The sequence below is a fragment of the Tympanuchus pallidicinctus genome, unplaced genomic scaffold, assembly GCF_026119805.1.
Source record: "Tympanuchus pallidicinctus isolate F22 unplaced genomic scaffold, pur_lepc_1.0 scaffold17, whole genome shotgun sequence".
Classification (NCBI taxonomy): Eukaryota; Metazoa; Chordata; class Aves; order Galliformes; family Phasianidae; genus Tympanuchus; species Tympanuchus pallidicinctus.
The window spans coordinates 6,566,949-6,668,025 of NW_026294690.1; the positions used below are offsets into that span (position 1 = coordinate 6,566,949).

At 43.2% G+C, this 101,077-nt stretch overlaps 1 protein-coding gene across 3 annotated transcripts; it reads right to left on the reverse strand.

Annotated features, from left to right (window-relative positions):
- Positions 1 to 239: 239 nt before the first annotated feature.
- BICD2 (BICD cargo adaptor 2) lies at positions 240 to 79,457 on the reverse strand. 3 transcript variants are annotated; one of them, XM_052678871.1, is made up of 8 exons: positions 79,109 to 79,456; positions 35,150 to 35,362; positions 21,877 to 22,029; positions 19,119 to 19,571; positions 16,877 to 17,896; positions 15,718 to 15,869; positions 5,600 to 5,765; positions 240 to 2,390 (listed from the first exon to the last, which is right to left on the reverse strand). In XM_052678871.1, the coding sequence occupies exons 1-8, from the start codon at positions 79,346 to 79,348 to the stop codon at positions 2,385 to 2,387; spliced, it is 2,403 nt and encodes an 800-aa protein (XP_052534831.1). In that variant the 5' UTR covers positions 79,349 to 79,456; the 3' UTR covers positions 240 to 2,384. The 3 variants fall into 3 exon arrangements, with proteins under 3 accessions (XP_052534831.1, XP_052534830.1, XP_052534829.1); XM_052678870.1 differs by having other exon boundaries at positions 5,555 to 5,765; positions 79,109 to 79,455; XM_052678869.1 differs by lacking the exon at positions 240 to 2,390 and having other exon boundaries at positions 3,511 to 5,765; positions 79,109 to 79,457.
- Between the last annotated feature and the right edge of the window lie 21,620 nt (positions 79,458 to 101,077).

Consider the following 101,077-nt stretch of genomic DNA (forward strand, 5'->3'; position numbering starts at 1 on the left):
CCGTCTCCCTCAGAACCAATCCTGGAACACCGGTGAAGCTGTGCTGAGGATGCAGCTTCTGATGCAGCATCCTCAGATACGAGCACAAAGAACCAATTGTGCAGTCTTGCAGCAAACTTAGCTGTAAGTTCTCCATTTCTCTCAGGTAAGTGTATTCGTTTAGTTCCACTGTGAAAACAGCCTAGGAAAGCTGACAGATCAGCACGGTGCCTTCTCAAAAAGACAAGAAAGCAAAAAGCGCAAGCGGGAAACGTGATTCCTTTTCTCTTTTATTGACACTGCCAATGTGACTACCTTTACGCAGGCAGATTGCTTTCCTACATTAACATTTCCGTATTAATTTGGAAGTAACATTTTTCCCTCTATGCCTCCTAAGGTTATCCAATTAACACACAATGATACTTTTAAGAATCAGTTCCCACGTTGTCTCTTTAACAACCACTTTTTTCAGATCTGGGTAAAGGTTACTTGGCAAGAATACATGCATAGGACATTAAATGGAGACCAATCCACCACTAAAAGGTAATGCACATAGAACATAATACAGTACTTCGACATCATTTCAAATAAATACCCACATACAAATGTAGTAATTTTAAATGCAACAATATTTCTTATGAATCAATACTGTAACAGAAGATGGAAATATAAGTCCCCACATCTAGGAATAATAATGTTGTTCTTTGTGTTTTTTTTCCAGCAAACAGAAATCTTTTCCCTACTGTCAATATTATTTCAATTTGTACTTTTTTTGAGGAGGGGGAATTCCCCCCCAACAAGTACCAATTTAATCGTTCACATCAGCCTCAACAAACAGCACCCCAGAGGCAGGTACAGCTTGGTGATGCACTGCTCCGTTTCTGTTTCCTGAAATCACAACCATTAGGTATAACATGCAAGAGAAGTTACTCGTGTTCGTTGTTCACATTTGCAAACAATACTATGGTTAACTGCATCCACCACCACACGAAGCTAAATAACATCAATGCTCCCGATGCGCCCCCCGTACTGTTACACAAATGTGTTTCTACATCCTGCTCGTGTGTTTGCTAGGAGTCCGTTTGGTTCCCAAAGTGTATTCGGGTTCGTTTCGGTTTTGTTTTTCTCTCTTCCCTCTCTTCCCCTGAATTTGTAAGGATTTGCACGATGAGATATCATTGACTAACAGAATTTTTTACAATTCCTTGAACATACCATCCAGCACAGTAAGTCTACCCATTAAAAATGTGCGACAGGGGAGTTCGCTTTGCACTTATTGCTCCACGTCTTCACTGAATTCCACAACAGCCACTCCGCTCCCTCCTGTACAGACGAAGCTGTTCTAAGGTTCTCCCTTCAAATGATTAAAGGCACTACTGGCAATAATTAATGACAGAAGGCGCTGATAGATAACACCCTATCATTGACAACTTTAGAATTTTTCTTTCTAAATGTACCATAATTTGGCACAATAAAAATGAAAAAGTAACAAAACAATTCCAATTTGGAATTTAACTGGTACAGTTGTATAAAATTCTGTTAATCAATAATACTTCAACTTCCTAAAACCCAGGAATTCTGGAATTTATAGGTAACACTACTTTTCTTATATTTTTCAAGTGCCTATTACTGTTTTAACCAGAGCAAAGTCAAGTTTTCTTCTTGTTACATTGAACTATTCCTAAGAATAATAATACAATATGAAAAAAACCCCAGAATTTGAATACCCTGGATTTCTTAATGAATATGGCAGTTAAAAAAAAAAAAAATCAGTAATTTAAACATATAAAGCTTAACATTTCATAATAATAAAAAGCTGCTGAAGCACAGCACACATATAGTTTAGCAGAGCTCCTGTTTTGTGTTGAAACTCTTTTCTAAACACATCTAGAGCCAAAAAAAAATAATCTCTGCCACATGCTGATGTAGAAATCAACCATCAGAAGTCGAAGTTGGAGAGGAACTATGAGCACAAACCACTGCATTTATATAAACTCTTCTACATAAGGAATTAAAGAAGCTAAAGAGAAATATCAAAATATCAAAAGTGCACAGGTTTAATGACCGGATGAACAATGAGCGTCTGCAATGAGATAAGAAATTCCCCCATCCAAACATTTCTAGTAGATCATAAACTAATGTGGTGATCATTACATTTGAAGTAGGTTTCTTCAGCACTTGTAAGTTTTCTTACTGCAGCAGCACTTATAGGTAAAGCTTGTTTGTTTTATAGCTTGAGACATAAAAGGAAAGTTTCAGGTAGTACACAGGGAAAGGAGTTTTCAAAAGTTAGGATCGGGGCAGTGGTTTGCATTCTTTGTGCAATGGGCTACCACTTATAACCACAATGAAAGAGGCTAAGAAATGCTGTTGCACTGTTGGAAAGGCCTTCTCCATGGACTATTCTACAGCTGAAAAATGGAAAAAAAAAAATAGCATTAGAAAAAAAAAACAAAACAGTGTTTAATTCTCATAGAACTGACAACTTAATACAACGTGCTGCAAAAGCTCCATAGCAGGTTAGTTGTTGAGGGAGTCTGTTAGCTTGCTGGGGTTGAAGCAGCGAATTTAGCTCAAAGATGCTTTCCAAGCTGATGAAACAGTGCTTTATGAGTTTAGCCTGGAAGTATAGCTTTGCAGAAAGAAAGTTTCTTACAAGTACTGAATAAAGCTTTGCTGTTCAAGCACAAGTTAACAGCAATAAATGTGCAAGAAACACTTTCCAGAAACATGCAGGTCAGTGTGTCATGCAGGCCAATGCAGAGAGCATCATTCAGAAGAGCCTGCTTGCAGAGGTAGGTGACGGCTTAAGAAATTTTTCATGCTTTAGCCCAACCCATTGGAAGTGATATGAAAGACTTACAGCAAACATACATTTTAAGAAATGGTTAATCAGGAATTACAAGCCTCAATCTTAAACACAATCATTATCTAAAAATACAAACAGCAGGATCAAGTCACCTTTACCACCATGGCTCATTTCTTTTCTTTTTTTAAATTATAACAGACACTAGAAGAAGTTTAACCATGACTTCAACAAGCTCAAATAGCGGTGAGGTTTGCCTTTCAATTTATAGATCCACAGAAATGAAAGAAGGTAGAAATGATAACTAGGACTATTGTGCTGATAGCAAAATTGTTCGTGCCTGGAACTGAAGAGCGTGAGCTAAGACCAGTAGTAATAGCCACCCTAACACTGAAATCTTTATAGAAAGTTGCAGCTAATTTGAAAAAAAGCCTGACAATTAATTCAATTAGTTTCTCCAATTTACTTCTTTTGCCATCAGTATTTTGTGAAAATACTGCAATCAGAGACGTGGTGAGAGATGTATTACAGCTCCCTACTGTAGTGGAAGCAAACTTCTGTTTCTATTGCAGCACAGAAGGTGAGCACGCCGATGCCTCCTTTACCAAGTATTTTTAATTACACTTAATGCAGGAATGAGAAGAATAAAGGCCTTTTGGAAGATTGTGCAGCAAAGAAGAGAAAAGCAGGATTGAAAATTGTTAAAAAATGCCTTGCTTCTAAAATATCAAACCTGCTGCTTAGCACAATTAAAGCTCAAATTCAGGAGAACTCAGTGTTTGCTAAAAAAAAAAAAAAAAAGTAATATCAGATGCACAGGGCCTATTTTCTAAGGCCAGAATTGCTATTTGCAATAGCAGTGCTGTTTCAGCAGCACATCAGAATTAACAAACCTGGGTTTTCCCCCAGCTCTCAATCCTGGGAAATGCAATTCTGGCATTTGGCTGTGGCATCCTCATGTTTCTCGGCTTCATAGCAAGTTTTCCACAGTTCCATTGGTTTGCAGTCTCATTGTATGGGACTTCACTGTTATTTTTTTTCCTCCTAGTATCTGGGAAGCCAAAATCCCAAGCGGTTTCCCCTCTCTGGGAAAACAAGCTGTGCTCCTTATTACCTTACATGAGTACTGTGATATCTCCTGACTACTATAGGCAGAGTGGCAATGCAGAGGAAGCAAGCTGCTGATCATCTATAAGAAATGGCAGTGAGATGAGGCGGTACCACAGCGGGAACATCAGAATGGCTTTATAGAACAGGACTACTGAGCAGACAGCTGTGCAGTCTCGCCTTGCTTTTAAGTACTACTATAGGCATACAAAATTGTTTGAAAGAGTACAAAATGAACAGGGCTTTACATTAAAATGAAGTCTGAGGGTAGGCACTTGAAAACTGGTTTGAAGGGAAAAAAAAGCGTGCCTTATTGTGCTCCACAGATTTTCCACAATTTTAGAAACAACTTTTTCGCTCTTGATCTTCCATATAGGCACCAATTATGAAGTACACTTTTGTATTTTCAACCATTTTTAAATTAAGTGGCTAAAAAGGCCTCTTAGAAGTTCAACAGCAGACTAAAGTTTGTTTGTTTTTAAAGATTAATATGCATACTAAGCTACTTCATAAATATTTATTAGTGGGTGATCTGCTTCCATTTCCTGTGCCTATAATGTAGAGCCCTGTGGAACATGTTCTTGCATAAGGAATGCAACATCGTTTGTGTATTTAAAAAATGATCAGAGCTCTGAAGCATCATCCTGTTTGGATTAATACTGAAAGCTGAGAAAAACAATACTAGACCATAGTCTCATTACTTCTACACAGACACATCGTGTGGCTACACTAATATACCAAACAGATTCCTCCCCAGGTGTGCTGCAAGGAGCATCAGGACACCATAGAGATCCTTCCAGGACACGGGACTTTTCCAGAGTATAATTTCAAGTGAAACTGCCCACAGGTAGGATCCCAATTCTCAAACTTTTAGCTTTTATACCAGATGGGGGTAAATATTGCATATTTTTAGTATAAATGTGCAAGTTTCATCTGGTTAACCCTCTGAAGTGAGGGAAGCAGAGTGTAAATAACGTATCCTACCATGTATCTCCTAGCTTTTATGGCCTATAAAAGCTCTAGGACATTGGTAAGTGGTGATATAACTGCAAGTTCTTAGTATTTGCCATATCAGGCAAATTATTTAATTTTGGTTCTAGTTTCAAAATGTTACCTGTTTTCAAGACATAACTCTGATTTGAACACTTGCTTTTCACCACTTCTAGCCTCAGCAGCAAGGGAGGTTTTCTGTTCACTTCTGTCTGTGAAAGCATTTATTAAAGTATGCTGCAACCCTGGAGAAAGGATCACATTTGTGCTATAGGAACTACAATTAGTCACACCAGACAGAATATATCAGGTGTACTCTTAACACTTACCATAACCAGCAAAACCCACACAGGTTAATTGTGGAAAAAGCTACTTCCTTTCCACCATTAACTTGTTAATACCATCCCCGTACTTACGAATTAGTTACAGTTAAGACCACCGTAATACAACTTGTATTACCTGGTTTAACAACTTACTAGTACAAGTCAACTCACCGCGACGTCAGATAGTGGGGATTTACGCTGACAATTACAGCATAAAATAAGATGCATAATACGTTTTTTCTACACACCTCTCCTAGTCACAATAGATTTTATATTTTTCGCTACAAAACACCTGGTTATTAAGGACAGATCCTTCAGGCCTGTCTCCACAAGAGCGAACATGACTTACAGTAGGGTTACTGCTCTTGGCTTTGGAAGCAGATTTTGTGCGCACTCTTTTGGACTGCTCGTGGTCCAGCTCCAGGTGCTCCAGGCGCTGGGTCAGTGCCAGTTTCTGCTGGATTGCCATCCGAAGCAAGGAGTTCAGAGTCTTCTTCTCATCTTCAGCTGCCGCGAGCTGCCGCTGCATTTCATCCAGCTGTGTGACATATTCGTCACATCTGCAATGAAATACATCAACCTTTAGCAATCCCGTTTCCATCCACACAGCATGAATCCCTCGTGCCTGGCAGATATCAGCACAGTCTTATAATCTTGTGGTTGCTTGCATACAGCTTTAAACAGGAACTCTGGTCAACTTGTGGAAATCACAACTACCTTCAGTGGGGTCCTTACAGTCCCACGCTCAGCACTTTCACGCCTTTCAGGGCAGCACAACGAAGGGTGCCCCTGGATAACTGAAGCCTGGTGTGAAAGAACTCCTGTATAAGATGTGCAGGATGTCCTACAGCCCATCAGCCCGACACAGTGCACACACATAATGCCATCAATTTACTTTTGTCTCCACTTACACAGAGACCACATCCATTTTAACTTTCAGGCAGCAAAGGGAGTCAGAGGGGAGCAGTAGGAGTGCTGTAATATGGCCATTACCAGAGCGCTTATTGATGCTGTTCAAAGAGCCCCTGTGCTTCACAGGCTGTTAAGTCACCCAGGGACAACACCAACCAATTCCCAATGGAGACTGAACAGCACTGTTATAAAGATGCATCTTTAATAATTTTAGTTTAATCTACTCTGTCTCCTGATGTGAAACTATGATTAGTATTTTATTACTGCTTTTTCTACAGCAATTTGCTTTTATATGATAGCTTTCACCACCAAAATTAATTTTGAACCAATTAAACAACAGAACTGGGTGTTACTAGGAGCCCTTTAGGGGAGGCCATACGGATGCCTGCTTGGAAACTGAGCTAGCATGGTGCACCACAGTTTAAAAGTGTCTATCTTTACATGTACGTAAATGCACATTTACTGCACACAGAAGAATTATAAATATGGGTAGCAAGAGAATAATCATAGGCACCAGCTGGAATTTACAATGGCCACATCTGTAAAACACAACTACTTCATAAAAGCAATAATATCTGCAAAGAAGTTCCTTTTAATGCCAAAATGGAAAAGCCCCTGAGGTTACGGGACATTTACCATCATTAAACAACATAAAGAAGACTGGGAAAAAAAAAAAAAAAACAACACCCACACTGAATAAAACCACATTCACATGCAGATTTGTCAGCTGTGCTTATACAATGAAGTCCTCCATTCTGTTCTCCATGACTTCAAGCTGCAGGATTAGGCCTTATCCTTAACCATTTTTTTCTTGGGAAGAGAACAAGGGAAAGGAAAAAAACCTGAATTTTATTTTGGAACACATATGGAGATTATACAGTAACCCAGAAACGTTTATGTAAAACCTGCAGACTGCAATGTAGCTTAGCCTAGCAGAAGGATGTGAGTTTAGGGCTGCTGTGTGCAGGAACCTCCACACAAATCTCTGCATGCGGCAGAAGCACTGTAGAAACCCTATGTGAGTTAATGGTGAGCACGGCAAAACCAAAACAACAAAGCAGTATCAAAAAATCAGGAACCCTAAACATGCTACGATCCTATTGCTTGTTGTTTCCTCTTCAGATTTAGAGGGACATCACAAGGCAAAACAAGTCTATGCGCCTCTGTGAGTACAAGCAGAGAGGAAGACATGTAGGAATAGCCCTGGGAAGACTGAGAAGAGGAAAAATAAGTCTTGCTGCCATACCAGCCCTCCCTGCTCTCTTATGGAGGTGGCACCTGGCACCAGCTTCAAATGAGGCCAGGGCTGCAGGAAGGCATGGCTCATGACATCACTGCTCACACTATGCCCTATTGCTCTAGTTTGTTAGAAGTGCATTTCTTTCATCTGCGGGTTGGAACAAGGTGCAGACTAAAGACAGAAGGCTGAGGGCTGTTGGGTTTCCCTCCAGTTTTTACACGCTCTTGTGACATTCTAGGTAAAAAGTGCCTGGTCACTTGTGCCAAACCTGATAGCATGGACGGGCACCTGAAGTCATAAAGTAGTTGGTGTGTGAGCTGAGCTAGAATTAAAGCCATGAATTTGTCTCCAGAAACTTACTGTAGCAAGTCACTACCTCGACACACTTGATGTAGTGCAAAGGTTCAAAATATCCAATGATTGCCTCAAAAAATGAGGCATGCAGGACATAAAATGCCTCCACCGCTTTTTTCCACACAACTCTACGAAGGCAGCTTTTCCTTCCTGAGCAACAAAAGAAGTGCTATCAGTAGCATACAAACAGCTGCAATTTTTACAATACCTGAATAACTGTTGTTTTGTGTGCGGGCGGACATGGGACAGGCAGGAAGTCTAACTACTATGCTGCACATCTTTGTGCACCCTGAATCTGTTTTCCTGATCTTTAAGTGAATTGAAACAATACAGCCTCGAAAGCAAACCTTATCCTGGTGCAAGCGTGGTTGCCCTCAGTCAGGGGAACAATCCATAATGCAAAACACTGCAACAGTTCCTTTGAACCAAACAGGTGAGGACTGAAAATTGGATGGGAGAGCAGATGCAGTGTGTGCAGGTGGACCAGGATGTGCCCTACTTCTGCTGCTCACCCACTCCCCATTTCGCTTCCTCACACAAGAAGTTAGCTTCCCCAGGCACTGCAGCACAACAGCCTTCAGAGCTGCTTTACTCAGAGCAGAGCTACCCATGGTAGCAGCAGCCACTACAGCGTGCTTCTGTGGTACTTGTAGCTGTATTTCTGCTTTGCAGATGTAACAATAAAATATCTTTCCTTTTCACAATCCCATGTGCCATGTGCTCAGCTACTTCCCAGCTGTAGAGTGAATGCAAAATCATTAGAAGATCAGAACACAAAGTACCTTTGTTTTAAAAACACTTTTGAAAATATAATTGAACTCTCACTCTTTAAAGAACATAAATTGAGCATAAGGCTGTTGTGCTGTGTTGTGAACATGTTCACATTTTTAAGTGGATACTGAAGAGAATCTTTTGATGTTGCCTATTTTCTTGGGATTCATAATTAGAACAACAGAACAAAGAGCTCAAGGAAACACCTACTCGATTCTGAAGACCACCACCAACAAAAACAAATATCCACACAGTCGAACATTAAATATTGTGATGGGAAAAAGCAAAATCCTCTAAAACTGTTCAATGTCAAATTTTTGACAAATATAACGAGTCGGTTCATTTTCAAAAGCTGCAAATCACTACCTCTGACAAGTGCCATAATATTCCTACATATTATTTTCTTTAAACTTCAGCATGTACCACACTTAGTACCATTTATAGCTGAACTCACTACTGACTCAAGATCTTTCTGCAAATAAGTGACGTAACCAAAGGCACCTGGATATAATTAAACTTCTTCCCCCCTCCTCTGCAGTCAGCATGAGGCCCATAACACCATTTCCAAGAAAGCAAGACTGAGGTGTGACTGAAGGAGGCTTCCAGAGCATCGACTGCTCTCACTTCTACATGGAGAGATTATGCTGTCAGCCTACATAATGGCACAGAAGATTTAAACTCCCTATGTGTTAGTAGAGCAGCAGTTAAAATGACATGTAAATGAACAGCGAGTGAGTTCAGCTGTAAGGGGTATTAGCCACCTGCTTCCAAACCGATTCTTTATGTTAGAAATTAATATTAAAGACAGAATTTTAACACCCTCTTTCTTTCACCTTCCCCCTCCAAAGGCAACCTTCTGCTCTGTTTTGCAGATGACCTCCATGGATACCGCGTGGACCAGGACCGAGGACAAGGTTTACAGTTTATACTATTTAGATTGTTAACTGCAAGGCCAAGGTTTAAATAAAGACTTCCCAGGAGCTCACCACAAAAAGACAGAAAACTGAGGGTTGTCACTACATATGGACAACAGAAAACAGCCAAACCTGAGCATTATAGAATTATCAAGATTGAAAAAGACTGCTAAGATCATCCAGCCCAACCTTCAACCCATTACACCACCATACCCACCAAACCAAGCCTTCAGGAACTACCAATCGTAACCACCCCAGCTAGCTACTGAAGCTGTCCGCCCCAGAGGAACTCACACTGCGTAGGGATTTGCATATCCATTAAAAAAATATGTTTGTTTCTAGAAAAAGTTTTTAAAGCATAATTATTAAAAAAAAAACTCTACATAAGCCTGTTCCAGGCAAGCAAGCTCATTGCACACACCAGTCCCAATTCAGCTACACAGAAAATTCACCCAGCTCCAACTGCAGGACCCTGGCCCTCCTCTAGGTCAGCATCTGAACGACTCTGGGAAGCAAACTAAGCCCAGCTCTTGCTTCATGTGCACAGCTGTACTGCACAGACTCAAATAAAGCATGAATGCTGATGAAGGCAGAAGAACGAACACCTTGGGGTTGGCCAGCTTAAGGCTCTATGTAAGGTACAAGTAGGTCTGGTGAAACTGTACTCATTGTAAATTCCTCACTGGCAATTCCTTCCTCAACGCCTTGCATTAAAAACTCATCTGAGCTGTGCATTGAAAAGAATAAATCTATAGCCTTTATACGTGTGCATCACTGACATCTGCACTGTAAACAGAGTATAATTTATAACCAGCTACAGTTTTCTAAAATGCTTACAATCAGCCATGTGTAATCAATGTTCATTAGTAAAAGCTATTAAAGGAAGTAATCAAACCATAAATCTCTTATAATTTGAAACATGTGGGAAGGATTGTGTCCTGCACCCCTGCACAGAGGGGGAACAGTCAGCCCCACACAGCTGGGTACTGCTCTGAACTTCCACTGATAAAAACTCTCAAGGACAGATCATAAACTTTTATGGCAAATTCCCTCTTCTAGAATTCAAAAGAAAACTTTTTTTTTTTCTTTTCGTTTTTTGTTTAGACCTATTTTAGAAGACAAAACTAACGATCTTATGCCACTAGATTAGAAGCAATTTCTAAGCTATCACCCAGGCAGGACTTTTTTCCCAAGTCCTCACTGAAAGGGGGGAGCAGAAGATGAAGACCTAATCCTGAACTCTCCATTCCTATCAACGCTATGCAAAAAGCCAAACAACTACGTGGCTACTAGACTACAGATCCAAATAGCTGCTGCCGTGGTATTGCCATATAAGGTATTTTCAAGTAACCCACTTCATAATTCGATTAAAAACAAAGGGCAGACAGGCTGCGTGCCAAGAGCTGGCATCATCCTTACCTACAGCACAGGGACATCTCCTGCGTTCTGCTCTCCTCAACATTCAGCATAACTGGGCTTCAAACTAAGCACCAGGAACTCGTGGGGTGGACACAGTTACTTTGAAAGATATCTGAGGGAAGACTGAACTCATTGCTGCAACCCAGCTCCGGGGTTTATCTACAAGGAACGCCTTCACCAAGGCTGAGTGCTGACATATCCAGCATTACTTGCATTAGGCATTTTAATTGTCATACTGTGTAGAGTCTAGAGTTAGTGTTACAGTTACATTAGTGTTATAAACATGGCTATTAAGAATAGTTCTGCTGGAAAGGACCTACGAGGATCATCCATTCCAACTGCCTGCCCCCTTCAGAGCTAACCAGAAGTTGAGTCATTCTGTTAAGGGCATTATCCATTATCCAAATGCCTTTGAATAATGACAGGCAGGCACAGGACATCAACCACTGTCTATAAGATATTACTTATGTCTTCTTCTGTGGGTAACACGGCTGAATGCTTCGGTCCTGCCCTTATGTCGCAGCCCAGACTTTCCAGTCATCCTTCATCAGCTCCAGGTTGAGCAGCAGGAACAGGACACAAACTCTTACTCCTGTCTGGAATCCCACTCTGGAAATTTTCAAAGTCCCATTTTCAGTGTCTGGTTCCTCTGAGATTTTATCCTACAGGGTATTTTTAGACAAGCTCAATATTTTACTGTGTGGAGTCCAGCTACATTTAGCTATATTCTCAGTCCTGTGAGGACTGCACTGTTATCTGCATGAATTTAAGCTCCTTTATATTCTGCAGCCCCTTGACGATCAAGAACATGGGAATACTTTCCCAAATACTTTGGACACTCAGAAAAAACAATCTGACACAGTTTATTCATTTAAAAAACTCTCCATTAACAAAGAGCAGCTAGTTTCTTGTAGCCATAAGCTTTGCTTCTCACCACATTCACTAGCTTGCAATTTTCATCTCATATTACATCCTGTCACTTTTTCCAGTACATTCTAACATTTGCCACTTGTTCCTCATTGCTGACTTGTTGCCAAGCTTGTCTCTCCTTCTATTTACTGTTTATGAAAACAGTGGGGCATGGGGATAGCCATTAGTTACATCTGGGCACATTTGTTCTCTGCTTGTAAAAACCTCTGGCTTCTGCAGGATTTCTCAGTGTTCTATCTTTATTTCAGAGGAACGAGAACTGCCTGTTCTCTTATTGTCCTTGATTGTTCTCAGCCTCTGGAAAAGAAACAGAAAACGTGAAGAGCAAACTGCAGAATCCTGTCGTTTTGCAGAGGGGTGAAGATCACAGAATCACAAGGGTTGGACCTCTGAGGTCATCAAGTCCAACCTCCCTGCTAAAGCAGGTTCAGTCAGAGTTCTCTTCTACCATCAAGGAATAGATCTAGGAACTTCAGTAAGGACTCAGCCAGTGCCCTCTGATGTTTATTCTACATTCTGGTTAATAGTTCCTGGGAAGTGGCAGTCTGTCTGTTGACTTTAGAGACAGCCTTGAAAACTCACTTTGGCACAATCTAGTTTTTATATGATTAATAGTACTGAGATGAACCTCACCCTTACAGGGATCAGAAAGACAGCCATAATTTATTTCGTGTGAAGAGTTTTAAGAAACATTGGGAAATATTCTTCCAAACAGCTGCTTCAGATAACAGGTAAAGTGCAGGAACCAGGTGGCATCCATAAAAGAGAAAGACGTACCTATGCATATCTCATAACGAAGCTGAAGGCTGCGCCCTAATGAACCCTCACACCCTAACATGCATCAGGCCTTGCTGTTCATTTATATTTTGCACCACTGAGGACTCCTGTTAGCAAGTGCAAACCTATTCAAGAAAGTAAAGCAAAAAAAAAAAAGTTCAACTTCTCTTCGAGTTTTTTAACAAAGTAATCATTGCATCTTTTTTTTTTCCTGGAGAATTTAGTAGCAAAATACCAAATTATCTGATTGCAATACAGCACTGCAAGAGCTGTTACAGTCTCATTAAGCAGGTAAATTCCATTTCCAGCTCTATCAGGCAGATTTGAAACCAGCCCCCAGTGCTTTCAGCCCATTTGTACATACAACAGGGAGAGGTGTGCTGATTAAGAAAATCTGGACTTCTGCAGCAGAGCTACTGAATGCGCTTCCATAGTACATTGTGCATATCTTGATTTATTCCTTTGTGTGACAGCTTAATTTTAGGCTTCCGGTGTTGTCTAGAATGCCCCAACAGTCTCTCAATAGCTCCTTTAATGCTGGAAGCTATTAATCTGGGTTTGCAAGCCTTCCTTTGTCTCCAGCCTCAAGTCTTACTGCATTTTTATTACTTATTAAAAATAGCTGGCAGCATTGTCACATTAGTAGGATTACTCTAGTTTAAAAAGGAAATTAGGTCAGTTATTCTATTCACGCTCAATCTTCAACTCACATTATTGTTACAGTTCTCTTGCATCCTACAAAATGGTCAGTTTCCTGTGGAAAATACAGATGTATGCAGCTGTCTGCTTCACCCCACAGTCAAACACAAAGCACTGAAATGAGTATGGTGGGGCAAGGGACCCACCATTTGTTACTCATCTCTGCTGATAGAAACTTCTTGGCCAGAGCAGGAACGAGACTGACGGTGCTTAATAGATGCTCCATTAGCTGTTTGCAATGGCAGAGAAATAAATTGGGCTGTTAATACTTTACATTTTAGGCGCTCTTTAAATATCAACTTCAAAAACTGTTTTGAAGTCACCTTTGCCCAAGCACCTCGGAATACCCCTTCCCTATCTTACCTGAAATAAGGGCTCATACGTAGCAGCCACTGCAGGGAAATGCTCACAGCCAGCCATCAGGCTACTAAACCTCCCTGACCAGGGGTCAAGGAGAAAAGGAGTGACAGTGCCCTATGCAGCAGCAAGTCTTGAAAGCTACTGAAACACCAGGCATGCAGCAGGCAACCAGCAGCTCCTACGCTCTCTGCAACAGGCTGGAGGCAGAGTACAAAGGCCCAGCTGCAGTGACCAGCAGCACAAGTGCTCACAAGACGAAAGGTCGGTGGAAGAGGTCTCTACTCCTTCCATCCTCAGCTTTTTCAGTCCTGATTTGCTCTTGGCCTCTGATTGCTTTCACTACAGTTACTATGTAGAACAGAAGTTCAGAAATGCTAACTGTTCATTTAGGCAGGGGAGTTGGCCATGCATTCCCAGACAGTGCCTTTAATCACACGCAGCTCCCTGCAATAACTCTGGCACTGAGCTCTTCAGTCTCTCACTTTAATAAGAACTTCTATTCTGCCTTCCTCATGCCACAGAACCCTTTTCAGTACAAGGACAAAATCGACCTCTAGGTGACAGCACACTGAAACAAGGCAGGGAAAGAATGATTCCTCTCCTAGTTCTCTGACAATACATCCTCTCCAAACCACACTCACACTAACCCACTGAGGCAGCAGAATTAACATGTAGGAAAACATAGGCAGCTAGCTGTCTGCATCTAGGAAAAATAACTGAAAGCCAGTAGTGTATTTTTTCCTTTCCTCTCAGCTTCAAGCTATCTACAGTTAACAAAGAGATATTAGATCACAGTCCAGAAAAGGAGAGCAGGATAAATGCATGCTGTGCAGGGTTCTGCTTTCTCCAGCATAATGAGGTGCCACAACTCCATCTTCAGCTTCCTTAGTTTACATTTTGCCTTTCCATGCTTACTCATACACACAGATATTGCTGAGGAAGACTGAATCACCAGGAAGCCTGTGGTCACTAAAGGGACATTCATGCTGCTGCAGATCCACCTCCACAAAAAAAGATATGGAAAAGCCTCAGGAATCTTACAAACATCCTTGTGGTTCCCTATTGTGGTACTTTTTAGCAGATGATAGAAAGAAAATGTTATACATTTAAAAATGTATATACACACATGCACACACTAAGAGAATGCAGAGAACCACACAGCACATTCAGACTGTCCCATTCCTTTGGATTATCTTAACAGCAAGTGTCTAGGTTAATTCACCAGCAGCTCTCTTCTCTCCACCTCCTTCAGGCAGCATTGTTACATACAGGCACAGGAGCATTGTTAGGGATGTCCCTGTGAACGTCACTAAGCTGGGACAGACAACTTTTAGATGAAGGTTTTTCTTTATTTCTCGTTGTTTTTTTGTTGTTTCCTTTTTGTTTGTTTAGTTTGGTTTGGTTTCCAGGATTCTCTGCACACCGGAAGCAACTGCACATTCCTTAGCTGTGAGAGCTGCATTCTGTAATAAGGTTGCTACTTCAACGTTTCTCAAAGAGAAACATGTCAATTTTTAAAGAAATCAATGGCAGTAGCAGTGAGCAACACATAAGTCAAAATGAATTTCTCACTTGTACAGCGCATGATGCATCAGCAAGTATGTATTATCTGCTAACACCACAGAGCACAACTAAGGAGCAGAAGCAAGTTCTGATGACCCTGTTGAGTTCACACTGGTAAACGAAATGAAAGATGCCAACTGCAGATCAGGCAACCTAACAATGTACGTTTGTGTTTGCCAGCATCTTTGTTTGTTTGTTTTTCTTAATTGCTCCAGGTCAAGCAGAGTGAAATCTTCATTGAATAAGAAGCACTTGTTTAGCATTGATAAATGTCAGTCCTCAGCTTTAAGGACTTCAAGAACCAGGGATAATGGTCAATAGGGACAATAACTCAAATTATTTAAATAACCCCACATCGAACTCCTGTTTTGTAGCAGCATACTATAATCCTAACATTTCCCTCATCAACAAGAACACACTGCAGACAAACACTGTGAGCAATGAATGTGGAAAAGGACACGCCACCCGGCCACTTACTGCATGGGCAGCTTTGCTGCTTGTGGCCCGGATGCTCAGCTGCTCCCCCACACAAGCAACGAACGACATATTTTGCAGAGTTCAGATATTCTTTACCTTGTAGCAAACATTGCTCTCAGGGAAGAAAAGGTAGCAGCATCTTCTTTCAAAGCCTTCAGCTCATTTCGCAGCTTCATCATCGTCTCTGTAACCATAGCTTTCTCATTTTCATACTTGCTTTTTAGGTTGGCAAGAGCTACCTCTGCAGTCTATCATTTACCAAGAAGAACAGAAACATAGCAATTAATGGAACACTTCACCCCTTCACATAATTAAGCATTTACTTAGTATTGGGATGTTAAACTTCTGGTCAACGTCTCTTGAACAGATTAAACAAAATTTCATCTTTGAGCACTGGAAACAGATGGGATATAGGGGGGCTCCTGCTCCCACCAATGTGCATCAGCACCTAGGAAGTTATGCAGTATACATTTAGTAATGCCTAGCTTTAACTACTGAAATGAAAGTAGGCATTACATACTTCAACACAAAGAACAAAAATGTCTAGCATGTCTATATTTACACACATCTAACTTGCACTTAGAGCATTTTGCTCATCTTACGTTATGGGATAACTTTATGTTAAAATACAGTAAAAAAGGAAGCTGACAGTACATATTTATTTCTTACACAATGCTGTACTTGTACTACTTTAGAGGAGACAACAAAGCATGTCACAGTGCCTTAGCACTTCCTTAGTGCCTTATTTTCACCACTGCCCTGCAAATCTGTATTGCACAGTCCAACCACCAAAGACTGATTTTACCTTTCAACCTTGTTATTGTTACCACATTCTTGTATCGCATCCTCACCTTGGAAAACTTTATTTTACTTTGTATTTTAAGAGAGGACATAAGCTTAAGAACTCTAGAATTCTTTCAAATAGAAAATAAGTTCTTTCTTCATTTTATGTTTCTTACATTAAACATAATCTGATATGATTCACATTAGGTAGCTTCAATCTATACCTAAAAAAAAAACTCTCATGAGTATGTGACAGCCAAAAGCCAGTTAGAGCTCCAGTGCTCAGCTTCACAGTAGTGCAGCTGTGTACCTCACCTGAAACAGCTTGCCTCTTCTCAGCCTGCTTCCCTACAGATATCAGGAAGAAAAGCTCCACTGAACTTAAGAAACAGCAGTATGTCCTCAAAGATAAACTCTGCTGTATTTATGACCTGATATATATATAACCATCACATCTGTAAGACACACTAACCTGTTTGTTGGCCTTGAGCACAGTTCTCAGCGTTGCTATCTGCTCTCTCTTGGTGCTCAGCAAGGACTTCAATTTGAGGATTTCTTCCATGAGAGCTTCCTTGTCTTTGTCCACCACTGGCCCAAGTTCTTGAGTAGCAACACGCTGCCTGGACAACTCAGTTGTTCTGTCCACAGCAGCTTGCAGGTGTTTGATCTGATCGCGTATTATAGCTATCAAGTTGTAAATGTTCATCGGTTCCTTCCGAGGATCCGACACGGGAGATGGCAGAGATGACACTGGAGATGGGCTGCTGTCACCGCTGCCATTCTCTGCCTTCCCTAGATCAATCGTTAACAGCCCTTTGGAGAGAAGAATAGGAGACCTCCTTCCCTTGGCCTCTGGACTACTGCGTCCTCCTTTGCCTTCTTTGTAGTAATCCAGCATCACCCTGTTTGGAGTTTCATTGTTGCACATGCAGACATGGTGGTATAAATTGGCCAGCTCCTCACTGAAGGTGACTAGTTCATCTTGGGCCACACTGAGACTGCCCTGCGTTTCTCCAGCAACATCACTGACTTTCTTCAGCTCCTTTTCCAGCCTGGCCACTTGCTCTCTATCATGCCTGCTGGATTTTTCTAAGGACGCAATCTTTTCCGTGAGAGCTTGGCTCTCGGTCTCATATCTGTTCTTCTCTTCCTCATACTTAGACTCACATTCTTTGTATTTGGCCTTAAGATTTTTAAGTTCTTCTTTTAGGTCAGTAATCTCTGCCACAGCCACTTTGTATTTGCACTCCAGGATCTCCGGTCCATTGATGTCAACTTCATAATAATCTCCATCTTCATGGCTGTCTCGGTCCTTCTCGTTGTCCAGGGCAGACTGGCGCTCCTTGCTGACCTGGAGTTTCTTCATTGCGTTCAGGTTTTCAGTAAGCCTGCCAACTTTCTCATGCTGCTCTGAAAGGGCCCCCCGTGTGTTTTCCAGCTGTTTCTGAGATTCCTGTAGCGTCGTTAACAGATTCACTTTTTCTCTTTCCATCTGAAACACATGAACAGAGACAACCACGTCAAGGAAACCTTTTCACTGAAGTGGCTTCATTTTAAGAGACAGCAACTTAGGCCGAGGTCCACATGCTTACAGAAACCTGATCATGTGCACATTATTGAAAAGGCTATTTCATGTACTCAAAAAGAGAAAGAAAAAAAAAGAAAAAGACCCAAGGAACTATTCCGAGCTATTTCTCCCCAGATATCTTGTTGTCATTCTAAAATGGGCATTTCTTTGTAAAAATATGCTCACAGCTGAAGATAAGCTAAAATTTACTGTTATAATACAAATTTTCAAGTAAATATAAGACAGCAAGCAGTTAGTCAAGAGTGGGAGCTTGGAGTTCCATCAAAATATTTTCTGAATTGGCCTAAGAGAAAGTTATCACAAACATAGGACAGTCCAGAATGCAAAGCCTCAGAAATACTGAAAGTTTTGAAGATTCTCCTCAGAAAGTTCTCATTTTGAAAGAAATCCATTTTTCCAATGGTTCTTTCTAACAGGGCTCTTAAAAAAATAATACAAAATGACCTTAAAACTTTTCTCAGCAACAGAAATATGTACTTGGTTTCATGCTCTGCAGCCTCCCAAAAGAACATACATAACACAGAAATGCTCGGCACCAATTAAAAGCCTGTAATTTCAGAAATAATTACAGAAAACAGATACGGTTGTGCAAAACTCCTTTTGATGAAAGTGTCTGGAATAGCTATCCATTCTTTAACAAAATACTTACACTATGAAGTTTCTTGCTACAAGTAACGTAGAGGACACAGCATGTATTGCATGCCACCAAACAAAACATGACCAAATTTAGCTTCTTTTAATAACAATTAAAAAATACCAGAATATGGATTTTACGCTGCCGAACATTTAACATCCTCAAATTCTAAAGCATAGATGTCCAACCAGCTAGTTTATGTTTTTGTTGCCTTATGTTTTAATCAAAAATGTATTAAAAAAAGATTTTGTCACTTGTCTACATTAATTATATTATGTATTTTATATGCAGCCCAAAACAATACCTCTTCACCCAGTGCGGGCCAGACAAGCCAAAAGCTCGGACAGCTGTGTTCTAAAGCAACCAAAGACTTCAGAAATACAATTCATACTGTAAGGTGTCCCCCTAAAATACTGAGAAGACTAAAATTCCAATCTGAATGAACTCCAGCACTTATTTGTAAGTACATAGTTGCTTAGAGAACATGCTTACCTGCACAAGCTGTTGTTTCAGCTTCTGGATTTCAGAAATGTTTAATTCACTGAGAAGATCTGAAACCAGACTTGGTGCTGGAGGGAAGCCTTCATTTTTCTTGGGGGTTGATGTATTGTTCTTGCCACTGCTGTGTTTGCTCAGGCAATTTTGTTCAAATCCATTCATGATTTCGTCATTATTGGGCTCCGTGGCTTCATCACTGAACTTCAGACCATCCAAAGAGATGTTCAGGTGACTGTTGTACATGGAGTCATTGATGTTCATGTAGTGAGACAGCTCCTTACGAAGGTTGTTCTTCTGCTCTCGCTCCGTCTTCAGCGTCTCCAAGGCCTCTTCCAGCTGACGTTCGGAGATCTCCTTCAGCCGGATGGCATCTTCCAGCTGGCTGTTGAGAAACTCTGTTTCCTCCTCAAGTCTTTTGATTTCATGTTTCAGACCTTCAAACTCCACCTGAAAATACACAAACAGGGGAACAAACTGCTAATGAAAACGTCTGCCTATAAAGCACCAAGTATTTTTATTTCTGGATGTTTGATTTCACTGAACGTGGTGAGAAGGAAGTAATTCTTTCTGAGTCTCGCTGCTGCACTGTCGTGCTGCTGCTGCAATCACTGCCTGCTTACCTTCACAGACATCATAGAATAAAATCCCTAAGCAAATTGTCAATTGAGTTGATTGGCTCCACCTTAATTAAGGTAGCTGAAAGGTGCAATGTGTGATACAGAGGTATCACAAAACAGGCTTTCCTAGCACATTATGTAAACTTTTCTTATGTTTGATTAACAGATTCCCTGATCAGCCTTCCCACAAACTTTGCCTCAACGTTTCTGAAACAGAGCCCCCCAAAACTATGCTTCTGATTCTCTCCTGCATTGCTTTTTGTATATGTCAGTGCTCAATCCCACTGGTGGGACACACCTAGCAATCAAACTCTGCTTTTATACATTCAAAATACAATGTTCTATTATTTCTGCCATCGTTGTTTCAGCAGCACATCATTGTCAGGGCTACAACTCAGACAGTTAAATGACATCTTACAGGATGCTGTAAGTTTTTACCTGTAAGACTGCATTATTTTTAAACCTCTCTTGCACTGAAATTATGAACACAAACAAAGTGTGAGCTTTTGAATCTCTTGAAAAAAAGAAAAGATTAAAGAATATCCTTCCTTACCTTGAACAAAGAAACCATGCTAAATTATATGACTACTTTTTGCTAGCTATAAAAGAAACTTCAGGTGCCAATATGCACAAGTGCTGAAACACACCATTTAAAAAACAGGATCCAATCATGCTAATTCAGTCTGGCAACTTAAGCCTGGGAAAACGTGATGGATTCTTCTAGTTATGCCAGTGGAGTTATTAAAGCTTAATAAAATTCATCAAGTAGGATAATGACAAGGTATGAAACGAAATATGGGACTGCCATGTAAAAAATTAACTGAGCTCAAATATCTAAGACTGCAGAATATTGTTAAAGGTTCCAGAATACCAAAAGTAGTCAGTAATTACTAGCAACTGACAAGATAGCATCTGAGGTTAAATCTGGCTCAACCCAGAGAAACAGCATTTTTGAATCTCATTATTTTAGAATGCGAACACAGAGCTGGGAACTTTCACCTGCTTCTCCTAAAAGGATAGATGAGACAAAAATAGTAAAAATTAAAAGCAGCAACCTGTACAGACCTGAATTTATCAGATCACTATCTCTTCTAGTCTGCATGTAGAGCACAATTCCTCCTTCATCCCTACCACACTATGTCAGAGCACCCCAGTAAGCTTAATTAGACCAAATATATGCAGGTGAGAACAGGTACAACCTGGAACCTTCTTTTGGGCACAGTGAGGTCAAAGAGGTAAAACACTGACAAAGGTTCACATGGAAATAAGTGAAGTACATTCAGCCTTGCTTGGTAGAGCAGCTTTCAATCAGAACACAGGAGGAGAATTAATTAAAAAAAAACAACAACAAGCAAAGCTTTTACTAAGTGCTCACCACAACAGATTGTATTAAAACTACAGCTGACCTCAAAATCCTTTCATTTCAGGAATACTATACTGGTCTCTCAACTGAACAGTGAATTTTGCTTAAACAGTGGGATGAAGAGGGACCTGAAGCATAAAAATAGTGAATTGGGCCAAAGACTATGTTTAATTTAATTATCTCCAGAAATGATAACTGAGGGAAATTCCTGAATTGTTCCAAAAATGCAGTTTTCTTTTCCAAGATCACAAAGATAGCCCAGCCACGACTTCTCAGATAAGATCTGACAGCACAGAGTAACCATATCTGTAGTTCACATTTAATGAAAGCAGCCAGAAGAGAAGAACAGAACTGGTCAAGTAATGCAAGCACTGAGCAGCAATATAAATCTATGTTCAGAAATACATCCAGTTACAGACATGGTAGAGGAGAATGGATAGTAAGCACTGAAAGAAAAGTGCAAAGAAAAGATTGAACCAAGTAACAAAGCACAGCTGGAAAACATTCTACTTCCAAGAAAGAGAAAGAAGGCCATGGAAGGACTTAGACCTCAAAATAAAGCAACACGGCCTCACAACTATGCAGAAACAGTCAGAAAAAGCTTCAACATTTTTGGAACAACTCTTTGTACTGAAGTTTTTGAGTTTGTAGTTTCAAAAATAATATACATATGGAAAAGAAGTGTCTGTTCAAACGAGAAGACGGAACCAGGCTGCGACACAGGAATTAACTACTGCTATGAGAGCAATGCTCACTATTTTGAAACACTTGCCTGATTTTGCTTCAGGACAGACACTTGTTTCTGGAGACAGATGTTTTCTTCTTCAAGCTCAGTGTAGTCTTGCAACAAACGGGCTTCTCGGAATTTATATTCCTTAATATCATCTCGCAGGCGGGCCCTTTGGATCTCCACATTCTGATTGGCCTGGAAAAGCAAACCCCAAAGTAAGGGTGATTTGGTCTGCCACAAAAACATTTCAAATGGTCATTTTTCCTTTTGTGCATTAATCAGTTAGATTCTGTTCAAACAGAAACTCTTCCCCCAGTCCATAAAATTACAGAAAACCCAGTTACAGTAGCTAGATTTTGTTTTCTTACCTCTCTTACAGATTCTCACTCCACCTTCAACTCAAAAGTTAACAAGCAAGCAGGTAAATCAGCATTCACACCTATGTTGTCTCACTGACTGTAAGCAGCAGAGGACATTTTGCCAGACTGGAAGTCAACACCTGCCTCCATCAACACTTAAATGAGAAGGGGTTTTCACAAGAGAAGCAGATGCAGATAACTCCAGACAATTCAATTATTTAGGTTACAGTCCACATAAATTCAAATTCCTTCAGTGTTCTCTATATTGTTAGAAATAAGAAAGTCAGCAATAGTACCTACACAAATGGATAAATTAAGGTCCAAGTCCCCTTGTGAGTGTGCTGCAGGAACACAGAAATAAAGCACAGGTATCTACTGGCACTGACAGACAACTATAAGGTAAACGAAACGTTTGTGGTGGGAGCACATGCCAAGACCTGTATCTGGCATGTTCTGAACACAACCTCAGAACTACCTGCAACTGGAAGACAAATTAATTTACTCTCATGTCAGATAAACATTAGGCTATATAAACTTGCCTGCTTATTTTTAGCAACAAAGAAAAGAGCACTAATTCCCAGCACACTGAGAAGCAGAAATAAACATGAATCACTGAAAGGAGACGCTACAGTACAATAATGCAAGTGAGACACTGCCAAGCGTGCATCACATTTCTCTACTGATTCTCAACCACAGCAGTGCATAATCCAGACAGTTCCTCCAATACAGATGTTTTTTGCTTTGTGGTTAGAGAATGTTACTGCAAAGTCTAGGCCAAGACTCACCCTGTGATTCCACCTGGAAGCTTCCTGGCAGATTCCCTCAGCTTCTAGCAAAAAAAAAAAAAAAAAAAGCTGGAGTCTAATGAAACCTGAACTGCACAGTCTATGTTCGGAACCAAAGCTGCAGAATTATTTACCCAATTAAATGTTCCTGAAGTTTCCAAGTTTCTGTGAGCAGGTATTGGCTCTACATTGACCCAAACTCAGAGCTACAGCAAACCACACCGTGGCAGCTAAAGGCTACGGGCTGACATGAATTCATGTCCTAAATTCCTCTTTGAGAGCTGAGACCTCTCACCTTTGGCAGAAAGAGCCCCCAGCCTGATAATCCCAACTGTTGAACTGTTAAGACTGCAGAAGACCTTCGCATCAGTCCAAGTTTCACACAAACTAGGAGCTCTTCTCTGTAATTCTCCCCATTCCTGAGCAAGGGAAACGCAGTGGCAGACCTCCCACAGAGCTTCTCTCCCCAACCACCATTCAGGTTGCTTAGCTTCTGTTTGTCCGTGGATGACCTGATCTTTGCAGAGGTCAATGCCTGGAGAAATTATTGGAGTCATTCTTGTTTGGATAAAGAAGGGTTTTTGTCCAATCCTGTCCGTTTAATTCAGAGCAGCATTAAGAGCTCATTATTTAATGTGAAAGTATTGTGCTTTGTCTAGCACATTAAAAAAAAGAAAAAAATCACTCTGTTTCAGTACATACAGGAAGGGCAGATTTAAAAATAACTCCCTCGTTTCCTGAGCACAGAAGGAAGATATAACCAAGATTAATTGTCTGTTTAGCTCACTGTACCTTCCCTCTGCTCTTAGCATTTTCTTGTCAGATAAATGTGCACGCTTGCAAGCTGCAAGGTTAAATCAGTGCAATGCTATTTCACATTACAGTGAAGACTTCTTTTTAAACAGCCAAACAGTATTCACGTATTTAAAGACAGACACGTGTACATTGCACATCTTCTCACAAGTGTTGTTTTACATTCTTCAAGTACACAGAAAAGGTGAGATGACCTAGAGATAAGTTTAAACCAGAACCTTTCTGTGATTACAGCATTTCTTGCTGCTGCAGTGCCTTGGTGAATCCCTCCTTCCTCCTGTGCCCCAAACAATTCAAGTTAGGAGAAAAGAGGGAGCTGGAACACAAGGGCATGCCTGGCTAGGCTCCTGGATATACAAAAAGTCATATCTCCACCCTAAGCAATGAATACAGCATTTACAAAGCACCACTATCACTATGTGGATGCTGATGGCCATAAAGCTCTGCTGAGTGCCTGCCCACCTGGCAAAGCCCCTTAGCTAGTTAATCCAGAGAATATTCTCCATACATAAAAGTCTCCCCCCTAGATCCTGAAGTGATGACACCCAAGGCTATACACCACCCTGATCCTGCTGCTAGAAAGCCTGTCTTTGGCATTTTCTTCTTCTCAGCTTTGACTCAGACAAGGCCTCTCAGTGGGGCCCTCAAATCAGCTCAATGGGGCTGCTTAAATCTGGCAAGGGCAAACTACAGCCAGAACCAGCTAGAGGCAGAGAAATGCCAAGGCTGTCTCACCTGACTACACGTTCTTTGCTTCCAGCCATACGTGCAACTCTGTTACCTTATCCTGCATGGATTCTGTACACAGAACTGGTGTCTCCTCTTCAAATGTTGCCAGGAAAGCTAAGATGCTCTCAGAGCATTTTAGATCTATACGCTTTAAAGAACCTATAGAAAATGTTTTTGCTGTCTTGTTTATAGAAGCACACTGGAAAAAAAACAGATATTAGACTAAACTTGTAGTTGAGACTCCTCTGCTCTTTTGCTTCAATTCATAAGGTGACATGGAATATCTGCTAAAAAGCTGCTAAACCTCATAGGCCTTGGTGCAATTACTGACAGAGGCTGATGCAAACGGAAAGGAAAGAGAAAGGCAGAGCACTGCGGTCACTCAGAAACAGAACAGCATTTCAAGGGTTTTCAAAAGTGAAGCCAAGCTTTAATCCCTTTTCATAAAGAAAAAATTACCAAGCCAAGAAAAGCCTCAAGAAAGATGACTCATATCCCACTCAAAGCCTCACTTCCCAGGTGCCTCTCAGGAGTATCATTTCACTTTGGAACTAGGAATAAAAAAATCCTACAGTGGTAGCTGCGGACTAAAGTACCCAAGAAGCTCAAAGCCCATCAGGACACCACTTGCCTCCTGTGATCTCACAGGAATTTGAACTATGAACAGAGGCTGCTGAGGCAGCTCTGCCCTGCCACATATCTCAGAAGCACAACACAAGCCTCCTAAATACAGACTGAGAACACATGTGTTGGCTCTTTCTGGGTTGTTCTGCAACTCATGGTAAGAGAGCTCACAGCAGATGGATAAATAGATCTCTTTTGAGGTTTATCCACACTTGGTCCAGTTGTACCAGCCTTATGTATTAGGAGTTACTTTGGTGAGTGAACCTGACCTGATTCACCCTTCCAAGCAGAAGTTGCTGGTTTCTGTTTTATTTGGGCTAGGAGAGAGGCTCTGAAGAGCTGATTCACATGAGACATGCTGAGTCTTTCCAAGCACAAACAGACTGAACTCTATGAAAAATATCCTGCAAGGAACAAAAATCACGAGTGTTAAGAAAGAACAGATGGAATAGGTGTAACTCACAACACATCTACCCTCCCATGGAAAGCAGACAAATAAAGGACAGTAGCTGAGAAAGCACGCCACTCTCTGAAATATTAATGGAAGACAGCTATACTGAAACCGCAGTAGCAAAAATGCACAAGTACCAAACTTGTCCTCTTATAACATCCCCACGATGAAGCATCTTAGCATGGGCATGCCTGAGACTTTCTTTAGCCGTGATTAGTAGGGTGGTGCCCCAGCACTAATGCACTTAGCTCAAGATTTATTCATTTTTTTGCAAACCATTACACAAAGCTTTGTAAAGTTGTGACACTAAGGATGGGTTTGTTGCAACATTGAGGAAATGCCCTGCCACAGAACTTCTTCTCTGCACAATACTAGAGAAACCTGAGTTTAGTCTGCTACCACAGTGTATCCTGGGGCAGTTTGACTCTCTCAGAGCTTCTCCGTCAGCACCCAGCCTTGCTGCAGCACGCATGTCCTGTTACTTAGCATGCAGTTTGCTACCAACCTGCTCAAAGCACTGCACACGATCCAAGCCCTGCCCAGCTGGGTAACAGGAGGGTTAATGTCTGTGGTTGGTGGCCCAGGGCATCTCAGCTCTGGGCCCCAGCTCAGCATGGGAACTTGGCTGGAAAACACTGGCCCAAAGTTAATGATAGCATTATGAATGGCGCTGTGTAACATTATTATTACAGTCTCCCCCTTCCTGCGCTGGACTGCTTGGTAAGAGCAGTTAAACTCCAGCTGCTTTTCAAATCTCAAATCTAAATGCTTGGCAGCTTTCCATGTCCTTCACTGCGACAAAGAATGTGCTTAACTCTTTGGAGGCCAGCTAGCAGTTTGGGGAGCTGTCACCTCCATGCTGCAGAAGGGCCAGTGAGGCTTAGCCTCACTGAGGAAGAGCTGGAGAGCACAAACACCAGAGCAGGCCCACAGCTCGACACAGGAGTCCTGGCGGTGTGAGGAGGCAGTGCAGAAGCCTGAACACTAATGTGGGCCCATGGCTCCTCACTGGGCCCTGAGGTATCTCTTATTCCTCACCCAGTTCAAATACAGCTAAGCATTTTCATAATCCACTTCTAGTTCAATGATAACTTCTAATGCTTGTCTCCTCGACCAAGTTATTTCTGCTTTCAGATTTCAGCCTTCTGTCAACCACGATGATCAGTGGCCAAAACACTCCGGCTTCCATGGCACTGGTGGGCTGCTCCATGCTCTGTGCCGCTCACACCTACAGCACACCAGCAGCAAGCTGGCCTCATCAGAAACATCCACAAACCACATACTTTCAGTAATCCAAAGCACGAGCTTCTCCTGTTAATTAAAGCCTTCCCTCCTCTGTTACAAGGTCTGTAGGAGGCTTGTTTCTGTTCTTACTCATGACTCTTACTCCAATATTAAAGGCCGGCTTTAGAGTTTCCATTAGCTGTTCCCAGCAGTGACACTCTATCGGGCAGATTCATACCAGCACACTGCAGCATCATGCCAGAAGTCTATGCGACTTCAGCAATGGATTCCACAGATCTGTCAGACTTGAAACAATTCACAATTAAAATAACATTAACAAAACATTGATGTTAATTCAGCTAGTTCAGCTAATCAAAAGACTAGAGGATCCCTGCCGTCTTAATTTGGCCACAGTTAATTTATATGTAAAGTATGAGATAAAAGCTTAGGCTAAATTTATACTCCTGATATTAGTGGCCTACTTTCACGGTGCCACACCTCCTGGATGTGGAAAGTGCTTACTTCACACTGCCTAATCCCTGAGATACAATCACTTCAAAATCACTGTAGCTCAGAGCTCCATCACTGCTCCAAACAGCTTTAATGAAGTAAATCCCAAAGGAGTTATTAATCTAAATTAATGATACCACTTTATAAGCAGCAAAGGTAATATGAAAGATTTTGCTCACGTGTGGGTTATGGAAGTGGTACTCCTTTATATAAAGCACAACAAAATAAAGGAAAATGTGGTAATATTATAGAATACCTACAGAGGCCTTAAGGGTAAAGTATATGAGCTACCTCTTGCTCTTGGAAGCAGCAGCCTTGCCCCTGCTCTATGGAGCATCAGAAGCACTCAAGCATTCAGCAGCAAGGAGCTGTGCCACCGATGGATACAGTAAGGTTTATACTGCAATTCTGGAGAAAAGCATTTTCTTAACCCTTCTTAACCTCCTGTGCAGCACGTGCTAACAGCACAGTCCCACTGGGCTTTGGCCATGGTCGTCATCTGGCCTCAGGATCCTTCAGCATTCCAGATCAAAGTATTCAGGCACAAGGACTACACAAATGTCTCTAGTGCATTTATTTTTATTTTTATTTTATTTTTTTAAACCACGGGCAGAACTTCTGGCAAGAGAAGGACCAAATGAACGCAGAAGATAAGCAAGGATGACACTGAGGGATCAGCATACGCATAACCTTCACTGCTGCAGCGTTGCAGCCTGCATTTTTGATTTCCAAGTGATAAACTATGAGTTAACAGCAGCAGGACACAGGCAGCTCAGATATTCTTTCGGCAGTCTTGTTTACCACTTAGCAGGGCAGACTTTAATAACATTCAGATGACTTAATACAATTACTTCACATGTCTAATTTATGAAGTCTCCTTCCCTTTTCTCAGTTGAGCTTCAAACCGTGCATCACAGCTAGCTCATATTTTACAGAAATAAACAGATGTGGGGACACAGCAATTAGATCTTCAAACAATGACTAAATGCTGTTTCCAGAGATTTCTTTCATCCCTCTCAGTTGTTATCTTACAGATACAGAAGGCGTCAAAAAGCCCAAAGCACCACCAGGTCAGTCATTCTGAATGTATTTAAGCCACAGCAGCCTCTTCCTGGCAGGACACATTTCAGATGGAGCAGCAGAACACAGTATGCTGAAGTGTTATCCCTAGAATTGGCAAGATACCGTTTGGCCTATGACCAACTCACAAACTGCGCTCTGTGCCTGTTATATGGTCACTGACCCATAATCAGCCTTTGGCCACATAAGAGTGATACTTATCACTTCTATAGATCTTCCTATAAAAAGGATTATTTTCCTAACATGCAGTTTGATAAATCAAACTAGAACTAAACTGCATAAAAACCTACGGGTGTGCGAACCGTAAGAGTCCCTTTGCCACAAAGAAAGCTCTGTTCTTTGACCCTATGCTAGTTTCTCTTCCCACAAGAGCTTTTGTCCAAGAAGTAGAGGAACTCAAATGGCTGGGATCAAATAGCCCTGTTAGAATAACCACCAGAAACATACTGTAGTAAGACACAAAAAGTGCAAGTTTCCATTCTTCCTTACTAGATTCTCTACTTAAAGGCAAAATACCATGACAGCAGACCATTCTTAGAAGCAGATGTCTGTGCCTGTGCTGACACTGCCAATTTTATTGCTAGTAACTCATAAACTGACCCAATAAATACTGCTCCTGGAGCTACTGTCTGTTTGCACATTGGCCACATAACTGCAACGGTACGATCTTCCTTAGCTATTCTCAAAAACTAGATCCAAACCACTAATTTAACACGTTGAAATTGGTCATTAGTTTTTCAGTTCCTACAGCTGGGATAACAGAAAACCAAGGATACCTCTCCTGCTTCCAGACCTAAGCTACCCCACACAGAAAAGCAGCTTGGATTTCAGTGCTTGAGACTTCTCAGTAGCTGGTAGTTCAGATCAGTATTTTTTCTTCACACTTAGCTACATCAGAAACAGCTCAGATCAGTATGAATCTGACACACAGAGGGCAGGCAGCTTTGGGTCAAGGCCAATGCTAACTGCCCGGCGTTTGTCTCGCTTGCTCTTTCAGAACAGCAGAAGACAGCTCCCTGCAGGCACAAATGCTAACAAGGAGTAGGGGTTAATGAGGCAGCTACACTTACTAACGAAATAGAAGAGAAAATCAGTTGCTGCTGTTTAAAAATCTGTCCCCCCTTTGCCAATGACCTGCTGGGCACGGGTGGGGAGCTGGGAGGTACGTGTGATGCATCACCATCCTGAACTTATCTCACCTAAAAAAAAGCCAAAACGTCATACCAGTAAAGTACATCCAAACTAAACTTGAAAACCAAAACACAGGGTAAAAAAAGGAACAGATACATTTGTCGGGGCAGCAGGAGTACAGCAATGCTATTTATAGTACTGCAGGCACATTCCCTGGTCAGTGCTTTGTGCTTCTGCCTGAATCACGTTCTCTCACAAGCCATGCTCTTAAACCAACTGTGTGTGACCTGAAAATAAATCCCGAGTCGATTCATCAACTGCAAAACTACCGGATTAAACCAAGGATGTTTCTTTCCCCAAGCACACTATAGCACAGCTTTGAGGTACAGAGCAATAAGAGCTCTTATTATCAAAAAAAGCCAATCTGACCCAAACAAATCTTGCTTGGAAATACTGCCAAAAGCCACCTACTTTAATGGAAGCAGTGCCAAGCACAGGGAGGACAAAGCAACCTCCCTGCTTCTGCATCCTAAAATTATGCTACCATCAAACCCCAGTGGAAATTTTCACTCTCCATGGAAAAAAGAACAAGCTTCTTTAATTAACGTTTTGTAAAGCAACTTCAAGCCATTGTTCCACTGATTAGAGCACTTCCAGCTACTCCCTTGATTGTGCTTATTGATTTTTGATCTGTTAGGAGATTACAGCTGTGTATACCAGACTTTTTCCCTCCACTGCTGCTGGCCTGAAGCCCCGGGCAAACCCAAGGTCATAAAGAAGGTCACAAGGAGCCACAACAACAGAGAAGAGCTCAGCCTGCTATTACTGCAGTGCTGATGGGCACAGAGCAATTTAATTACAATATAACAATGAGGAGATCCCTGGCAAGCCACTACCAGGTAAATTCCCAAACAATAGACTACGCTGGAATCTTAACTGCCAATTAAACTGAAAAGCATATCACACAGTTATGTAGTGTCAGAAGAACCTCTGTAATCATTTCTTTAAAACCTGAAATTGAAGATATACAGCGCTCAAATGGAGCCTTCCAACTCCTGATTTTCAGCATCATTTGTGAGTCTCTAGGCAGCAGCCATTACAGCAAGAGAAACGCTGCTGTTAACATCCTTCTGCTGAATATATCAGTGGGCAACAACAATAGCAGAATCACAAGCAGATGCCTCCTTGAATACGTGCGAAGCACATCAACTGGATTTCCACGATTCCTCTTCTACACAATGGATTTTTGTTCTGTTTCAAACTGATGTAAAATGGCACACGACTACTTTTTTGTAAAAAACAAAAACACTGAATCGTCATAATTATTTTTTAATAAAAGAGGAAGATGTCAGTATAACAATCAATATCAATGAAAATCAAAAGGTGGGAAGAGAACAGCTGCCACCTGAAGGCACATGCAGTGTGCTGGGCCAACACAGCAGCGTGCTGCTCTCATGCTGCTCGCACTGCACTGACCTTCCTGCACAGAACAAGACAGGCAATGGCTGTGCCCACTTGCCCAGACATCCCTGCCTGGGGCTCCAGCCACAGAAGAAAGAGGATGGATAAAAACACAAACCAAACAAATAAAAAAAATCACTGTGACTCTTTGAATCTTTCATACATTAAAGGATAAGAAATCCAGTCCTGCACACTACATTTCATGCATTCAAGTTGCTCCAAAGAAGCGTCACCATTTTGCTTTCAGAAATGGAGTTTCACCTGCTTACTAACAGCTACTTTTACACTTGGAGCATGTTCAGCTGATATCCAGCTACACGTCTCACTTCAGAGCAAACCCTTTAGCTTTGTTTTAGCATTATTTAAACATGCATCTGTATTCTCAGTTCTAAAAAACAGTAAAAAAAAAAAATCAAAGAATACACATATTACACATATACACATATCATATACTAGAGTATATATATTATATACTCTATACACATATTATTTAGAGCACTATATCTGGGCTCAGAAGGGACCTAAAACTCACAGGTGGGAAGTCAGCTCTGCAAGGGGGAGACAGTCCCACATGCATAGCAGGGCCAGAGAACTGCACTGTCTAGATTATCCCCCAGTTTGATACACATTTTCTTATTAATGACTAATCAGGAAAATACGGCGTATAATGCAAGAAAATGAAAGACAAGTAAATTTCTTCAATGTCAATTTCAGAAAGATACTTTGTTTTATATCCTTGAAGAAATAAAATCCTACATATGTTACTGAGAACTCATATTTCTTTAGAGATGCTATTTAGCGCACTGACATTACTTGTACATCAGCTATTTTTTGTAACTAATACAGACAAACACCCCAAAAATGTATTTCCTCCTTGAGTTTACATAATCACAACACCTTTTGCTTCCCTGGGAAAGAATTGCTCATTTATTTTTCATCTTCTGCATACTCGGGCATGGCTGCCTCATGATTTAACAACCAAATCAGTCAGCTATGAAATCTTCTTTGGTGCCACCAAAATACAGGAGGCATGAAAGATCCACAAGGCATAGCAATTAGCAATTGCTCAGAACCAATTACTCCTTCCAGTGACTCTTCCAGGCCACAGGAGCTGCTGAGCTAGCTAATAACAGCATTAAAACTCATCATCTGTAACCACCCTGCTGACCTGTCTCAACAGATCATTCACCAGCAAATGTCAAAACCCCTTGTGTCTGCTCCAGCAACCCCAGGTGTATCACACGTCACTCCACAGCCAACTCGCTTTTTTGAGTGTCCTGAGAAGACCCGAAGGAACGACAGTATCCCAAACGTACTTCCAGCTGATCCAAGGCAACATCTGCTTGCATACCACACCACCACTACTGATGGAAGCAACTCAAGTGGAGCTGCTGCCTGGTTCATTTAACCACCTTCCTGTGCCACCAAATGAGATTTTTTCTGCAAAGCTCCAACAACAGTGAAATTCTGTGTCCTATCAGGTAGCTACAAAGGAGCAGGTAACTTTTCCAACCCTCCCTTACTAGCAGGTATCTGTTACAACTAAAATTGAGATTCAGCACCATTCGTTTCCTGCCTGTTCAGCCCTCCCATAGCTTTTTTTAAAAACAAACAAGAACAACAAAACACCTCTTCCTGTAGTCAGAAGACATTATCAAGCATTTTCCACATTCCTCCTCTGGATTAAATCCAGAACAGATGCAACAGAAGTATTTTCTTATTCCTCTTAACATCTTGCAACTCAGGTCTCTTGATAGGCAGCATACAGCACTTCCAAAACACACATTATAAAGGAGAGATCCATCCATAAATAATCTCTGCAACAAGATGGAAAAGAGCCACAGTTTTTCTTTCCTGAGTAGTCAGAAGAACTGACAGAAGGAATTTCCACTCCACCTCTGTGGTACAAAACAGTAGGTCATATTCCACTTTCAGCCCAGCACTTTCTTGCTGTTGAACTACAAAAGCATTCTTCACAGCAGAAGATGCACAGCATTTCTTTGGACTAACGTCAACATGAAACTTAGCTAGAGCTGAGTATGGCTACAGGGACTTGGGAAAACCACAGTGTTCACCTTGCTCACCTAGCTTAGAAGAGTCGTGACGTTCACACCAATTTTTCCCCACAGAATATTTCCAGATTAGTTTGCTATTACATCTATAAATCACCACAAAAGGCTTGTGCATTTCTCCCCAGCAATACCACTGGAACACAACTATTTGGACTTCTGTCACTTTTTGATGCGCTATACTGAAGAAAAGCCACGTCCCTCAGGACTGCCATGCTGACTTGGCTTTTTGCAGACCAAGAGAACCCCGGCAACTCTGTTCACACACCTTGTCATTGCTTAAAGCAAGTAATCAGAAGAAAGCTCAAACCAAAATGCAAATAGACATCTTAAAAGGAAGAATTCCGCAAGACACATGGTCAGTTGGCCCAGGTGTTTCCATTTCCACACTGAAGTGAAATGAACATGCTTGTTCTTTGGTCCTTCTCTCCTCTTCAGCTCCACCACAACTTACTATCTACAGAACAAACAGCTAGGATTTAGAAAAGGGGAGGCAATATGAAAGAACATGTTGAGATGACTAAGCAATATGCAGTCACTGGTTGTCAAAATCACCTGCAGAGAAACCCATAACTCGTGAGGTTATTATTTATCATGTTAGGTTTTGATTATATATATATTTTTTTAATTTAAACTTTTTTTTAAAATTGAGTTCAGTTCCAAAGTTTAGAATCAATCACGAAGCTGATCATCAACACCAATTTATATTCAAATAAATACCAAATTTCACTAAACAAATCTTTTCCATTTCAGCAGAAGAAAGCTTAAAAACTGTGTAATGTGTGAGCACTCAAGGCTGAGCGGGTGAGGTGGAAGGACAAAGCACGAGGAACACCAAAACCCGCTCATCCAGGAGTTGTGTAAAGGAAAATGCAGCTCCAAGCAGATATGTCTGGATAGCTGAAATATGACAGTATCCAGAAGGAAAAATCACCTTAAATTGCAGTGACTCACCAGGCTGGATCAAAAACTGCCAATCAGCATGCTCAGAGCAGCACTCTGTATCCATTACGGACATAATGCCACCTCTGGGGTGAGGAGCTTTTAAGCTCTTAATGAAAGTTAGGAAATAAAGACATGAGTCGTGTGTGCCTGCAGCAACTGGTTGCTTTAACCAGAGCATGTGGATTGATTCCAGTTCTATTATCCCACAGCCAGGACCCACAAAATTCAAGTAGATCTAGACTGGCTTGTTTCAAGACCTGTGACGCTCCACCCCCAAATCCCCAACCCCCAGTCTACTTCTCCGTTGTATTCCAATTACAATTGAACCCCAAAAACCCCACAAAAGTAACCTATACTTTCCAGAAAGGCTCATAATAAGACTTCTCATTTCCTCATGAATTTCACTACCAAATATTATCCATGTAACTATCCTCTAAAGAAGTAAAATCACATTTAATTTTCAATTTCACCATGTGAAATACATCAAGATTAAGATGTTGGCTCTTAGATAACTTTCTCTTCTGGCAGAAAAACCTACAGCTGATTGTCCCAGGACCAGGAAAGACTAGCACAAAGTGCTTCAAAGGAAGGTGCAAACAAATCTGATGAGTAATAACTGTGGATTGTTTACCACATCCATTTGTGGTTTACAGTCTATGTAACTCTTACTCATTCTACATTTAAGCAATGATTTGAGCTCTTTAAACAATCTTCTCCTCTATCAGTACCAATGGTAGTCCAGTTGAGCTATAGATTTCATGAACAATTACATCGTTCAATGAACATCTCAGTTATTTCACATCAGAAACAGGCAATGTCAATCCTAAAGCAGTAAAAAGTGAATGGTATCTTGAGAAAATAAGTTAATCACCCTGTGAAAAAGTAAAAAACATCATTTTCATGAGGGAGAACACAATATAAAACTTCACTGTTACTCCGTTAATCCAGAAATCTGGATTTACCATATTGTTGGATTAACAGTTTTGGCTGAAATGGATGCCTTGCTGATTCTGTGGAATCTCAGGGGAGGCACTCCATTTTGTCCGTGTGGAGCAGGTATCAATCAACTCAACAATCTTCCTCATTTTGCTTACACAGCGTAAGAAAACACAACCACAACTGTGGTTCGCTTACCTCTTTCAGTTCCTGTGCAACAGAATTAAGGCGTTCATTTTCAGACTGGGTGTTGGCAAGGACATTTCTGAGCTGCTTCAACTCTGTCTGCAGCTCCATAACCTTCTTCATGTAGTACTCTTCCTTGGTAGCCGATTCCTGAATCAAGGTCTCCTCTCTGCTCTCTCCATCTGCTGCTACCTTCTTGTGATTGGTGTGGGCCTGCCCAAAAGCCTAGGACAGTAAGAAAAATCTTTTGTTAGTAAAACTAGAACTTTGCATAAATAGTTTCCTTTTTAAATAGCTAGAACTATTTACCCCATGTTTCTCTCATATGAGACAACGCAACTTTTTACCTACACTCTCCCAGAATTAGACACTTAAATGCTATGGAGTGGCTAACAGAGCTCTTGAAAGTAACATGCAGCACCCAAAGGATGCACAGGATTGTTACTTAAGCAGCACTTCACAAAAACTCCTGTAGGAGGGAACAACCATCTATAGATGGATTTAGAGGTTAAAGCAAGACTTTGGTTTTCAGCAAGACAGCGGTGAGATGACCAGAAACTTTTGCATGTGTATCTGTACAGTTGGGTCAGACTCACTTCTACAAAGACTAAACCACTGACAACAGCCTGTTCCTTCCCTCAGGCAGGGAGCACACCTACCCTTTCTTGATGCAGCTGCAGCAAATAAACCTACCACCATCCTCCATTGCTCACCACTGGAGATGACCATCCCTCCAACCTGCTAACACACTGATTTCAGTCAGAAGCCAGCCAGGCTAGCAGACTGCTGCGTAACCAGGTTAAGCTAACCTGGGTCAGCCTGGATGAAGTAGGTCAGCACATGCTCACCCTGCCAGCACTGCTCTCTGCGCTCAGAGCCTTTATCCCTAGCAGTGTGCCAGTGAAGGGGCTTAGAGGCGGGTCAGAGATCTAACCTCTTCAGAAAGGCATGCATCCTTTCAGATCTGACTTGTTTTGTGTGTCTGTTTGGTTTGTTTGTGTTGCTTGGTGTTTCTTGTTTTGTTTTGTTTTTAAACCTGCTTAATTCTTGGGATTCATTCTGTTTGAAACTCTAGAGTTCTCTACAAACTCTATTGGGGAAGGCAATACTCCAACAATAGCACTGAACACACAAGCAAACAGCTTGTACAGATGGACACCCATCCACTGGGCTGCAGCATTAAAGAACTGCAGTCAGTGGCTGTCACTAATAAATGTTATAAAGCAACAAGTTTAACAGTTGCAGCAGGTATATATATGTAACAGTTTGCACACAGACCAAAGTCAATGAGACTAATGAACAGTATCTTAACGCTGTAGCACACACGTGTACCACAAGCCAACCCAAGATGCCCTCAGAGCCTTCATGCATCACAGCATCCTTCAGGATGCTGCTGTTCACATGGGAGTTTTTCGTGGCCACCATGAACGGTGGGCATTAAGCCAGGTGTTACTTTTACAGTTAACCATATTTTGCTAGCTCTTCAGAAATATACACACCTAAAAAATCTGCTTTGAACAGAAGCAGATTTCAGCACTTCATTACTCTGTGCATTAGACCAGATGCATTAATGGTAATTACTGAATAGTCCAAAGCTGAAACAGATGATCAAGTATGCTGGCTTTGCCTTCAGTTAGAGATACCCATAGACTGCTCCTGTCAGACAGAATTTTATCTCAGGTAAGCAAATCAGAGAAACAGGAGACAAATATCCACTGAAGAAACTGTATAGTCAGATTCACCGAGATGACCCAAGGGAAATTAAAAAGCGTCACATTTCAGACAGAAAGTAAAGCACCATCTGTGCAAGTCCTTGTCAAATGAGTTTCAGCAAAGCAGCTTAAAAGCCTAATACCTAAGATCTCCATAAATGTTAAAGGGATAGCAGAAACATACAAGCTCCTATTCAAACACGCTATCTTTTTTCCATAAAGAATTAATGTTCATTTTCTATAGACATACGCTTATTTCAAATCCATGAAACAGAGAAAGGCACTCTGGGCATCCATTTGCCTGATGAAGTGGCATCATTTTCTTGTGGGTAGAGTGCCACAGAGCACAGCGCAGTTCAGGGTACTCAAAGGCACATCTGACCAGCCAGACGGCACAGACTCTGAACATGATTCCTTCAAGTAACTTTGCAATTCCTCTAGAGGAGACAAATTCCTGAGAATAATGACTAATTTACTCTCACAACTTCTGATGCAGATGCTAAGCCTTGGGTCTCTCTAACAGCTGAGGAGAATTTCGTCATTATGCAGAAGCCACTGCTGCCAGTGATTATTTGAACACAGAAACTGGCATAGCAGATGAGATTTTTATTTAATCCAATATCCTGTCTCCTATAAAGGCTCGTGCCAGACGCTTCAGAGAAAGGTGCAAGAAACCCTGTAATCTCACAGAGTTGGGGATTGCCTTAAGCCTTGAAGCAGAAGGTTTAATGGAAGTTTGGTATAACTATTAACATTTAGTTATGTTTGCAAAACACGTTTTTATTGTTGGTTCCTAACATCCTACTGCAGTAAGCTCTGCATACTAAATCATATTCTAACAAGGCAGGTTTGTGGGTTTTTTTTTTTTTGTCATTGACAAGTTTGTCATGTTGCAGTAAAAGAGAACATCTTTTTGTATTAGAACTTGAGGGTATGTTGTTCTTCTACAATGCTGCCATCTGCTTTGCCCAACTGCAGAAATGTGCCCAGCCAGTGGCCGCTGTGGCAACGCTGTAACGTATGAGATAAAGATAAATACCAAATTCAGGCAAAAGGCTCAAGGATCACCCTTCAGTGCTCACTGCGGGCCGCCGTTATTCCTGCACAAGGCAGTTATTTGCTGTCATGCAGGAAGCCTGTACTATCATGTTGCACAGGTTAGCAGGCACCTTTGTTACAGCTGTGGCCAGCAGAGCAGGCAGCCTGGAATAACTCCATCTAAGTAGATTTATAAAGGAGCAATTCAAAACCATCACCCTCTTAACCATGCTTCATCATCTCTGAATGTACTTTGAAACAACCCAACGCATTCACGTTACCAGCCATTTTCATAATTGTAACAGCCTGTGCAGAACAGGAAATTTAACCTTAACAAAATTGTCCAAAATTACAGGGCAATGCAATTACCTCCCATGGCTACAGTCCAGGTCTGTTTTAAATCAAGCTATTAAAAGTCAAACTGACTTAACTGATACGCACGAAGCCTATAAACCTTCACATACCCAGAGGTCCTGCATCTGCTCAACTCCTTTTGCTTTGTTTTAGGATGACAGAAAACAAAGAAATATAGTTCATGTCTCTTTACCAGACTTTTGTAAGCCCTCTGCTACCAGAGAGAAATACCACTCACTTCACAACCACACCTTATTTGTGTCATTGCTTTTTGGCAGTAGAGACATTTGTCAGCGACTATTTTGAAATATAGGAGGAGTAAGGTTTCATCGAAAACCTCAACTGAATATCTGAAGAACTCACTAAGAATTGCAGCCATTGCCATTCAGCTAGATTGATGTACTAGATTCAGAAAAACAAGATCAAATGTTCCATCACTTTTATTTTCTGTTACTCTCTTTAGTATATATTTTAACAAAAAGCATTACAAATGAGTTTTGTTGCTTTAAATACATTAAATATATGCAAAATTGCATTGCTAATAGTGTTGACTATGCAAAAAAAAATAGTGTTTTATAGCTGAAAATTTGTTCAATACAACAGTGTTATTGTGCTCTTTGTATCTGTGGTCATTTCTGTGAAAATAAACAGGAGGCATTACTTTTGGAGCTACCTACGTATATGTGGTCCAAGATAATCCCTCTCAAATCAGCATGGCCCAGGCAAGCCAAAAGGTTGGACACTCATGCCCTAGGGTTTGTATCACTACTCATCTCTGGATGAACACAAAACACAGCCCAGCTGAGGTGCTCTCATGCCTACAGGGCAGCAAGGAGAGCAGCTGAACCCTTAGAAATGCACCAAATTATTCTGATGGGCAGAATGGGACTAGATAGTAAGACAGCTCCTGATAACGCACTGCTGAAGCACTGCCCAGTTGTCCTTTGTGAAGCTGCCATGCCCCATCAGTCACACTCATGCGCATGGTCCTTCTGCCTGCTTTGCCAGGCACCCCAGGGAACACTGCCTGAAGGCTAATTAGGGCAGCACTGCAGCAACTGGGGGTTTTCCTGTAACGAGCTGATGAAGGTGTACCAAAATAACTACCATCGATTGAAATGCTATTAAATCAAATCTCGTGTTTGTCAGCATTACTTACATCAGTAGACTCAAGGCAATTAGAAGACATTCACTACGACATTCTTAAATAGCTTAGAAGACCTAATTGTTAAAAATTGAGAAGACTGCTGCAAATTTAACCTTCAGCTAACAATGCCTTTAAACTCAAGGATTCAAAACACTCCACACTACTTACAAACGGGAAAAAGAATTTGGATAGCAAACAGATGAGGCAGACTCACACCAAAAAACTCAGATGTTACATAAAGTGACCCAACCCAGATCAGATGAAGTGTTGGACGAAGTCCACTTAAATTGGGTTTAAAGAACCAATTCCATAAGACACACAGTAAGAGATGAAGTTTCATCCAAATTTAATCATTACACATGTTTGTCAGAACATTTTTTGGAAGCAAAGCTCTGAAAATTATTTCTGATGCCTCAAAAATTAGAAGTACTAGCTAAGGTATGAAGTACTTCTTAGAAAGGCGGGTTAAGATTTTCAACCAAACCTTTTCCAAAAGCTCTTTCACACAGAAATGTCCACTGATCACATGAAACACGAAGAACCTCTGAAACAAACTACTCAAAGAGTTCCAAATGCTGCGCTCCCCTCACAACAGCCACTGTGATACAGCAGATACAAAACCTGGTCTCAGCCATGCCCGAAATCCAAGCAAAATTCCGAGTTTTGTGGAAATTCAGAACTGTGCTGCTTTGTTTGCAGCTCAGACCAGCTAGCCCAGAGCTCTACTTAGCCAGAAGTAGGTCCTAAAGATCATTAAATTCAGCTAGAGTATGCATCCCTTCTTTCTGAGGTTTCCTGAACTACCCCACTGAAAACAAGATATTCACTGACTGCCTGGAGCCTGGCTAGTTTACCATGCCAGATCTGAGAGCCAGAGCAAACCCATTATCACCTCAAATCCACTACTGACATCTGCTAAGAAGCACTGCCCCCAGAAGCCAGCAGAGTTCTGGGGCTTCACACAGAGCGGCCGGGTTGGAAGGGATCTCAAGGCCCCACAGGCAGGGCCACCAACCTCCACATAATTTAATACTAGATCAGACTGCCCAGGGCCCAATCCAACCTGGCCTTGAACCCTCCAGGACAGGGCATCCACAGCCTCTCTGGGCAGCCTGTTCAGCACCAGCTGCACAGTGACTGTTCCAGGCATTGGACACATCCATACGCTGCCTCTGCAGGCCCTGCACTTTATCTGCACCCATCATCTAGTACACAAGTCTAGACACATGCTGAACAAGTAAGGGAAAGAGAAGAAAGCCTCTGAGCTGCTTAAAACAGATGTACTGCCAAGGGAAGAGTCACTGAAAAACCCCTGGAGATGTTACAGAGGAACAAACAGCAGAAGCACCAACTCCCTCAGTCAGAGTGATGGGGAGTTTCCTGCGCGTAAGTGAGCACTCAAGACAGAAAAAACAACAGAGATATCACAGTGAAGGAGCTTTGTAAGATAAACTGCACACATTTATGTGCCATCATTGGTGCACTGAAGTATACCGAGACACTGCCAAGATAAAAAAAAAAAAAAAAAAAAAAGAAAAAAGCTTATAAAAATACATGGTTTGAAGGATTAAGAAAAAAGGAGGAAAACACTAACGGGGCTCAGGGCTCTTTAATACAAAACAGCATCTGGACAGTATGTGTCATCCTTGTAACACGTGCAATTTGACTTCTTCAGACAAAGAAGTCTTTCTTCACATTTCTAGCAAGCCAAAGAACTTGAATAAACAAATGCACAATGCAGGAAATATATTCTGCTAGTACAATTCTTCAGTCTGGAACACGAGTCAAAATGACTTTTTCTTTCGAAGAGAAGTTTAACTTTTTCTTCAGTGAGAATATGTCACCTCCTTTGATGACTAGGACATAAATAGTTAAGAATTAACAAAAGGGAAAATGGGCATATCCAGAATGTTGCAAACATCAAAAACAAGGGTCAGAACTTCAAAGAGATGCGAGTACTTGTTGAACCAGTCTACATGTAGCCTAGAGCCACGTGCGGTGCCTTGGTTATCATTCTGAGACAGCAACAGCGAGCTCACCAACACCTCTTCACACACAGCATGTTAAATGACCTTTTGGTCCTTTTTAAAACTGTCTGCTGTTCCACCACAACTCTGAAGCAGGCACACAGCTTATTCTTTGAATACGTGGTTCTCAGTCTCCAAAGGACTCCTCACAACACAGCATAAGAAACTCCACACCTAACAGTGAATCGCTTTTACGCTTCTGAACAAATGCTAGACAGAGATATTTTCGTCCTCTAAGTGGCTTTAGCACTGTGCTCAAGCTGCATCAGTTCCAGGAGGGAGCTGGAGACATCCCATCTCCTCCTGGGGACATTACAGGAGCTCATGAGAGGAAGCTCTCAATTTCAACACACCACGCTTCCTAGGAAGTTATCACACTTCCCTTTCTCAGCAACTTTGTAATGTCAAACTTTTCCTCGATGAACCTAAGCTTTGAGGGGTTTTTCCAGAATTTTCTTCTTCATCCACAAGAGGAAAGAAGGAGAGAGGCCCTGGTGAGCAGGACAGTAACACATCTTTCACTGAACAATACTTTTCATACCGTGTACCAGCACTATTTCCTTAAATTAAAACAATTAAAAGGGCAAAGAAAGAGAATGAGAGGGTAAAATACAGGTAAAACATCTTTCTTTCTTTTTTCCCCAAGCAGGGTTACTCTTAGTTTGCAGATTTCTAAGTTGGCAAACACAGCTGTTGAGCAGACAGACCAAGGCACGGTGGGTTCATTTTTTTTATTTAGCATTACAATATTTAGTGAAGTTTTAGGTGTTTCACATACAGTCAAAGCGCAGAATTAAGAATCAGTGTTGAGAAACAGGTGAAGAACATCAAGAGAAAAAGAAAAACAGGCAATGTTGTTTCTGCTCACAGTGAGCAGAGGCAGGAGTTGATCCAGCTGGAATGTCCAGCCCTGAGGCTCTAAAGGCAGAAAGATCTACAGGCGTCCAACTCCAATCCCCAAGACAGAGCGCTATGTGTAAGCAAGAAGCCCTGCATCCAAGGGAGAGAAGTACATCAAACGGCACTGGCACCAGCCAGTCTTCCAACGCTGCTAACGTCAAGAATCCAATGCAAGACTCTGGACTTCAGAAACCATCACTGTTTACAAAGGCATATTTAAGCAAACATCAGCTACAGAAAGTTTCCCAGTGAAAGGTTTTCTGAAGAAAGGCTCAAGTTTTTGCCCCAAATGGTTATAAATTCTTACCAAAGAAAATACCAGAATCTGGTATGAAACCCTAGAACAAGAACCGATGGGATAGAAATACCCCAAACTTTGGAGAAGGCAGTCAGCTTTGACAATTACAGAGAAATATAAAACTGGAAATAAAGTATATTTTTCAGCTCACTGAGTCCAGCTGCAAGGAGAAAGCACCAGTTCTGGTTTCGCATGCTCGAGCATAAGAATGAGACCAAGCAGGAAACCTCACTGCGGTACCAGAAGACTAACTACTGCCATCCAGCTCGCCTTCTATCTGCTTATCCATCACAGATCTGGAGATCCCAAATCATCTTACTGCTGAAGTAAATACAAGTTACATTTTTAAGCCGTTATGGAACAAGCCAAGTCTCACCCCAGGCTTTTACCAAAAGCCACAGCTTTCCATGCCCATTTATAGTACAGCTGCCATGGGAGCAAGACCACCCAGCCTGCACAGCCCAGGTACCCCATGCAGATGGGTCAAGTGTTGCCTGCTTCATCATTAGTTTTCAAAAGAAAAACATAAAAAAAACCCAAGTCATTTCATAATTCACACCATCCAGCACCTGCAAGCTCCAGCTTGCTTCAGAGATGACAAAACTCTTTGAAAATGCTATTACTGCAGTTTTCAAAATTACATACTTTAGAGACTTAATTTCCCCCACCATAGAGCACATAAATCCAGAGGAGCCCAACCTTCCTTTGTTCCCAGAACTCCTCATTATAAACCTTCTTCTTCATTCTGTTGGTTACTTCACTATCTGGAGGGATCAGATTGTTTTGTTCACAGAGCTAGGACTGCAGACACGGCTGTGTGCTCTCTGGTTATCACAGGTTTCCAGCCAACATTAATGTTTGGTATATAAGCTTCAGGTAAGATCCACAGCATACAGATCATAACTCTCTTGCAGACATTGCCTGTTTTTGATATTGAATTTTAAGATGGTTCTTCATAAGCCTAGCATGACACCAAAGGCTGTCAAAGACCAGTGGAAGTCCTACCAGTTAGCTGTAACTGAAAATGAAAAGAGCAAAAGGCAAATCAAAATGGCAAAGGAAAAGAAATGGCAGCCTCAAGTGAATGTTCAACCATCAGCCCCTCAACAAAAGAGTCAACATGCTGCTACTGGTATTTGCAATAGGGAAATTTACATTTTATATGAAACGTAAGTGATGTGCACTTCTCAAGAACTACAAATCTGGCTTTTTCAAAAGTCTAACAGAGAAGGGAAAAAACACACATCTCAAAACATTAGTAGCACACTGTCACAGGGCACCGGACCTGGTCACTGAGATGAAAACACAAACAAGACACTGGCCACTTTAGCACATCAAATATGGCAACAGTGCACAAACATAAGCAAAGATGCATATATTTTGGAAAAGTTATTGAAGTTCAGGCACTGTGGCTTAAAATGGCCTCTAAGCATTAGGGACTACTGTATTGTGATGGTAACATTATTCTGCATATTCCTTGTGCCTTTTTTTCAGCTAATGGCCATTGGCAGAAACATGCTGGGCTAAACAGAGGACAGATCTGATTCATTGGGGCAGTGCTTCGTTAGACAGAAGGAACAGATGATCTTTCACAGCTCTGACACCACATACTGCTACTGCACAGCTAAGTACTTTAATCAAGCACCTACCATGCTATAACAGCCCTATGACAGCTGCAGCAGAAAGGGCACTGTCTGTATGGCAATCTCCTGCTCAGTACCTTCTCTCCCTACCCTCACTCTAACTTTGGGCTTTGGAGGACTTTCACCCGCATGGCAGAGCTCTACCTTCTGAAGTGCAGACCACTGCTTTTCTGAAGAGCCTGCATAAACTCACTTGCAATCTGAGTTCCAGTCTGGCTCTCAAATTTATTCTGAAGAGCATTCCTCATCAGGAAGGCTGGCCAGGTCACAAACAAGCTGGAATTTCATTTGCAAGCACTTTGCAAATGGCACCAAGTAATACTGGTATTCGCCTCCCCCAAACTGAAAATCCCATGTTTTCAAATTTTGCTCCTAGCAGCTTCATTTTAATTACCAATATCTATCTCATCAACATTAAACTAATCAGGAAGTGTTAATATGCATCAGAAGAATAATTAGCACTAAAAGCCACTCAAATTTTTGTTCATATCTCTGCACTGTCAGCTTCTGGATTTAATTGCAAAATCTTTGCATCAATTCAGCATGTAATTTTTTCTTCTAATCAGATTGAAAATAAAAGATGCTTTCACACGGCTTCAATGAGCACTGCACCTTTTTTTGTAATAACAAACTCGTTCTAACCATAATGATCTGAAACAGCAATAGCAAAGTGTAAAAATAGTGCTCTACAGAGATTTTAGCGTCTTTACAAGTAGCAAGTTTAATAGAAGGAGAAGTTATACTCCTCTACGACCTAACCCTGCACTCCCACTGACTCAGTCCCTCTCGGTGCCTTCCTTCTCCATCTCCTCCTCCCACTGCCTCATCCACACAAGCACTGTGTGTTCCCCCAGCTGCACCAAGGCCCACAGTGGCAGCTGGTACACAGCAGCTGAGCTTCCTGCCCTGGTTCTGCATGAGCACTGGGACAAGGGCAGCACAGCCACTGCATGGCACCGCTCGCCCTTGTGCACCAGGCCACCCGCAGCCCGTCCCCAGCACCACAGCACATCAGAAACTGTAGCAATGTCACGGTGCAAAACAAGCAGTACTGAGGGAAGCAAAGGAAGGGAAGGGGGGTATTTTTCTGACAATGGAGCTCTTTCACCTGGCTGATGGCAGCATCGGCACCAAAGAGGGAACAGATGTCCTCTGAGATACAGAGGCCATATAGCAGAGGAGAAGTAGGGCTGTAGAGCTTCCCTGCCCCAAACCCACAGCCAAGTAGTGCCAGAGGCCAACAATGGGCTCCTGCTCCTCCTGCCTGCTAGGCCCGCATGCAGCCCTCAGCATCACCAGACGCACACCAGATTTAACAAGGTTTCAATGCAGCAGGAAGAAATGCAAATGCTTGAGAAGATCACAGTGCCCTCTCTCAAAGGCTAGAGGGACATTCCATAGATGATTTAGAGGGTTTTCTTTTTGAAACGTTAAAAACACACTGAAGCCTATATTTAGAATACTCTGCTTTGGTGCATTGCTGCTAGGATGAAAAGCGTTTATGATAAAAGCCTAATTTAGCCTGTCAGCTTAGTTGGCCAGACACTTGCTAACTGAGGGCTAAATGTAGTCACGGCTAAATCAATAGTTAAGCAGCAAATCTGCTGCACTGGACACAGCCGGGAAGGAGCTGTACCGCCACCTCATCACCCTCAATAAATATTCCATTGATACGATCTACAAACGAACAAATAAATAAATAAGCTTGAAGGATAAAACATAAGCTTAGAAAAGGCAGTGGAAATAGCTCAGAGCAATTTAAGACACACTCCATTGAAAACCATTAGTATTTGACTTCTTTTGTTCAAACATAAACGCTCTTTTGTGATTCAGCGCAGGATCCCCCGAGGTGTGAATCAAGGGCTCTGCGCACGCCAAAGGAATTGCTCCGAGTTCGGCTGCAGGTGTGGAAACTGCTGAAGCAGCTAAGATTCGGTTTGCTTCTTAAGTGAGTTCATGTGAAAAGGTGTTACCGTGACAACCCTTGAGTCAGGGGATTTAGACACGCTCACAAGACCCAGCACGAGGAATATCGGCGGCATCAGCTCCTCCCGACAGCCCTGCTCGCCCGTCCTGCCCTGCCTCGCAGATGGCAGCTCGGGCACGGCGGGGAGCTGCTCCTCAGCCCGTCCCTCCGGCAAGGCCTGCAGCCTCAGCACCGAGTCAGCCAGGGAATTCTTCCCACCCATTTCAGTATTACCCTCCTGGTTCCTCGCTCAGTGATAAGGCTTGGGTCAGAACTCATAAGCAAACAACAAAATGTTACGATCGCCTCCACCTAAATGAGTAAAAGCAAAAATTACACAGCAAGAGCTGGCAGAAGCAGAAGAGGCACAGTATTTTCACAGCATGTTCGTTCCCAGTTAGGGAAATTAAAGCTGGCAGCTACCTGGAGAAACAAGCCAACAAAAAAACCCACAGAGTGTGGGACTACAGCAAAAAGTAGTGTGATGAAAGCATAACTCGGCTGTTTTGACACGCAAGGAGTGTAAGAGCTGGATACCTCAGGCCTAGAAACCTGTGATTGAGACTTGCTCCTAGAGAAAGAAATTTCTTTGGTCCCTTGGAGCCGTGCTCTTCAGCACTGATTTCACACTAGTCTCACACATTCAAACTGCTTTTTTTAAGTTTCCACGGCATGGATGCCTTTGCCAAACCCATCCCAAGATAAGATATCAAAAAGCAATTACTTTCAGACACGGTGACCCGAGATGAAATTCTTTGAGCTCTCCCATCCCGCTGAGTTAAAATTTGAGGCGGTTCCCCCTCTTTATTCTAAATAGATAGAATATAAGGAGGACAACAGGTTGCCCTGTTGTTGCAACATCTTTTTAACATATCATGGCACAAAACAGTCTCAGCTGTGTTGCAGGAATAGAGCAATGCTTTTGCTTGAGCACTAAGTCAAAAATAAGCATCAATTATTTCAGACCACTGCTAGATTCACCAAATATCCTTCTGAAATGATACCTGTGGATCCGCAGGCTATGCAAGCTGAAGTTTTTTTAAAAACCTTTCCCCATCATTTCTTATCACAGGTAACGATGGACAGACTTAAGACAAACCAGGCACAGTCACCACTGCAAGCACTGCTGCACTCAGGAGGCTTCATCATAAATGCAGTCCTGCAGACCGCACGTGACCTGCCTTGCACCACAGATCTGCCTGCAAATGGGTCAGGCTGTCATGCATAATTCACAGTAGCCTTCCCATGACTTGTTTAGATTAAACCAGACATTGCAATCCAATCAGTCCACGCTATTAGAAAGCATTAAAAAATGGTCACCAATTAGTAGCTCTGTGTCTTTCTATGTTTTGCTTTTACCCAAGGGCTGCAACAGATTGTATTAGCTATAGAGCTACACTGAAATGGTAAGTAATGAAACACATTTATCAGAAAAGGCTTTTGGATTTCATACAAAGCAAGAGACTTCAGGAGTGTTAAGTGTCTCTGACACAGCAGAGGGAAAAAATAACCACAGCTCATGTTAACAAATCCATGCTGGACTTCAGCAGCTCAGTTCTATTTCCTGAGTGAAGAGCTGCATGGCCAACATTTGCATGAGACTGTAGTAGGATCTCCATTAAGTATGTCCACGTAACACCAGGTAACTCACACTGCATCTCAGGCTGCCACAGCTCGCTGAAGATGACAGAGCAAGTGAAGCAATAGACAATTTACTTTCTATCTTACACGTAACATTTTTATGCTCTTTCACATCCTGCAAATCCTACTGTCACACAAAGGAGTGAGTGTCACAGCCCATTTTTCATGAAGTCACCAGACACAAAGAGATTAAAGAGCATGCTCAAAGTTAAACATCAGTCAGCATGAGGAGAGGCATAAACCCAAAGTCAGCCCAGTCTCCTGGTCACGCAACCTTCAGAATCACTGCTATACCTCTCTGCTAGGAAATGCCAACAGTGAGAATTTATGGCAACTGCCACACCTTATCACACAGTGTTATCTAAATATCCAGCCATGTTTGGTCACTACATCATTGAGCATAGCACAGCACTCAAAAAAAGCTGATATATAAGGTATCTGTGATGAAGTACCAAACAGCATTGCACAAAAGGAAATCAAAACACTTCAAAAAGATCTCAGAAGAAAAACATGGTAAAAGGATTCACTTGTGTGCTTTCTGCTGGGTATCATGTCTGAGCAGAGAGAAGAGCAAGTAAAGGGCAAGAGGAGGATCAGAAGGGGAAGGAAAAGTCAATCTTCTGTTACGTAAGTCGTCTTTAAAAGATCTGAATATATTTAAAATCTGTCACTTAAAACACTGGCTTGGGGCTAAGGTTTCTGCACAGATACAATAATAAATATAGATATGCATATGTATATTTATTTATATATGTATATATACGTGTGTGTGTGTATAAATAAAAAAACACACACATAGATTCAAAGGTCAAAACAAGACAAGAAATGAATGGTTCACATGAATTCTAAGCCAAGCCCTGGTTTCTTCTAAGTAAAAAAAAAAAAATTTTATAGCTATAGGTGTGAAACAGTTTCTCAAGATCTGTCAATAAAGCCATTAACATAACATATAACATATAGCAATCCATATTTGGACATAAGCCAGAAAAAAAAAAATTGAAATAAAGAAATCCAGCAAAAGAATACTTTACTTGATAAATAAGCACATCCTCCCTGCTGTGTGACCAATTCAATCCCACTGTTTGCTTTTTGAGTGTTTTTCACCATACCTGTTCACCAAATCTTACACTGAAGAACAGATACTTATGTCAGGAGGACGGTGTCTCTCAGGAGGTCAAAAGGCTGGCCAATAATATGACAGCACCCACCTGCATAGTGCCAGATTACCAGCATAAGCCTAACCTCAACATCTGCACAGGTACAAAGACCATTGTAGAAAAGAGTGGGCTAAGAGGAACAGATAGAAAATCCCTCCTGTGCTGGCCATGCTGTGCTCAGGAGTTCCTTTCCCCATCCTGCTCAGTCTGAGGCACAGAGCAGACCCACAAACTTCACCTGTCCACCCCAATAAGATCAGAATTTTCCAACCCTCACCTCAATTTCATTGCCCCCAAAGCTTAAAGGAAAACATCCACCTCCTCTCAAAAACCCACAAAACATCACCCCCACAAACAAGAACCAAAAACCCCTGCCCATGAAACTGTTTGCTAATATCAAATGTGGAGTTTTTTGGTTTATATTTCACTGCCACTCTTCAATTCCAGCTTTCCTCAGACAATTACTTTAATACAAAGTCATCTTCTCAAGTATGAGAGGGTTCTGAAAACCATCACGGCCGCCAGTCTGCTCCAGCCCCACAGAGCACCCTGGCAGCAGAGCCCCACAGCTCCTGCATGGCACAGCAGGCTGCAGCCAATGGCCTCGCACAGGGGCATGAGGGCCTTGCAAACTGCCTACAGCCTACATGCCAAGTGAGCATTTTCCTCCTTTAACCTTTCTATAACAGGACACGAGTGTCCCTCATGCTCATTTCTGCTCAAGTGAAGCCCACATGGGCCTGTGAGCCTCTCCTCAGGCACCGAGCCACCCCAGCCGTGAGTTTCTCCTCCATCCTGGGCCACGCATGCAGCAACGCAGTGCCGAAACGTCAGGCAACGAGGGGCAGCCTTTAAGAAATGCCACGCTGCCCTTTTTTTCCTGCAGTGACACGCTGCTAGATGAAGCTAATTGAACTCAAAAGATGAGCCAACAACAGGCATTAACCCTTGCTTTCACTCACTCAGCACTGCGCACACCATCCCAGGCACGCTGTGGAACAGACAAGACACAGGCGTTTGCATTCTTCTGAGGGACGTATTAAAAAGAAGGGGAATTAGTTGAGAACTCCTTGAAAAGCAGTAAAGCAAGCACAGATGGGAGAAAGGTGATCTAAGAGACAGCTTAGCTGGAAATAATCCCTTGCCTTTCTCAGCAGTTTGAAGAGCAGTGACGTGTGTGCATGCCATAGGAGAGCAGCATTACGTTCAGACTGTCGCTAAGCACACCACAGGGATGCTTGGCTTGCAGCTTGAGAGCCTTTTACTGGTTGTATTCCAGCTCTTTGTCTGATGTAAATCAAGCAGCATTTGCAGAAGATCCCCTTCTAATGGAATATCATTAGATACTCTTTTTATAAGGGCTTTATCCACCAAAAATTATGTAAAACCTAAGCCATTGATTAAAAAAAAAAAAAAGCATATTAATCAATATGCTTGTCTTTAATTTTCTTTAATTCTTTTCTTTAATTCTTTGTCTTTAATTTAAATTTCTCTTTCAAAAAGGATAAATGTCATCGGACCAAAATCATTAAGGCATTTTTCCTCAGTTGTTCTTTACAATAGCTCAGCTCAGGGCTGTATCAACACACTGGGGAACAGCACCCATCCCACTCTTCCATACAAGCACTGAATCTTGCAGGCGGCCTCTCCCACTGGGGTCAGTGAGCCACCAGCCCTGCCCGCACACGTTGCTGCCCTCTGACTTGCAAGCCGAGTGGCTGGAGAGCTGGGAGTTACAAGCTAGGGCTGTGAGTCACAGGGCACTTCATTCATTACTGTGTCCTCCAACAGGGAGGGAGCGACCCCACCGCAGCACCCTGCCATGAAGATGAGAATGGCAAGAGTTTCGTTACACAGCTGGTGTTACAAATCAGCACACACATCTTTCCAAAACACAATCTCTGTGACTCGTGCACACCCAACTACTGACATCAAAACACATTTACTGACTGTGTGGAACGTTTCCTCAGCTCTGCTCCAGAGATGCACGTTCCCCCCTCCCTCTGCAGGGGGATCAGCAGGACAGCACTCCCACCATCAGAGCCACATCACAACCTCCATCAGCATTAAAACCACCCAGCAAGCTGCCGCCTGTGAAGCCTGCCTGCAGTAAGCAGCTAACCAGCAGCTGCTCTGTGCTTCTCAGCAATAGGATCAGGATACCAGCCAAGATTTTTTTTTTCTTTTGGAGTAAAATTACCATAACTGTAGTGGGGAAGGAAAATTAGAAGGTCCCAAATGCTTTTTGCTGAGCTTCAATCACAGGGTTGTGGGGAATGGGTGTGTGCTTCTTTCAAACAAAGCAAAGGAGAGCATGGGGCAGGTAGAAGGGTGGAGGGCAGTAACACACAAATCCTCCTTTCAGGAAGATTTCAGGCCTGATGGGCAAAGGGGAAAAAGAAAAAGAAAAAAAAAAAAAACAATCAAAAAGTTGTACCACTCCATCCTAAAGCTTTTTTGTTTGTTTGTTTTCTCCCCCCTGCATCATAACAGACCAACGAGCCACTCGTCCTGTCTGCGTCAAGCAGACATCTGCACTTGGGGACCACAGGTCACGACCAGGCCTAAAAGAAAGAAAGATGTTGCTATGGATGAAGATGCACAAAACAAGGAGTAATGCTACCTACCATCAACACCATTATTAGTCTGAGAGAAGAAAAAGACTGTGGGCTTCCACCCACGAGCACAAAGGTCGCCATCACTGAGCTATCAAAGCACAGTTGTAATTCAGTCTCAAAGTCACACTGCAGAAATTTTGGTGATCTTCTATTAAGTTCTGTGGAATGCTTTCCTAGTACAGACCGCAGCAAAATGTCAGCTTGATCCTGTTAAACAGGTCACAGTGTCTACAGCTTCCCCTATGTATCAATCAAGAAGTGACAGCAAATAGATCAGCATTCTATTAGACTGTCACTCTTCTGCAGGAACTCAAGAGCTGAGCAACTGTTAGGACTCAAATCTCAAGCAACAGTGCAGAAATATGATGTAGGTATCACCTACAATGGAATAATAATGATTAACAATACATATACACCAAAAAAGGTCAGTGATTTGTAAATACTACATTCGTTCTCGCACAAACTTTAAGTAGTAACTAAAGCCTCAACTAAAGAGTCCTGAGAAAACGTGATAAATATCCAAAGGATGTAATGTGCAACAGAAATGAGAGGAACAGCTTAGCTCTTCTTAATAACATTGAGTTTTATGTAAAAAGCTAACAATATCGTACTGAAATTACACCCTTCACCAAGGATAATACAAGGCTTATAAACGCATGCCTGAGCCTTTGTTATGAACATACTGGACAGATTCATGGAAGATATAACTTTCAAGAAGTGCATTAAGCATGAGCATACCAACTACTGCTCAGCAAGCACCTGGTCAGCAAATTGAGCAGATGTGTTACAGAGGTACTCATGGCATTGCATTCCTTGTCTTTACATTCAGCCCACAAACACAACTTGTCATGAAGATTAGTATTAATTCAATACCACAAGGAACAACATTTTTTTTCCTTGCATGCACCTTTTCACTCCTTTATGTTTAGTCTTAAGTATCCCACCATTATACTATTCCCACAGTCATGCTTTTGTTACCACAAAACATTTCCTTTTGCAAGGAAATCAAACAGATTTAGAACCTCTAAATGTGTGCAAGTGCATTTAATCTTTAAATTTAGGAGGTGTTATCCTTAAATGACACAGCAAGAAGATGCATTACATACTTCACATACACTAGAATGAAAATAAGTGTCCACATATTCACATCAGAAAAAAAAAAAAAAAAAAGCCATCTTTTTGTCTATATTTGGACACCTACAAGTGGTGTGACTGCAGCCTGGGGCACATGCGGTGCAAACATGCGGCCACGACCAGCCTCCAGCAGTACATCCCCCTAAGCAGCCTGCCATCCCCAGGCCAGCCCAGCTGCCTCCAGAGCTCAGCCCATGCCAGGACTGCAGCCAGCCACCACGGGGCTGTTGGTGCCACTGGGACCCCAACTCCCCATCTGTTTCTCACCACTGTGAAAGCTCCACAAGTTTGGGAACAGCCCTACTCTCCCACACCCAAAAATCCCCAGGGCCTAATGCAAACCTTAAGGAAGTCAGCAGGAGATGACAAACACCAATTCACCACTGATCTGGTACCTGTGGGGAAGTCAGAAGGCTATTCAAAACAATTTATTTCCTATCACATCCCACACATGCTCACCAAACTCATCTTCCAAGAGATGATGCAATGGATGTGCTTTGGGTGTGCTTCAGTAAGAGGAGTCTAGTCCTAGACTTGGCTTCAATTTTGTTAAAATGTTTTACTGTTTCTTTGATTTAAACTCAATAAATATACAAATAATTCTGGACTGTCTTTTTAGAGAAAGCTGTGGTTTAAGTTCGCAGACTTGAGAGCATGCAGGAAGAATAATGTTTCTAGAGCATCACAGCAGCACAAACCTGCAGCAGAGCCCACTTCTTGCCAGATACCTGTCACCAAAGAGATTGTAACTGTGAGGAAATCAACTGACATTGCAGAAATTCTCAGTATCCAACTAAGCTGTTCCCATAAATGCCTGCAGAATCCCTCAGTGCGATGGATTTACGTAACAATAAGATCTCACTCTCACACTAGAAAGATTATTTATTAAGTATGAACACAACTTGCTTACATAACCAGTGCTTAATAGCAGAGTGCTATGAGGTCAATGAAGAATCCAAGGAGGCACAGAGGGAACTGCTCCTCAGCTCAGCACCCTGTTCCAAGATGTCAAACTGAACCTCTCACCTCCTCCAACCCAACCCAGCACTCGCAATTAGAGAAGTGAGAAGACTATTGTTTTAGCAGGGAGCAGGCTTGGGCATTTGAAGATGAAAAGATACAGCTTCTACTCACTCTTTAATTATTGGTAACCCAAGTACTATTCACATGCACTGAGTTCAGAGCTAAAGCCTTGCTCCACTCCCTTCAGTACCAAGGTTTATACATACAAACATACACATATACATGCACACACAAACATCCACGCACAGTAACTGCAGTTAGTGTGATCTAGGATCTCACTGCATGAGATCCTCCTGACTAAACAGTGTTTTCCTGCTGAATGGGCACCACCCACTCAAGACACAAGAAGAGGAAGTCAGTCGCATCCTGCAAAGCATATATAATGTAAAGCATGTTACCCTGCGTGCTGAATTGGTTGGTGGCTTCCTCTGATGTGGCAATAAGAGATGTCTTGGTGAACAAACCCTGGCCCACAGGGTGACACAAGCAGGTATCTGTGAGCTGTCAGCACCAGAAGGAAGTGCTTTGAGGGAGGGGAAGAAAATCTGAGGTGAATTACATAAAATACCTAGGCATGCTTTTTAGGCACATTTTTCATCATCAAAGTAGCAAAAGAGAGACCAATAGCTACAGTAAGAGCAAGTGTTAAAATTACCTCGTGCTCGTGTGAACTTGGCTGCCCATTTACCTTATGTACAAAGAGCTTTATAAAAAGCTAACTTACTGCACAGCTTTTCAGTGGTCTTCAATCATTCTGACACAGAAAACAGCTCAAGGCATATATTCAGACCTACATTTACCAGCTACTGTTACACTACAAAAGTAGATTCTCTATTTTAGTGGTCTTTTTATTAAAAATTGCTTACATCCGAATTACAAGTTTCTACTTTAAATCTGAAAAGGCCTACTGAACTTCATCCACCTACAGTGACAGTGCCCAGCTGTGTAATAATTAAAGCAGGCAGCCTGTGAGTCTCTTCATCGCACTGCACAATTTTTGCTTGCAGCCTACCTGCAGGCTTCACACCGAGCGCCAGCATACTCAGCTTCCATTGCCCGTTATGGTTGTGTATTGTTTGAAAATGAAAAAGGGAGACACAAGCACATTCAGGCCTTTATTTGAAGTCTCGAATTAAAAAGTAAGAAGGAAAGGAAGGCAGAAAAACAAACAAAAAACTTCTTCCTCCTAACACAATTTCCATCATCAGGCAGTAGAGAGCAATTGCACGATGGAGATAGCACACACAGCCAGGTCAATGGTGTGCACCATCCCCAAAGCGCTCAGCTCACCCTGTGCTCCTGCAGCTGCAGGGATGGCTGCCAGGGCGCTGACACAGCGCTCCGATGTCTAACTGCTACTGATAGCAGTGCCAGAAACAACTGGCTTTCTGCATAATTAAAATGAGAGGCTACGTATGTATTTTAGTCTGCACACCTCCACAAGATGCATTCTGCAGCAAACAGGAGTAGGAAAGAGGAACTACAAAGTTCAAAAGGAAGCAAAGCTCCAGCGCGTTACTTACAAACACAAGCAAACAGGAAGCGAAGGCTTCCTCTGCAGCTCCGTCCCACCAGGCAGCCATGCAGGCGGGGAGGAAGCGGCAGCCTCACTGACATCCCGAATGCACGGCTGCTACCTTTGCACAGCCACTGCCACAGCACTCACTGCAGATGGAGGAGCAGAATGCCTGCCAAAGTAAAATGTGGAGACAGAAAGAGCGCGAGATTTGGCTAAAATGCCGCAGCACAAAGACACGCTGCACACAACACACACTGCAGCCCCTCCACGCAGACCTGCTCCAAGCTCTGTTCCAGGTACCCCAGCAGACTGCACCTCAGCCCAGTCATCCTGTGACACATTAGTGCTCCGTACGGAACGATCACCAGCCACCCACCCACGCTGTGTGCAGACCTCAGACTGTCATCCAGGAAGAATCCCTGATAAAGATCCAACACTGCACTGACTGAGGAGGTTATTCAATTCTGGTGTCACACAGTGAGACACAACCAAACAACTGCAATTCTCTAGGATTCTGCAGAATGGAAGATATTAATATATGGCTTTTATCAACATTAACACAAGTCCACTCTTATTTCCCTACCATCAAGGCTGCAGCACCTTGACATGTCAGGGCATCAAAAGGCAAAACTAAATTCAACATGAAGCCAGAACAAAAGGCATCCATAACATTAACCACCTCAACTTTTGCAAACAAAACTTGATGTCATTTTAAAAGCATGGCTAGTCTGCTTCCATTCTTTGTGAAGGCTTAATGGATGCTAAAGCCACACATTAACCAGCTGTGCCACAGTATGGGAGAAAGGAATTTTTCCTCTGCTTACAGAGTAACTCCAGAATGTCTCTGGAGCATTTTAAAGGCCTTTGTAGTTAACTATTGACAAACTCCATTCTTGCCAGCTCAGCATTAATTGTCTGCTCAAAAACACAACTTCAGAACTTGTTCCCACTATCTGCATTAAGTTTTGCATCGAGGGCTTATGTTCTGTTTTCATTTACAGAAACGTAAGTGGAAGATGCTCCAGATTTAGACCATAAACATAAGCATAAACAATATCAGAAAAGATACCTAGTGCCAGGCACATGAAATACAGGCAGATTCCATTTGTATCATAGAAATAAACAAGTACTCAGCACTTCTGAAATCCTTCTCAGATTTGCAAATGTGCTCTGCTGGCAGTGACTTGCTGCCACTTCTTTGGGCCATTGCTAGTTTCAGTAAAACAACTTAAATACATTAAGGAAGCTTCAATCGATATAAAGGCTAACTTTTTTTTTCTATGGTCAGTCCTAAAAACCAAAATTCATTAAATATGTTCTTCATTCTTCAGCTCTTAGTGCTTTTACTAAACTTAATGCGTTCTTTATGAAAAGTTACCACTTGCAGGCAGAGTCCTGGTGCTATGAACTACAGATCTCCATAAGAACCGTTCATTCTTTGGTGTTCACCACTCTTCTATCTGTGTTTAAAACACTGAGCATACATTAGGAGTCTCCAAATAACTCCAAATACTGCTTTAGAGAATCATGAAGTTATTGGCCAATAATTTTTCTTTACTTTACTTAACTCTGCATTTTACATGGCCTTGGGAATGCTCAATGCATCTATTATGCCTAACATGCACAGCTCTTCCTGACAAAGCTTTATTCTAACACACGCACGCACAAAAACTTTGCCATTGGAAATACAAAGGAACCTTCGCTAGCACAAAGCTGGCAGCAGAAGCAAAGCTGAAGCAATGTGAAGTCATCTGCCACAAACAATGTCCAGCCTGTGCTCCGCACGCAGGAAGCCTGGGACAGAGTCTGTGCTGACCACAGTGAGATCAGCAGCCAAATATAGCCCAGAAGGCGGCCACCCCATTCTGTACGTCCTCCTGCCTGACAGTACAACAAACGCCACGCACCCAAACGGATTACTTTAAGGAATTGCAGCTTATTGTTATCTCGTGTATCCTGCCTGAGCTACAACGGAATGGTTGCTGGAAAGAAACAGGTTAGAGTAAGAATAACACAGTGAGCAGTCAGAGAAGCTATAAGCTAGACTGCAATACACAACAATGCACAGACAGGTGCAGCATGCACAAAAAGGACAATTTTATTAATCCGTATTGCATTCCTATTTATGAACATAACTGCAGCGGAAATCACCTCCTGCAACAGCATTCACAGACACACAAAGCCTTTCCACATCAGTCTTAAGCCTCTATTAGTAAGCAGAAAAAAAGGTGACAGACAAGTTAGCATGGAAACAAGAGAAAGGAAATTAAAAGCAATTAACTCATTGAAATTCCATGACAGAGGGCACACAGTCTTGATTACAGGAGGAATAAATAGTGCATGCCAGTACAAAGTTGACCAGTGCTGGATCTCCGTATTTGCAGAAGAGGGCACGTCTCACTCAGGTTCAGTTCCATAAATACAAAAGAGCAAAAATCAGAATTGATTTCATACACTTTGGCTGGAAATAATGGTCAGTGCTCAGACTGCACTGAATGCCCTAACTAAAGCTGATAAGAAAAAACAGATGCATTTCTCAGAACAACTGCTCTATTTCTCAACCAAATAAGAGAAGGTAGCATAGCAGAATTTCATTTTTTTAGGTACTTCACCCTTCACACACAATACGTCACTGGAAAAAATCCACCTTCTCAACGACTTCAAGCTTCCTTATTTGTTTGTAAATAAAAGGCAGAGCACTGTCACATCATGGAGTCAGCACTGTTCACGCACTTACAAGTTCAAGTCCCAAAATTTACTCACCGTATTTTCTCCATAAGGATGCAACTCCACACAGGATACATTGCAGAGGTTTGTACTCACGCAAGTAAATGCCAGATCATGCTTCTAAGATCGAGCACATCTTCCATTTGATGGGCTTCTATGTCAAACAAATGCCCCTGGGACTGGAAAGGATGACATCGCTGTTTCCACTCCCGGCAAAACAGTGCCACTTTCATTGCTCAAAGCTGACAGCAGCTAGACACGAGAATGTGATCTAAGGACAGACGTGTATTCACGTGCTCCAGTCCACACGTGAATGCCCAGAATTACAGCCTGGCTTCAGCAGATTGTGGAAGAAAGGGAAGAGGAGCGAATGGTAAACCTCTCTTGTAACAAGCGAGGCACAGTCTAAGCTTCCACCCGAGAGCAACTGCTGCTCTAAGGAGACTGAAACCTGCTCAGGTACTTCATGATTTGCAAAAACAGCCATTTCACATACAGAGTTTTCATGCAGAAGTGTCTGAGTTCCATCACAACAGATCTAAGCTTTGCCAAGATAAGAGGAAGTAAATGAATCTCATGACTTACAAGGCAGACCTGCTAAGAGAAACCAGAGGCTTCTTGCAGAGCCACTGTACAACAGCCAGGCCCAACACTGCAATCAGCATATATGCAAACTGGAAGTGACATGAGAAACCCAAAGGTGGTTGGTTAACATAGTCTATTCCTGATTTTAGAAAAAAAAACTTAGAGGAACAGTTAATTAAAAACAGAACAAAACTTTTTTCAGGAAGAGAGCCTGTAGAATGCCCTTGTTGGTGATTCAGCAGCAAGCAACAGCAGCATCAAAACAGCTTTCCTTCAGACCACAGCTTGGCAGTCTGTGACTGTGCACATCTAAAGACTGACCGTCCTGATTTGAAGAAAATGATTTGAATGATAACAGACAAAAAGCTGGAATTGCCAAACCCTTCGAAAGCCATTCAGAAGACATCCAACACATGCAAAGAGCAATTTAACTCTGGTTAGAAATAAACACATACATCACTACAGCAAGTTCCAGAATAGTATTTTGACAATCTCTGCCTTGGAAATCCTAAGCACAGCTCTGAAACCTGAAATGACACTGGTACTAAAGAATGCAAGAAGCAAGAGAGGTGCTGAAGCAGCATGATGGATTTACACACATTAAACTGAAATGAAACAACAACCAAAACCAGCCCTGCACAGAAAAGAAGGGGATCAAACTTTTGCAATCTGTTCAAGATTATCTAAGACAAAGAAACCTGAATAATCTACATTGCCATTCCATCCCAGAGGTCTTGACATTCTGAAGTTAAAGAAAAGTAAATTAAGTCCATAAGTTTTGAGTCTTTGAAACCCAGCTCCTGAAACAGCTGGCAGAATGCATCTATTTATAGCTAAATCCAAACAAAAACATAAATTGTATTCCACAAAAGAATTAATTTCCAGCTAAAGAGACCAAGAATGCAAACATACATTTAGTGAACTGATTTCCCACCCCTCCTCCCGGCAAATTCAAAAATAATTACATGCTTTCCATCAGTTCGGAAGGTAAGAATCCCATTTTTGCTGCCCTGCTCTGAGGGTAATGATCTCCAACCATACATTTAGATTGGAAGTGCTGCTCACGCAGATTCAGTGACATTGTACATCCCCTCATAAAGGTGTGCAGATAAACTCTGTGGTTTGCATGGCAGAAAGGAAGCATGGCCAAGGTGACAGAGAATCCTGACCACAAACAGCAGATCCCAAGTGACTTGTTAAACAGTATAAGCCAGAAATGTATACACAAGAACTCCAATAAAAGTGGAAAGGGCTACACTCATACTCTCTCTTTTTAAACAGTGGTAAAGAAAGAATGGTGGAATATTGTTTAAAAAATAAGAAAGGAGCATTTTCCTTCCTCTGAGCAAATCTAATTTCAGTTTCTCGTGGTCTGAGCTCATCAGACCCCCATTTCAGCAGGGCAGGAGACAGCAGGGCTGCAGAGCAGCAGGAAGCATGGAGAGATGTTTACATTCCCAAGCAGTGCTCTCACTGACTTCCATACCCACTAAAAAGCAGTAAATGTCATTATCAACTTCTAAAAACGTGTACAACTTCATTTTGGGTTACGGACATGTTAGAAAACAAATTTTATCTGTTGCAAGGACCAATTCACAGGCCACTTCTCCTCAGCACTGTCAGCCAGCTGTCTCTCAGAGCTTGTTTTTCTTGTTTTTCAAGACAAGGATGTCTGCTGAAAGATTTTTAACATATCTTCAGCCAGAGGCTGCCCATGTGGGCGCAGTCTGCTGTTCAAATACTTGCTACAGACGGACGCTGCTAACTGAAAACTTATTGTAGTTTAATTCAGACAGAACTTTTTTTAACTGAAGTTCTGAACTCACTTTTAGAAAGAATATAACACAGGATTTGTAGCCATTAATCATCATCCCAACATCTCTATAAAGGTTTAGCTGCATGAAGGGATGACACATTTGAACCCATCTGCCACCATCCCGTCAAGAACCAGTCCTCAATGCTGGTAAGACCCAACTATGTAAGGAGTTACCTGGTCATGGGACTTGTACCTACACAGAGAGCCAAAATACAGATTTGATATTTATAGCAGTATTACAGAGATTTGTACATCTAGTCATAAACAGACAGGAGAAAAACATCCATGTGGTACTGCAGAATATTACAGAACTTCATTTCCTACTGTTGGAATTCTCCCAAGGGTAGGAATTTTTTTTTTTCCCCTAAGAAATTTCTGTCCTAAAACAAGAAATAAAAGCATGCTTCCAGACTTTTTTTTCCCTTTACACAAGCACATTCGGTGATGGAGTTGGGCACCAATTTGTGCCACCATTCTTGCACTCTCCCTCCCTACTATTCAATTGCATTTGCTTCTCTCTCTAAACCTTTTAAAAGCAAAACCATTTACACGCAAACAAACTTTTGCACACAGCTTGCACTACTGACAAAACCCTTTGCCTAAAGAGATACATAAAAGCCTAGTGTTAGCCCGTGATCAGAAGGCAGCCTCCTCCTTCCCTGAGGGTGAAATCAGTTGCATATCATGTTTATTAATCCAGATCAGCAATCCCAAAAGAGAGGTCAAAAGTTAACCCCCCTGCCCACCACTTTTTGTTGTAGTGGCTGTATCATGTCAAGTATCAGTCATTTAAGCAACAGTTTGATGCAGTTGTCCTGATTTAAAACAAAAATCCAACCATGATGCCAGGACTGTTTTCTTCACTATATGTTTATGTGTGCACACAATTGCAGGAAAAGTCTTTTCCCAGACATCCCACAACGGGAGCACAGAAATGGAGTCCAGTGAGCAAAAACTTCTTCCAAGTTTCAAACTGAGAGCCTGACAAGGAGCTTGTAAACAATTCAACTACCTCTCCATGTGCTTCATAGGAGTTTTCTGAGCAGGACTTACACAGACAGACAAGTTTGTGAGCTCCCTCAGCAGACAAAGCACCCAGCTCATTGTCACAAAGCACCCAGCCCATTGTCACACTGCCGGTTGGACAGCGGCCCAAACAATAAGCTGTTTTTAGAAAACGGGGATTCATCCTCTTATGTGGCATGAGGGAGGGATTTAGCCTTAATTTAGCACCATTTAGAAAAGATTACCCTTTAATTACAATAGGAGTTGGCAGCCATGGGCAGCCATGAAGAGCCCCGATCCCTCAGTGCTTTGGGTGCGCAGTGGCAGTGAGGTGGAAGCAGCCATGCTGCCATGTCTCCCTGCAGCTGCCGCCTGCTCCGCGGTCAGCAGAGGCCCAGGAAAGACACAAACCTTGCATTCATCAGCGTGCAAATTAGGAAGAGCCTGTGGTGGTAAGGGGCAGAGAAGCTGCTGCAATGCACAGGGAGGAGCCACAGCCCTGCAAGGGGCTCAGATGTAAAGAAATCTGAAGGCTGAGACCAATGCTGGCTCATTGCATAGCTCTTATTAGGCAGGAAGAGACCGCATGTAGGAGATGCTGATTTCTTCCACCTTGGTGTCAGCCTCAACAGGTAAGCAGGAACCAGCTCTCTATGCTACTCTCTGGATATAGAAGTGAGTACTAGGCTTCAAGCCAAGTTTTTGGGCAGCTGCACAGCATGTTAGAGGTGCAAGACTGCCAAATCTCTGCCAAGATCCAGTAGTTCAGAGCCACTCAGGAGCCTGTTGCAAATACAACCTAAATTGGAGCAAATCTAGCTCTATTCCAGAACAGGCTCCAGGAAAATTTAGATCTTGCTCAAGCAGATTTTGCTGCAGCAGAGGAGCCTTGGCTTACATCTGTGCTCAAACAATGAACTGGAACAACTCCAGTTTAGGCTGGCATGAGGCATCCCAGAGTCTACTGCAGAGTTTAATGCAACCCATTTTTGTTTTTTAAAAGATCAATGAAAACTGGTAATTTCTGTGTGCAAACAAGGCCCAGCCTTCCTCCCCTCCCCCTCTCTCCCAGCCCACCATCTCTGGCAACCTCAGAGCTGAAAGGTGATGCCACCGTCTGAGCCACCAGAACGTGCTGGGAACCAGAGAAAGGCTTGTAAGCAAGAAGGCTGGAGAAGAGAGCTGGTCTGGGAGAGCTGCTGAGGAGCCACAGGAATTACAAGCATCAAAGGAGAAAGCAAATCTTCTGAAGAGGCAAAGCACATGTGTCCACTGGGAAAAATAAGAGAGGGAGGTCAAGACGCTGAGACAGAGTAACTGCAGCGCCTGGTAGATCAATGGAAGCAGCATGGCAGAGTGCAACCCAGCAGAGGAGAGCACACACTGCCAGCTGTGGAGAGGAACATCAAGGGTAGGAAGAAACGGGAGTCAGAAGAAAAGACAGGAGCCACTGGCTAGGACTGCACACGTGCCTTCAGGTACAAACTGGCAGTCAACAGTCCTTACCCTCTGTGTGGTAATTGCTTTTAACATCTCAGCTTGTGCCAGTCTCAAAGGTGAAGATTAAAAATCGTAGCCTCCAGGAGACCTGCAATAACAATCCTTAAGAATATCACACATTAACCAAATGTATTCAGGACTTAAGTCTTTACAGAGGACAGGGAAATCACCCTAGCTGGGACAAGAAAGAGTGCAATCTGTAACCCAGCAGCATGTGAAACTTGGCAAGTGTAGTTCTAACATGCACAAGCAGACCATTTCTGACCTTTCAGCTGCGGCAGATGCTGCAGAAGAGCAAACGGGTGACCAAACTCAAGTTTCAGAAAATAAGCACGTAAGTTTGAAAATCCTGGGTTATTTGAAAACAATATCCAACTTGAAAAATTGTCATTTACACACAGCATTCTTCCCTAAAGAATTAATTACCCTTAAACATTAAGTAGCCTGGCATTGCACTGAGCCCTCAAAATACCTAAAATGTTACCTTACAGGAACAACTGGGATTTTGACTTAGTTCTTGTTGTTGATGGGTTGTTTTTTTTGTTTGTTTGTTTTTAAATGAGAGAGATTTTGCAGTTCCATATTCTGAGGACTTGTATAATATTATCTAGCTGAACGCACCACTGCAAAGTACCACATTCCTGGCATGCTGATAAAGTTCATCATTCTATCATGAACGAGAAGCAGCTCCTTACACTCTGGTGCAATGGCCTGGATGCCAAATTGCTGCCAACAGTTGAATGAAAGCATCTAACAGCATTTAAGATACAATGTGCTAAGAGACGTGTTATGTGCAGATGGAGAGTGAGCCTGGAAGGAAACCAGACCCCAGATATTCCATACATATTTAATGCAGCCTCACACCATAGACACAAAAGACACTGAGACGTTTACAGTGCCACGGGGTGCATTAAGCTACACCTCTGTGTTCAGCTTTGTGTTTTGTTGCAGCACATCTCTGTTCCCATGTGCCCTACTCTGTCACATAAAGGTGCATCTGTTCTAAAGAATACTTCCTAATTTTAGGCAAGCAAGCAAGAGTTGATAATAAAGAGCACGTGAGGACCAAAGAAAGATTTAAAGCTATGTTCTTCAGCCACTGCTTTTGGTTTCTCTTCCCATTTCTCAGAAGGAAACACATGGCTCTTCCTAAGGGCACGATAAATAAATAGCATGCTACTTACCCCATTACTATTACTCTTCCGTGGATTCACTGCCACTGCTGTTCTGTTCTTTATTCTCAAACACAATAGCAGGTAAGTCTTTACAGGACCAATGTGTTAAACACAATTAATTCAGAAACAAATTATCATCTAAACACAGTATCAAGAGAAGCAGAGAGCCTTATTTTGCCCCCAGGGACATACTGAGGCAGATCAGTCTTATTTTTTAAAACTGCAAGGAAGAATTCTCTGCCTATCCATCCAAGAGTTTATTTCCCATTCACAGCTGTAAATTGAAAAGGAATGTTCTATTTGCTGCATTAGAAATGAAAACTGGTTTCAGGCAAAGATCTCCAAGACAAAGAGGTCAAGAAAGGAAGCAATTGGTATTCTAGCTGTCCCCAAAGATATTATTCCTCAAATGTAGCTTTCCCATTATTATGGCTTTCTGCACTTTGGGAATTTCAGATCACTAGATCAGTAAGTGTAATGGGAAGCCATTGCATTCTGCTGCAACACCAGTTCCCAAGGCAGAATCAAAACTGACTCTACAACAGAAGAGTTAATCCAATACTGTACACTGGAGAACACCCACGTGCACGCAGACTCCAAACACTGGCCTGCACTTGACAGCTCTGGCCATCTCTTAGAAGTAAAAAATGGTGTTAGAGCCTCACTGAGCTAACATCTAATGGAACAAAGCTCAGATCTCCACACCTTGTACATCAGCGCCTATCAAAGATTAAGGGCAAATTCTTCATACAAAGCCCAATTCTGTGTGCAGCAGCACAAAGCTAACACATGACTATCACAGCCTGGTACTATGTAATAAAGAAACCCAGAGCAGGAGAAAAATTTCCACCAAATTCATCATTTCCTATGGAGATGACCCTGTCACAATGGCAGCAGGACAAGAAAATACATTCTTTATGAAGCACACATAGAGATACAGTGTTAACCTTCATACTATTTAGGGCCTATTGAGACTAAATACAGGACAGGCCTGTTCTGACAGTAAGGATACACACAGCTCCCCTGATGAAGATGAGGCACAGCAGACAGCAGGGCTGATAAACACCCTTTGAGGCTGGCTCTCAATTCTCAGTAAAGACCTTAAAGCCAAATAGTTGGCCCACAGGGCTCTGCTGGCCCTGAAAGCCTCCCCAGATGAGCCAAGAGAGTTCCCCAGCTGCAGTCCCACACCCAGGGGTATGAGAGGAATGAATGCCTTAGTATGTTCACTACAAAGGGTAACAATGGGAAGGTCAGAGGGAACATCAGACCAATTTTGATGTTAACGCACTTTATGTCACGCTGAAGAGGTCCTTTTGCTTCAGTCCCAATAACTCACTTATATCTTAGGGCAGACAGCCACACAGGTTAGATTAGAACCACCAGCTACAAAACAGTACAGTAGCTAAAGTAATCCCAAACAGCTTTCATTCAATGCAGATGTACCTTCAGGTATTAGCAGCTCCCTCCTGCCATTACATATCTTATTATATTCTCATCCTTTGGTCTCTATTTGTTTCCCAAGTCAAACAAACAGGAATCTTTACAAACAGAATTCCTTACCTCCTTCCACAGAAAGATTATGACCAGTTTGATCTATTAGCAAGTCCTGTAGTAGGTGCCTCAATCATGAAACTGCCTGGAAAACTGTCATCTACTGACCCAAGCACGTATCCACGGATAGAATGCAGAACACCTTAATAGCAAAGATTTCCTCTAAATTGCCCCAGCAGTTCTGATACACAGCTTACACCTCATCCCTCAGAGGCACTCTTACCTTCCTAAAAACACAGAAAGGAGGAATCACAAGCCAAGGTTCATACTTCAAGCCTAATTCTAGTGGACATGAACAGTCCTGGCTACACATTTTCTCTCCAGGCCACCACTGTACTCTCCTCCACTGGGGACCCATGAGGACAAGAACACGTGATTGCCTATGGTCAAAATAAATTCAAGAACACAGTAGCAAAATACATTTTCTCCTACTCCACTGAAGTTACCAAACTCTCATTAAGGGTGACCATAATTCATCCAAGGACTTAATCAGCAGCATACAAGGGTAGATCGTAAAACAACACAGAATACACATGAGATACAGACTTCAAACTGCTGAAAATAAGAGTAATTAGTAGGATTGCTGAAGAAAGGGGGGAAAAAAAGTGTGGGAATAAACACGCAAAGCCTATTAAAGGCCAGACACTGACAGAAGACGACCCATCTCTGCATTCCTTTCCTACGAGGTAATGCTGCAAGTGTCACAGCAGCCAGCATTCCTTCAGTCCTCTCAAAACCCAGTCAAACAGCTAACATAGCTCACATGCTCCATTTGCTAAAATCTGGGTTCAGCTACTTCATCCTTCAGCACTGCCTAAAAATAAAAAGGAAGAGGGGAATCATGAAAATGAATCCAGTTTTCATAACTGTATCCCAATATTAAGCACCATACTATGTAAAACAAACAAAAAAGTAGTAAAAGAAGCAGAATAACAGAACAGTTGAGACTGGAAGGGAAGTCTGGAGATCATCTATTCCAACACCAGCTTACAGCACAGCCAACAACAGCAGGTTGCAGAGGACACTGTCCAGTTCAGCTTCAAACGCTCCAAAGATGGAGACTCCATCACCACCACTAAGCAAAGAAAAGAAAATTAGAAAATAAGTTAAGCATGGCACGTTGGGCTTGTGGTTAATTACGTATGCGCTACACTTCAGTCTTTAATTTTTATAGACTGTTCTGTAGCAACACAAACACACCAGAGGCTGAGCTAAACAACTCTGCAGCTGGAATTGTTCCAAGTGACTCAAATGTGCTCTTAAAATATTTTTGTGATTACTGAAGGATCTCAGAACAAGACGCCATTCTAACCAGGCGGGGGAGGAGGAGGGAAGGTTTTGAACACCCCCACTCCCCAAACACCATTCTATTTAGCCATTTAACTGCAAGCCAACTCATTTCCCAGGGATTGGATTGGGTATTTTGGCTTCAGCCCACCTTTAGATAACTTCCTGAAGTGGACTCACAATAAAGAACAGTGGCTGCACTCGTTCAGAAAAGGTACTAATTGTCTTTCAAAAAAAGAAACAACAAAAATAGCTGCCTTATATTTTGCCTGTTGTGTCTGAAACCAACATAGCTGAAACGAAGCCGCTCACAAAGCTGCAGTGGGAGCTAGCAGATGTCATGCTCAGAACCCTCAGACCACAAGAGCCAAGAAGAGTCACACACATGTGCACGGTCCTATCAAAGATTACTGCTAGGCCATACATCCTGAGCTCGACACCACTGTGAGGTAAATCTTGCATATTCTCTCACACTGGAAGTACTACATGCTTGCTGCAGCTTCAGCCACCTAAATGCTGCTGTACAGCAGTTACCCAATAGAATATCCCTCCTGCACCACTGTCACGTGCGTACAGCACCCAGCACATCACAGCACCCAGAATGAGTCACCCCAGATAAACCACCATTTGATCAAGAAAAGCATCCACAAACGCTGAGTGGTTAATCTGCTGCAAGGTCACTGTCATCTCTCCAGCAGTGACAAACCAAGGCTGTCTTGTACAGATAAACATCCATGTGTTCCACGCTGGTATGGAGAGCTGCAAGACAATGGAATCGTAGAATGCCCTGAGTTAGAAAGGACACGTAAGAATCACTGAGTCCAAGTTCTGGCTCCACAAAGGAGACAGAACAGGCTGCCCAGGGAGGTTGTGGAGTCTCCTTCTCTGGAGATGTTCAAGACCTGCCTGGACACCTACTTGTGTGACCTGGCGTAGGGAACCTGCTTTGGCAGGGGGGTTGGACTCGATGATCTCTGGAGGTCCCTTCCAACCCCTACAATTCTGTGATATGGAAGAGCTCCGCAGTTTGGATGCAACTTACCCCTGGGCAGAACACCTTCCTGCTAGTGCTGTGCCTCAGAGCAGCTTGGGACATGGCTCGGCATTTTCTAAGCCAGTGGTGTACATGCTTCTGCATGCGGCATCACTGCAATGTTAGCACAGTAAATATAGACATTACAGTAATTGTTGTCTTTTTTTAATGGGGGGGGGGTTCTCCTATTCCAGAGAGAAGCAGGAATATATGCACACCAAAAAATGATCTACACACACATATGAAAGCAAGTCCTAAACTTTTAAGAAAGATAAGACAGGCCTGTACTGGAGCAGCAACACTAAATTTCAAATAAACCTCCCAGTATTTCATATTTTATTCTACACTTTCTCTTCTGAAGATCTTTCTGTACAAATCCTTGATGAGAAGAGCAAGGGGAAACTTTCTAAAGGTTATATAAAGTACTCAGCTCTCCAACTTCAGTGATTTCACAATCAACAATAATAAAAAACAAATCCAAACTCCCATGGGCTTAGGAAGGAACAGATGACCTAAGATGAAGGCGGCTGGAGCTGGCTAAAGCCTTCAAACATGCAACTGCAGCTTCTCCCTGTTACGGGTGGCAGTGAGGAGCAGGGACAGAGCCGCCTGCCACCCTTACAGCGTGCAGCTCAGATCAGCCCTTCTCTGCTCCAAGCCAAGTAAGAGCACGGCTCTTTCATACACAACATGCACAGCGAAAGGCCGGAGGGGAGAGCATGCGTATGTAAACACAGAGAAGTCTGCCCCCCACCACAAGGCACTCAAGGTACACCTATTCTTTATGAACTTCCCACATAAAACAAAAATCTGTGTTATGCTAGTTGTGTGCCATAGGGAAATGTGCATTCATGATGATTAGGAAATGTGCATTCATGATGATTAGGTCTGATATGTTCAAATAGAGGTCTGAACACAACTCAACAAATCGTGTTATTTTAACCAAGTCTATCAGTTTGGTGTTTAAAGCCCTGCACTGTACCGCAAATAGGAGAGAAGGTGCTCATCTTAAGGACTGTATTTAAGGCTGTTTTATCAAGACTGAAGTATGCAAAGTTTGGCTTGGAAATAGATTCTTGGAATTTCAGGGTGCATTTCCTTTCTGACGAGGGTGAGAAGAATTAGGAATTTAATCTCTAAACAGAATTAAAGAAGGAATGAATTTTAATCCAAGATTAAATTCCAGCAGTAAAGCATAAAATCTAAAATCCCTCCCCTTCAGCTTCTTTTCTTGCAAATTTAATGAGGAAAACATTTTTAACAGACTCGTTGATACAGTAAAGAAACTTGTGATGCTGTAAACTGAGGATGCAAGAGGACGGTTTAAAAATGAAGTCTGCTGTTTCAAAAAGCAAATAACCTACTCCTGTGCCAGGAAGCTTTTGGCTGTTTCCAAAACGAGAGAGTTCAACACTCTTCCACTGGTTTAAATTTATTTAAAACAGCTGTGTTCTCAGAACAGCCATTCTGAGAACAGCTACTTCCTGCCCATTAAAAACGTTCCCAACCCATTTAAAATAAAGGAGGGAGAAAAACAAGACAAAAATCTGATGCTGCAATGGCAGAACAAAATCCAAGTATTCCTGAGGGTGTCTCACTGAGCTTCCATGCTGCAGCACTGCTCTCCCACCAAACACCAAGGCACAACTCCAAGGAAACGCTCGCACATCATTTCCCCATTGCCAGGGCAGAGGGGTCACCGCCATGCTGGTCATGAGATTGCAGTGCCCTTCTGCACTGCCATTAAATCTCCCATGTTGAAAGTGATTAGACTATAACACAGCCTGTATTTTTTCGCTGCTTTCAGGAACGCTGCAACAAAGGCTCTTTGAAAGCACAAGCCTTCACTCACGTTCAGCTCAAAGCAGTTACAGAGTTGAGGGCACGACGCTGCGTACACATTTGTCTAGGTTAGGGGTTTAAGATTGGAAACATCTGTACGAGGTTAGATGCACAGTTAACACTTCGTACATGCAAACACAGAACTATATTAGGAGTATCAGAGGTTTTAAACTATCTGGCACGTACAACCAGCTACTGGAGTCGTGGAATTTTTCCTATTCCAAATAAAAAGAGAAGATGCTGGGACAGCTCAGGGACTTTCTAGCCTTTGTGGCTGCACTGAGAAACAAACCAAGCCTCTACTCTGAGCTCCAAAGACTATAGGCATATATTGGTTTTTTTTTTTACTTAATAGGCACAATTCCTTTCCTATTTTGGCATTTAACTCTGGCAATACTGCCAGTATATATTCAGCACAGAAAGACAAGACTTTGCCTAAGGAAAACTGTTCCCAAGACTGCACCAGGAGTTGTCTCTTTCCTGAACGGGTTTCCTACACAAGTAAGGGCACAGACCTGCTCTGCACATCCAGTACAAGCCCAGCACGTGGCAGAAAAGAGGTCCTCTGTGTCCTAATAATTCCCTCTTGCTTCAGTCAGCTTTTCTGGCAGTGCTTTCTTAACTCACCTGTGAGTCAGTCCTGCTGGAATGGCCCCTAATCTCACTGAGGTCCCAGAGGATCTTGTCACAACTGAATAACCAGATGCTGGAGAAATCTTACTAATAATTAGAAAAAATGCATTACAGTTCTGCTCTCAATGGCTCATTGTGATCTTTGCAATTGACGTGAGGGGAGAGATGAGTGCCTTTGTGCCCATTTGAATCAGCTCCCATTGCAGAAATGCCAGGAGGGAAACAGCCATTATACCCTAGCACAAGCAGACTGGAAAAAAAAAAAACAGCAATGTTTGCCAAAGTGATTATGGATTGAATCAGTGATACAACTATCCAAGAAGTTTGGATTCAAAATACAATTTTTATTCAAAATACAGATGGGAAAGAAATTGTGTCACAAAACTAAAAATAAATGCAGTGTAATAATCCAAGCCACAATCTTCTTTATCTTAATTTTTTTCCCATCAGAAAAAGAAAAGCTCCACACAAACACAAGTCATGCTAAATAAATAAACTTGGCTTAGCAAAGGGATATCAAATTCAACAAAACATTCTGCTTTTCACACATTTGAAGTTAATTCATTTGCACTATTTAGATGTCGATTTAAGGTAGCTATACAGTATGCTAAAGATCCTACTTTGTCACCAGGCTTACTTGTTATGTACAGAGGAGACAGATTTTTACATGGCAGGATCTCATTCATCTCGGAAGCCAAGCAGCCATTCAGATTTTAGATGAACCATCCATATTGTTAGGAAGGAGCAGAAAGCTGGCTGGCAAAGGCCAGAGCGCCCAGATTTATTTAAGATTACAAAGCTTATCACTCCATTGTCACTGGGAAAAAAGAAAACCAGGGTATTTTCTGGAGGACGTGGCCAGGCCTTCTTAAAGCACTGACATTCCAGAGGGTGGGCAAAGGTTTGCATTTTCTTACACATTTGGTCACACTAAAAATGTTTCTGTATTCCAAATGCAGATTGTGTTTTTAAAGCCCTGTGCTACCAGCACAGCTGTAAGGTGCAGGAGAATATCCCCACAGTGCTGAGAGACACAATGAAAATCAGTACCAAATGCGTGAAAAGGACTTCTGCAGTGGGAAATGGCAAAGATTGAACCACAGACGTTGGAGGAGAAAAGAGAATCACGTTGAAAAAGAAATAGGAGGGGAAAAGTTACACCTCTCGTTATATCACTGTTATTGACATGACACGTTATACTATATAGAAGACTACAAACCTGAGAGATAAAATCTGGGCTGGACACAAAGAAATCAATCACCATTCCTCATTTCAAGAGAGGTGATTTATGTTAAAAATAAATCCACATTTTTAATTTTTAACAGTGGCTGGTTCTAACACCTTTTTGGTTACAAACAAATGCTTCATGGCAGCGCCACCAAAGTGAGCTGAGTGCGAATGCTGGCAGGAAAACACCCTGGGATGAAGGTGCAGTGTATCCCACCTCCATACAACAGGATACGCTCCAAACAAACATCCTTCCCCAAGCACTGACCTCAAAAAGAGACTAAAAATCAATGCAACAAAATCTCTGCATGTAGGAAGCAGTAAAACCTGGCTGGTGTGGGCAGGTGAGAGGGCAGTTCAAATGTCTGTTCAGTTGGCACCTATATCGGAGAAATAAGGTTATCCATCCATCAAGGCAACAACTTTCCTGCCTAGAAACCAGAGCTAACTGACATGGCCAACTGCTCAGCATGCAGGACATGCAGACAGACTCCCAGTGAATTTCCTGCAACAACACCTCGCTGCCTGCAGCCCAGCGCTCAGCTGCACCGCTCCACAAGCACCAATTAAAGGGCAACAACAAAAATCACAGAGACAAAGGACTGCAGCACAGCGCAGGGCCGTGCAGCGCACCACAGGACGCGCCGCTCTGTCTGCACAAGCTGGGTAGGCCCTAATATGGCACGGCTGCTCCCCATCCCAAGCACCAAATACGGCACGGGCTGAGGACAAGCCGGATCCAGCCCAGCACTCGGTTCCAGCTGGGATAGGGTCAAAATTCCCAATTCAGCTTGTGGACAGGCACTCAGCACACAGAGCTGAGCACAGCTTTCTGTACGCGAGCAGGAGTCCAGTTCACTGCTCCTCCTGAGCTCCCGAGATGAGCCTGCCTGCTCCAAGGCAGGGCAGGGGACAGCCCTGGGTGCCAGCTGTTCCCTGGGCTCACCCTAGAAAGGGCGCAGGGGCAGCACCCACACGGGGTTGTCCCAGCAGGTATGGCAGGCAATGGGGGAGAACGGAGTGGAGGAAAAGCATGAGACGGACACAAGGAAGGAAAGGGCTGGAATGAGAGGAAAATAGGAAGAAGCCCCAGTTCTCAGCTATTACACCTAAACCCAGCTACTCTCCAAAATGGAGGCTCCTGCATTCATTCGGATGGCTACATTTATTTATGTCATTTCCCCCCTGCTAAGGTTTTGTGGATCATCTTTCAAACCCATGCTATATTCCACTGTTGCTCAGTTACAGATCTGAACAAACCATTCCCTGCAGTCTGCCAAACGCAGAGAAAGAGAGCAAATGAATGCCTGGAGGATGAATCACCCTCTGGAAGTCATCTTACGGCCCCACACTGCTACAGATTAGTCACAACCTCACATACAGTAGAGAGAAAGAGGAAATGGTGAATCTATTAATGCCACAGCAGCGCACAGCCCTGTAACTGCTGTTTCCACCCCTCTCCCCCTCCTAGGGAAAGCAGGCAATTTTCCAAATCATTAGAATTTTCTTTCAGATTAGAAGAAATATGTTCTTCAACTCAAAGGGATAAATTAGGTATTAACACCCCTGAAACTAGTGGGCTTGTTCCAGCAGGGTTTGAAATGGCAAGCAGGAGCTGCGATTTGAAACGGGCCGACTGCAGGGATCGCCGCAGCGGTTTGAAGGAAACCACCATGAAGCAAAATGCTGTGACGGGGCTGGAGGCTCCCAGCAGCAGGCAGGAGGTCTGACACAGCAGGGATGAACAAACTTCCGCTGGTACAAAAGGGACGTCGGAACATACAGCCCATCAGAACCCCCCTGGGTTCACCCAAGCCCCTAGCAAAGCCACTCAGCAGCCCTGAGCCCAGCACACAGCCCCAAATCTGCAGAGCCTCAGCTGTGATGTGCCTCAATTCCTGAGTGCAGTTCACCACATGCCCTCCACCGGCACAGCTAATGGCAAATGCTGAGGCTCTTCCGAGGAAAAAATAGCAGATGGGATTGCTGCTGCCAAGCTTTTGTCTCAGGAAACCTTGGATTTCATCGATTGTACAAAATTCAAAACAAATGAATGTTTGCATGATGGTCAGGGACAGCCTTCATTCTCGGCCAAGGCACAGACAAGCATCACAAACAAAAATAAAACATGAGTTTCACAGTTCACCAAGGCCCAGCTCTCAGCTGAGCCTACTGGAACATCAGGAAAGCCACTACTTCTGTAACAAGCTTTTATAAATTTAATTCAATCTGAAGTTCTCAACTGTTCACCCAAACATTTGTTGATGTTCTATTTAAAGTAGCATGTCCTGCATTTTACAGCAGAAAGCACAAGAAGGAGTTGGGCATTCTCGTGAGGAAATCAAGCTTTCAGCTAGAGCAAATCAAGCAGCACTGGCAAAGAAAAAGCAGCTGAAAACACGAATCCATACAGGTTGCTCATTTCCAGTACAGCGGAAAAAACTGGAATGTTCAACTTTTCAGGCTTTGTTTTGTTAATATGTAAGAAAGGTATCTTTTCCAAAACACAGCAGCAAATGCCCATAGTGCTCCAGACATCAGATTAAAATTTCAGGTGGCTGCATGCTGACTGTAAACCAACTGCTATTGATCTAAATGTAAGGAGTTTGGTTTTCATGGGAATGCCTTGCTTACCCCAACAACCACGGGTTTGTCCAACTTCACACCAAAGACAGCAATTCTGGTCTCTCCTTCCATTTCAAGTGAGCAGGTGTTAAAGTCTGTCCGATCAACAGCCACCACCAAAGCAACAAGTTCACTGATGTCACAGAATCACAAGGTTGGAAAGGACCTACAGGATCATCTAGTCCATGTGTGTGTTCAAAACTGATAACGAGCTCCCCAGCAGTTTGTAGCTGTCCCTTATTGTACATTTACATGCAGACAGACAGAATCACAGCCAGCCTATCAGGGTCAATTTGGGAAAACAAAACAACAAGAAGTCAAACGTGTATTTTATGCACTACCTCCTTCTGTTTTAAGAGATGGCTGGATGTAACGGTAAGGTCCTTCCCTTTCAACAGGGATCACTATAACCACTGAATTTGTCAGGAGGAGCCTGCAGAGGCATGCCCATGGCCATAGAAGTATTGCTGCTGACCACTGTCATGTACCATGGAAAGGCCTGCTCAAGCAGGTGTTGCACTATGGGCACACAAGACTGAATCCCAGCCTACACTGGCTTGTTACTACTTGATCCCAACCATCTCTTTCCTTCACCTTTGTTCCAATACAGTAAATGAGCACAGCAATACAGCAGCGCAGTAGGTAAAATGAAGTCAATAAACCTGATAACTATCTCATATGTCTGCCTGTAAGGTACACTGCGTTTTTTCCAATGGGAAAAAGAATTATTTCTCCTTCGCTTTTGAATATACACAAGTGTTAAAATGGTACGGATTAAGTATCACATGTCCCATTAATTGTTATGTATTTGAGTGAATTAACCAAAGCAGAACCATCCTGAGTGAGCACTCCACTCAAGCAACACATTCAAATAAGCTACACAAATATTACAGCCTGGGCACGTATCGCCTCCATTGCAGAATATGCCCTGCTTCATCTTAATGAGAAACGAGGCAACTCAAGGTTTCATTTGCATGTTTCTTTCGGAGACAGCTTCTAAGCCTATCCAGGAGTCCTCTACAAAGAGTTTGTGTCATGGAACAAAGTCAGTGCATGGTCCTTAAAGGCAAAAAACAGTAACAAGAGCTACTGCCACCCTACAGAGAAATGAACAGTCACGTACAGCTCACTGCTTTCTCTCCAGACATTCCTTTGTCATCTCCAAAGAATATTTTATGTTAACCAAAGATTTGGTTAACATGTTCCCTTTGTCTTCTCCTCCCCATAAAAACAAAACACTGTTTGCAATACTCTTCTGAAGTGTTTAATGTTCACAATACCTTCGCCTTGGCTTGCTCATCACAGTACACTTGGACATTCTGAATGCTGTATAACCTCCTACCATGCATCTGCTTTTGACATGAGGTACATTTGATGTTTTCTGAAGAGCAACAACTTCACATCACCACACACAGCGTGTTGTGTATTGGGAAAAAATGAAAGAGATGTTGGGAAACTAAAGAAAGGCAGGTTATATTTTGATGAAAGCAAGTAGTATGAGAGAAAAAAAAGGAGGTCCCCAGTTGTATCAGTGCTCTTACTGCCTTTGTAAGCTTTCCACCCACCCCCTTCCCTTAAAACATACACAGCAAAGAAGGCCTTGGCATTAACTGCAATGTACTGACACATGCTTTTAGAATTTCAGGGCAGTCACAGTCTGCAAGCACCCTTTTACATTATTACAGAAATAAATAATTCATAACATAATCATGCCCCTGCATTCTGAGGGATTTAAATGCAAGTCTACATCACCAATACTGCATAACCATCTAATTTGAAAGTAGCTTTGGACAGCAGCCAGTTTCATATCTAACCAAATAGTTAGCTGTAAATCTAACTGGCATCTCAAAAGCAACTCAGAAGTACTAAGCAAAGCAGATAAACTCTTTTTCAAGCTAACCTTCCAAGCCACATTGTCCTACAAATCATCAGGATGCCAATAAATGAATTCCCATCACTTCTGTGAGCTTCAGCATACAAAGAGCTGATCCTACATACTTTCCCTGTGAGTACAGCCACCCCAGCTCAGGCAGGTAGGCAGCTCTCTAATTCACACAATTAGCATCCTCACAGACAAAGGTTCACAGGATGATTTCTTAGCTGAACGCAGCCTACAGAAACAATTCTTTATTGCTTCATCTCCAAGAGGGGACAAATAACAATCAAAACAATCAACATACAGTGTGATGTAGTGTTTCACTGAGTCAGCATCTGATTTCTCTAAATTGAGGGAAAAAAGACAATGTATTTCTAAACCATAATGTTTAGTAAGGTTTGAAATCAATTTCATTTCACAGAAATAAATGTGGGGCTGAAATAACTAGCAAGTTTACCTGGGAAGACAGTTTCTACTTCAGTCTATGTATCTCAAATGGAAACAACAGAAGAAATGTGGCACAATTACCCTGAGAGATACAAGATGCAAGCCAGCACTTGAGCAGTGGAAGGACAAATTTGGGGAAAAATGTGCAATTGTCCAAGCACTCCAACTGAAGAGTTTGGTGAGATGGAGAGCCTCAGTGCAAGGACAGGACAGCCACCCACTGTCACCAGGATGATCTGAATGGCAAATATTGTGTACATGCAGGTGGATTTGCAAAACAGGGTCCAGCTCTAAGGATGGCATGTACATTCATCAAAGGGAGAAAACCGTGAAGGCTACAGCTAGGAAATACTGCCACAATCACAGACACAGGGGCATAAGGGAGAAGCTGGCCGGGAAGTTGTGCAAGATCTGACAGCTGCAGCTGCAGAAAAGCCTGTACTTTCAGCAGCCTCTATTAGAAGGTTCCCACGCTCAGAGCCCATTTACCTTGGTATGAACAGGGCTGTGATATGGGATGCTTCATAACATTAAACAAATTAAAGTATAACCAAATTTACAACACCAAGCAAGACAGGAAACTTTGCTGTGTCTATGCATTACATGGCTTTATCCTATTGATGTCTCTTGATGTAGCGGAGAGAAATAGAACAAGATTTAAGGAGACTCCAATGTCTGTATTTTAAAAGGCTGCATGAAGTCCCAGTTTAAGAAGCGAGAGACAGAAAGCACCCCTCTTCCAGACAGCAATTCCCCTGCCTTCCCCAGAAGCAACCCCATGCAACCTAAGGCACAATCCCTTCAAACTGCTATATGGCAAGTCCTGCGTGCAAAGTGCCTCTCAGTGTGCCTGGGAAAAGCAAGAAGTTATATAAACAGCAAAGATAAAACCCTCCTTTAACAACACTCCTCGTGTATCTGCTGCAGGTTTGCAAGTTCTAATGAAGACCAGATTCCTCCCCAACATCACAAGAAAGCGAGAGGAGCAATGTTTTGCCCTGCGTAGTATGACTAGTAGAGTCCTCAGATTGTTCCCAGAATTGTTTGCCTCCCAGGTTTTGACTTAATTACAACAGGACATGCACACACAAAGCAAGTTCTCCAGAATATTAAAAGCAAAAAGAATGAATCATGGCTCATCCTGTCTTTTTTTTATTATTATTATTCTTCCCAAATCTCTTCAAGCCTCTGAAATGTAGCTCTAAAAGAACAAGAAGCAGCTGCCTTCCAGCCATTTCTTGCCTTAAGGACTAAATTCATGAGGCCCACAGCCAATCAAGGGAGTGAGGTGTCACCTGTGACTGGGCCACCCCAGCATCGCCCCGCATTCAGGCTCCAGCTCAGTGAGGTCACACCAGTCTTCTTGCCTCCCCCAGTGCCATGTTTCCACATCCCAACTACCAATGGGTTCACTGATTTTCCTCCCCCTTCAGCACAGCTCTATCACTCCATTTTTTAAGACTACTTCTGATTCCCTAATCTTTCACATGGCACCTCTACTTCCAAGGGCTGATGATGCCAACACACTTGTTCCCCCCAACATTTGTCCTGCCAGAACCAAGTCAATTCCAAGTGGCATCAGCCAGAGAATCATTTGATTTGGGAGGGACCTGTAAGGGTCATCCAATCAAATTCCCCTGCAATGAATAGGGAGGTTCAGCCTGCATTTGGTTAGTAAGAGTACATTTAATTCAAAATAATGAACCTCCTCTGCTTATGCTTATTTCGCTTTTATTATGTTAAGCAGAGTCCATCAGACGCACAGGATGCAGGAAGCGAGGGCGTTCACAGGTTCAGCCGAATTGGTACAAATCCATTTGTATTTACTTCCCCTTTGACACCGCATATTTTGATGTTACTTCAAATCCACATCCAACCGACGCGAGCAGCACCAAACACCAACAGCACAAGGATCACGTTGGCCAAACACGACCACACGAGCTCACGTTTTGGGCGGTATCAGATCTTTTGCAAACAAGGCAAGGCCTATATCAGCTGCAAAGCAGCGCGTGGTCTGCCTGCATAGAAACAGCCACCAAAATAACCGGGGCAGGGGCAGCCAGGCGAGTCCCACGGGACTGCGCTGCACGGGCACGGAGCGGCCGCTCACAGGGAGCGCCGGGTCCGGACACGGCAAAGCCAGCCGGCACGGGCCGTCCTTGGGGCGGCGAACATCTCGTGTCAGAAGACCTGACAGAACACAGCACCTCCACCGCCAGCGAGACAAGAACCGGCCAGCACGGAACCGCGTGAAGATGAGCGAACCGAAGCCAGCTGCGTTTCGGCTGGGCACAAATTCAGCCGTTCCAGCACCGAGCCCTGCCCCCCCGGCCCTCCGCCGCAACGCCGGGAGAAGCGAGGAGCGTCCTCCGCATCCAGCGTTCAGGCTCGGCCCCGGCCCCGAGAAGCCCCAGGCGCGGCCCCAGGCTCGGCCCCGGCCCGGCGCTCCCCGGCTCCCTCACCTCCTTCAGCTGCTCCATCTCGGCGCGGATGGTCTCGTACTCCAGCTCCAGCTCCTCGTACTGCTGCTTCAGCTGCTGCTTCTCCTCCAGCACGGCCAGCCCGTACTCCGCCGCCTGGATCTTCTCGCGGGTGGTCTCGCCCAGCTCCTGGAAGAGCCGCTTGATCTCGCTCCGCAGCCACTCGGGCTCCGACTCCATCACCAGCCGGGCGTACTCCTCTTCCTCCATGCCCAGCGACATGTCGGCGGCGGGGGCACCGCAGCCGGCGGGCGGAAAGGCGAACGCGCGGCCCGTCCCCCGCTCCTAGCAGCGCCGCGGCCCGCGGCTGGCCACGGCCCCCCCTCCGCCGGCAGAGCCCGCTCGGGCGGCCATCCACGGGCGCGGCGCCGCGCTGCGGAGCGCCCCTCACACCGCGCCGCGGCCGCCGCGAAACTCGCCCCGAGCGCCGACCGCAGTGAAATCATTCAAAGGAACGGCCGGCCCGGCGCCGCGCGGCGCGCTGGGAGCTGTAGTCCGCGCGCGCTGCCGCCCCACGGGGAGGCGCCACCCGCGGGACTACGTCCCCCACAATGCACCGCGGCGGCGCCGCCCGCGGGGAGGGGCGGCGGGAAGGAGCGGAGCGGAGCGGCCCTCTGCCGGGCTCGGGGCGGCCGCGCCCCGATGGGCTCCGTGCGGAGCTGAAGTCGGTGACGGGAAACTGTGCAAGAAAAACAGCTTCTCGGCGGCGCGCGATGAGGAGGGCCGGCTCTCGGTCCCCCTTCCAGGAAGGCGCCCAGAGCTCAGAACAACCGCGCTCAGTGCGTCCCACAGGGCGGAGCGCTGCACGGGGAGAGCAGCGCGCGGAGCCGCAGCCGGGATTGCAGGGCCGGGCCTGGGGCTTCGGCACACTTCCTGTCAGACACCGTTCTGTCAGCCCGCCCCTCTGCCGCCGTCTGTCACACGGCTGTCCTGAAGATTGATGGGAAGATTCAACCTCTACTGCCGTCCCACCAACATCCACCTCTGATATGGTGGGCCAACATCATAAAATAAGAGGCGTTACTTTCAGAGCAGCCCTCGCATTTTAGAGTTCTATAAAAGATCAGTAGTTAACGGTTGCTTTGCAGTTGCAGCAACACCCGTGCTACAAAAGACTAAACACAGCCATTAGCAGCCCAGCCTGCCAGCAGCAGCGCCACAAATGAAACTTAACCAGTACAAGCACAATAGTAGCAGAAAATTCACCACCACACTTATGTCCCTGGTGTCTGGCTCCTCACATGCAAGCAAGATGGGTAGAAGTCAGAAGGCTTCAAAAGCAGTTGGAAAAAAAAAGACTCTTCCTTCTTAAAGGTGATCCAATAGCAGGCAGTGCTGGGACAGGATCACAGATACCATGGTGTTTCCAGCTTGCCAGAATGGAAGTACGTACAGCAGACAACATTTGGTATCGAATGAATGCAAGGTGAGCATGAAAAGTGCTGATGTCTGACATGCACAAGTGACCTACACGTATCTTGTTTGTTTACAGGGTTTCACATATCCAGAGCAATTGGTCCATCAAGGAGTTCTCTATCCACCATCAGGAGAAAAAAGCACTGTAGTCCCCAGCATTAGAAAGAGCCTGGCCAGTGGTGCAAGGGAGGTGATTCTGCCCATCTGCTTTGCCCCGATGAGGCCATATCTGGAGCACTGGGTCCAGTTCTGAGCTTCCCAGGCCAAGAGAGGAAACTGCTGAGAGAGTCCAGCAGAGGGTCTCAGAGATGATGTGGGGCCTGGAGCATCTCCTGTATGAGGAATGGCTGAGATTACTGCGGCAGTTCAACCTGGAGAAGAGAAAGCTGAAGGGGGATCTTATCAATACATATAATTATTTAAAGAGCAGGAATGAAGTGCATAGGGCCAGATTCTTTTTGGTGGTGCCCAGTAACAGGACAAGGGGCAGTGGGCACAAACACAGGGAGCTCTATACAAACACAAGGAAAAACTTCTCTTGAAGAATAACAGAGCACAGGCTGCCCAGAGAGGTTGTGCAGTCTCCTTCTCTGAACATACTCAAAACCTGCCTGGTTGTTTTCCTGTGCAACCTACTGGACAACTGCTGGAGCAGGGGGTTGGACTAAGTGACCTCCAGAGATCTCTTCCAACCCCTGCAATTCTGTGGTTCTGTGATCACTGTGAGAAGAGCATATCTGAGGGACAAGATGCTCATGCAGCACAGGACGACTTGACAGAAGTAGTGAGAAGCACTGTGGCAAGTTCAGCTGGCATAAATAGATGTGAGGCAGTAATACCTGGGCAACTGTTCAAAAAAGGATTTGCCAAACTGTTAGGTAAAAGCCACCGGATGTTGCTGCAGGTTATACTCTGCACAAATGGTAGGTAAAGACAGTGGCAAAGTTGGAGTAAGCAGGCACAGTAACTGGGATCCTCTGCCGTGGGCAGAACTGATTTCAAAAGCATGCTGAAGGCAGAACAGAGCCAGACAACTCTCTTAGTGGGACCACTGTACGTGGGAACAGCTCCATAACATCAATGTGAATGGGCCCCACTTTATACCCAGGTGAGGAGCTGCTGCTTCACCTGACTGCCCTGCTGCTTCACCCCTTCACCAAAGTTCAGAGTTTTTTCTGGAGTCAAAAATAATTGACAGTGAACTGGCAAGCAAATGCCAAACACAGTAACAACAATTACACACTTGAGCACTCCACAAGGTCTAGCACACGAAGCACCACCTTTGCTCGTAGCCACAGGGTTTTTTTAATGTGCTTTCAACTTCTGTCTGTGCTCATCATGCTCTGTCCTGGTACACATGAGCCCTTATCCCTTTAATGATCTGCTCCATGGCTGAATTTTGCTTCTGAGCCACGTGGCTGCCTCATCCATTTCTCATCATGGCCTTGGCAGACCCTGGAGCTCCTGGTGCCTCATGTGCAGGGATGTACTCGTCCCAGGAGCACTGATGCTACGTGCAGATGGTTTCCTGGATCTAAGCAGCAGTTTGATTTTCTCAACCCATAGCATGTGTGTGAAATTCCTTCTCCTATTTATCTTCAAAATCCCTTGGGAAAGATTTTGTTTGTTTGCTTTTAATGGCAGCCAAGTATCTATTTGTCCTTCACAGCCCCATTCTGTGTGATGCTGTCAACATGCTCTCTCCTGTCATCACACCAGCCCCCATGGCAGCACTGTCCCTATTGTGGGTAGACTGGTGGCACTCCACTGCCTCCAGGGTCTGTCTCACCTCACCTCTCTACTTTCCATCTTCCACAGAAACCCAAAAGCCTTTTTTCTTTTTATTTTTCTTTCTTTTTTTTACTTTAAGGAATGTGCTATGGTGGCAAATTCTAGTATTACACCCCAAAGGGATCCGTTCACATCCAAGTAGTTACTTCATAACAAACTGTGCAGATTTGGATGCAAAGAGATTCCTCTGACAGGTGTCATCAGTGGGATAAGGTGTATCTGATGATGAGAAAAAGTCGACAGGCAGAGAGGTAGAGTGTCACTGAGCTTCACTTCAAGCTGGTCAATTTTCCTCAGTTACTTTTAATCCCCCTATTTGGGTGTTTCCAGGAGGTAAGGTGCTGTAGCCACACACACTAGGAAGCTAAAAGAAATAGGAGAAGTAAATCAACAAAATCCCCATCTTCCAAATCAAACCACAGAGCATTTTTCCCAAGAGAGAAAAATAGAAGCATTGTCTTTTGCATTCTGCTGCCGCCTTTTTTAAGTATTAGGATGTCTTTTCAAATCTGTGGCATTTTATCATTTTATTTTCTCTTTCCCTAACCAGTAGCACCAACAATCTCACATGTTCACAAATGATTAGTCCACATTTATAAGAAATACTGGTTTTCTTCTGCCTCGTATGTTCTGAGCCTTCATTGTGCTCAGGCTTTAAGCTGTAAATCAGGACTCAAACAAGCCCTAGCTTTTTTGTCCTCTCCAGAAGCTGAAATTTACTTGTAACAACTTGCTCTTAGGGCATGGAGCTTCCATTCACATCCTGAAACCTGCTGGGCTTACAATTAAATGGTGAGACCTAGCCAATTTTTGAGATCAATAGAGATAATAATTCAAACAACTTCACCTGGTAATTCGTAGAATCATAGAATCGTTCAGGTTGGAAAAGGCCCGCAAGGTCATTAAGTCCAACCACAACCTAACCATACTACCCTAACTCTAACAACCCTCTGCTCAATCACGTCCCTGAGCACCACATCCAAATGGTTTTTAAGCTCATCCCGGGATGGTGACTCAACTCCTCCTTGGGGAGCCTATTCCAGTGCTTAACAACCCTCTCTGTAAAAAAGCTTTTCCTGATATCCAACCTAAACCTCCCCTGGTGCAACTTGAGGTCATTTTCTCTCATCCTATCACCTGTCACTAGTGAGAATTAAACCCAAGATTTGTTTGTAGGTTTCATACTTTGTTATTGTTCTGAACTGTTCAAGATGCAAAGGAAAATGTGCAGCAGTAACTGTAAATATTGCTTTTTCAAAAGCACTTCTGGACAGCCTAGGAAATGAGCGGCTTGTCAAAGCTGAGGCTCTTGTGATCATTCAAGGTAATGATGTAGCATAACAAAAATTTGAAATGACTGAATGAGCACAGCCCAGCCTGTGCCCATAGCCTCCTCCGGGTGCAGCCAGAGGTCACAGCCTATTTTGTTATCAGTTCACCGTCTCTAAACTCTATCTGTGCAAAGATGCTGTTGAAGGAAGGCTGTGCAGGAGGCAGGGAGGAGTGGGGATAACCTCTCAGGTTGTTTCCTGAGGTATGTGATGATAGTCACAGACTATCACACAAGGCTGGTCACAATTCAGCCTGTCCACGAGCTTCGTGTATGGACATGTAACAAATTACCATTGTCTCCTATCTTCCCATTTTCTAAGAAAAAAATAAACTGACTTTAGCAAAAAAGGATCAACGTTTGTGAGAGGTACAGTAATGACCTTTCTTAACCAAAAGAGATTCACTGTTCAAAATAAGAACCTGAAAGTGACTGAAAACTTCAGATATTCATTGGCAGCTGATAAGATGAGGAGAGGCAGGTGAGCTGCTGGCAGAAAGCTGCCAGAGGGAATGTCTGCATGCAAGGAACAAGCAGAGGAATTACAGATGCTTATCGCAAAATGGAATTTTTAGAATGTCTCAGCATAAGTAGAAAAAATGTGACTTAGCTTTCAACATTTGACAGAATGCCTTGGCTGGGTGTGGGGAGCACAGGACACACACAGCCTGTTCCCTGACTCACATGCTGAGATGCCCAGGCCTATCAGTGCTGGCCTTCTGCCATGAGCTGCAGAGGAGGGATGGCTGGGGGTCCGAGTAACAACATGTCTGGCAGAGCATCTGCCAGGTGCAGCAGGGACCGGATGCTCAAGTTACTGCTTTATTCTGCCATGATGGAACAAGCTGGAGAAGAAGGGAGATTTTTTCCCCCAGATTTCCCTTTTTCCTCCTTGCAAGCCTGAATCACCCTTCACAACCACCTACAGCTTCTCATGACCATGAGGCACATCTCTTACTTTTCAGCATTTCTCTTCTTTGGTCTTATTCAAAGAGAAAGCCTCTTCCAGTGCACAAAGATGTGCTTAGGTAAACCAGGGCCAAAGACACTCCCTGACCACAGCTCTTTGGCTTTTGGTCTGCGTGGAGGGAAGCACTGTGCCTCCAGGGCTGGCCAGGGGCTCACAGCCTGGCTGCTGCACAGAGTGTGTGGAACTGCTGCCCTGCCAACATTGCAGGCCTGCCTGCCAAGGCAGCAGACTGACATGGCTTTACCAGGCCTGTAGGTCTGTGCAAAGGGCCACGTCAGCCCAAACAGCCACGCTATCTCTTCTCAGCTCACCTGTGGGAAAGGACCATGTTTGTGCTTCACCCCACTGCCTGTTTGGAGGAAAACATTCCCTTTTAAACCATGTCCATATGCCTGATTGACAAGCAGTAAATGAGCTGCCATTGCTCCCTCTCTTTTGATGAGGTAAACACACCTGCATTTGGATTTAAGCCACTTCATTTTAGATAAATCATCCAGGCACATGTTTAAACTGAAGCAAAACAAGAATCCACAGAGCAATGTACCAGCATAACTACAACAACAACAAAAAAAAAACCCACTGCAATGTTATTTCTCTTTTCCCCTCCATCTTCATGTAGTAACCTGAAAGGGTCTCAGGTTCTGGAGGTCGCTCACAACAGAGTAATACTGTATGCAGTGTGGACTTGGCTGGTACAGATTTACTTTCCTTTTTTTGCATAAGAAATATTACTACCTCTGCCAGTGTGAGAAAAGACATTCACGTGGTGCTTCTCATAAGTTCTGGAAGGAGACAGGCACAGCTAGAGCTTGCTTTTGACTGCAGTCAGAAACAGCAGGAACTTCATCACAGTTATTTGAATTACACCTTATTTATGTGCCATGAGTAAAATCTGTGTTGGCCCCAGAGTGGATGCAGTGATAACACCAATGGGTCACAGCAGATCTGGTGCTGCTGAAGAGCACCTAGGCCACCCCTGCCTTGTGCTACAGCCCCAGCTCTGGGATGGGCACCTCCTTCTCCTTCATTTTTCCTGAAGAGCTTATCTAGAAAAAAGAGCTAGGAAGCATTTCTGCAATCAAGTGATTTTTTCACTGCTAGAATATCTCCCTGGCAATGTCAGTTTTCATAGCACAGAACACAGAAGTCTCAGTTTACTGTCCCAGAGCCTACTGCATCAGATCTGCTTTCAATTCAAGACAAGGCTCACATGAAAGTCACTTTCAACTGTTTCTCTCTACTAAGTGAGCACACTTCTGTGCACCTCAGGTCTCAGCCAGAACTCGATCTATTGTGAATGACTGAATGTCATTCAGTAAGTGACACACACACTTTAAAGCAGAGCACTTTCCCCCTGTAATCAAAGCTATGCTGTAAGTTACATCTCCTGCTGAGACATTTGCCTGCTGCACTGCTAGCTAGATAAGCAAGGTGCAAAATGACTGCAGCTCCTTCTCTACTCATTTTGCTTTGTTTTTTTCCTAAACACGGCGTTCCTTGTTACCAAATCTCTAGATTAGATAAAGGAAAAAATCTGTGGAGTTAATTGCATTAATTAAAAACCTCATCAATGAAATAATTCGAAGAAAGTCTGAGCTCATTGCCATTTTCTTCTAAGTATGTTGTATAAGCATCAGTTACAAGAATATCAAGCTTAAATAAAAATCAGAAGCAAAGTTATTTCATTTTGGACAGAGGAAACAGCTTCTTGGAAGAGGCAGACAGAGAGACCACAGCATGCATGGAAATAGCTGCAGCACAGGCAGCTCACTGACAGCATCACAAAGGAGGCAGGGTGTGATCCAGCACTAAATCAATCAGTGCTTTCTGCACAGAGCTACGAGTTATGGAACAGGCAGGTAGGTGTTTTGGTTAGTTTTTTAATGTTGCTTCCACTTAAGTATTTTAGGAATTCACTGACATCTGCTTTTTTTTTTTCTCCCATTAATTTCTAATAGCTGGAATTCCAATAGAGCTGTTTTAAATGTAACTGACATGCTTTTTCCAAGCAATATTTATTATTATGCACAATTTCTGCACCTGCTAATTCAGGCGGGGTTGATGTTTTTGGAAATACTATTGTGTGGATTGAATACTGTAATAGTAGGTTCCTATTTGATACGTATGGTTAGAAATAAATAGATTTGTACCTTGGTCTGTTGTGGGTTTTTTTGTTTGTTTGTTTGTTTGTTTTTCCTATATTGCAGTGCTCCAGCCCTTCTGCCTTCCTGGAAATGACTAAAACCACCTGCTCTCAAAAGAAAAAAAACAACAATCAGATAAAACCTGAAATTATTTTTTAAAAAAAGAAGATAAAGGCCACCATTTAAAAATTATATAAAGATGACAGTAAAGAGTTGATATGGGAGCACTGAAATGCCTCGCTGCTCCGTTCAGAGCCTCCATGGGTGAGTCCAGGAAAACAAGGATGAAGAGCACCAAGTTAGTTGCACCTTGTTAAATGCAGCCACATAAACAAGTAGACCTTAATGGGATACTTTCTGTAGTCATTTGTATGTCTGAATTACAAACTAGCTTCTGTGTATCTGCAGAACAGATACACTGCTGAGCGTGCACACAGGCTTCCCAGAAGGGGGCTGGGTCTGCCTGTATTCGAGTTAGTTGTCCGTGTGAATACAGGGCTGCTCTGCCCTCGCTGGAGATGCTCCTGGTTGACACCAAGTCAGTTCCTTTTTACAGAAAAACGCTGCTTTTACAAAGCAAGCATGAACCTATATTTACAGTGATGTAAAGAAAAAAAAATAAAGGTGCAGAAAAGTACATCCTTATATCCAGCAGTCAAATTCTTTGTCAATGTAAGCATAATGCATTCCACAGAGAGATAAAAGCAGGTATGCCACAGACTTTCATAGAAATCTTTGTGGAAGCAGACAGCTGCACTCATAGCAGCAGCCCCCAGGCTGGCCACTGCTGCAGGACAGTCCCCATTTCTTCTGGCAGCTGATGAGGGCTCCCTATATGATGCTGAGCTGTCAGTAATACATAAAAAGAGAAAACACTGACAGCACAACCTGTATTTAATTGTAGTGAAAGATGGTTTTCTGGGCAAGCTGTCTTGCAAAGAGCATGAGTGTGAGAGGGAAAGATGAACAGCAAGGAAATAAAACCGAAAACAAGAAAACAATCAGAGTGGGAGACTTGGGTCCAAATATTCTGCTGCACTATTGATTTGTACCCCCTTCTTTTTGCATTTCCCCCTCCCCCCCCACCCAGTGGGGCTGCCATTCCTTCACTTACATGAGACAGAGGCACCAGGGGAACCATCAGTGTCAGATAAAGCAGGCACAGCTACACAGGATTAAAATGGAGCATGTCTAGGTCAAAAGGTAACTTAAAAAGAGAATTGGACTCTTGCTTTCTCCCTCTGTCAGGAAAGACTGGACTGGCCAGAGTATAAGGTCACATCTTTCATCATATCTATCTGGAAGAAGTCTTGTATTTGGAGGGGGAGAGCTTGAAGCTGGAGACAGCCTAACGGGAAACCACAACCACAGAACTGCAACCTGCAACCACCCTGTTATGAAGCAAACTCACAGTATTATACAGGTAATGTCACTCTATGTAGCACAAATGAAATATATGTGTATAAAAATATGCTTGAACAGAATGGCAGCTGTTCTCATAGGTGGTAACAAATTCAAATGGTAATCACAGCCCATCATTATAATGAAGTCTGCTAGCAAAGTGTTACTGTAAATGAAAATCCACATAACATCTGATGCCCAGAATGTAACGAGCATTCTCCTGATTCCATTTAAGCCTACTGACACATAAATATCCCATGTGTGTTCCAGATCTGTCAATAATTATACTTGAACAAGGAACACCTTATTAGTTCAGGGAAACTAGCTGCACTGTGGTCTTGAAGTCACTGTGGCCATTAGCTTTTAAGAGCACATCATTGATCGCAATCTCATCGATATATTTTTGCTCTTGCACCTTCTGTTGCTTTCCAGTCTCCCTGAGCTCTCTTTGCATTCCCAGCCTCCCCTGCTCAGCTCAGCACAAGGGGATCAGTCTGCAGTAGCCACCAGGAAAGTGCATCTTTATCTCAGGCACAGCACAGTGCCACTCAGCCTTGTCTTTATCTGTTAGCAACAAATACTGAACTCCTGCTCCTGTAGGCCTTTCTAAGATGTGCAAGTAATTGCACACTGCTTCCAGAAAACGCTCTTATGGAAAGAAGAGTAATGCAACTGTTTTCACTGACCATCTGATTGCATACTGCCCTGCAACTTTGGTGGAATAGCGATACATTCTAGAGTATAATTCAATTCAAGGGAAACAAACATGCAGAAAAATGAATAAACTAATGGGAGTTATCAAATCAGTCTTTAAACCCATCTTTAGGAGCAACGAGAAGTCAGAAATCAGGCCCAAGTTAGACCAAAGAAAGCACGGTTTTGACCAGCAGTATCCGTCTCAGACTCCAGCACAGACTGAGAAAACCACAGGCCAACTTTTGCAAACAGTCTTTCATTGCATCACTCCAAAGATCCTATTCACATGAGTACCATTCCTTACCTAAGTTGTCTGCATGCTTCGCGACAGGAGCCAGCGTGGCTGGAGAAGTGTTTTATATTGCTTTACTATTTTTAGTCCAGTAAAGAAGGGGATACTTTCTCCCAGTGCAACATAACCAGATAAAAGCACATTAACTGAACTTCATCATGGCATATAACTTACAATTAATCCAGCCTGAAGAAAATTGTATAACCTGGTGCACATTCTTCTATTACACAGCACAGGCAAATGAAGTGTCACCGCTGGACTGACTTTTTATTGTTTGGGTGCTGACTCTGTGCTCTTCAGAGCACATCCTGTGCATTTTTTTTATATGGTACATATTTGTGGGGGTTACGCTTCTCTAAGAGCATGAAAGAATCCCTCAAGCCATATAGGAAATCTGGTTTTGAGTGGCCAGCAAGTAGATTTTGTCTGTGGAAAATGTGAGTCAGACTCATGTAAAAAAGCACAGAAAACAAACTGCTGAGAGGAATGCCTGACATTGGTTTAACAGCCTTCAGATAAGGTTCACAAAACTACACAATGATTATCTGAATATTTGATGTAGATAACTACTATTTATACAGCTCGATATGTCTGTGGTAGCCATGTGACAGCTATAAAGTATAACACCTTTCACACAGAAGTATACATTAATTTCTGGAGCTGGCTCTGTGTGCTGGGTGCTTTATGTACTGAGTTTCCACCCCAGTCCATGGATGGCAGCCACAAATCTAAAGTAAACCCAGCAAATATAGACACGTGTACCTGTAATGCACTGGGTATGTGGAATGCACTTGAAGGTTGGCAGGTAGTCACAACTCATTTGGCTAGAGGAGATCCAAAAAATCACAATTTCCTCTTCTAATCTCTACAATACACTTTTTTGCTTCAGAAATGAAAATAAAACTTCGTTTTGTTGAACGTTTTTGATTCACACAATGAATCCCCTGTCCTCGGCACTGGTTGGATGACCATTCTCTGGAGAAGAACAAATACCTCCTTTCCGTTCTGTACAGCATAGCATGCTGCCTTGGGGAAAAACTTTTGCACCCCCCATGTATTTGGTCTGGCCTACACAACCAAGCAGAAACTCAAGGTGTTGCCCACTTCTTTGGACACTGCAACCCGGTTATCTGAGGGGAAATCAAAGCCACAACTCTGCTGTGATTTGTGCTGGGTGCCTGGAGCCTGTACAGAAAGAAAGATTTCTAAAGGAGAGGAAGAAATCAGACCTCATGCAGTACCTTTGAAAATCTCTCCCTAAAGGCATAACTCAAAAAGCCATTAATGGGGCAGAGAGTTTTCATTATTTGAAGCATGTTTATTGCATCTCTTTCCCCTGAGGAAAATAGCACCCGCTGTGAAATGGAAGGCAGTTAATGGATTGCAGCAGCAGGAACTAAATATATTTCCTTCTCTTCCATAAGTACCAAAGAATGAAGAAAATGGACAGAACAGGCATTGCCCATAGAGGTAAACTGCTGCTCCAATTCCTTGGACAATGCATCAGTTTTACAGCTTCTAACAGAGCTTTGCTTGTCGCCAAGAGCAGATGTGCCCTGGGAGAATTATTCCTCCCTAAGTAATTCTGGCCAAAAGAAAGCACCGAACTGCTGCATGCAAAGATTGGTGCAGAGATCGAGGACTTTGATGGGCAGAGGCTCCTGGGGGCACAGGCTGCCCCTCCATGCTATCTCACAGGTACAACAGGCAGGGAAGGGCAGTTGGAAGGGTGCACCTGCAGAGACCATCCCAGCATCCCACTGGAAGTAAGGCTGCTCCCAGCACTAGGTCAGGTCTTCCATGCTCAGTCCACCTACCCCATACCTCTCTGGGTAGCATCTCCCACAATAGCCTCTTTTTTGTTGCTATACCATCATGTCAGAGCATCTGCACCGCTGTTAAAAGCACCCTCAGACAGTATGTTTCATGTCTTTCCCTTGCACTGTGTAGTAAGCTGCCAGCCCACCACCCCAGCCTGGCCCCTAAGGTAAGCAAATGCCACAGCTGTGCACAGCAAACCCTAGCCATCAACAAAGAGGCACTCCAGACTGGAGGCTCACAACTAGCTTTGCTTCAACAGCTCTTGCTCGCCAACTCTACTGCCTATTGACCTAAGAGAAAAAAGCAAACAGAATAAATTTTCCTGAGCCTGATGTCGTACAGTTCACTCACCCTTCCCTTTGCTGGCTCTGCTTTCATCTGAAGGAGGAAAAGACACGGTGTCTGCCCTTCTATTATCAAGTTCCTAGGTTTGTGGGTTATTCTTGTTTGTTTGTTTTCCTCGGTGTTGTATCAGTATTTTTCTTATCTCTTCCTCAGGTCTGAGGAAATGAAGTTCTGGTACCTTAGCTGGGATCAGCCAACGTAAATAGCTCAGTCCTTAGTCCATCAGGCTCTTCCCAAGCCCTTGAGTTCCCAGCTTTTTGCCTTCTCTTTTGTTTCTGTACAGTCTCCCTTGAAAAATGGCAAACAGTGTGAATAGAATCAGGTATGTAAAATAAGGCCCATATAATTTTCATATCTTGCTTTCCACAACCTCTTTCCAAAAGAAGAAAGCCAGGATATGGAGCTGCACAGCTGTGGTTGTTATCCTGACACTGCAATGCAAGCAAAGCAAACAAAAGCAGTGCTTAAGTGGCAATCCAAGAAAGAAACTGGAGACTGGGTTCCTCACCACAGTCACTGGGAGGTAAGGCAAAGCCAGGAGGATTCCTACTTTTAGAACATTCGTAGAATTTTTTAATAAACCAGTACGTACAGGGACTGTAATCAGATATCCCAAATTCTTGTGCTGACTTACAAGATAATGACCGATTTGCAGGGAGAGAAGCTCGCGTTTATTGCCTTTGGAAAAGAACTGAGACTGAATCATGAGCATCTTCATCCTTGAAACCAGTGTTGCACTGAAGGGTGAGGGAGAAGAAGTCATTTCACAGATGCTTTGATTAAAAATATGAAACTCACACCTTTTATATGTAGCATCAGAATAAAATACAAAGTTGGGAATGTAAACTGTGTCTGTGACGCAGCCCTAACGCTTCCTGTGCGCCCTTATTCTCTATGCACACAGGACATCAGCAGGGTGCATTGAAGAGTGGTTTGTGTGCTTCTGTAAACAAACCAATGCACCAACAGCTCCAAGCTCCCCGCAGGATCCGTGCTCTCTATGGACTGCTAGGTCTGCACATCACCAGTACAGATTTTTCTGTGCCAGCCCAAGCTGAAACTTCCACATTTCCCCTAATATTGATAAAATGAAGAGTGAAACAATGGAAATATTTTCCACAGCTTTTCCTCCCGGTTCTGCATCAGGCTCTAAATAAAGTGTGATTTCCTGATGAGAACTGAGGTGAGAAATAAGAAAGTCAATTAAAAGACTGAGATTTCTGTGGTACCTCGGTGAAAATCTTAATGAGACTTTGTACCTCAGCCTCCTCTTCCTCTGGCTTCAAGAGACTGCACTCTACTAAATTATTTACAGCTTATGTAAACCAAGAATGAGTGGAACCAGAGTGTTTTGAGAAACAGATGCTGAGGTTGCCCTTTCCTCCTTCTCTGCTCTGGCGGATACATTTCACAGCGAGGTGATCCTGTGCAACTATACTTGTGGGGCTGAATTTCTCTCCTGTTCAGCTTTCTTCCATCATTCCCTCATGCTCTTTGTCTTTCCTTCCTCTCATGTGAGCACCATCCAGTAAACTTTGAGCAGGCTCTGCCCCACCTTGAGATTAAACGCCGGCAGCTGACCACAGCCTCCTTTACAAGAGCTTCGTCATCAAATCTCTTTGTTCAATTCCTGCCCTCATTCTTTCTCCTGCATGTTTACATTCCTCACGTTCCCACTTCAAGCGCTTCACTGCATGACCCCCGCTTTGTGACCATACCTAGGTTACATAAATATCTCAGAGCACACCTTTTTTTACAGGCTTTCAGTCTCCCTGTCACTGGTTCAGCAGGAGCAGTTGTGCAAGCAGTGTTACACACCCCAGCATGCCTTCCTGCTTGATCACCACAGCACCATAAGCTTTTAAATCAATCCTGTGCTTCGTCTGGGAAGCACAGGAGAACTGAGCCATAAGCAGTCAGACCTTTCACACTGTGCATATGAATGAGGTCATGTTTTCAAGGCTCCTACACTCCTGGGAGATGGCTGTCCCTCCACGTGACACAGCAGTCGCTTCCCACTCCTCCCTGTTTTCTCTTTTCATTACAGTAGGAAAAGAGAGGAAAAAACCCACTGCGTTGCACTCAATATGATAGAGATGCTCATAGAGCAATTGCAGTCTCTGTCTCTCCCACATCTGTCAGCCTCAGCGTCATCCAAAATATGGGAACACGCAAAACCAAAAGTCCGAGAGGACAGATGCTGGTGTTTCACACTCAGGCAGGAAAGTTGCTGCAGCCCAGGGAGACTCAACACCACCAAGGAAATGCAGGGGAAAAGATGGAGACAAAGCATCATGGAAGCGGGAGGATGTGAGCAACAGCTGCTTTGGAACAGAGATGCCTCCACACCTACGCTGTTGAAAGCAAGTAAGCCTTGTGTCATAGCAGATGTGCTTAATCATGTACGAAAGTGCCAAATGATTCCTCCAAGTATTTAGCTCTTAAAAAAACATAATCTAAGTGCAGTTGGTGAGTTCAGCATACTTTACAGCAAAATTGATGTTAATCCTCACTGGCTGTGATGAGGACCAGCCTTTTTTGCCAGTGCACCCTGAGACTTCAAAGTGCTTTGCTAATATTTTCGACTTACTGCTTAACAATCCTCACTCAGACAACTGCATCTGTCCTGCTGATAACTGTGGAAGTAGTGGCTTAGAACAAGAGCTGCCTTAGATTGATGATGATGTCAATTGTATGTGGAAATGACTCTTGATTCAATCATTTTTTTTTCTAGCCACTCCACTGAAATTTTGCTATTTCAAGCACAGTTTTACCAGTACATGGAGTGCTGTGGTAAAGAATCCGAGGCAGCAGCTTGCACAGGCAGAGGGTTTGTTTCACAAATAAAGGCAGCATAAGATTATAAGTGGTTTATCTAGGTTTTGGACTAAAGTAAGCTTTATTTAAAATTGATTTCTTAAAGGCAAGAATGTCATATAATAATTCTTCCTTTTCCATAGAATGTCACTGATACAATACATATTCACTTGGCTTCTTAAAAATGTTATTAACTGTAATTTCTACAGAATGATGAGATTTAATCATCCCTTTCATAACTACACATACTCCCTAGCCTCAGGGCGCTTCCAATTGGAGGTAAACATGATGGGACCTGAGACAAAAGCGCAGGAAAAAAAGAGGGTGTGGAGCCTATTAACAAGGAGACAAAGGTAAAAGCAATTGCTCAAAGAGCCAAGCTTATCTGGAAGGATTATCAAACCCAAAAAATAATGGAAGTGTGGGAACGCAGAAGATGCCAGGAAAGCACAGGGCGGTTTTCCAGGTCCAATTGCACAGAACCCTGGAAAGGGCCAAAGCCCCTTGCTGGAACCAGCCAGTGACACGTGTCAGCCCTTGTGCTGAGGAGCTACGTGCTGCTAATCACAACACTGCTGCAAAGACACTGCACGAGGCACACTTATGTAGCTCTGTGCGTTAGGTTCTCTCTGCCCCTTCTCCCTGAGCTCACAGTTTCTCAGCATGACTAGGAGCACTGCAGCAGTGCTGCTCTTTCTGGTTATCCTGAGGAGCATTCTTACCTGAGAACCAGTTTGCTGGCTCAGTAGATCAATACCAGTGGAAGGAAGCATTGATAAGAAAGATAATGGAGAAAGTGTTTATATAGAACTTGATCTTTTGAACAACAAGAAAAAAAAAAAAAAAAGAAGAAGGAATAAAGAAATAATTGGGAAGAAGATGGCAGAAACAGACCAAAGGAATATAAGGGTCTCTTGGAGTCCAGGCAATAACAATACTGCAGGAACAAAATCACATACTGGCTTGGGTTGGAAGGGCCCCAGAGATCATCCAGCTCCAACTCCTGCAAGGACAGGATTACCAACTGCTAAATCACTGATCAAGCACTGCATCAGGCTGCCCAGGGCCGCATCCCACCAGGCCTTGAACCCCTCCATGGACCCACGGCTCTCTGGGCAGCCTGTTCCAGCACCTCACCACTCTTTCAGTGAGAAACTTCCACCTGACATCCAACCTAAATCTCACGTCTTTTAGCTGAAGGCCATTCCCCATTGTCCTACCCCTGGAAATCTGTTGGATTTTCACTGACATTTCCATTCCCTGCCCTCACTGTTCATGCAGCACTACTCGAGTCTCTGCAGTTTTTGTAACACGGCACTAGAACAAAACCATCTGCATCGTACTGCATCGTGCCACGTGCAAACGTGTTCCTTGAATGCTGCATTGGTCCTTTACTGTGCTCCTCCATTCGGCAGACCTGAACACGTTGGTGGCAGGAAGGCAAACAAAGGCACTGGGGAAGGTCTGTGGGCTCCCACATCTCTGTGACATTTCTGTCCCCCCTGCAATGCACTGTTGGTGCATCCTCCACGCAGGACCGGGTAACACTTCCACCTAGTGGACAGTCTGACGGATCTATGCTGTTCTGTACCAGCCGTGGCTCGCTGGCTTTGATTTCTCACTGATTTAGACAAAGCTTAAAACGGTGGTATCCAATTCTGCATTAGTGTGGTGAGGAGCTCATCTGGAGAAAAAGTGCTCCGATTTTGATCTGGGCCAGTATCCAAGTTTAAAACAGATCGATTTGGTCAGATACGATGCCTTGGAACTTTCCAGGCAGATATTTCATCCAAGAATCCAGGGTGGTGTTTAGGCAGGTCTGATAGATCTGAATATATTTTCAACCTAGGTCAGATTGTTTCTAAATATAATTCCACCTCCACTGAAGCTAATTCAAAGCTTAAATCAACAAGTAGACTCAGGAAAATGAGTGGAAAACACAAAATAAAACAACCAATCAAACATCAAACCCAAACAACAACTACCTGAATCCCAGTCACTGAAGGAAACCAAATACCCAAATCCCAGCCCTTGGGGAGAATAAATATCCCCATCTTCTCTCCAAGCAGTGCCTCATCAGAGTGCATGTGACAGTTGTCTCAAGGTGACCTCTGTCACCTGCAGGGAGAACTCCTGCACAGACAGCTGAATCACCTGATGAGTTGGCACCAGTGATCAGATTGCTCTGGTGACTGACAGAGAAATTTGCAGGCTTCAGCTTGACTTCATTATGCAAATATGTCTGTGCAGCACTCAAAATTAAAGCCAAAAGAGCCGCTATCCTCTTTCGTTTTGAACTCTGATACTTCAAACGTTTGTTTTAAAGATGATGTTATAAGCAGGGAAACACCCTGAGCAAGCTGTTGGAGCCATGCTCACGGGTCTGAGTTGGTGGCAGGTGACATGATGCACACAGATCCCACAGCTAAAATAACTGCACCACAATTTCAGGCTGGTGGGCTGGTACCAGCTAGGAATCAAACCATAAAAATAGGATAAATGGAGGCAAGTAGTGATAGCAAAGGATTAATAGGTTCCCTGAAGATTTCTGAGCTTTCTTTGGTATGTATAAATTTTGGCCTGCAAGTCCCTGCAGGCTTGAGCACAGAATTTAGGAGTTTCTTATTGTACCTTTGAAACATAGCAGGAAAGCCTGAGAACAATTAGGGGTAATACTGCCCCTAGGCTGAGGCTAGACTAACATTTCTGAATGTTTTGAACTAGCTTACCCCCAATTTCTGTACCAGTGAAAGAAATAGAAACTGCGTATATTTGCCATATCTCTGAGAGATCATCTCTCTTTAAATTTTGAGGTGGTTATGATGCAAAAGCCATTTACAAAATAATAATAACAATAATAATCAGAAACTAGTCACTTTACAGCATGATTGCAGCATCTCCTGCAGCACATCAGCTCCCAGGTCCTGCACATGCAGAGTCAGGGTAGCAGGGTGCAGACAGCCCATGTAAGCAAGGAACAATCCCCCATAGATCTCAAGAGGACCAGAAAATGATGAAATAGAGATGATAGGAAATCCAAGCACACTTCAGGTATTCTGCATAGGCTGGTAAAAAAAGGGTGCAGGTGGGGAGCAGAGACAAACAGCACTTCACACTGACAAACAATAGTGGTTAGCATGGGAGGAAGGCTGATGACAGGGTAGGTGTGGCTGAAGAGATGCTAGAGGAGCTGTCTGAGGCAGAAAAGCTGACGAGGTCTGGAGGAGCTGGCATCAGGTGAAAAGCTCAACAGCTTTTTGTGGATGCATGGGGGGTTCACCTGATGAGGACGTCAGGAGGAGCAGCTACATCCTGCCAGATGTTCTGAGAGCTCTGGTCAGGGGAAGCTTAACCTTGGCATAGTGAATTAAACCTTCCCTCTTTGCTCTAGCTCCTTCTTTCTTAACAAACCCCTCTCCTCATGGGGCTGAAAATAAGATGTGAAGCACCAAAGCCACAGTCAGAAGCATTTAGAAGTTCTCAGTTGTCATCATGGATGCAGGAGGCAAGGGTTGTGAAGGAAAACAGTTACCTGTTCAGTCACAGAAGCTTGTTTCTGCTCCAAGTGGGACAGCCACAGCTCTCAGGAACCCTGGAAACACACCCTATGCAATGTGCAGCAGCTGAGGGGCATTCTAGGAAGGAACTTTTTGCAAGAGAGAATACTAAAGCTGATATACATCCTCTGCATTATTGTTTCTAAAGGAGCATTGTATGCAGCATTCCAGAATACATCTTCAATCCTGGGAGAAGCAGGTTCTTTTTCACAGCTAACGTATTTCCTTCAACTATATGGAGTGATGTGTGATATTTCTGCTGCACAGGGATGTTTTCTTCAGCAATCCAGATGTAACTGAGAGGTTACAGGCTTCTGTGCCTCCTGGAAAGCATATACCTTCATTGAAAAACATCAAGGTTTCCTAGACAGTCAGCTGGGATAGAGGAAATGAAACCTGCAGCTGTAGCAGAGCTGTTGCTATTATGGGGTTAATTAGGCATTAACAACTGAGGTACAGCACACATTTTTCTGAGGATTAGTGACCATCTGGAAGAAACTGATGGCCTAGGAAACCCTGATCATCAGTGTTTAGGGGCCTGTCCTTTCTCAAGGTCACTAGAAGAGCTGCTGAGTAAGGCTGGACCAGGGACCAAATGCCAGTTCCAACCACTCCATCAGGGCCCATAGAAGTTTGCACCGAGCTTTGGGGTTTCCAGAAACCTTCCGATAATCCGTTACTGGTGAGAAGGTTTCAAGAGCATCCAAAATGATGTCTGAATGATGAACAAAACTTTCATATATCAAGCAGGTTTTAATCTGCTTAGTTCATCATATCTATCAGTTAACTTGTTTTGCAAACAAAGGTTCTCCCCTGGAGCTCCTAAGCAGCTGCTGTGCTGACATCACCCCCAAACACAACGTGGTACAGAGTTCTGCCTGCCATACCCACCAGCAAGAAATGTTTCAAAAAAAAAAAAGTGGGAATTGCTGGATAACCCATCCAAATAGAGAGACTGTCCTGCCTGTTCCATTGGAAGGTTTATATCAACATTTTTATACATATATGAGAATGCACACTGGTGTCATCATCCAAGGAGCTGAGAGCGTTTTGCAGCTAGCAAAAGTGTTGGATTATCATGTAGCTACAGTTTTGCAATACAAGGGATACAGTGTGGCTCTGCGTGGTTTAAATAGGCTTCACAGTTACGACCATCTTCTCTCTGCTCCTTTGCCTTACCTTGAATTCTGAACAAAGGCAGAACCTCTGTTCAGCTCCTTTTTAAAGTCAGTATTACTTCTCACTTCTTTTGATGTCTGTATTTCTAAGCCTATCTATACATCATTTTTCCACTCCATCTCCAAAGACTTTCTACACATTTGGTACTCAGAAATGAAAGCGTTCACGGGGCGACCTACTTAGGCTGAAGCACAAGTCTTTTCCATGTGCTTGCTCTCATAGAAACTCCCAAGACATGCAACCTACACTAAGAAGCATTCATCAGGTGGAAGTCATCTGCCTCTTAGCATAGCTGTTCACCTTTTCCTTTCTTCTCTCATCTAATCTAGAACTAATTTCAGTTTTGTGCACGTTTGTCCCTACATCCTCAGCTCATGACTGACTGCTGTTAGAGGGCTCCTGCCTTGGCACACAAACACGTGGCACAAAGCTGCTGGCTCTCCCTTTGGTCCTGAGCTCCTCTACTTCATTAGGATCCCCTAAATAAGTTCTGGAGGTGCTTAGAGGGACAGATGAGTTTCCTCAGCTGCCCTTCCTGTCCTGCTGCAGATTAGGCTTCTCTTCCCTTTTCTATAATAGAATTAACTGGAATGAATACACTCTGGCTTTTCAGCTGCCTCTGTTCATTGCCTGCTGTATTAACCAAGACTCTGATTTGGTTCATCCCAGCAGGGACTCTCCAGAGATAACCTGAAATTGCTTTTTACTTGATTACTTTATGTCTCTCAGTTGCTTCAAGCAAGGCAATTTTCCAAGTTTTTTTGAAAAATCAGAATAAATGGTTTTCTATTTTGTCACTCGGAGATTTATTTAACAGGCATTTCTCCCTGCCCTCCCCACAGCCAGAGCTGTTACTGTGGCTCTGCACAGAGGAGCCCTGAAGCAGATCTGTGAAAGCCATTCACAAATCCTCTGTTGGCCAAGTCCAGCTAAGGAAGGTTCAGCTCAGGATGGTTCCCTTATTTCCCTCCTGCCCTCTGGGTGTGGAGAAAAGATTCAAAGAATTTACCGTGCTTCATTCTAAAGAACTGAAATTCAAAACAGCTGCAAAACACACCGAGGACAACACAAGAACATAGAAATGGGCCAAGTTTGTCCAGGTCAGACTAATGGGAACTGCCCCCTGTACCCCAGCGATGGCACCTCGTCCCACAGAGAGCTGCGTGAACAGGCACAAAGGCAGCAGTGTCTGCAGCCTGCAGCTGGGATGCAAAGCCAGGCACCAGCAGGCTTCTCAGCATCCCCATTAGCTCCTGTCTGCAAGCTCCTGCATGTGGAAATGGAACCAACCCATTCCATCACAGTGAGGAGAGCACAGCAGAGCAACGCGAGCACTGAAAACTCTTCCCAGTATCTTTAAACTCACTTTTGCTCAAGTTATGAGCAGCTGGGAAGTGTGACATTTTCAACGTCCATTCCTGCCCGATCAGAAACAAGAGTCAATTGACAAAACAAATTGCTGTGATGATAATTAATTACATTGAAAGCAAACCCTCTAACACCAAGCTAGATTTTCCTTTTTTTTTTTTTTCTTTTCTTCCCAGCAGAGGTGGTCAGATATGTTTTAAAATGATCTAGAATTTAGCAAAAAATGTATTTTTTCATTGTTTGCCTTCAGCCTCTACTTACTGACCTAAGTCTAGCCTTAGGTCAATACATCACATCCAACTAACACTGTTCTCCACCATTTGCTCCATTTTCTCACAAGCATTTGCCCAGACAGTGAAAAATTGCTCTATGATAAGCAAACATATATTGTTTCAAGTGCTTAAAACTCAGGAGTTTTCGGTATTTCCCTGCTACCAAAAATACTGTTGAGTACATTTGTCTTTGGAAAGTGATTCCCAATGTCTGATAAGCTCACATGTAAGCAGGCTGTGCCCAGGAGGTGAGGACCAGCACTTCTCACACTAAAGCATTTATCTGCACTGCTGGGCAGAGGGCAAATCCCAGAAAGCTCTCTCAACAAAGTTGCCTTTCATTCTTTCCAAATGACCTTTCCCTCTTGTCTTTCTTCTACTGAGCTCTGACCAGCACAAGGCCAAGCCCACGAGCAGCTCTTCCAGGACAGCTACCCCAGCCATCAACTGCCAATGCATGGCCCTCAAGTGAGTACAGCAGACAGGAAAGAAAACAATGAAAATCTCCTCTCAAAGCGCCAAGACCAAAACAAAAGTGGAATTATTGCTTTC

Excerpts from the sequence above, each read along its gene's own strand:
- BICD2 (XM_052678869.1), bottom strand. The coding sequence starts at position 79,348 with ATGTCGCTGGGCATGGAGGAAGAGGAGTACGCCCGGCTGGTGATGGAG. Across the intron at positions 17,897-19,118 it reads TGAAACAACAGCTTGTGCAG|ATGGAAAGAGAAAAAGTGAA; the intron begins GTAAGCATGTTC and ends CATGTGTTTCAG. Across the intron at positions 5,766-15,717 it reads AGAGCAATGTTTGCTACAAG|ATGTGACGAATATGTCACAC; the intron begins GTAAAGAATATC and ends ATTTCATTGCAG.